Below are 144179 nucleotides of genomic sequence, written 5' to 3'. Positions count from 1 at the left end.
ACCTGCGTGTTGATCGGGTCTGGGTAGACGGTGGGATTCAGAGAGTCCCATCAGCCCTTTCCCAGTACGCTCTGGAGCGCTGCTCTGCGGCTGAAAGACAGAGGGAGGGGGAATGAAAGAGAGAGAACATTAGAGCTGAATTCCCAGCCTCTGCGCTCCCATCGTCTCCAGGGCCTTCTGGGCACAAACAGAGCTCTTCAGACATCAAAGTTAACCGGGGAATAAAAAGAAAAAGATTGAAAGAAACAGAAAATCGTCAGAATGACCAATTTGCTCCAGTGAAGTGCCCCCCCCCCTCCCTCTGCATTGTCGCAGCAGAATCAGAGATGCACTTAAATTATTAGGTTATTGTCCTATTTGTTCAAACACAGCTGCAGCCGAAATGCCTGTGCTCTCAGTGCTTCCACACAGGCAAGACCTAGCTCAGTGCTACTGCAGTATGTCATCCCCATATAAGATTTGAATATGACCTTTGAGTCTTTGATGTCTTCTTCTCTGCCCATGATGGAACCAGAGACACTAAACTAATAACCATTAAGGATCAAGGGGTTGATGCACAATCTGTGTTCAGACTTGTTTTCTCTGCAGTTCTGCAAAACCTGCAGAAGTACAGACTACAGACAAACCCACTACCAGCTCTGGATTGTAATATTCACAATATTCATTTACAAAAACGACAAGCTGGGTCTTCGGGAAGCTGGTTTTCACATTCTAGGTGATGGTTCCAGGGTAGGTTTGCTAGCTCTGTGTCCTGAGTTTCCAGGGGGTAGGGGCCTCTTTATATGGCTCCTCAAGTATTATTGTGAATTGCACTGCACACACTTACTCAATACTTCAATCTAATGTTAAATCAAACCCCACGTTTTCTACGAAGGTACATGAATCCCACATACCCAAGGCACCACACACAGTGTGTAAAATGTATTCTGCAAATAACTGATAAAAGCATTTTTCTTTAAACTAATGTGGTTGTCTCAAGTAGATGGATACAGAGGCAGATCCGGATCAGATCAGCAATTCCAAACAAGGAGAGTGGGATTGCTTCCCTTCCTTTGCAACGGATGCATTATTAATTTGCTGACGACTAATTTTTTTGGCTGATGCATTAATCCAAAGTGAAGCAAAGCTCAACCTGTTTATATAGTTGAATAAAGAAACTGGTGGCACACTTTGCTCAGGAATACAACAACAGTGTCTCACCTGGGATTTGAACTCACAGTCTTCTAGTTACAAGTCGAAGAATATAACCACTGCTCCACACAGCAGCCTAGGAGGGGGATATAGTCCAAGGACGTAATCCTACCTTTTGCCCTATGCTTCCAGGATGTGCTACTAATTCTCCAGTGTCAGACTTGAGGAGCTTCTCTTCTTTCTGAAGAGATGAAATTTCCACATGAGCCACCAGGTCCAGAGGTGTGTAGGTTATTGGGAAATACTGCCTAACGAGGAAAAGGCCCTCCCTGTGGCAGATGGGCTTTGCGGTAACTTGATAAGTCCTCGTCTTGAGCTTTTTCACTAAGAGGATTAAAATTAATTAGCAGATAAAGGGTGTTTTGTGAAGGACAGGACAGGATGCTGCTAGCGGGGAGATTTCTAGGTGCACAGCAACAGTGCCCAACATACCCTCTTTCCCCACAACTGGGCACCATGCGTCAGACTCTGCTGCAGTGCTCATTTCCAAACAATCCTGGCGCACCATAGAAGCCAAGATTCACAACTGAAGTACGGCGACAGAAATGCAAACCGGGTCACATCCATTCCAATATCCCCCTCTCTTAGCCAGAGGAAGAGACTTCTTTCATGACAACCATGGACAAGAGTCTGCTTAATTTCCATTACTTGGACAAAGCAAGTCCAAAGAGCGTGTATTAGCATTCATCACCATAACCTCTTAATGGCTTAACCTTAATTTAATATATAACTGGCGGAACTTCTATTTGTTGTTGTAAAAATTATTACCACCTGCATCACTAGCTCTGTTGGCTACATAGAGGTTGTATTATCTGTAACGCCATCATTTATTAAAAAGCTGTGAAAGTGGGGTTTGTTTTTCAAATATTTGCCAGTGAAATATCCTACTGTCTTACAACATCACACTACTGTTTTATACATGGATTACTGTTCTGTCTATACAGTGATTTCTGTACATGTACGTCTGAATAAAAAATCAATGTCCAGAGCCAGTCTAAAATCCATTTTTAACAAGTTACAGTTAAGGAAAGAAAACCCATGCTGCACGTTACCACGAGAAGCCACCTGACCACGGGGAGGAATGCTCAGAGAATGTTTTTAAAAATGATCCTGCTAAGAAACTTTGAAAGTAACCCCCCCCAGCTCATTAAGAACCTCAATCTCTTTTTGTGGACATTTTAAAGGCAGACATGGCCACTAACACGATTTCTGCTTCTTCCTTTTTAATCTTCCCATGGATTTACCTGGATAATCCCCTGGCGTTCCTGGGATTTCAGCTAGCTGCTCCAGCACATTAAGATCGTTACGGCCGTAGCTCTAACTAGCGGGAAACGCTTTCTGACCAGCTTCTCCATTACAAGTGAAAAATGGTCCAAATCTTCGTGAGAAACCTTGTCCAATGCCACAGGGTGTGACCAACCCCCACAACATAAGTAACGACAGCTTTCCCTGAATTTCCCTGTATCCAATGTCATGCTGCCCCCATTGTTAATCCATAACACAACGGAATTTGGTGACTCTCTTTAGACAGCGGAGCATACCAAATGGGAAGTCACTTCAGTAACCTCATACGTGGAGAAGGGAAAACGAGCCTTCCTTGAGATCCAGCGTGACGATGTGCACTTTGCTGAAGTACACTGGGTACGACCAAACATTCAGAATCTACTGTTATAGAGTTTCATTCTCCCCCCCCGTGAACGATAATTGGTCACTCTGGTGTGAGTGGCTTGGCTCTATTGTACTGCGGTAAATGACATCTGCCTGCCCGAACCCAGGTCCGCAAGCATGCTCGCCAGTTTTGCTCACGGGCATCGATTGAGTGTCCCCAGCTGCGGCGACAGGAAGCCCTGTTCAATCAAGATCCATTTAGCCGTGAATCACACTAACGAGATGACCTAGCTGGGGCTTATTCTGGCTGCGCTGATGTGAAGTATCCAGGGTGAATAAGCTCTGCGTGCTGGCGGGGGGGGGGGTTCATGGCCAGGTTAGTGAGAAGCCCGTGCAGCAAGAAGTTGGTAGGGGAAAAAAAAATAATAATAATATGCATGCCCAGTACGAACAGTACCCCCCCTCCCCACCTCCAGTGCACAATCTCCACCTCCCCCGCCTCTCTGCTCAGACCCATGGAAACAGGATGGGCTTTTTGTCACTGCGGTGATGGGTGATCGCGGAAATGTGCAAAGGAGCTTTATAATCAAAGATTCTGAATTGGGTGTCAGCAGCAGCTTAAGTGACTATTTGTCATGACTGCGCAGCACACAGAAGATCTTTAAGTGCCTGTATTAAAACACAGGGCCCCCTGCCCCCCTCCTGACAAACACAGCATGCTAGTCGGCACTCGTTTCATCTCCATGTTTCATTGTATTAGTGGTATAAATTTAAATGAATGAAATGACGACGGTTTCAAAGTAGATTTGAATATTTAATTGCCGCCATATTTACAAACACACCAGCTCGCAACGTGGCAACGCTTCTCTCTGCATTTTTTTGCTGTTATGTGAGAATGCATCTATCTCAAGAATGCTGAGGAAGGCCTAAACAGAAATGGAAGCCAGAGCAGGACAGAGACTCAACCACCCAATAGAAACGAGCTGTGATCTGTATATAATTCATATTCTACAGTGCTGGCGTGTTCGTCCTTGATTGCTTGCTTCCAGGTTTCCTTCTCCGTCTTTGTAGCTGACAGTTTTGCTGACTGATTAGTTAGCATGTGGCACTACCAGCTCCTGCTGTCTTTACAGGCTGAGGCACTGGACAACAGGTCTGGGAAACACGACCCAGACCGAGCCCTGTGGCCCTGCACGGTGAGTCACCGGACACCAGCTGGATTCAGCTGGATTGGAAAACGACTGGATTGGAAAACGACGGCTGCTTTTTGTTGAATATCCTCGTTTATTTTTTCTGCATGTGGGAAGAGTGGGGTTACCCGCAGCTCAAATCGGGGGTTCCCCTGCAAAAGAAACAAGTGACCCCCAACCCAGCCAGAGCACAGGGAGGGATCCTGCTGTTCAGCGGATGATGAACTAGGGATTGGTGAACAGATAGTAAAGGAGGACAGCAGGGCCACTCCTGTCTTCTCATTGGGTTTGTGAATGCTGGTATGCATTGAGTAATTAACTGATAACTAAAAATAAGACAGAAGATTGGGGGGGTTGCTTGTTCAAAACCGGTTGGTGGCAGAATGGTCAGGGATCACTACAGGCCGATGATGGGGTTGTCGGAGCCTGAGAACAGGCTTGAGTAAGGGGGTCAAGCAGAAAATCTGAAGACATTCCATTGCACTAGCAATGTATTAGGAGCAATTAAAAGAAGCAAACAAATTGCTAACCCAAACAAAAAAAACGAATTCTTGAAACTTCAGTACCAAAACAATATGTCCCTGTGCCTTTCTGAGCTTATTCAACCATGTGTTTTTTTAAAGCCAAGCATGCAGCTCGGTCACACAGGCTGACGAATCTGCAACATCCACTTTAAGTCTTTAATTCTGCAACTTGGTGATGAAAGCAGGGCCCTTAGGAGCTGTGATCCAGGTGACTCAGGAACCTCCTGCGTAAATTTCAACAATCTTAATGACTCTGATGGCCGGCAGGGAGGTCAGATGACAGGTCAGATGTTTTGAAATGCAACATATTAGGATTATTTAAAATATCTGATTCGTTCTGAATAGTTCAATCTCCCAAAAGCAGCGGAGATAATGATGTCGGAGACTGAAAGAAGGTTCTCTGGCAGCGGTAATGGGGTCCAGGGGATTTTTTTTTACATCTTCCCAGTTCAGCTCCACAGCACTGTCCTCTCCAGCACGCTCAAAGTCCGCTGTGCAAACACACAAACTGTAAAAAATAAAAAACGTTTTGCCTTACAGCTTGCGGTGTATATGCCCGATCTCCCGACTTCAATGTGGGCTGTGCCAAATCTGAATCGTTTGATAAAACAGAGTGGCAAAATGTACAGATTGGGGACTGGGGGTGAAGGCATTGTTGAGGAAGGATGGGAGCAGACATGGGCAGAGACGAGATCAAACGCTGCTCTCCCCCCGTGAGGAAACTGTGGTGCACTTGAGCATTTCCTGTGTTCATTAACAGCCGCTCGGACGGGGGGTGAGGCACTCTGCATTAGCTGTTGCTTCACCTCTTACCCAACGGAAAGTTATTTACATAATAAGCTGACCCAGGTCACTGTTCATTCACACATCAGGCAGTTCCAGGCAGACGGTGGCTCATCACCTCCGGGGGGGACGGGGGGGGATGATAGATCACCCCAAAGGGGGGTGCAATAACGGGAGCCTTCAGGGGAACCTGCGAACCTTCGCATCGCAGAGTCACGTCCTCGTGAATAATCTGCCGTGCGTGTTTGCAAGGGGGCAGAACATCCTCCCGTTTTCATTAGGCTGGGTCTCAGGGATGAGCTCTGGCAAATCCTGCACGCTCACGTGCTTGTGTCTACAGCTGCGTGCAAATACACAGGCACAAGACCCGAGAACTGATTGAGCCGGGAACTACACAGAAGTCCGTTTGGAAATGAGAAAAGGAGGCAGTTTGTGACACAAAGGGTAGTGGGGCTCTGGAACAGGCTAACCAGTCAGATTGATGAATACCCTGGCTATTTATAAGAAAAAGCTAGATGACATCCTTGGATTAACTAGCAATCATAAAAAGGCCAGATGGGCAGAATATTATTCTCTAGTTTGCAATCATTCTCATTTTCTTAGGAGTTTGCAATCCACTAAGACAATAGACACTGTGCCTGAATATCAGAATGACCTGCTGCCAGTTAACGAATGACGTCTGGGTTGTTACAGGAAGTTGTGATTCTGAATGTCTCTCCTGGGATTGCCAGTCATTTCCACTGCCACACACAGATCTCTGTGTTCAGTGGTTCTTCATGTCTGGCCTGCAGTAAAGACTCCCCAAGGGGCTCAGTGGGTCAGGATTAGGGCACAAGATGGGCCGTAACAGGGCGGAAAATTTCCTTTTACACAGAAATGGGGCTTTAAAATTTTCCCAATCCAATCAGGCTGATGGTCTTCATGCACTTTCGTTCACATAAAAAGAACCGTCACGGACACTTCAAATTGAGCAGAAGACGAGCATTGCATTAATGGGTTGGGAGGGATTTCAGACATCCACAACATCAAAAAGAAAAAAACAAAACCCTGTCTAGAGCAATCCCTCCCCCAGCCCTAGCTCCAGCTCCAGTGGAAGTGCAGGAAATAATATTTTCTTAAGGCATCGCTCCAGTCAATTAGTCTTTCAGCCTGCTGTTGTGTGTTTCCACAGATAAGCCTCATAAGTGAATTTAACGAGTCTGAGGCCATTAATGAGCAGGTGCTGGGGCTGGCTTGTCTTTTTTCATCAGTGCACCATCGTCTGACACCTAAAGGTGTACCTGTGGTCAACACAAAACCTTTGCTAAAGCAATAAGTGCAGCCTACTGGGATTTTGTAGAATCATAGAATCTCCCCCCCCACACGCATGCACACAAAGCTTAAAAAAGCTTTGTGAGACCTTTGGACGGTGGATTAGATGTTATTTCAAGCAGCTGATCAATAACAATTATAATTTTAATTTAAAGCTTATTCCTTGGGGTTTTGTCATGGCTTGGATGTGTAGTGGCCTAAAGCTCATTTTGTAGCCCTGTCGATAAGAGTAATCTCATCTCATCGAGGTCCCCAGGGGGGTGGCTGCTTTAACCTGTACTCTGCCAGCCCTCTGACACACAGGGCTCTGCCCTCAGTGACACTGGGGCCACTGCTGGCTAACGGGCAGGGAATGGAGCGGCTCAGAGACAGACCACACGTCACACACAAGTTCCCAGGACCAGCACTCCTTCCTGAGATAATAAGGAACACAGTGAGAAATGGCACAGCAGAGCACACAGGTTAAACCAGCCATTCCCGAGCTCTCCTTGAAAACCCAGGTCTGATGTCTTTTAATCCCACAGTTTCCAGTCTTCTGGTGTAACTCGATGCTACTTATGCTTCTAATTTTAATCAACCTTTCCCAGACAGAAAAGGTAGCAGGTATTGTTCTTTTGCTGCACTCTTTATTGCTTCTGTAGACACGGACAACTTAAATAATTGTGACAAATCTGGCAGAAGTGATTTCTGGATATATCCAGATATACGCACCTGGATATATACTGTATGGACGTATATCTGGATATATGCAATGTTGGGATATGCACGGACAAAGATGTATACTGTATGAGCATGCAGCACTCTCACAGCCTCCCATTAGGAGGTTCAAAGCAACGCCTTAAAGCGATGGGTTTAAGCTGCCCTGCAAGAGCAGCAGCTCAGACAGAGGAGAGGGGTGAAATAAAGGAACAATTAGACATTGATACACAGTGTTCCGGAGAACAGCGACGATACATATTCATGGAGTCAGAACAGGGGCTCAGCACCCATCCTCAAGGCTGCTGTGCAGCAGGCTGCACCGTTCTCTCTAAATCTCCAGCTTCTCAAAGACAAATAAAGGCTTCAGCTTAACCCATTAAGAAATCGCTGAGTTTGTTAAGGTAATTAAGGGCGCAAGAGGGAGGGAGGGAAACCAGAGACCTTTTGTCCTCCAGGACTGGGGTTGTGTGTCTCCGAGTCTCTCTGCAGCAATCCAAGCCCACCACTTCAGACAGAAGGGCGGTACTGTACAACTACAGTCCGAGAGGGGCAGACGGCTTGCCTTTTCGTCCGTGCCCACAGTTACCTGACTGAACTTAACCGGACCAGCTGTAGACTTGTTCTTCAACAGCTGGAGATATAAAGAAACCAGCTGACTGGACAGCGGCTCCCGAGGAACACCGGACCTACGGGTTCCTGACCCCGACCTCTCCCGCTTCCGGTCGCTGCTGCTCGGAAGAGGGGATTTTCCATGAGCGGGTCTGAACACCCGGGCTCCTTTAAGACATGCGGGGGGTCTTAAGTCCGCGTCTGCCACAGTTTCCTTCAAGTGATTGAGATAAATGAAGAAAAAAACAGACCTCCTGCCAACACCTTATTGAACTAGTCGGTGCTCTCCCTCAGACAAGGAAACCGCAGATCGCTGCCGAAAAAACATTTCACCCTTTCAGCTTATAACAGCACAAAACATAACCCCAGGCCTATACAGTACTCACACACACATACACAGTATAAAGAATAAATTCACGCGTGTGAAACTCCACCTGCGCTGTGCAGCGATCGGACAGAAGCCCCTTCAAGACCCGGGGTAGTGCACTCTCCTGCGGATACCTTTCACACTCGTTTATTTTGATAGATTGGAGGGGAAGCCGCATAATAAATCGCCCCAATGATGAATAAGTGCTTTAAACAGGGTATTAAGATTTCTATCAGAAGTCTGGTATTTCGTGACAAGTACACAATCCCCATCTCTCGCTAATTTCCAGTTGCAGACGGGTTTAGGGTTATGACGGGGCTTTTTTTTTCTAACGAGAGAGAATATAATTACTCTTCCATCCATCGAGAACGACACCGCAGTCATCTGGAGTCCAGACCTAGATATTTATTGCAGTTGAAATGCAAGACATAAGAGGTGACGTTATTCGAGAATCACACGTCATGAACTACTTTCTTTCCAGCTGTTCAATTAGTCCTGAGGAATCTCAGATGTGTTTGACGTTAATCACCATCGAGACTGCCTGGTTTACCGACGTGCGCGCTACTTAACACATCCCGTGTCCCATCCTCCCTCCAACACCCGATTTTAAACTAGTCTTAACTCTTATGCTATCAGGTACGCTTTTGTGCTTCCTATTTCATTACCATTCTTTGCTAGTTTTGTCCATCTGTGACTCGCCACAGTTGACTGAACAGACTGCTGTGCTCGTCGGCAGAATGTACTATAAAGGCTTGGATATGCGCTGCAGCTAACCGCAGATCCAGGCTCTGTTTGTTTGACTTAGGCTTTTTTTTTTAAGTGTGGCTTCCTTTATTTTGGAGCAACCCGGGACCGTGTGCCGAGGTATCTGCAAGCTCTGTTTATGCGGTGGCGACGGAATTTCCTCCGCATGCCGCTGACAGACGCGCCCCAAAACCTAAAACATCAGCAACCACAGCCGGGGAACAGAAAGATCGCTCGGGCTAATGAACTATAGAAATCCGCCCACACTCCAGACAGGACCATCTCTAATTGCCACTGCTTCCTCGGCCTGTTTACCACTGGGGCTTCCGATATCCCAGTTATTTCTGAGTGATGCTTTTAATTCCAGTGCGTAATTAAGTCTTGTTACAATCAAGCAATCAAAGCCGGTGCATTTACACGGGTAGCAATTTAAATTAAGTGCCAGAAACAAAGGAGGGGTTCGCATTGAAGTATAAAACACGATTGAGCAGCGAATTAATTGAATACTCGCTAATTGCACTTTGCATTTTCCGATGGAATGCTGTTACATCAGTATGAACGTCATCGCGTAGTTCTTACTTTCTCCTTCTTAGGGATTAAAACAGCTCGAGTATCATGAGACACAAGAACTCTATTGTGTAACTGTTTTCTTTTAGATGCAAATAAAGAGCGTGTCCCGTAGGCCGAAAAAACATGCAAACGTTACTACACTCCTTTTCATAATATTGCGATCTTTTGTTTATCGCAGTCCAGGACTGTTTAATAAAAAGGTTTTTATTTTTAATTAACAGAGATACGTTACTACTGTAACTCGTAACAGAATGTTATGCCAAGCCACTGAAATCTGCATGATCTTTTTTTTTTCTTGTGTGTAATTACGTTTTTCTTTATCGGTGCTTATGACATTCTCCGGATTGTGTTTTGCATATTAAAATTCAGAGTAAAACAATTGACTATTCTAAATCAGCCGAAATAGAGAATTCCAACGCGTCTACATTTTGCAGAGCAATCACACATCCCGAATAAAAACTGCCATCGACATAATGAATAAAGGCAGATCAGGGAGATGTGGTGGTAGGGGGAATCGCTCCCAGGGATAACCTTTCAGAGCAAGAAATTGCAAAACAAACCGCAGCTCACATCCCGGCGGAGGCGGCCGCGAGACGCTCGCCTCGCGCCTGCCGTCACCAGACCTCGCAGGTTCGCGCGCGACTTCCGTTTTCAAGCGGGGTGGCTTCCTCGTGTTGCTAGGGCAACGGGGCGCAACCCAGCCGGAAGCGGCGAGACTTGGCCGAACCCGCCATGTCAGTCAGCCTGCCGTGCTGGTGCCTCCGTATTCCATTCTGCAATCCCCCCTTACTAATGAAAGGAGCGCTGCTCTATCCCCAGCCCCCGGATATTGAGAGCTTATAAAACGTATCTGTTAGCGTAACATCTGCAGTGTGCACATGGAGCCTGTCGTCTTGACTACAGGGGCTAAAGATTGAGTTTCTCGCTGTATAGGGTCATTGTTTGAAGGTCGACACAGAGATCGCTCACACAATGAAAGGGTAAAGGTATATGCATCACACAGGAGCAGACACCCTTATATATCCAAACCTGTTGCACACACACACACAGTGGCGGATCTACAATACAAACTGGTGTAAAGGCGACACTAGTAGTAGCTGCAAAGGAACAAGTAATAGGTTTATTCCCTGCTGCAAAGAGAAGAAAGAAAACACGACGTTTCGGCTGTGGAGCATTCTTCGGGTGTAAGTGTTGCCCGAGAATTAGACCGTTGTCTCCTGAAACGTGCTTTCTTTCTGTCGGATAGTGGGTAAGATAGTTCATTGATCAATACCAACAGGGAGTTGGAAAGGGGTAGTTCTGTAACTGCGTACTGTAGCTTATTAACTTTACAACTCCACACCAAAATGCAAATTGATTCGCATTTTTGATAGATTGTGCTGAACTCTGCTGAAATACTGAACTGTATTTTTTGTGAATAGAGCACAATTTAAAAAACAATACTGAAGCTTAAATTATTTCTCCGAAAAGGACTTAAAAAGTGTTGCGTATTCCACGTATAGTATTTTAGATGGAATTATTTTCATCATTAATTTGGCTTTTATTTAAAGTGACAGAGGTTAGAGTTACCTATTTATATACAGCACCAGTTTATACAAACGAGTTTGCTGCAGTAGACTTTAAACCCACAGACTTCCGGTCCATACACCAGATCATTAGCTTCTCCACCTCACCGACGACGTGTTTTCTTCTTCAATTCCGAAACGTCTGTTCTGACCGTATCGGTTTCCAAAGAGAAATCAAGTTCTTTTATTATTTGTGGAAATTCATTTTTTTTTAAAAAAAATACCAGTGCGTCAAGTTATTCACCAATCAATGTGTTATCACAGTTTTGCCACGGCAACATTTTTCGTCTTTTTTTGTTTCTAAGAGATTTACAAAATTGCTGGAGCAAAAACTCAGCTGTTACCGTTTTCGGGAGCAGCAAGTAAATTAAAAGTGTTTCAGGACCTGTGGTGCAGAATTGCGTTTCCACGTCAATGTGCATCGCTTCATCAGCCAGACTGCCTGTGACTGAACCTCTTACTGCAGTCTGTCCCCCGACGAAATCGTACACTGCCACAGGCTGTGATGACACAACTGTTTGTTTCGCCGCAGTTTGAAGCCATTTAAGAAAAAAATTCCCACTTGTTTCCCCTCTAAGATGTCTATTTCTGTGTGGCTCTGAACTCCAAGCTGGCTGGAAGCTGTGTTTAAGCCTCATGAATGTGTACCTGTTAGAAGAAAATGAGCAGAAAGTTTCAGCAACAGAGCTCTAAATCAAGCTACTGCCACGAATACACAGCAAGAACAAAATCCCACATAATCAATTCTTCTGAACCGGTCTAGGTGGAGAGCACACAGCAGGTCTGTACTCATTCGTCCTCGCTGTGGTGATTCCGAATCGCACACCCAGACTGGGAGGATAGGGACCACCTGTTTCAGAGCCCCGATCTGGCCTAGTCAGAGTTCCTGTCCTTCCTGAGCTCAAGGTCACAGACGTAATTCCCGTCTTGGTGAATGCATCGGGGAGAAGGAAGTTTGCTCAAAAACTGCCAGCTAGATTTCTGTGCTAGAGCTCCACCTGTAGACACTTAAGGCCACACCAGACTTCACGCTCAGTCTCGGTCTTCTTGCGATTGGAGCTGGCAAACCTGAGTGCCAGGGGTTTTTGAGGAGGATCTGCGGTGTATTTGGCACACGGTAGACACGGTTGATGTACACACGGCCTTATCATAAAGGAAACGGGGCACTCTTCGTTTTGAACCAAATCAAGTATATTATAAACAGGCAGTGAAGAATGTCACAGGGAGGGATATCTCTTGAATCTCCATGACAGTTCATGTGAGCACACAGCTGCTCTGTCTACCATCTGGAGGAGCGAAGCAATATTTCAGACAATGACTACAATCTGACCAGGGCGGTCCAACCTACCTGTGTTCAATGGGGTTTATATCTTTGATGTTATATGGGCTTCAGCTTCGTGAGCGCTGAATGCACCACTACTGAAATTGTCACAACCGCCCCCAATCAAAATCCAACCATCAGCAACTCTCGCAAACGACCCCGCATTGCTCCCAATCAGGCCCCAGCCCCGTCCAATTCCAACAAACGCCGTTGCGTTAACGAATCCACCAACCAGACCTTTCTTTCATCACCGCACCCTCCTCATCCCGGATTCCTTAAGCCCTCACCACCTTTACCTCAACGCCCAGTATGGGTTTTCACCTGGCGGAGCTCCCCTTCTCACTCTTGAGACTTCCTTGCAATTTACCTGACTCCTGAACCTTTGGCTTCCTGACCTACGAACCTGTCTTTGACCATGGCCTTTGAACTAAGATTCGGATAAGTACTCTCAGATTTTCCTTCTAGCTCTTTTAATATCTTTTAGTCACTGCATTCATCTGGCTTGCGTTGTAACAGAAATGGCACTTCAGCATTCACTGCCCTGTGCCGAGGGCTGTTATGGCAGACTAAAGTGGTCTGCAAAGGTTATTGAACCTGTCCCTTGAGTTGCTCATAGCTCCTTTAGACAAGCTCTGTCCAGACTGATGCATTGCTGAAATACCAGGGTGCTTATTCTAAATCACATCATCCTTAAACTGCTTCAGCTTCAAGAAAATATGTTCTTCTGCCTTGAGACCATGTGAAATGATCACAAATGATGTATAATTGTTTATGCAGTCCTTAGCTCAAGCATTTTAAACAAACCGTCATCATACAGCTGACACAAAGCTAGAAAGACAGGCTTTTCATGATCAAACCCATTACTACAGAGATTTTTTTTTTTTTAGTAGAAATGTGTGTTAAAAATATTAATGAGGATATATTTTTGTAAAGGACAAATTTTAAATCTATATTGCCATCTTCTTTTCACAGTCTTTATAACACTTTTTTTCTTCCTTTAACATCAAACACAGATATAATTAAAATAAATCACAGACCCCGAAGGTCATCTGTTTCAAAGCGCTGTGCAAATGGCACAAACCACCAGAGCAGCTCCATGTTCAAGTTGCTGCCACAAGCAGTACCTTCTTCTGAATTAGCGGCAATTAAATAAGACCTCAGATCAAATGCACATGGTTTAAGGAGAACAGTTGAAGGCAGACAGTCGAGGTGATATTAATCCATCCTGTTACATCAGAGCTGCTTATCAGTCTGGCTGTGTTTGCATTCAAAATACCATACCCCTCCTCCTTATTTATGTCCTCGGCCTTTCTGTCCCCCGAGAGAGCCTCACTCCTAACAGGAGAGACGAATGAAGCCGTCATACTCTCACAGTAACACGATCCAACCCTATTTTCACTAGTTAAGGTGAGAATCTGTCTGCTGCGTTTATTCCAAAGCAATACAGTACATTATAACCTTTTTGTCTCCTCATGGGGAAGCATCAGTTGTAGAAGAATGTGTTTTAAGACACACCTGCAGTGGCTGACATACAGTCCAGTCGACCACCAGAAAGATACAGAAAATCCCGACAGAATAATGTCTTCTCCAATAGAGAAGTCACGGTCTTCTAGAAAGTTCAGAGGTGACCCAGAGACAAAGACAGCTGTGAGGCAGGTTTGCTGTGAACTTTAAATAAAATCAAACCATGCTGTTCTCCTGGTAACTCTTTTACTAAACTGTGGAATGGATTTAGTTCTAAATGGAACACTATAAGTGAGATTCTCTTGAAGGAAAAAAAAATAATAAAATGATGCCTCTCTACCATGTGGGTGCAGGGCTGCTAATTCCCTAGGCTGCTAAGAAAAAAAGAGGATTACATATGTTTAACAACATAAACCAGCTATCAATTGAAAAGAGGTGCTGAAACTCTTTCTGTGCCTTTCCCCAGCAAGAGGCAGTCTGTTTCAGGCCTGGCTTTGACAGCTGAGATTAAGAATCGTTTGTTTTATGGACGCTCGCTAATTGAGTTTGTTTGATTGCTAACATTTCACTGCCTTGAAGATCGCATATTTCCTATTCTCATCGCGTATCTGCAGCCAGGCAGAGCAATCCATCTCCATTTGCTAATTCTTCCCTCCACCAGCACCCCTAACTCTGCCTTAATGAATCTAATTAGCTCGTCCCCTCAGTCAGCCCTGTGCCACAGTGAGCCCGTCTCTCTCTGATCCTGAATGAGTTAATTAGGCGCATCGCTGGCACACCTCACGGTTTACAGAGCCAGAAGGGCACATGGTGCCGAGCTGCTTCTGGATCTGGGGTTATTTTTAGAACGGGGAAGGCAGTGGAACTCAGCTGAATGTCACATCCACTGTCGAGTGTATTTTCTACAGCTGCCTGGCTGGGTGCCTCTTGTACCAGCGTGCTGTGCCGCAGGGGGAGGTGGCATTTTGCACGGTGGTCAGGCTCACGTGATAAATGTTACCCAATGATCCAGTGAGTGTGAGTGCAAGAGCCTTTTTTTTCTTGCAAACTCGAAACACCAGTCGCCACAGGCTGCACTCCTCCGTAGGTACCTGCAAGCTTCAAATCTGCTCAAGACCTGTAAAACATTTTAAATTGAATCCAACCATGCAATTCATTATTTTAATTAAGCTGCTGAGAGCTCAGGCTGAGTGAAAGCTCTGGGGGTCTTGAGTGTATGAGGTCAATCACACCCAGGGATGTAATTTGGGAAAAGCTGTAAGGATTACCTAGAAAAGACCCTGATAAAGTTTTAAGTGCTGGCTGGCAAGATAGCTATTTGAGCACTTTGACTCTCGGCAGCACCCACACATTCTCTGCCTTAATTAAAATCCTAGCACTTCATATTCATTGCTAATTAACCAAAACTATTAAGCAGCTCTCCAGTAGACCGCCCATAATTAAAAGACTCCAGGAATGCTTCACCTTCAGAAGGGGGAGGGCCGCTTTCTCATCACCTGCTGAGGTCTGCTCAGCACTGCGATGACATTTACAGAAGGTCAGCTAGTGCATCATCATAGAAACGTCTTCCAGTGTAACAGGACAGGAGGCATTTCCCTGTTTTGTGTACTCCTTCTCCCTCAGCATCCTTTGAAATTTAAAATCCAAATGACTGATTCCAATGCCTCTGAAGGTTCAATGAGCCGCTGGCGACTGGGAGCACTCTGCACTGGCCTTACCCACAACGCGACACCTGTCGACTGCACACCCACAGCTCTCCTGCCTGCTTCAGGTGAGACGCCGATGAAAGCAACCTCTTTCACCCAAAAAGGAAAAGTTCACCCAGCACTCCTCAGCTTCGGTTGCTGAGATAGGGTAAGCCAACAAGACAGGAAAGATAGATCGCACAAGAGCTGGGTTGGGGGTGGTGGTGGGGAGGGATACCACAGCAGCATGGCGGACAGAATCTGAACAGGACTGCAAGGCTGCAGAGGAGAAAACAATAGAGAAGGAGGATATTTTCATCCACTCGATACAATTGACACAAGAGACGTCTCTTTCCCAAACAAACTCATCAGAAGCAGCGCTCATTGCAGGGAATTAATGATTCATTTTTTTACAGTAAATAATCAGAAATAGAGGTACAATTATATAGTAATTATGGAGTATAATGTCCTCACCCACCTCCTCCCCTCCTCCCTCTACCTCTCGTTAATTGCCAACCTGCATCCCTCTTCTTCACTTTCCTAAGAGGGCGCTTTGTAGCTCTAATTAAAGAATTTTGTTAGACACGCTGAAAATCACAAAGCACAGGTCTCTTGCAGACTGTGTAAGAGAGATCCTGTAATTACTGTATAACTAGATTAATAACCGTAGCCTATTTGGACAGGCATACGAAATGAATTTGAAGGTGTAGCAATTTGGATTCAAAGAGCTACTGTTTTTTTATTGTTTGTCAGGTTCTCGACTCGACAGTAGTTTTGTGATGCTTGAGGCAAGACAGTGGGGGGAAAAGGCAGCATCTCAGTGTGTTAATAGGGTGTCATGCCTGATGGGTATGGCTTGCCTAGGCAAGAGCTACCTGCCGTAAAAGGACAGTAAAGTGTAGCAGAGGGCAGAGACATCACTCTAAAAGCCTGGCGAAATGCAGAAAGGCGCAGTAAGCCCCAACAGAAACTGCATAGCAAAGTAAGATACAGTCAGGGTGGCACTGCAGAAGCAGCCTATGAATTTGCCTCGGTACACGGTCAGAAGAACAGTCAGAAGAAAATAAGTCAAACTGGGCAGTGCCACCATTACGAAGATTTCTGAGAACCTTACAACAAAACTCCACAGTTGACATAGCTATTCCTACAGACCGGAGAGGAGATTTCATCTTATGTGGTTGCTTTTTGCTGCAGGGGTGACACACACACACCTACCTTTCCAGGGTGGTACACACGGCCTACTGGGGTGACAAACATGTACGTCGAGCATGTTGGGTATCTTGGATATATATATACCCTACCTACTGGGGTGACAAACACACGTACATAGAGCATATTGAATACATTGGGTATATTGGGTACTTAGAGTACATTGGGTAATACTGGGGTGACACACACATATACGGCATCAGAAGAGACACACACACACACACACACACACACACACACACACACACACACACACACACACACACACACACACACACACACACACACACACACACACTTACCTTATTGGAGTGACACACATACACTTGTACCCTACTGGAGTGACACACTCATGTACTGTACCCCACTGGGGTGACATAAACACACATTCCTTATTGGAGTGACACATCTACATGTACCCTACTGGGGGACCAGGGTGAGACTTCATTCATGCCAGACCCAGCCCCTGTCACAGACACCAGCTGCAATCAATGTTCCCCAATACAGGAACATGAACCCCTCTGTTCTTAGGAGCAAATAATGAGGCTTGCAAGCAAAACCCTTATGGAACAAACATGCAAAGCAACTCTTTGGCTCCATCGCAGAAAATCAGGTTGATTAAAACCTACTATTTCCTATGGGTATTCCACTGTATTGTCATTTAAATCTAATAATCTCAAACAAGGACAAGACGTCATGAGTTTTAAAACTCCCAGAGGCAGAAATTTACAAGAACATTAAATATTAAAGTACATACAGCATAGGTCAATTACTCAATAGACTAAACGGTCTGAGCTGTAATTCGATTAAATTCTCTCCTGTTTGGTTTTTGGATTGCTGAGAAGTGTCAGTATGACTCCCTTGTGTAGCTCAGGTTACTTTATGAAGCCGCATCTTCAGTTTCCCCCATTTCACATGTTAAAAGCCCTGGTGAAGTGATGCAGTACTTACTGTACATTTACAGAGTTCTCCACTACACAGTACACCATGCGCTATGTGTGGTAAATGAAAGGAAACTGGTGGTGAATCGCAGGAGCAGTGTTCGCAAAACTGAATTGATTTAATTTATGCCATAAGCAAGACATGCGAGTCCACATTTCACAATCTTGGAGAACACGCCTTTTCCCAAAGGCTTTTCTTACAGGCAGACTTGACGCAAAAACTGGATGGCAGCTGAAAGACCATTGTTTTCATGTAGGGAAATGAAATGATTGCATTGCAATTTAAACATACAGCTTATTCTTTAATATTGTTAAATTACTAATAGCTCCAACTGATCTGAACAGAATGATAGACAGTGGTAAAATAAAAGTTTAAGTGCTGATATTCTTGAAGACACATTCTTGTAAAGTATTTTTCTGTACTTATTAGTACTGTCTGAACCACTGAGTGCTGCCATGGGAAATCGGGGTGAACTCTTTAATATAGCTGTCTTGTAATGGCTTCCTGTGTGCTGTGAGGAACCTCAGTGCTGAAATATGGATGAATGTGGTTAATACACTGATACAAGCCAACCTGTGAAACTGCAGCCCAACAAGGAGACATGCCCGTATTGATTAAGTTCAACTATCACTCAATCTGTTCTCAGTCTTGAATGATGTTTGTGATGTCTATGAAATAGGTAGTGCTGCTGTTGTCCATCTCAATAGTACATTTTCGTCTTGAGTCAATGGTTTGCATGAAACATCTGCTGTACGTGGCAATGCCTAAATTGCTTTGTTATGGCCAGGTACCCTCTGCAGGAACACACCATCGCAGATTCATTATTCATTTTTCATTACAATACCCAGATCCTGGGTTACCATGCTTTAATGTTATGTACCAAATATGTTCTATGCCTACCTTGGCAATACAGTACATTTATGAGATGACTGACATAACTGCTGGTTGGGTCAAGATTGGATTTTTATACAAACTGATAGCTGGCCAGCATATACAGAGATATACATTATACTGTATACATACATTTACATACATTTCTTGGTGGCAGACAGAAACAGGGCAGTTTTACACACATCTGTTCTAGTTCATACCATTTTAATACCAATACCTTATTGCTTTACTAACATATTGAGCAGAAAAAAACATTTTTTTAATCGAGTAAATGTAAAAATAAATACCTCAAAAACGCTCACTTACGCCAGTCAGTTTCTTGGAAGAGGATGAATAGCAACTGCTGACTTAAAAGCCAATGGTTTAGCTCAAGTTCTGTAAATTGTCTTGCATTATTCCATGTAAAGTATAATGATCTCCAAAATTATTACATCTCTTGAGACTCTTCAGATGCCCGGAGGGATTCGAACTCTGTTGTCCAGGCTTAAGTATCACAAGGCTGATACATAAACAGTGGCCTGCCTACGTACAGTATATACCAACAGGGATCATTGACTCTCCTGGTATGAGCCCTCACCATTGGCCTGGCTTAAAATGCACGCTCATTTCAATACCATTTTTATAGCATTTTTCAGCTGATTGAAAATTTGCCTAAAGAAGAGAGATTATTGAAGAAGATATATTTCCAAGAGTCTTTTTTTAATAGTTTTGATTGTTTTAGACTCATGTTTTGGGGGTTTGGGGAACATTTTCAAATCCGACGACTGGAGGGCTTCAGAGACCCATTGCAGAATTGATCTATTGACATGCCAGCTAGGGTTAGGGTTAGCATTGCCACACTACTTAGAGATTTTGTACGCTCAGTGCTGGATTTTGGGTCCTAAGGGAATGTTAGGAAGAGTGGTTATTTTCTCCTATCTTCAACTTTTTTTCATAGACTTTTTGCTTCTTACATGTATATTGTCTATTGCACAATTCATTGGTTGGAGTCCAAAAGTCTCATGAAAAGTTACACCTGTCCTATTGGGTAAAATCTCTTAATTTTTTCATTTCATCTGCACCTAGATTTGTAACTGGAGTGAACATTTAATGGTTCTTGTAACCCAAACCATATCCTGGCCTGAAATGCACGCGCATTTCAATACCATTTTAATGGTATTTTGCAGCTAATTGAAAATCCACCTAAAGAAGAGACATTCTTGAAGAAGATATACTTCCAAGAGCCTTTTTCAATGGTTTTGATTGTTTTAGACTGATGTTTTTGGAGATTGGGGAACATTTTCAAATCCGATGACTGGATGGCTTCAGAGACCAATTGCAGAATTGCTCTGTTGACACGCCAGCTAGGGTTAGGGTTTCCAATCACAAACTACTTAGAGATTTTTATGCATTCGGGGTCCCAAGGGAACATTAGGAAGAGAGGTCATTTGCTCCTATCTTTATCTTTTTTGGGGGGATTTTTTGCTGCTTATATTGTCTGTTTCACAATTCAGTAGACTCCAAAATTGAGTCTGATGAAAAGTTACAAAAAAACCTGTTCTACTGGGTGAAACCTCTTAATTTTCCCATTTAACCTGTATCTAGATGTGGAGTCAACTTTTAATGGTGCTTTGTAACCAAAACCCTACACTGTTGCATCCAGCCTCAGAGGTGGCTTGTATGTGTTATGTCCGTTATTGATTTGGATGGAACAAGCCTGTTAAGATTTTGATATCCTGAAGTCGTGCTGAGCACATCCTGTCCTCCTGAAGTCGTGCTGAGCACATCCTGTCCTCCTGAAGTCGTGCTGAGCACATCCTGTCCTCCTGAAGTTGTGCTGAGCACATCCTGGGCTTTGAAGTCGTGCTGAACAGTGGCATGTGGAATGGCAGCTTGTTCATGCACTTCATCATCTATCTCAGCATCACTTGCCAAGCAGTCAGCAGAGTGACGTTTTTTAAGTTAGACCCGATCTTATCGACCAATTTAGATTTAGACATCAACCAATGTAGATTGTGAACTGGAAAGCAATGGGGACCGTGTTGTTCACAAAAGTGCAGCGGAGCACAATTTTGCTATTCTGCAGGGATGAGGGGGGCCGGGTAGCTTGTGGCTCATCAGTGTAGAGCACAATCCAAGATGTTTGCAGACAATTCCCCTTTGGACTCAGTATTTGATATGTTAATTGTCAGTGTCTGTGTCAGTTTTTGTTTTGGCTAACCCCCCCACGTGCATCGACCAAGATTTCACTGTTTCTCTTTAATGCATCAAGGGAGAGTTAAATCATTATACATATGCAAATTTACCCTGCTTAAACAAAACACATCAAACATGGGGTGGGGGGGGGTGTGCAACCATGCCTTTTAATCAGCTATTACTGGAATTAAGCTTTGTAATTAAGTCAATCAGAAGAATCCAGTAATGTTGGCTGTATAAACGACGATTTGAGAATCGTCTTTACACAGGCATATTGCCAGCTGTGTGGGGAGAAGGGATTTGCGTTATTTACAAATGCTGGAGGTGCCACTTTATTGCACTTGAAATACTGTATAACTTGCAAGAGATTATTATGAAGCTACTGTACCAGCGATGCGAAATACCTGTAACTAACAGGAATAGTGAGCAGGACTTGTAAAATGTATATACTATAAAAATAAGTGCTGCTTATTTTACTTGCTTTAAATTGGCGTCACCGCTAAATGCTGCGTTAGATGCTGTGTTAATCTGTATTTACCAAATTCTGGCAAAGAGGAAATCAGAGCCCTGGTACTTTGGATTAAAAAGTGTGTGTGAGAGAGAGATAAAGAAATACCAGATACACGTTTTAATTCAAAGACCTCTTTTAGATGAAAAATAGATTTGGCAAATTGCTGCAATACGTGTTCATTGAACTGGAGCACCAGTTCTTCCCAAGAAGGGCTCAACTCGGCAGAGGCGCAGAACTATTCCTGCGAGTGCAGACTCGTATCAAAGCCCTGTTTAGTTTGGACCAAAGCTGTATGTTTGAAATTCTTTTCTAAAAAAAAAAGAAGAAGAAAAGAAAAAGCAGAAAATGAGACCAAACCGCAGCAGAGAACACATCTCGTCTGAAAGCCCAAGAGCCAGGTACTGCTGCCAGAAGTCCCTGCTTTTCGGGGATATCTAATATAATCAGGATCCCAGTAATACTGCCTTCCTGCCTGAGTGCTCCATCAAGGCTAGAGGTCCTGTTTTCATGATGGATAGTTAATACCAGCCTTATCCCAGTAATATTGCCTTATCGGCAGGAAGGGGGCTGCAGCCAGTGTAGGCCTGATATCTCTGATTACAAGTGGCCACTACACTGCTCCATTAGTGCCAGAGGTCTGGGTTTTGTGGGTGATTGCAAACACAAGAATAATGCCAGAGATATTGCCTCGACATTACATCACTGTATCTCTGTCCCCAGGCATGACTTCTATATGGGCTGGCTGATTCTAGCTGAAAAAAAAAACCCATTTCGTACTCTTATTTTTCCTATATTGCCCACCCCTCCCTTGATAATTCCATGCCTTCCCTCTTACGGGAAGACAGAGGCGCCTTTCTTGGCAATAACTCCCCATCAACTAGTAAAAATGCCGCTTTTACGAAAACCACTGCAGTGTGCGAGAGAGCTCACATTAATCACAAACACGGGAGTCGTCGTAGATCCTGTACGAATGTGTGGAAGTAATGAACACGTTTTAAAAGGGCTGGCATTTTCCTTCCCCTTAACCATCTGTGTGAGGGCTGTGTGATCTGTCCCTCTCTCAGGACTCGGACTGAATGAGGATCTGGGCAATGCACGTGCACAGAAACAACAGCTGAATACGGATTCAGGGGGGGAGCATGCGAGGTGGTAAGAAATCACATGCTCATGCCAGGCACTTATGGTCAAGTGACACGGGAGCTGGGTCAGCCATGTCATCTTCAGGCCAAACGCAGCCATGCATTTGAGGAACACCTGAGCTGGGTCCTGACGAAGCACGGAGGCCCTTTGTGTGCCAGTGCTGCTGCTCTCTTCTTGACTCTCGCGTTGGAGGAAAACAGCCCTCTTCCCCGCCTCACCCCACACTCCCACCTCCCTCAGTCTCGGGATCTGCGCACGGATGATTGATGTGGTCCGGGTGTGTGCGTGCATGCGTGTGTGTGTGTGTTTGCGTGCGCATTGCTACGGCGCTACCTGACTACTGGGAATGTGGCTGGGCAGCAAGCCATCCGTTCTGATGCCACAGGCCGCCTGCCAATAAAAGCTTGGTGAGGCTCTTATTTCATAACGTAGCCATGCGGCACACTCCATTCTGCAGAATTAAATCAGCTGCTCGCAGAGACAGTCTAGTGAATTATGTATGGGCTCCCGTCGCCTAGCTGTAACATAATAAAGTTAGGTCTGCGACTAATTTGCAGTTTGATGAGGTGGGCTTCTAGCAAAGAATCGTGGATGAACATTAAGTATATATTGATTTTACAAATTCTATTATGTATTTGAATGCATATACACATATGTGTTAGGGTATGTGTTGCATACACATTTATTCTCCATGCACACACAATGCAATGAATTGAAATTTACATTTTTTGGGGGGGCGGAACCTGGAATGTACTGTATAGTGCCTTGCAAAAAAAAAACCTGCTCTCTGAAGGTTTGCAAGTTTCCAGAAAGTTTCTCTGAAACTCATTAAAAATTACTGGGCAATGTAAGCAAGACAGGGCCTGGTCCAGTACAGGGATGGGAGACTTCTAGGGAAAATCAAAATGAATTTTCTAGGGGAAATCGCTGCTGGAAGGGGCTCTTGTAGACCAGTAGGTGGCACTCTTCTGTCTGTACCAGAATTTCCAAACCCATGCCTGTGTATGTTGATTGGGGACACTGTTCTGAAGGAGGTACTATTCTTTAGGTCAGATGTTAAACCAAACTCCTGGCTACTCATTAAAGATCCCGTGATGCTGTTCCTAAGAGTAGGGCTGTTAACCCTGGTGTCCTGGATCAGTTCCACTCTGGGCAGGTACAATCTTTCCTCCCCAAAGTTCCTCCTTAATTCAGCTGGTGAGGCAGTTTCTCTCTCCTGCCTCTGATCTGCGTTGCAGTGGGGCTGCTGGTGCCGAATGGCTGAGCGCCTCACTCAGGTGGGAGCTGAACTTCAGTGGAGGATAAAGTGGATCTGTTCCTGGAAAGCAAGATGCTTTGGGATTGAGGAAGAATTTTAGCATTTGCCCTTTTTATTAAGTAATAATTTATTGGCTCATATGCCTTTTGCTTAGCAACAGTATAAAAGGATAATTCAAGCATATTATTTGACCTTTTGACATTGTTATTACAAACCGCAGAATGTCTAGCTCATTTCACACCTTTTATTTTTATACTTCCTTTTGTCTGTATGCAAGGTAGAACTGCTTCTTAAGAAGAACGTGGTCAGTTACAAAGAAATGTTTGTAGAGAGAAAAACAACCCCTAATATGGAAACTTAGAGTGGGCTTTCCTGTGTGAGTCTGCTGTATAAAACTCATTGCATTTATCATCTCGGAGAGTTGGATTTTGTAGATCTGTATGAGAGATTGCTCTCAGATCTGCATGATCTACCCTCCTCATGCACATGAATAAAGGACTCGGCTTGACCACACCTAACCTGAGTGAAGACTTTTCTTCGACAGGATCCACTGGGATGAGACCGGTTATAAAAACGCGTGGAATAATTAAATGAATAAAGTCCTCTTGGCTGAAACGGGTAATGATGATGGCATTCCAGTGCTTTTCAGTGAAGTCCCAGTGCTGTGCGAGAGCATGCAGGCAACACAAGAAAGTGGGAAGAAATAAATGTAAGCTTGCAGCCTGGCGTAGGGGCGGCGACTCAGGCCTGGGGCTGTGGACGATAATACAGACCTTCACAAGTCAAGCCTATCAGTTCTGATTGATTTGTTAATGGGAGGTTTTCCAAAAACAGCTACCCACTCCTGCAATCCAGACCTTGTGCCCAGAACCATGTATGTATGGAGGTGTGGTGGCTACCTCATTAGACAAACGGCATGTACTGTAGCACACGCCTCCTCTTAATCCTCATTCGCTTCACACTCGCTCCAGACTCGCGTGATTCCCTGATTAGCTCGCAACCTTGCGCCTCTGCAGAAATATTGACTTGCAATTCCCTTTTGTTTTCCAGCTCAAGGACTTTTCCGAGGCTCAGTGGAAACGAAATCCTGTTCTACGGCAACCGTCTCCGTCTGAATTCATTTGTTACCTCTGCAGCCAGTCACATCTTTTATAATTACTGTCGCCAAGGCTGTTGGTGTCTTTTTCTATTCAGTGGAAGTGGATTTGAAGCAGCCAGATCTGCTGTGATCCTCAGAGGGCGAGTCTGGAGCGTTCATCCTGCCTTGAAATGAATGAAAAGTAATACATAATTAAATATCATATTTATATAAATACACAGATTTGGTCATTACTATTTAATGCTGGGAAATGCTACAGAAATCCCAGCATTTCCAACCTCCCAGAGATTCAAAAGAAGCCTTTTTTGAATCAATAAACATGAGACTTTAGACTCCGTCTGAGTTAAATGATCTAACTATAGCCTCCATTTAATTAATCAAATTAGGGCATGCGAGTAAGAAGACGCCATAAAGGATAACGTCTCTTTCAGCGTCTATCTCGGTGCATTCATTTTAGCTTAACTTCCCAGTTAAACAAATAGAGCGTTTTTTTTTTATTTTAGCATTTTTGTGTACATTCCGCCTACCTTAAATTGTAGGCTGTTTTCATCATACCTTAACACATGTTCTAAAATATACAATCGCAGTAAATCAGCTTTCCAGGTTTACACTGTAAAGGACACAACAGTGTACTGTGTACAGCATGGAAAACCTCCCCGATAATAAGCACCCGGCTTACACAGTCGTGTTAGAAATAAAATGTCATAAACAGCAGCACTGCAAAATCCAGGTATTGGCATTTTGACCAAATACAAACAAGCGTTTCCCTTTGTATATCTGTTTTCCCCTCCTCCCTTTTTTAACTACAATGAAAGAACCATTTTCTTGCTAGTGTGAAGGGTGCCATCCATCAAGAGCTATTGCCTGTTCCCGTGATAACTCCTAATTCAGTTGTTTCTGCAGTTATCTTCATGATTGAGGCTCTCCTCAAGACTAATAGGAGCTATATTAAGCAGTGGCTGCTCTAACACACACAGGTGTCAGGTACAATCTCAGAGGCCACCTCTGAAATATCCTCTGAATTTCCTCCAATATAAAGCTACTCAGACACCAGCCTCAAGCATAACTACAGCAAGCCCCATTTATTTATTATTGTATTTTCTCTTTTGTTTGTACCCCCAATTTCCTTCTAAATTCAGAATGCCAGTGTGTCCTGATATTGTAGCACGAAGAATTGACATGTTGTTGATCTGGCGAAGTCGTGGCGCACGGTTATTTTTTCCCGATGAACCTGAGCTGCTGTGGAATGACTGCGCTTTTGAAAGTGTTGATTCCTCAGTCTTCTTTAACGACTTAAAACCTTGCAGCTCAAACCACACCAGGGATGCACCCTGTCACATTACTGCACGATGCTGGGATGATACTGTCAGTAATAAAAGTCCACGTGTTTTAAACGCGCAGGTGAACCCGATTCATTGTACTCTGATTGTACATTGTACCTGAACGCGTTTGAGCCGAGAGGCTCGGGCTGGAGTCTGTCCTGTTTCTGAACGTTACGTGGACTGACATGACGCTGGTCAGTTCTAAGGGCTTCCCTCAGTGTTCTGCTCCACTCCATGTTTCAGCAAACTGCAGCGATCCCAAGCAGATGGACAAGACGTTTCTTTTTAAATTAAATCAGTAAAGATCTCCGTCTCACACAATATACTGAACGATATTTTGTCACATCAACACTGAAGTCCAGTAGCTGTAGATTAGGGCTTTACTCTTTTAAAAGTCATTAATTTAAGGTGGGTACAGTTACAAGCCTTGCTGCCTCACAGTCCCTGGGCCCTGGGTTCAAGTCTAGCCCGGGGTGCCTTCTGTGTGGAGTCTGCATGTTCTGCTCACGGCTGCAGGGGCGTTCCGGTTTCCTCTTGGAGGACATGGGGGCTAGGTTAATTGGCATCATTCATTTTTTCAGCGCATGTTGGAGTGTGTGTACTGTATGCCCATGTCTTGCAGTAGACTTACTACCCACTGTCTGCCAGGTGAGGCTCCAGCTGAACCAAGATAGCGGATTAAATCATTACTGAAAATGGGTATACGAAGGAGTGTAGTATATAATCTACGACAGCGTACAGTACAGGAAGTCTAACATTTACAGTGTGCTCCGTGCTTACTCTGTGCATTTATTTGATCACGGTTGAACTCCACATCCTACCCTCTTGTGCTATCCCTGCATTTTAACAGGCCTTTAGCACGATGTATCCCACTTACAAGACCACAGCCCGACTCCCTTGGCGTTAGGCAGGGTGATTTTTTCCGAAGGCAGCCTTGCGCACAAGATCCTGCAGGCGTGAGATGAGGAGGCCTGCGTGTGTGTATGTGTGCACGTGTGACAGAGCAAGCGTCCTCCAGCACAAGCGAGCCTGCAGCCCTTCCCTCCCGCAGGAGCTGTGTGGCTAGTGCTCGCTCTCCATTAGTCTGGCAGAGTCACCTGGGGAGGCAGCCTCTCAACAGCACTGTAAAACAAACAAGTCTGCTGCTGCCCCGTACATCTCTCTAGGCACCGGAAACCAGCGCTTTATAAGCCGGTCGATTCTCTTACACTTAATGTTAATGGAGTAAAAGCATATAGCATATGGGCTTGTGCGAACTTCAATACAGCCGAGCCTGGGTAACAGTGACAGCAGAGGTCACTTGCATACAGGAGCAAAATGACTTTCCCTGCCGAAACGCGCGCCGGACTATGAAAACGTCCAGTGCAAAGGCTCATAACTGCACCCTGCGGGGTTAATCAGCTCCTATTTAAATGCATAAACATCTATGTATTTATTTACATTGCCGCCAGCTGGCAAATCTTTTCATATGTTCTTTTTGCTTCGCCATTCCTTAATCTCCGCGGTCTTTAAAGTGCTGGATGAATTTCCACATTGTTCGTGCCGGGGGTGGATATAGAGACAGGAATGCTAGAGACTGTCCAAGATTTTACCACACAGCTAGCTCTCCCTTTTTTTTTCTCTCTTTTCTTTGGAAAGCTTTAAGCTTCTCAGCCTTCGCCGTTCTGCCTGGTTTCTCTTCTTTGTGCCAAAGCTCAGAGAATCGGAGACAGAGGAGGCTCTGGAGTTGCACTCTCGTCTTTCTGTGCAGTTGCTCAAAGAGCTATTTCTGGACAGCAAACAGTAAAGGCTGCTATCATCTCAGAGTTGGTGGCAAAATCCTGTCTCCCCTCCCCTGTCCTTGGCACTGCAAAGCGATCCGAAATTCTGCCACTGTTTATTAGCCTTTATGATGGGTCTAGTATGCCAGACCACTGAGCCTACAAAATAATGATCTCTTTCATAAAAGGCACCAGCACGGAGGACACCCAGCTCATTGTGAAAAAGTAGCGGGCAGCTCGTGCAAGGCTCTAGGTGCGCGTGCTGCTGCTGATCCACCGTGATGGAGGAGGAAAGGATTTAAAGAAAACAGAAAAGCTGAGAGGCAAAAGAGTGGGGAGACAAGTGGCAAACATGAGGTTATCGCCCTAACCAGTGGGTTCCTGGCATGGATTCCTCTGAATAATAATCTTTAAAAAACAGCTTGCATTATAGCTGTCAACTGTGTGCGTGGCCCTCAGCTGAAGCATGGCAGAAGGAAACGCTGGATCGTCCGATTTGATCGGAGTGATGAAACCCAGAGTACTGTACATACCTGGTTTGAGCACATGTGTGCCCTGAAGCATTTCCTTTGACAGTTTTAGGCAGTAGTAGATATCCTTTTCCAATCTTCCCACAGGAATCCGCACAAGTACAGTACAAATCTGGAACAAAAACCACACGTACTGGGAGGTGGACGCTGATCAAAACCAACCACATCTTTTGTGTTTCCGTAAGCAAAGCAGAGCAGAGAGAATACCCAACACACAGACACAGAGGAGAGAACGGGAGCACAGTGCATTATAGGAAAGAAAAAACACCAACTCCAGCCCTTCAAGATAAAACACAAAGGGCAACACATCTTCGGTCTCTTGCTCTCCAAACCGGTCCAAAGCGGCGTTTTGGAGAGCAAGGGGAAAAAAACACATTTCAGCGTCAGATAGAAGCAAGCCTCGCTTCACCCTTGACCCGGTGTATCTTATCCTAACCACTTGGCAGTCAGTGGCATTGCGCGCACACACGTACACTCCGACGAAGTCGTCTCCCCCGCCGAAACGCTGTGTCTCTTTTCTTTTCAGCCTGGAATAAACCTCACCTGTTCGTTCAGTGTGATGAGCTGCCCGGCCGGCCGGCCTCTAGCTCATTGCCGTCGGCTTCCCCTGTCCCACACTTCCCACGTTCACTCTCCTCCGGGCTCTGAGCTCGGGGTGCCGAGGGGCCGTGGCGCTCCTATCTGGCGGAGAAGAAAGGGCGACCTTCCTCTCAGAGGGTGAACTCGCCCGGATAGGGAGCTCCACCGGCTCCCCAAGGACACCTTGAAGAATGCCAAGGCCGACAGACCTGTGGCTTAGACACACGGGTGCCTTCTGCTGTCTTTAGACCAGTTCGACCTCGACCTGTCCCGGAAACAGACCCACAGCAGCCAGGACCTCGGCTCTCGTCACCCACGGGCGTGCACGGACACGCGCGAATCTAGCCGGCTATTCCTTATGCACGGAGAGGGGGGGTCGTGTGCGGTACCGAATGGACAACTGCGGATTAATCTGTTCATCTCACTGTCTTGGTGAGTTTAAAAGTTCGGTGCGATTATTGAATTGAATGGAACAATATTATCTCTCTGCGGAAAATCACCAATTAATCTGTCATGTTCCGAGGGAGGTATACACCGTTGTTTATGTATAATTTGTTATTGTTTGCTGATGTACTGTATTAAATGTTTAAAAGCTTTTATTTCCTGCCGCTGTGTTTATGAGGCTGTATTGCATGGCGGTATTTTTAAGTGTAAAAGAAAACTTTATGTAGGATACACTGATTTTACGTTTTAACCTCAAATCAATTTAGACGAGGTTCAATATTAAAAAGCTAGCATTTTATTGAGTTCTTGCACCGCCAATGATTTCTTATACATACTGATTTTATCTGCTGCTAAAAACGTCTGTGCAATCTACTACAATTACCAAAGAGGTAATATAAACTATTTTTAATTTCCAGTGTCCATTTAGTCCTTGTTAATGTAAATAAGAATTATTACATTCTGTCGGATTGGTAGCGCCGGTGCCGATCAAGGAGGTAAAAACGCTGATGTAGAAGACGTGGACAAAATGACAAAACCGATCCCGTTCGCAAACCGGGGATCGGCGACACAGCAAACAAGACACGGGACTGTACAGTAGTTCGGGATTCTGGGCGCCCTGTAGGAAATTCCTAAAAAAAACAAAAACAGCGAGATTAACGCTGCGGCACCAACGAGTGTACTGACGGTTGTAGGGAGCTGTTTCTGTCGCTCCTGGGGGGGGATAAAAATCACCTTGTGCAATACACAAGATCATTTGCATGACTCATAAAGTAGAAAGAGACTTTCAAATCGCTGTCAGGAGTCAATTTATACATGATTGCCACACAGCAGAGTGTCCTAAATCATTTTCAATTAGGTGACACTTCCAATACCGAGCTGCTGATTTAGAGATATTAAAACTTCTCCCTCATCGCAGTGGCGTTTAAACTGAACTCTCTGAGCAGCACAGACTCCCACCCCCTGCCTGGTGTCTGGTTTGTATCGCATTTCTTCAAGGACTGTTTCAGGGTGCCCCTTCAGTGGAACAAAAAGTACAGGTCATTTTAAAATTCTTGTCTTGATGAAGAAAATCTGGTCTAAATTCGGGAATAAAAAAACATCGAAACGTCACCTTAGGACAGATCCTACTTGATCTTTTAAATATCCTTCGTGGTAAAGCAGCACAAGGTTTAGGATGATTATTTTAATCCGTTTTAGGGGTCTGATCTCTCTACCCCAGTGTAAGTAACCAGTAGTGGTATTCAGGTGAACTGAGCAGTGGATAGAGCTCTGGACTCATACCTGGAAGGCTATGGTTTCCCTCCAGAACAGACCTGAAATGGATATGCTCCTTCACTTAGGCCACTTCAGCAAACTATGCAGCTGTTTAAACAGGTACAAATATATACGTCGCTTGGGATAAAAGGGCCAGCCAAATAACTTGCAAATAGAAATTACAGTAGCAGTGTGTATACTGTATATCAAAGCAGCGTTTTATTCAATTAAAGCCAAGCTCTCCCCAGAACTGAAAAACAATTCCTCCGGCATCTCCAGTGCTGTCCTGACGTATGATGGTGCCGATGGGAAGAGTCAGAGCGGATTCATTGCAGCCCGTTCCAGGCCTGAGGTGACCGAACGTTGGGATGAAAAGCTCGCCATCGGAAAGTCTCAGCACATCACCTGCATGCCAACAGAAACACCCTCTATAAACATGCAGTGAGCAAGGACATATCTGAGGAGCACACTCCAGCAATTACTCCTAGTTAGTAGTCATTATGTGTAGCTGCTTGTCTATTCCTCAGTGCAAAGGCTGCTGTAACAATGATAGGCCTTTTAATGAACCTTCAAAGCACATCCAATCCCTCCAGCATGTCAAATTGCAAACAGGGAGAAGCAATATTACCTGTGCAAAATCATTTCTATCGCTTTTTACATTTGTGCATAGAAGACTAGATTTTGAAAAGCATGCCCTATTGAAATCGGTGGTTTTATATTTTAAACTTGCATGTTTAAAATCAGCAGTGTGATTGACTGAATCCTCCTTCCTAAATTAGCCCCCCCCCCATCTAGATAATTCTGAAGCTGTAATGTGATTTTAACAAGCCAGAGATGAAATTGTTTTTCTTCCTCTTGCTGTCTGGTTCTCCTGCCCGGTCAATGGGCGCAGCGTTGGCCAGACTGGGTGACCTAGAGTCCCCAGCACAAGACAACTCTGTTGACATGATATAGCGAAGGGAAAATCAATTGAAGGTAATTCACTCCTCCTGTCTATTACTCCTCTCAGCCCCCTTCTCTTTCCTCTTGACAGTCAGGGATGATTGCAATAACATGGTGCCGCTGAACAATGGTAATATTGTAAACGTAATGGAACTGCGCTACAAATAAGTATCAGACACATAAATCAGCCCGCTGACATTGATGTGGTTTTTTCAATGGCAATAAGAAATGCAATACATCTCCCACCGAATCAAAGTTCTCATTAGCTAGCTACCAATGTTCCAACCTAAACACGACTGGGAATTATCCTATGTTTACACAAGGACATGTTCTTTTTTATGCTAAAAATAAAAGCTGGCACAAAAATGCTATTTTTTATGAGCTCTCAATCAGGCTTCAGAGAAGGTGTAAATTCTTCCACTAAGTGCCTTATATACAATAAAACACAGAAGTGACCTCAGAAAGATAAAGAGCTTATTAGTTATTCATAAAGCTTTGAAAATACTTTTTTTTAAAATATAGTGAACTACTCTGCAACTTCATAAAAATAATGTAAAACAATATGGCACCATTCATAATCCTTTAGAAAATCGTAAAAGGGCGAAAAAGACTCACGATGGTTGTTATAGTGCTTGTTGTGACATGTGAGGCAAACATGTCACATGGCCCAGCGTGACTTGTCCAAAGTGGTCTAATGTTCTTGAAATCTTTCTGCCAGGTCTTTTTTGCAAAGCGACACAACACATTTTTATCCACGCAAGATGTGTCATAACAGTTTCATGACAGATCTGACGAGGCAATCTCGCTGGGACGTTGTTGCTGACCTATGACAATCAAAAATGCGAAACCTGACCAGAATCGTAGTGGATCTGTAGAGTCGTGATGCCATGCCTGACTGGGAACACAGCAGGTCAAAGCCAGAACACAGTTGCTCTGGCTTGCTTTAACATTTATTTGTTCTTTGCATTAGTTTAATCTAATATACAGTAGATGCGAGACATAGAAAACCTGTTGAACTGTGGACCCTCGGGTCCAAAGTTGAGACCCTTGTGCTAAACGTGGAATCTGATGATGTAGCATGAGCATCACAAAGATTGATGGAAGCAAACATACCACAGCGTTGTCACTGCAGCCTTCCAATTCCTATACCATACAAGTCCTCTTCTTTGCCACATTTTCCAAGATGATCAGATGTTTTTATGTTGAATGTGGTTAACTAATTTCTCCTCTGCTTTTACCGAGGTATTCCTCAGCAAACATCTCTACAGGTCCAAATGCTGTTGCTTTGATCATTCTGGAGAATATGAAGCTTAATCATGAAATAGCAAAGAGCACACCTGGGTATTCTGCAGTGTGGAGCAGTGCAACATGAATGCTTCTTTGGCTGCAGGAAATAGTCTCATTTTGTTTGAAGCCTTTCACATGTTCTGAAAATAAAACCCAAGCATGTCATGCATCCTACAACACAATTTTCTTCTTTTCCTAAAAAGATGTATCTCTTTGCCATGCTCATTAACATTGTTAGGCTAATATTCAGCATGGGTCAGAAAACAGAACTTATTCTTTTAAAAACAGTGGTTTTCAGGTGGGAAAATGAATGAAACTGCATGGCAAGCTCTGATAACCCCCACTGCTGATCTGAATTCAAGTGGAACGGCAATAGGATTTCAGATGCACCATCTAGCTTTTAACATATATGAAAATCAATTTCTATTCAATTCTGCATCGATCATTGCAGGCAGGACTGAGCGTGCAGGTAATTCACAGATACCAAAGACAAGATGTGATCCTGTGGCAAGAAAAGGAAAAGATATCTTGCATTATGCACACAGAGAAAAGGCAGGTGAAGATTGGATTCTCCAGTCTTGTTCAGAAAGACTTAAGATGCACAATTCACCAGCGCAATTTCATAAGAGCTGCCATTGTAGCTCTGCCATGTGCAAACCGTCAGCTTTGTTTAAGGAGAAAGGAACTGATCAGACATGCTCTGCTGGCTTTAAATCTCCATTAATCATTGTTCTTTCATTCACACTTTTGAGTATGACACTGATGAGTCCTATCAAAAAAGGGAAAGATCACATCCTTGTTAAAAATAATAAGCCGCTACAGAATCATGTTGCATGCTGGCAGGACAGGAATAACTGATTAAATTAGGAATATTAAAGTCCCATTAATCAGCCCTTGGCTCCCCACTTCCCTTGTTCGTCTTGCACGGGCAATTATTTTTTTTGACACTGAAAAATATCCAGGCGCGCTGCAGTGGCGAGGTCATTCCGGAGGAGTGTGTCAGGCTGGGTGCACAAATTGGTGTGCCTCTCTGAGCCCTCCTGCCTTGCACGGAGTGCCACACATCCTACCGCACAGCGTTGTCTGGAATTGAGGACATGATGCGCCCGACTTCCATTCCTTCCTGCTCCTTTTCCTTGCATTGAGGAAATGACAGGATGCGTAAGTAGCCAGAGGAGTCCTCAAAAAGGCAAGTCAGGCAATATTGGCAGCGATCCTCAATATGTACCGGCGAACTAATATCCAGAGAGCTCCACATCTCTTTAGACCAGTTTCAGACGGATTTCCTTAAAGCAGCCCTCCTGTGTGATCATCAGCCCTTTAAAATAAGCTTATTTTTAGCTGAAATCCCACTATGCAGTCTTAGAGTAATGCTTAAATCATTCATTTTTTAAATAGGTTTGGAAGCACTAAAATGCAGGGAAATCATATTTAAGTGATAAGTAAAAAAAAAAGGGAACAAGAGAACAGTGCATTCTCTCACCAGGTCTTAAAGACAACCTTGAGAAATATACTATACAACACTCCTCTCTGATATAGCCTATACATCATACAGATGGCTCGAAAATGTGGTTCTAAATAATAAGCATGGCAAAATACGTAAAGTAAAAAAGAAATAAATGGTTTTAAATGTCACGCTTGTGCGTTTCTGCAACTGATTTTTTTTTTAGGAAAATCAGTGGAGTAACCTTTGAAGAATCACGCCGTGCTGTGTGCGGTTCAGCCCGGGCCCTGGAATTCAGCAGTTTCCTCTTTAAAGGTCATGTTTAACTGTATGACTTGCCATTGTATCGAATCGGTTATTTAAATCCTAAAGCGTGCCACACACACACACAAACACAAACACACACACACACCTTGGTGCGATGGACTTCTTTTACACCAGGGGCACGACCCCACTGCCCCTCTGTCCCCACTACGCACCCCCCACGGGAGGGCACCAGGGAAACGACCCCCACATATTTAACAGCACAGCAGACGGATTGAGAGAGAAAGAGAAAGAGATGGAGGGGTGGCCAGGGATGTAGTTAAAAAGAAAATAGAGTGAAGAGGAGATTAAAAAAAAAAGAAAAAGACAAGGACCCAGCCAGGTGTGAAAGACATAATTGAAAATGTCACAATGTGTAAGAAATGATGGCAATCACCAGCACCGGCCTGGCCTCGCAGAAACAGGTTTCTCGCTCGGCTTTCCCTGCGGCTCGTTATCTCCCTGGGCCTTCTCGCCCGGCCCCCCGTCTCTGCTCTGCTGCCCCGAGCCGAATCCCTCCTGCCACGCTGGGGCAGCTGCTGGAGAGAACGTACCAGGGCAGTGCCTAGCGAGGGGTGGGGGGGAGTGTGTGCACGCTGGGGGCCTGTCCAGCACGGCGGGGTGGGCACTCACGAAGGACAACCAGAGACCACCGCCGACCGCCGGAGGCCCCATGGCTCCAGCCATCATTTTTGCAGCCGAGTCGCCAAACCTGGGTCCCGTCCGCAGGACAGTAGTCATGGGCCTGTGCTGCCAGCTGCTGTTAAACTGGGAACGCCGAGCGGAAAAGTTCAAATACACACAAGTCCCCTTCAATGTCCTCCGTGCTGTTTCGTACTCGCAGTGGCACTGGAGTGGACAACCCTGTCCCATTGGACTGGCCCTTGCAAGAGCTCACCCAAGAAAACCCACACTTTGGCTTGGCCGTTTCCTGTAGTTGATGGCACTAACACAGCACAGTGACTTGGCTCTGCTGTGGATTCGCCTGTTGTGTATTATGCTTTGTTACAATCAGCCCCAGCAGTTTCACAAGGAATAATAACAATGATAATGTATCTTTACTTCCTATAGCACAGTTCATGTACAACATCTCAAACTGCATCACAATGTAACGCAATCAAGGCCACTTAATTAAGGTACGCATGTTGACAAAGCCAGAGAACCCCCGTTAACCCATCCGTGGCCCGTCGTTGTATCAGAAGCACAAACTCTTCTCCGTCTCTCTCTCACTTCATGCGTCGGGAAACTAGCAGGAAAAAGTGGGACTGCAGTGCCGTGCATCTTGTCAGCCCACAGCTAATTACTGATGCAGCTCTTCACACACAGAGACGACACTCCGAACTCATACAGGCAACGTGCACCAAACTCTAATCCATCCCCTGCATTAAACATTTTACGTCTTCCACGTACCAGACAGCGACAAAAGTGGGAACATCCGCAGCTTCGACTGTAGCTGTGTAATCGGGAACAGCCACAGTGAAAACTAATTCATTACAGGACGGCAGCACGCAGGTGGCTAAGATAAGCATGATTAACGTCGTACCTGTGCGCTCCTGCAAGATACAGGACCCTTTTATTTTTAATCAATGCTGTCTGGGGAAAGAGTAGGAGCAGGTTATTTTTGGAAAGCAGAGCCTGCTGGAAAATGAACCATCGGGGACTCCAGTATTGGGAGGCAAAAAGGAAAAACAACAACAACAAAAAAAGAAATGAGATACACTTTTTAACTCCCTTGCTAAAATGCCAACATTAACAAAGAAAACCACAACGCAATTCACTACTCCTTCCTTGCAAACCTTGATTCATCAGGAAAATGCTGGAAATTGGGAATTAAATAGCTTGCACATAGAGTTTGCACAATTTTAATATTCTTATTGAAGTATAACAGGTAGCATTCTATAAACCAAGCCTAACTAATCTTCAACCTTATTCATCTAATCCAGTAAAAAGAGTAACATAATTATGGATAACAGTTCCTTGCATTTATATGGCACTTTTCAACTCATCTCTGATCCCAAAGTACTTTGCAGACAGGGAGAGACCCACTTCATCTCACACTGAGAGGCAGCCACCACCTGGGTGACCTGCTGTAGCCCCACTGCTCAGCAGACCTGGGGGGAGAAGAAACTGCTTCATCAATGTCCACCCGCTTCCGCGCTCTGCGAATACCGAAATGAACTGCATTACTGCAAAGGGCGCAAGAAAGTCAACTTTCCGATTCCGTGAATGACATCCTAACAGGAGATCCAACCCCAAGTGCACCGGGTGAAGACGACTCTTTCAGAATCGGTCAAAAATAAATCTACTCCACGACTCTTTTTTTCTTCCCAAAAGCATCAGGGAGGTGCTACAAATGATTATCCGGAACGTCCAAAAAGTGCCGGCTTGGCACGCTATCTGGGACGCCTTTATCGGAGACTATTGCTCTGCATGAAGAGGATTAGGAAAACCCGCTGATGAGAACACCAGAGGAAACGTGAGCAAGACGAGAACGGATTGCTCAAACAGAAGGAGTACCAGCTCTGGGAGAGTTGCGAGCTTTTTTTTTTTAATAAACATTAAAGCTCTCCGCAGGCAATGACTTTCCCTTTTTATTGCTTAATATCTGCTAGTTATCTGCTTTGTGCTTCTTTACCGCAATATTAGCTTCCCTGGAGGAGTTTGCGCCTGGAACACGCAGTGAAACAGGCAGGCTCCTGGAGAAGGCAAGCCGCGGAGTTTATTTAAGGATTAAATTAAATGGCCTGGGCAAAAGCACTTCCCTAAATTAACATTTTAATGATAAATTATGGCAGTTTTAATATTCCCCAAAAACACTGACAGGGGAGGGCGGGGAATGGCTGTGGAACAACCTGTTGATGCATTAAACATATAAACATCACAGGATACAGAAAGAGACTGATTTCTGGACTGTCGCCCCTTGATATTCTCAGATTTTAGATCCAATATTCTTAATAGTAGCTGCCTTCATACTGTTCCAGTGCAACATTTATTTAAAAAAAAACAGTGTAAACTAACTAACAATTAACCCTAATTAAGCGGAGGCTGCCAGCTATACCAAACTCCTGGACAGGCGCGCTGGACCGGCCCGCTGAGGTGTGCGCACACCGTGAGCTCCTCCAGCTCAGCACAGCCTAGAACACCGCGCGTCAGCCGGTGATCCGTCTCTCCCGTAAATGACAGTCCCCCCACCAGTAACGCTGCCCTCTGCGGTTGTCTTTCTCCGGTCAGACAGCATTGCTCCACCCTATTCCGGCCAGAACTGTCGAGACCGTGTCCCCAGTTCCCCTGGCGGCCGGCAGGTCTCGGGGCTTGACGGTGCCTGCCTGCCTGCCTGCCTGCCTGCCGTGCTGCCGTGCTGCCGTGCTGCCGTGCTGCACCGCCGGGCTGGTCCAGGCCGGGGCTGGTCCGACCGCAGTCCCCTGGGTCTCCGCCGTCTTCTGGGCTTGGTTCCACCCTAGCTGGCAGTGGCTTTATTTAAAGCAATTATCCGCCTAATTGGACAAATTGAACATCGTTTCCAGGTCTTGAACAGCTGATTTAAAGGTACCAGTAAAAGCAGGAGTCTCGGGTGTTGATTGCAGCACCCTGTCCCCCACCCCTACTCGTGAAGATGATACCCCCCCCCCCCACCGGGCGGTATCATAGCAACAGTCCTGCTATATTGTTCCTAGAGGTGTGCTTTTTCCGGGTGTGCAATAAAATGCAGATCTATTCCGTGTGTAGCTTGTGTTTAAAGGGTTCTATCAGGACAGCTAGTGCGAAAACCAGAAAACCAACCGGAAAAAGTATTCTTTATTTTTTTTTATGATCTTTTCCCAAAACACCCCATTCCATACAAATATTGCTATTAATATTACTATTAAATTACTATTAATAACGATGACAGCACTGGGGGAGATGGCTTCTGACCATTTTTCTTCTTTTTTTTTAACTGAGGACAGCCGAGCCCAGCGCCTGAAATTGATTTCCGCTGGAAATCGCCACCACGGTTACCAGGGCAACCCGAATTTACCTTTCTCGTTGTTGTTGTTGTTGTTGTTTTTTCCTTTTTGCATATTTCTGCAAGATTTCCATCAGCTCAGCTCTTGGGCACCAGCGGCGCGCGACAAGGGCTGGCAGCGCTCGCGGGGGTCGGGAGACAAACGAGATCGCGAGGGCGAGGCAGCCACGCGCGGCAGGGCAGTGCCATCAGCCCAGGTGACATTAATTTCCGGCTCTTAATTAACAGGTACAGCGGTAACCGGTAACAGCAGCGGCTGCTTGCAATGTGCATCACGACAGTATACAAAAGGGAAGCGGTGGGATTTTGTTTTAAATAAAAAAAAACGTTTATTTAAAACATTTTTCCAAAAATAAAGTATCTGCGTGTTGTAAAACAGCTCAAATACTAGTCTGGCCAAAGACAAAAAGAAACATTTTGCCTCCTCTTGTTTCCCCACCTGGAGCTGCATCTTGCCACTACCTGTCCAGCGATTTAAAATTAATATAGATGAGAAATTTGTTTTTTTTGTGACAGTAGCCCTGAAACTATTCAACTTTTATTTTGGTTATGTCCCATGGTCAAAAGCGTTCTGGACCGAGGTGCAAACTTATATTAAAAAAGAGATATTGATATTTGCTTTGAAGAAAGAGATGTTATGTTAGGCACTTATCATAATGACAAAATGAGATGGTCTGAGAAGAATCCTATTGTAACGCTCTCGGGTTCGCCTGGGTATACGCCCGAGCCGCTGCCGCCTCAGGTCGGCACCCCACCACTGGGGACTCGAACCCGGGCCTGAGGTCCCTGCTATTCACGGGGAAGGGCGGTGACGCCACCGCACTGGTAAGCCGGCTCTCACAACCCGCAATGTCGGCCGGCTGCGTTACGGGACGTTTGAACATTTCAAAATGGATGTAAAGGAGTTATCTGCAGACTGTTTCAAATGGTAAAAAGATGAAAGCGGGCGCGGACTTTCGATCTCTTTATTTAATTTGTTTAAACTTTTTCATAATTTGCGTTTATTCTGTCATATGTACCCCTGACGATGCTTTTGTCTTGATATGTTATACTGTACGTGCTCTTGTTTTGTATTGTATTCTTTGTTGTTGTCAACGCTTCAGTAATAAAAAACAAATAATGAAAAAAATAAATAAAAATGACTTCCAGGGAGCGTGTGTGAAGTCTCTCTGGGTGAAGGGGAGACTTCTAGACACAGACATCTGGCTGCTCCGTGTCCGCGCCGTGTTCGGACCGCAGTACGGTCCACGCCTGGGAGAGCCCAGACAAAACCCGGGGATCTTCAGGGAGAGGCGGCGAAGTGTGTCCGGGAAAACCCAGGGCCCCGGATCATTCCCCGCCAGTTCTCCGACACCCCGACCAAAGGGCAGCAGAGCAGGAAATGAATTTCGTACAGTATGACCTGGTTACAGAATTAGGCGGCTCGCCGAGGCGTCTGCGTTAAATATTCCTCTGGTCAGCGTCGGTCACCGAGACACCGCGCCCCGTCCCTAGCAATCACTAGGGACGGGCAATACGTTGACGGAAAGCACTTTTCTCCGGCGGTATTCCCTTTCTAAGGATCAAAGAAGACAGCATTTGCGCTCATTACCGCCGTCCAGGATTAACGCAGCACCCCCAGTTTCCCAAATGGCATGTGAATCCCGCAAGTCAACCTTGAATCGACCTTGATTCTCGCCAGGGCACACAGCGCGCTGTGCTGTAGGGTGCTCACGGCAACCTTTCCCGTTCACCGATATGGTGGTGTGGCGTCGTGTCGTGTCCACACAAGGGGATGTGTTTCAAGGGATTCGAGTCAGTAAGGGTGCCGAGCGCAGAAAACCCCCCAGCCTGAAAACCCATGTTTTTGTCTCTTAACCAAAGAAGGGGGAAATACATATTTCGCTTTGAAACGGTGCAATAATGGCTTCCAGCGTTAAGTCTAGGAAACGGCCAAAAACCTGAAGAAAAAAAATATATAATTGGCTATCATTAAATAAAGCTAAAACCCTAGACTTGGTCTTTTTTTTTTGTCTGTCTGGAGGGCAATTTTCATTCCACGAATTTTCTGAGCTCAGTGACCAAGGCTTGACAAAATGGCGAATTAGCATGATTTCCACAGGAGAGAAAAGCTTCTGACAATATATATGTAAATAAGAAGAGGAGCTTAATTTAAAAAAAAATAAGTCAATTCATAACACGGCTCGCAGCACGACCCTCTCCGAGAACTGTCACAGTTCAACCCAGGCTGCAGCGAGAGCTCCCCCACAAGGTGGCGGTGCGAACTCAACCTTTCTGTTTTACGGAAGAGTTCTGCTATTTTTTCCATCCCTTTAACCGGGTAATTTGCTTCCCTGTGCAGGGGCGTGTGACTAATGACAGCGGAGGATGGGAGATTCGTATCGCTGCCTTACTTTCCTCGTGTTATAGAAAGGTGCGCTTCCTTCCTCTCTCTGTAAAACAGCTCAAACCGCTCTCGGCCCGTAATGGATGCGCTACTCGGTGTGAGATACGGGTCAAAAGTCCAGTATAAGGCGTCTGCATGCGTAGGCGTCTTGAGAACTTTACAGGCATATTGTATTTTTTTAGAAAAACGGTATTGTTTTGTAATCGCGGGTGATTACAATTAGGGAGCTAATGTTTAATTTACTGTAATTTCTATTCTTATAAATGAGATCCTGTAAATTATTTTACAATTGAAAGATGTAAATTAATCGGCGCATTTTTCGCGCCTGTTCGTGCTGTCGGCTCAGATTGGAAAGTTCTGATCTCTTTCCTGGCTTCTCTGCTAGCAGTAATGTGCAGTTTTTGCGGTCGTGGTTCCCCACTCGTGTTTTCGAAACGTCACACGGGCAGTTGCTAATGAGGTAGGTTTCTGGTAAACTTAGGCCAACGTAGAATCAGAACAAGGATCAATTCAGTTTCTTAAAAAAAAAACATTTCCTGAACGATACAATGAGCTACTAAACCTCACTGTCATTTTTAATTCTACAGAACTGTATTTTATTAATCTCTTAATTTATGACTGAGCTTTCCTAGCCAAATGTAAACATTTAAATTTAAATTTAACAATGGCAATTGTTAAGCGAACTGATTATGGAAGAAACTTGATCATTAGCTGAAAATAGAAGTGGAAAACATTTTCTCTAAAACACTTCAGGAAGCATATGTGGAGTTTTATGTAGTTTGCAAATACTGATTCCATAACTGGCTGTTCTTCAGTTATTGCAGATTGATATATTCGTATCTAAAACGTGACATTTAGTTGCCACATTTAGCCGATGTTCTTATCCAAAGTAACTTACACTGGTGCATACTGTATTCATAAAGGAGAGAAGTAAGTTTTCCAATTCAGTACAGCAACAGCATCACATGTCTGTGATGGTTACAGAAAACTCTTGTTCCATGTTCCATGTATTCGTGGTGCATGTGTTCATGGTTCATATATTAATGGCTCTGGGCATAGTTCTTGTATTCATGGTTTGAGCGTGTGGTGAATGTGTTCATGGCTCATGAAATCATGGTCTGGGGACATGGTTAATTAATTCTAGGCTCGGGGTATAGTTCATCTATTCACGTATCAGCGCATGGTTCATGTATTCGTGGTTGATTTCCTCTGGCATCCCTGTGCCTCAGCCTCTACTGCCACCTCACACCCCTCCAAACCTTCCCCTTTTCACGGGCTTAACACCCATCTCAACATACAGTACAAAGCTGTACATTGCAGTGAGCCAGGGTGGATGACAATGTGTGGATGGCTGTACAGCTACACACCCCATCACCCTTTCTTAACACATTGACAGGTATTCATGTTCGCCGAGTCTCTCCCTGCCCAGAGCGGAGCACAAGCAGGCCGGAGGCGATTCAGCCGGCAGCCCCCAGTCCCAGATGAATACGAAAGATCACTGTCGGATTCCCCGTCTTGCCCGTATCCTAGTCTTCGCCGGGATTAAAGCGGCCAAGAGCCCCGACGGACGACCTGGTAAGCTGGCGCCGATCCAAAATCGAACCAAACCGGCGGTGTCTGGGTGCTGCGGTTTGGACGGACAGAAAGGCTCGCCAGCCCTCTCCGGTTTCCGCCTCGCCCTTCTCCCCCTCGCAGGAGGACAGAACCGGCCACGTCGGCAACGCAGAACCGCGCGCAGCTGTGCGCCATCGTCTCGCTTACCGCCGCGAGAGCACCCACAGCCTTGATTGGCGTAATTACTCACAGTCATTAGCCTCAGGCACAGAATCACACAGGGGTGATTGGGGAGGCTCCTGTCTCTGTGTCTTCCCCCCTCTCCCACGTGTGTGCAGCGCTGAGCTGTTTCTGTGCCCTGTACCTACAGTAACTGGCATGCTGGGGACCTGGCAGAATATGAAAAGGCACCACAATGTCATCGTTTACTCCTGCTCGCCACATGTAGGAGAAAGATGAAATTGGGTCCCTGGAGGTGAGGGCGGGGGGGTGGGGGTTCTTGGGGTTCCTCCTGTTGTCATCCAAGCCAAGCAGAGCTGAGCCATGTGCCGATCGGTTTTTTTGGTTTCTCACACCAGAACCAGCACAACAGTCTGGTAACTGTTGCCCCACCCCTCCCCTCTGTCTGTGTGTCATTCTCCGGCTCTTCCTAATTGAATCTGCAGCTGCCTTTTCATCAAGAAGAAAGCCATTTGCATAGGGGCGATGCTTCCTCCTCGGCTGGACTGGAGCCAGGAGAGGCGCGGTGTGCACGTAGGAAGGGGGCGTGAACCAAAAGAGACTGAAAGGAAGAGCGCATGAACGGAGGACGAGCAGATGGAGGGAGGAAATGACAGGCAGGACAGTAACAACACAGAGCCGTGCTGGTAGCAGCGGCGGCGGTGGTGGTGGGGCGGGGGGTGAGTGAGAATCTGGCTTGACAGAGGGAACACGGGAGAGTGACACCAGAGAGACAGGCTGATGACAAGATCCGTGCTCTTCCGTGTTGAGCACTGACACCAGCCGTGAGCTGCAGACTTTTAAGCGGCTCAGAATAAAAAAAAAAAAATCACGCCCTGAGCGTGAGGCATCCTTCCTCAAGCCTTCATTAATTAGTGGCAAATTACCTTCACGCAGATGAGCCGGGCAGCTACTAGGAGTAGCCGGTTTGATTTTGGTGTTGGACCTTTGCCCTTTTGTCCCCCCGAAGTGATTTTATTTCCAAAGTCCCTCGCGTTTCACCTCATCTCAGAAGGCGGGAAGAGAGAGGAAAGTGTATTTACCAGCGAGATCAGGGGCGAAGCTCCCCGGGAGACAACTGGATTTTTTCAGAAAGAAGGAATGTTTTTTTTTTTCTTGGATGCTAGAAGAGGTTGTGTAAAATACAGCTTCCTCAGCCTAGTGCTGTACACCTCATCCCTCTCCACAGCCTGTCACCAGACTGAATCTGCCGACACACTGCCGTCTCCAGCACTGACCTCCGATCTCCAGCTATTTCAGCTCCAGCTGTCTGTTTTCTCTTTGCTAGACAGTCATCTGGCTTGCATGAGATTTTTGATTTTGAATTCAGCCCCTTAATTCCTTTTCAACCACATTTTGTCTTTGTTTCGCAGGGAAAAATTGTTGAGCAAAGTCTGGAGTTTGTGCGTGGTAGATAAATTACAGCGAAACCTTGCCAACAAACCTGAAATATCATTTTTGACGTGTTCCGTCTCCCCCAAATACAGTTTCTGGCGTGACCATAAATATTTGATACAATTAGATTTTTTTTCAATGGGCTTAGACAGATACATATTCGCACAAAAGCCTTTTACAGGAAAGGGTAAATTTTCATTATTATAACTGGAAACATATCAATGTGTAAGTAACACCATCTGAGAAAATCACATATAATACTCAATATTCATTCCGAGTGCTGTATAGATAAAGTGGTTCTTTGGTTTTTAACTATTGTCTCAGCACACAGTGACACTGTCTGATAAGAATTATAATTGCTATAGTTCTTAGGAAAATGGATGAAAGCAAGACCTAAAATATCCCCATGGCTTCTTGTGGCTGCCGTTTCTCAGTCCTGACTCCGAAAACAGCACTGTGCTCAAATCGTTTTCATCAGTCAAAAGCCCATCAATCTTATCGGTCGCCATTGTCAGTCCCAGTCTTGAGGAACGTGCGCTGACGTTGAAGAAGCAGCTTATGAAAAGGATTTAGGTGTTCATGTATTCTGCAGAAAGCCCCAGCTTTCAGCCCAAGCACGGCCAACTTGAAGAGCAGAAGACAGCAGGCAGTCCAGGCCAGCGCACTGCTCAGACAGCAGGGCTCAGATCCGTCAAAGCAATGCAAGAAACACACACAGTGACAGAACTGGGGAAACACCTGAACCTCTGTCCCGCTGGGGAATTTTCAAGAGAATCTGGGATTGTTTTTCAGTGCAGGACCGAGACATGGTGCCGCCATACAATCATAACCTTTCAGTGCTAATTCACGCGTTTGCCATGCCTGCAGCTCCTCGCCACACGAACACACAGAGCAGCAATCATAACACGCCCACTCCTGCGCACCGGGGAATCGGGCACTGCCATCTCAACACTGCATATGCACGGCAGCTCGATCCTCGCGCCAGCTCGCGCCCCAGCAGAAAGACAGCACAGGTGCCAACGAGGCAGAACGAGCCGGCTGCAGTTTTACTTTCCAGGGCTAAATACGCTCAACCCTAGTCAGTCATAACTGCACTCTGTGGGCTCTTTCATCCGCTTGGAATGCACAGCTAAAGAGAATTAAGTTCCAGTGAATGGCAAATTAATTTAATTACGCAAGAATACGGCACCGGTGCCATGCAAATGGTGGTGACTTAGGGATTTGCTGTGTCGTGGTGCTCCAGCTGTCTCTCTCTCTCTCTCTCTGAGGGATAGGGAGTCTGCAAGCTGGAGTGCACAGTCACTGGTTCTTAACCTGAAGGCAACAGACAGTGTCAAATCGAGAGAGAGTGAGAGAGAATAGAGGGAGAGGAATGCCATCTGTCTGGTGCCGCAAAGGTGAAAAATAGGCGGGCGCCATTTTAGGAACGAGCCCACCGCCTGGTATGACGCAGCATCGCCATTTTGAAGGAAACAGCGCGCGCACCTCCGCCGCGCCAGCCTGAGCGACAGTCACGGCCACTCCCACCCCTCCCCATCCCTGCCCACCTGCTGTTTCGTTCGCCTGTGGTATGCACACCGCACGGAGCAGGACTGTGCTGGAATTCAAGCACTTGCCTGGGAAATGTATTGCGTTGTTAGGAAGCTGTCCACCAGGATGGAGAAAACCCGATTGTGCGTGCCGGACAGGTCATGAGAGGCAGAACAGACAACCGATTGACTAAATGTCATCTTTTAGAGCAGGGCCATCTTCCTCCAGACTTCTACGACTTCGCTGAATGCACCAGGCAGGGCAATCGGAGGGGAATCCTGCTGGATACAGTAATTAAGCCAGGGCTCCCCGACTGGCTCCTGCAGCACCCGGGAGTCTGCTGGTGTGAACCAGAACCCACAGCAGTGTCCCGGAGCTCTCGCCCTCATGCTGCAGAGGCTGTAGTGCCACAGGCCTGCCCCGGATTAAGTAAAACATGTAATTTGACCAGGGGGGTACCCAAACATTTGCATGCAACTGAATACGCTGCAGTACAATACTACACTGAGTCATGGGCTTGTCCTTTTGGTCAGTCCAGCCAGTGTCACCAGTAGGCTCTTTCAGTAACAGGATTATTGCAATTCAGCTCCAAGCTCACGACTCGACCTGCTGTAAGTAACCCAAAACCTGAAGGACCTAACGCAGAAGACTCTGTTTCAAAGCCTGCATGTCTCTCAGGAGACGAGGAGAGTGGCAGGGGTACATGTTGTTAGAAGTACTCTCCAGCAGTGAAAATACCTTTAATGTTACACCCTGATCTCATTAAGCAGAAAAATAGTGTTTGAAGTATTTTTCCCCGTAATAAGATTTGAATCAATAACATGTCTGTATTTTAATATTTAACAACAAACAAAAACAGCGCTCAGCAAAAGCAACATGCCTGGTGCATTATCTCATGAAAGGGATGTTTGTGAAGAGCTGCTTACTGTAGGTCAGTTCCCTCCTTAAGAGTTACCTGCTAATTATATTCTGCTAATGCTGTTAATTACAGTGCTCCTGCTGATGAGGACATGAATCCCCAGGGTTTTTCTGGCAGCAGTAAATTGCTTTTATCATTTGATGAAATCCCTAAGAGGAACCACAAGAGAACCAGGGCCCTGTTTGTTAAAGCACATGGAGTTGTTTTTCTGGTGTGCACACATGCATTAGCGTTAGAAAAAAGGTTCAAGATGGGAGTTGTGTCAGAAAGTGTTGGCTGCAGAAGAACTAGTAAAATTTAATTCCCCACTGGACTCTGTAGCTTTTGCTCTTAAAATGAAAAATATCACAATAATCAATTACTGACTGAATCACTCCCTGCCGGAGTGCCTTCTCTGAAGGGACAGTGTTTTTCTTTAAAAACAGCACTGATATCTTTTTTTTGGTTCTTCAAACCCTTCCAAGGAGACTGAATCAGAGTGTACGCTAACGCAAACCAGTAGACAACCTAATAAACAGCTTCATGATCAACAGAAGAGTGAGGAATTCCAGTCCTCACTTAAATCGTTTAGAGGCCCCGATACCGGGCCTCTGCCTGAACCGGGTCCCACTGCTTAATAACACACGAGCGCTTCAAGACATGAAACTGGCCAGGGCAGCCTAAAGGGCTGTTTGAGTGATTGATTGATTTATTAGTTCATTTGTCGGGAACACAGAACATTTTAATTTATTCTTTATGAGGATGGAGTAGGCGGCTTGGAATGTGGTTAATGAATTGCTGAGTACATTGAAAGAAAGCAAAAAAACAACACCACATCCAGTCGGCGAGGCAGGGCAATTATATTCCTTTGTAATTGTGGTGACTAAATGGACACTTGTGTTATTCTGATCAAATCTTATTTTTATACAAAAATATTTTGACCGTGCCTATAAACAGACCGTATCAACGTTTTTTTTTTCCCTCTAACCAAAACGATTTCAGGAGATTTTGACTTTCTGGTTGACTGATAGCGAAAGAAGGGGGACGGAGGGGGTGGGTGTTTTTTCCCCAGCACCGAAAGTGAGAAACAAGATCTGAACAGTTTATAAGCCTCCAGAATGAACAGTGAAACACGAAGCAGAGGGCGCAAGTGGAAACTGCAGGTAAGTGCGGTTTCAAACCGAGATCCGGAGACGCTTCTTTACCCAAACAAGTGGGGTGGGAGTGTGGATCCAGCCGCCCAGCTTCCAAAAATCCAGTTGTAAGAGGTCACTGGAAAGGACCCATTTTGTTTCTGACCTTTATGGGTTTTTTTCAGAATTTCTCATTCTTCAAAAATAAAATGAAATTGGAGGGACTCCCAGCTTTTGATATCGCCAACACCAACAGGGCACAGCAAGAGAGCACAGACACTAAAGCATCTTCACAGATCGCCATTCTCCTCCCAGTTAATTGTGGTTTTTTTAAACAGTTTACCTCCAGAATATAATGAGAGGGTGTCTCCCTCCCCTAGCGAGAATACCTCGACATTAAGAAAGGGTAAGCACTCCGTCTAAAGTCGTTGCGCGGGACGGGAAGACTAGACGCCGAATCGTTTCCCATCTCCACAAGAGCACAGGGAAAAAGTCAGGAGAGCGGGGGCCTTCACACTGGAAAACCTGCCCTTCGCCCCTCCTCCAGTGTAGAAAAAGTGTGTCCTGTCCCCAGGTCCAGACGGCATTCAAAGCGCATCGCCTTTATCTCTAGTTGAAAGAACGACGAGAGAGGTTCAGCTTCCTTTCCGTGTGCTGGCGCCCCCCAGTGGCACATAGGCACACGTCAGACCGCGAGTCTGCAGGCCTGACGGGGCGCCTCTTCGAACATCTCGTCCTTCCTGGCAAATATGTGCTGCCCTGACTCGGGAATGACAACAAAAGGCCCCTGAGTGCCGTTTCTCCACTCCAATAAAAATATTTCATCTCTTCCTTTAAAACTGCATGAGCACCTCCTCCACACGCAGGAATGTGCCCGTGAAACCAGCAATAAAAACGGAGAAGGAGCAGTCCGGAGTCTCGGGGAACTGGGATCTGAGCTGGGAAAGGAAAGTAAGAGTGAAGATGGGACAGGGGGCACAGACCACAGACTCCATTCAAAGACCAAACACTTCACCTTTCTGGTAAGTATAAATACTATTTTATTTTTTTCGTTTTTTTTTTACTCAATTATATATATTTGTTTCTCTTTAGAGCAGAAAGAATGTATTTGGTTTATATAAGGCACAGAGAAGGAAAGAAATTAACATTTGTGTTCCCTGCTTTCTCCCTCCCGCAGATAAACATTACAGAAACAAAAATGTGACAAGTACTGTAAGTCCTAAAGCTACATACTGCACAAAACAACTGCCATATAGTAGCTAGTTTTCTGCAAAAAAGGTCCAAAACGCAAAAGAAACTTAAAATGAAAAAAGCTGCTCCACACTGCTTTGCTTTCTGTCAGTGCAGATGTGTCGTTTCCCACTTCACCCCCAGAGTGCTCACCGAGGCCCCACACGACACAAACCGGGCTTCTGCTTCCAGGTTTTTTTTTTATTTTAAACTTTACACTTCTCTCTCCTGTCAGTTCACCCATTAAACCTCCCCCACTCTCACCCAGGCAACAGGTTTCCGTCCAGGTCAGCGGTATCACCACAGGCCTTGTTCAGAAAGCCCAGAGTGTGCTCCAGCAATCTGCGTTTTTATACATCTCTCTGAGCAAAAAATAAAACTGATGGCAAACTGCTTACAAACTCAATTATCTGTCACCACTCACGTCTCCAGTTTCCTAAATTGTCTAAGGGGCTTTTCAGTTTCATTCTCTTTACAGGATGTAAGCCTCTAAAAAACAACGACAAAAACACCACTTGTCAAAGCACGTCTGTGCTTTCTGAGGGCCTACGCTGGCGCACTCCCACGGACCGGGTCACAGAAAAGTGTCACACCCCCCCTCCATCTCTCACTCTGCCGCTGGGACAGTTTCACCCACACAACCCCGGTCAGGTTCCCCGAGGAAAAACTGAACACTGGAAAAAAACACACGTACTAAATGACAAAAAACACAAAGCAAAGCTGGATGCTGGAAATTGCGGAAGATGCGCAGCGGTCCTCTCCACTTTTATTTCACCTTCCCATTCCTTCAACCTCGACACGTCGTGAAGGCAGTCTGCCCAGAAACACCCCAACAAGGAAAAACTGTCCATAACTGAGCACTGGCTTTGATATTCAGTCAGGTGACCAAGCACAGAAGTTAAGCATCCTCCTTTGTTTGTTTTTTTTACGTCACGTATTGTTTGTGTTTTGGAGTTGGTGGGAGGGGGCAGTTCGGAGTGTGTTGGCATGTGGATGCAAGTAGGCTGCCCTCCAATCAGGACGGACAGGGGTCAAAGGTCGGAGGTCGGGGGGTCAGGGGTCGGGGTCGCTGCTGGGAAGGCGTTCACATCTCGTTGGAGGAGACGTCGTGCTCGCTGACCCCATTGGCCTGCATGTTGCTCTCATTCAGCCGCCTGACTCGGTACACCTCGTAGTGGATACTACTGGTGATGTCCTTGATGTTCTGCATGTGTGTCCTGAAGGACAGAAAAGACAGGAAGGAGGCAGACGGGAGACGCCATTAGGCCCTGCTCTGCTGAAACAAGCACACCAGGTGGAATACAGCTCAAGTAACTAGCCAACTAGTTAATTACTCATTATGATAAATAACTTCGTTTAGAACGGCAGCGCTGGACAAGGGGCTTGTTTGGCATCTTAACAGCTGCCTGAAACCTGTCGTGTCCTAGAGGTCTTTTTTTGCCTTTTAATCGAATTGTTCTCAAGAAATGTAATTCATTGTGTGGTGAGCTAAACCACGAACAATCACATTAGGGACACATAACACGATCGCAGCACCAAAGTAACCCAATTGTCTGTACTTCTGCTACAATAACATAAGCTGCATGCCAGACATGTTGAGATCTCCCCGCCCCTAGTAACAAAACCTTAAACTGTCTTTACAGGTATAAAAGGAGAAAAAACACAAACCTTATGAGCAGGTCCCGCAGATAGGCGAACTCACAGTGAGCAATGTTCTCAACTGCAAAGCATATTAAAGAGAAAACCTTAATGACGAGAAATTTTATTTCCTATGATGTATATACGGCTTATAAGAAAATTCTGTATAAATTGCCATATTAAGAGTTCCTAAAGGAGTGCAGCTGTATAGGATTGCAGACAGACTGGGCTGACTCATTACCTGACATTTTCTTGCTTATTAATGAAAATACAAGTGAGTCTTCAAAGATCATGTATTGACAGCTATTTTGATCAAATACTGTTTCAGGATTGGGCTTATATCTGAAAACTATAATGCAGTTCGTATTACAGGTTCCCCTTCAACCCTCAAGATTCCACAGGTGTGGAAGAGTTTCGACCATTTTAACAAAACATTTTGCTCAACCATCCTGCTCTTGGCTGGGATAAAAAACAGTCACACATCACCCTTCCAGAACCAGGTCAGGCCCCCCTGAGAAAACTACTTTCCTAATTAGTAAAAAAGAAAATGTTCACGTCTTTATTAATACCACATCATGAACTAGATTGTGGCTGTCTAGGACTAGTATTGATTGGCCTTTTCAGAACACTATCTTGAGGTGAGCTCAGTCTGGGATCCTGTACTGCTCCTTGTTACGATGTAACAAACTGAGGTGCTGGTTGCCCTAAAGTACTACACCAGAGAGGACTGGAAGAGCCACGTGTCACATAGCTGATCTTCCAACGAGCGAAGGTTTTCCTGTCCTGCCTTTCACGGACACTAGGGGGCAGTGGCGTAACACGCGACCGAGCGAGGAACACGTGACATCCCCAGCGGAGAGCGATGGCTTCCCTGCAGATAAAACATCACGCAGGCAACTCCCGAGTAATTCAATATATTCAAACCCTTTTCCAAACAGATAAGTTTGACAGCTTGACAAATTCTGTGTGACAAGCGTGCGGGAGCTCCACAGGAAGGAAGGCCTGTATACATTATAGATTATGTCAGCCTGCAGATGAAAACGGTATTTACGCGACTTCAAACCTTCGAGCAGGAAATTAAATTCTATAGTAGAGACAGTCTGCAGCCAGCGGAGGGGATTTCGGGTGAGTTAGCCTCCGTCTGTGTCAAACCTGATCTGATGCAGGGGACTGGTGGTGCCCGTCAACTGCAGATGCACAAGCCTAAGCAACCAGCGGAAGGTCTATGACCCTTTTTCTGTGGGTGGCGATGAGGAAGGAGGAGTGAAATACACGGAGACGCTGTGCATCGTATATACAGGAGATACATGCACGAGACTGTATACTGTACAGGAGGGACTGGGCAGGACTGCCTAGGCTGGTGGTGGCACAATGATGAATGCTCAAGGCTGGCCGGTGGACTGCGAGCTCATCACGAGAACGTGCTGTGCAGCTTGAGGGGTACGACAGCGGCCTTGTGGGAACTGGAGAAAAGAATGCAGCCCAGAGTGGGGGGGGGACAACTCTTTTGTTGACTGTATTCATTGCGGTAGTGCATCCATGGGTCACTGCCTCCTCTCCCCTGTATTCTGGCTGTGTGGGCAAAATGCAGTCATTGTGCTCACCAGGGGAACGTCTGTAGCTCCCCCCCGCCCAGCGTCTCGTCCCTCTCCACTTCACTCATCCCGAGCAGACAAACACGAGGCGCAGGACAGGAAAGAAGAAAAGGACGACCCGTCCCAGCGCAGGGTCTGCTGGGAGGAGCTTGTCCACACGGCGTCTGGGCGGGGCCGGGCGGAGCTGCAGGGGTGCTCTTGCAGTGGGCCGCCCTCACACTCCTAAACCGCCTACTTCTCCTTCCCACTTCCTTTTTCCCCCACCCAACGCTCCGTCCCGGCACATGTGGCCCCACTACGAAGGATCAGGGTCTAACTCTGTGATCTTCCCGCGTCGTGGCTGCAAAGTCAGTTCACTGCAGTGACCCCCCACACCAACAGCCAAATCCCCCAGATTCTGGCTGAAATTACAGCCGAGAAAGTCTCAACGCCATCGCAAACAAGAGCCATCCAAAGCCCAGCTGCTGACACGTGACACAGTCCACAAGTCAATAAAACATTTAGGGCCCTTTCAACACAGACAAAATAAACCCAACAGCAAGCAAACAGAGCATCTTAATGATCTGTGTCCCTTTGATGAACTAATGCGAATGTTAGATCTGTCAGTTACAACTTTGGATACTCCTCGACATAACTGCAGCTAAAATTCCTGATGTTGGCTTGTTATGGCAGAAGTTAAATGGCACACTGCTGGTCAGTCTCCGTGTGATGCGTGTTGGCAGTCATTATTTTAACACTTCCCCGTTTGGAAAAAGAAGCACGGTTTAACAAGGCTACCTTCTATGGTGCCCCACTTTGTCTTCCTTCCCAGAAGTCTCCTCCCGTTGACCTGGTATTCCTGGTCGCTCCCCACCACGGCAAAGGGAATCATCTCCTGCGATCGGAGCAGAGCGAGCGCAGTGAGCCGAGCGAGAGGCTGGAATTCATTACCGACTGAGTCAATTAAAACAGACCCGATTCCAAATAGAAAAACAGATCCGATCCGTGCTCGCACACATTTCCAACTACAAAGCGAAATATTTCATAAAACATTTACAATAATAACTTCCATCAGTCTCCCTCTAAAACAAAGAGGCTTCATTTCACAGAGGCAGATGTCTTTCCTTGGGGGAGGGCAACACTGTGCTTACTGTTAGCATGCAGTGTCCTGGACAGTAAGTCGCTACTTGGGAGTTTCAGATCTGCATAACAAAATGAACGAGCCCCCTTGGTTACCAGGGGTTTCAGGCGCCCTTCGCAGTATTCCTCACCGACTTCAACTAGACAATGCAACAGCACCCATTTTGGTTTCAAATGCAAAACTGCAATTCTGTTTTCGATTGTTTGCACTTTTTCTCATTTAGAAAGGAGGCCGGGGCTGGAATTTTGAACTTCAAGTGCTGCCGCGTCCCACCCAATTGGAATACAAAGTGACTGTTGCTCAAGCCGGTATTCTCCTGTCTAGAATACTGAACTCGGAAGCGTCAGGTGAAGCTCTGCAAGGTTGCCCGAGTCCTGCACAGGGAGCGGTGCCTCAGCCCGCTCCTGGTACTCACTCTGATCTTCTCGTTCACCATCCTGTCTTCTGCATCCTCATCAAACTCTTTCTGAGGGTAAACGTCAATCCCGTTGGCTCGGAGCTCTTCTCTGATCTGCACGAACAAACGAAATCCACAACAGTGCTTAGTCATGTGAACGTTTTCCATGCCCAGACAGGAAAGTGACCAGCATTCTTCGAGGGCACGTCGCCATAGGGCCATAACATGGGCCAAATGAATCATGTGCTGTATATGAACTTATTTAAATGGTAATGGCCCAATATCCTAAGAAGGGATATTCCCAATGAAGCAATGCCTGGACATTTCTTTAAATAATCCTCATACTCGGCACAAAACACATCATCACACAAAGCTCAGCCTGCACTGCCACTACAGGAACAGCTCGCCCACAGTCCAGACCCCAAGCTCCACACGGAGCTGTCCCTGCAGCAGGACTCAAGTCGGAGCTGAGGAAGAAAGAAAGTGAGGAATCTGGCTGTGGCAGAGAGAGGAGGGACAACCCCAGAGTCAAATAAACAGCACGATAAATCCAGTCTCAGGAGAAGGGAGTGGGCAGTATGGGGAGCTCCTGTCCAAGTCTTGCACACACTCACACACTGCCTTCTTTTTACACCAACTCCCCGGGAACATGTTGTTTCTCGACAACATCCTCCTCTTAGAATGTGACAGTGCTGGTTGTTTTTTTTTATAAGAGATTAAGGCACAAAATAATTACAGGGAAGGGGGGGGGGTGTTTACCAGTCTGATCCGTTGAAAGACTGATGAGAATAGCTCCTTCGGTTATCAACGGGAAAGACACCCGAGAAAACAACCAAGATAGCTCCAGTATTTGAAATGGAGTATGAGTGAAAACATGTAGTTCGCAGGCTCCACACAAGCTCTCCTACACTGAAATATATCACTATCATCAAATATGTAATCTCGAAAATGGTCATTTCTTGTGCTTTGTAGTAGAATGCACTAAGAGCAAACGATCTACAATTACACTACTATTATGCAAGCCGACAAATGTGTTAAATTAGTGCTTGGCTCTTGCACTGATTGGTATGATAATGTGGGAGCACAGATCTGCCAAAGAATTTCGCTGGCTTGCAGGGATTGGAGGAGCCATGCAGCACAGGAAGTGATGTCATCAAGCTGCACCGCAGCCACATCAGCAAGGAAAAGATAGTAAGCAGCAGAGAGGCTCCGACACCACAGGGACTTTCAAAACAACTTTTATCCATTCTACGGCTGTGCAGAGTGAAACCACTACAAGCCAGCCAGCCAGCGATATGCCACAGCTTTCTTGTTTCACCCTATTTGGGACTTTTACCTTTTCTAAGCAAACTATCCTTTTTATACATTTGGAAAAATGGAACAGTAGCCAAACTGTCCCAGAATGTTTCCTGGTGAACCTGAACTGTACCAAATAAGTTGTCTTGCACTCCCAAATACAAGAGATGCAAGTCTTATATGCCTGCTTTCAGCTCTGCTCAGAAAAGTCCAGGAAGTGTCTGGATTTCAAGGATTGGGAGTTTTTACAGTCAGCGGGCACAGCAGTGAGAGGAGAAACTGCAGCCTTTTAATGACACTTGCTTGAACTCGTGTATCCACTTTCTATACGATTCAGAACATCATTTGTGCAGAATAACCCTCTGAAACTAGAGCATGCCATGCGACCGAACCCTCACAGGGGACGATGTCACCCACTACTGACCCATCGCTCAGTTTTGGTTGGTACACTGCAGCAGGTTGGTTCAAGTCCCACAGCAACGTGAATTTTTTCACAAGACTCATGGCTCTCAGCAGGCTCACACTGCGATTCTGGGTAGTACAGGGTAAGGAGAAACTGCAGCCAGATGGTTGTCAGTCTGTCTTTCATTGGAAGAACTCCTTCTTTCAGCGAGAACGTCCGAACGTTTGCTAGGGAGAATTTACCATAACTTTCCTGGCCTTTTACTTTATTTTACCCTGTTGTTTCCTAAGGCTCTAACACAGCATTGTGGTGCATTACTACGCTTGAAAATAACAAGTCTTGCTATTCCACAACAAATGTTTCTGAGCGCTGTTTACTTAATCGTGAGTAACTTATGGTCCGCTTACAAAAAACCGCCTTCGGAAAATTTAAAGGAAGTGGTCAACTCCACAAAATAAACTTTCATAAGAGAGTTAATGCTGAATTTTCACCTCAAGATATTTTTTTTTGCAGAGTCATAGCCAAGACATTCTACTTCAAGCATAAAAAAGTCAACAATTAGTAACCATCTGTTACAAATGCTCATTGCATCTCATAGCTGTTTTATAGGAAGTTGGAAACCAGCACGTTTGGTGTTTTTTTTTGCCGGCAGCATCGCGCTTAAAAGTGCTCACCTTCTGTTTGAAGAAATCCCTCTCTTCTAGTGTCAGAGTGTCTGCCTTGGCGATGACAGGGACGATGTTGACCACTTTGCTGAGTCGCCTCATGAACTCCACGTCTAGGGGCCGGAGGCTGGAACAGAGAACGACATCTCCCATCAGGACAGCTGCCCCACAAGGAAGAGTCCCAGATCATAATTCCAGAAAAATGCAATTTCTGCAGCATTCAGTAATCATTGAAATGATGATGAAAAATACCCCCAAAAATAATACAACTAATTTTTAATACGGGCAATGAAATAAACTTGTTCTCAGGCTATTCTATATCACCACCACAAGAGGGCAGTAAGAAACGTGCAAAACTTCACGCAATTTGGATTTAATCCCTTATATTGATTTACAGTTACTGTTATGCGATTGGCTAAATAGTAACTCAAGTTAATCAGACAGTTTCAGTCTGGCTGTTAAGACAGTAGAGTAATCACTAGAGACAAGAGAAGCACTGACGGGTCTGTGCGATTGTTTCAGGCTTCAATATTTGAAACTGCCTTGTAGACCAAATACTTTAGCAGAAAACATAAAGCATGCAGGTGTAATCTAATCTCCTGGTGATGGTAGAGGAAGATCTCAGCCTGCTTCCTGTGTCACAGCTCTCAGTACAAGTGCTTATTGTTTATTATTAGCCACCTATAACCTTGTCTGATGCACTGCAGATGACTACCAGCTCTCTGTTTTTACTAAGTTCATTTTGCAAATTCCAGTCGAGAAGCAAATTCTCAGCCCAAGCCTACACATTCACTTCCTTTTAAATCTTTTTGTTTTTCAGGGGAAATGATTAATCATCTTTAAAACCATTTCTGCCTGCACTGTGGAGTTTAATCCTTCGGACCCTTTCTGATGTCGAATGGCCACTGTCAGGGGTCTCCAACAGCTGCAGAGGAGCTCGCCAGGCCCCGAGACCCACATCTGCACTGCTGGACAGGCATGAACTGCTCTTCTCACAGAAAGGAACACACACCTCCGCACACACGCTCCCTCGCTTCTCAGTGAAAAGGTTAAAAGAGGGTTCGTGAGCGTTTCAGATGTCTCTCAGCCTCCTGCACAGTCCTGGAGACGCTGCAGGCTGGGCGAGCATGTGACAGGACCCAAGCATCTCCCAACACACGCGCAGTACGAAGTACAAACCACAGGACAAAGAGCCTAACTTTTCCAAAAGTTACTAACAGGTTTGTTAAATGGCCAATTTGTGTACAATGATGCCCAGATAAAAATATACATAAAGAAATAAAGAATGCTCAAAAAAGTCTACTATTGTGACTAAGTACACAAACCTAACTATAACTATTCCAAGCTCGGACCTACTGTTCATTTCTGTTATTTTAACTGTGTGTCTGTAGTGCCACTACCCTTTACTGTCCCTTTTATCCCATACAGAAGAAATTGTAAATGAGAGCAGGCCACACACCACATTTTATCTTAAGGCTCATTATTAGTTACAATAAAAAAAATCTATGACAATTGAAGAAACAACAGAGGAAACACCTTCACTTTCCCGACTTAAACATTCTCTTCAAAAGGGCAACTTTTCTAAGTACCACCAAGGAAATGTTAGTGAAAGTCCCTACAGAAAAGCAGCAGGGAGTCTGGGGCCATTTCTTCCAGCATGATGCGTGATCCCTGGATTAAAACCTGCCTGGTTTTGGATGCAGACTCAATGAGCACCAGAGCTGCTCAGAATAGTAATGATTCATTCACTAGGCAGTATAATGCAGTAATATATGCCACAGGTATTCTGTTTATTTACAAATTCCTGCTTTTATGACAAACCCTGGGAAAAACAAACAGTGTTGGCTACACAGTATTGTTGTAGTAAATGGTTTCAGATCTCTCAGTCCAGCAGCGTAAGAGGAAATGGAGACCAAGAAAGTGGTCTTGAGGTCTTCCCATGAGGAAGAAATCTGACAATTCATTCTACCTGGTTCACCCTCAGGGATTCTCTTCACAAAACCTCCAGTAGCATTTTCACAGGGAAACGAAACAGCACCCCAAAGAGCTCAAGGGCCTGGAGCCAAACTGGACAGTGAGCTGACCACGTCATCGCAGAAAGGGGGGGGTCAGTCTGAGAAAGATTTGGGGGTGTTGTATGCATTTGGCAGCTCCTTTCTCTGCTTTACAGAGTCATGAGCTGGGAAGGTGGGCAGTCCTTAAAGAACTGTCTGGAGTTTGCATGTTAAACGCTCTCTGAAGGACTCAAATCTGGGAGGGGGCAGGAGATTCTCACAGGCTGCCCCCAGAATGAGTCACAACCCTTTATCGTGGTACAATAAAACCAGTGAGCCTTGAACTGAACTCTTGCTGAAAACCCCAGCAAGGAGAAACCAGCTTCCTGTGCAGACTACTTCCATTCCCAGCTGAAGAGCCCACAGGGAACAGGTGCTCCCTCCTGCTTCCAGTAGGTGGCGCCGGTCACAGGCCTTGGCCCACGGTCCGAGCACCCACCCGTGTCGCCGTGTGGAGAGGATCTAAAAACCGATGTCACGGCCCAGGCAGACAAAGACAGATTTGTTGGGCAGCTCTTGTCCTCTCCTGTCCTCATATACCAAGCGCACAGCCCAGACACAAGCGCCAGCGGTACCCCCCTCCCTCTCCCGGCTTGAAACAAACCATTTTTGGCATGGAAACAAGTGGGTAACTGACAACACTGTAGATACGAGAAGAAGATGCTCCCTCACTGGCGGCTTACAGTCACGGCACAAGCAGAGCAGTGCGACGGCACACTCCTCTGCACTTCGCTCACGGAGGCTGGGAGAAACCGGCAGTCTAAAAAAAGCACCAGCCTGCCTTCGTGCTGCTCGCACACCTCACGAGGGCAGCTGGGCAAGGAGGAGACCAGACAAGCAGCAGGGGCCGTCATCAGCCAGAAGATTTCTAGACAGAAAAACCTCCCGCTCTGACAAATAGAAGGAAGACGTGTACAGTGCACCATCTTCCAGCACCGATTTTAAATATAAGAGACCCCCCCCAGAGAGAAACCCAGGAGGGGGTAGGCACCCCAAGGACACTCGGCTTGAAATCTGGGTCTAGTGGCCAAGTAAGAGTTAAAGAAAAGGAGCTGAAGATAATGTAGAAAATCAGATCCAGATGTTCACACAGGAGGAGAGAGAGAGAAACTCTTTGCAGTCATAAGGAAGCACAACATTCCGAGGCTAAACGGGGCCGTGTCGTTTTCCAGTCACTTTTTTCCAGGAAAAACTATTGTTGCAAGACGTCTGCAGAAAACAACTAAGGGCTGACTGGCGTGGTCACACAATCGCCTCAACGCCTGTGTTCGCCAGCTCATGCCCACCTCAATCGCCAGGCACAGCTGCTCAGCTTTCTCCCGATTTCTAAGGGCATCGCCTCAAAAAAACAGCCTCGCACTTTTCTGCCACATAAGCAAGTGTTCTCCTCTCCCACTTGCATCAGAAATGCGGCAGTGAACCGCTTTACGGCACATGCGTCACTAGTGTGCACTGAACACGGTCTGCGCTTTTCACTGAAAGCTACGGCTTGCAGCAAGTCTGAAAGGATTCCATGAACTAGATTGACGACAGAAGCTGGAAAAACGGCCAGTTGATCGCTCAAGGTAAATTCACATGCAACATACACAGCAAGATCACGCTCGACAGGAAGCACATTTTAGCCATTAAACGGGGAACCTGTTTTTTGGATGGGTTAGGATTAGGATTTTGTCCAACTGCACACTGGCGGGAGAGAGGGGGGCAATAAAATATTAATCGGTAACGGGAGTCAAAACCCTCTTTGGTACGCTGCGCTGTTTATGATGATCCACAACTGCCTGCAGCTCTCCTACCCCATCACCTGGGAGTCGAGCTCCAGGCTCAACAGACAGCCCAATCCAGCTCACCAGTGCTGCCCCCTCCAGTTCAAGCATCAGGCCCAAACTGGTTTCAGGCTCGAAAAAACCCTGCATAAGCGGCTTTTGAAAGGGAAATTAGGCATTAACTGTCAAGCAATAACATGGAGACAAAACACACTCCGGACGTAATTTAATTTGAATGCAGCCGAACGGAGGACTCAAACTGTCAAACTCTTGATTTTCCACTAGCGCTCATTCCCGGCCACGGTGAATTCCTATAGACCTGTGGGATTAACTTCCTCCCCTGTTCTGAAGCCAGCGCCTGGAAAAACAAAAGCTTATTTAATACGGCGCTCCGCCCCCGCCAGCGAGCAGCGCAGTCTGCCGAGCGGCTCCATGAATCTTCATGAAGGCAGCGCCCCCGTCAAGCGGCTGGAAGGTGACGGGAGTGAGGAGCAGTGTGCACTGGGAAGGCCCAGCCAGATGTCACTGGCTCCTGCGCAGGTGTGTGCGTGGGCCTGCTAGCCGCGACCACAGGCACGCACAGCGTCCAGAGATCTCCCCGCGCGGATCTGCCGGGACCGTCGGAGCAGCTCCTCCGCGGCGTCACGCCGCGGTCAGCTCAGCCACAGCTCCACAGAGGTTCGAGTGGGGAGCTAGAAGGCTGCTCAACACCTGAAAACGTCGTATTACCTCTCTATACTGTTCAGCGTGGAACTAACCTTTCCCTGTTCCAAGCTACTGTATATGCATACAAAGACAAAAACACACACGAACTACACACAAACGCCAGGAACGAAGTTAGAAACAACGCCTCTTTGCTTTTGGCGGTTGCTCGGCTTCCAGCAGTTTTATCGATTCGGCTGGATCTGGCAGAACTGTGGCACAGCAGTACACAGTCTGGACTCACGGCTGGGAGGTTGTGGGTTCAAATCCTGGCTGAGATCTGAACTTAGATCATTCCAGTAAAGGATCCGTCTGGACACAAGGGTAAAGTACTTGCTTTGCATAAAAGCATCAGACAAACAGATTAGTGATAAATCTAGGGTGCAAATCTTAACAGCCTTCTCTGTCTTTAGACAGAAGTCTTTTGTCCTTAGAAGCCATTTAGTTCCAGATCAGACAGGGGATTATTCCATCTTGGCCGTACATTAATAAAACTAACAGTTTACTTACACAGACCCACTCAGCATACAGTATGTTTTCCAGGTGGTGAGCTGTGGGTGGTTTAAAGTTTCCTATAGAAAGGTGGATTGCATGGAGCCCCCTGCTCTGTGTTAGTGTGCGCGGGTACTCACGAGTGTCCCGTTGGCGGAATGAAGTATATACAGCAGTGCACCCTGGAGTCGGGGATCCGCTTCTTCCTGTTGATGTTGATCTCCTCCTGCAGGTACTTCTCGTACTGGTCGTTGATGAACTTCATGATGGGCTGCCAGCTTCAGGACAGACAAGAGAACAAGCCCGTTCACAGGCAGCAGCCACAGCAGATAACTATAAAGCAGCATCCACTGCAGCTCAAGATCTCAGCTGGACATCATATGATGTCATCAGACATCATCTGACCCCAGGCTTCCCTCTCTGCTGGGGTATGCGAAAAGACAAATTCCTAATGCAAGAAATTGTATATGGCCAATAAAGTGATCTTATCTCATACCACATGGATGAGAAGCCCAGATTCAGGCACTGAAACACTTTCACCTTTAGGGTGCGACAGCAACAGGACGGATTCTAGCATCAGTGCAGGAGGCTCATCTTACCAGTTCTCGTTGTTGATCTGGTCCCCGAAGCCTGGAGTGTCGATTACCGTCAGCTTCATCCTCACACCCTTCTCCTCAATGTCTGGAAGGGATAATAATAATTATAATAATATTAATAATTGCTTACACTTATATAGTGCTTTTCTAGACACTCCACTCAAAGCACTTTACAGGTAATGGGGATCCCCTCCACCACCCCCCGTGTGCAGCCCCACCTAGATGATGCGACGGCAGCCATAGTGCGCCAGTACTCTCCCCACACACCAGCTCTCAGTGGGGAGGAGAGCAGAGTGATGAAGCCAGTTCAGAGATGGGGATTATTAGGAGGCCATGATTGGTAAAGACCAGGGGGAAATCTGGCCAGGACGCCGGGGTTACACCTTTTCGAGAAACGGCCTAGGATTTTTAATGACCACAGAGAGTCAGGACCTCGGTTTTACGTCTCATCCGAAGGACGGCGCCTCTTTACAGTGTAGTGTCCCCGTCACTGTACTGGGGCATTAGGACCCACACGGACTGCAGGCTGAGCGCCCCCTGCTGGCCCCACTAACACCTCCCATCCAGGTACTGGCCAGGCTCACACCTGCTGAGCCTCAGTGGGCTGCCAGCTGTGAGTTGCAGGGTGATATGGCTGCTGGGGTGAGGGATGAGGAGAAGAACCCAGGAGGAACAAAGGGAGACCAAGGGCAGGTGCTTTTGAAACACAGTCGAGGAGGGACTGCTCCATGCAAAGGGCTGCTGGAGTCTAGAACAAGCTGCACGGCCACGTTGTCGAGGCCGATACTCTAAATTACTTCTTTAAAGAAAAGGCTGGATGAGATCCTTGCATCCATCAGCTTCCAGCAAACAAATAATAATAATCACTAGATGCACTCTCCTTAGAGCTCCTGGCTTTCCCCAGAAAACTATCTGAACAATATTCTGAGGCACATTTCACACAAAAACACAGGATACAAGACGGCAAGAGAAAATAATTCCAGATAATTAAGCTCCACAAAGATAGAGAATCTAACTGAAGCTGCTTGTCAGGCTGTGCTAATACAGACCTAGCAAGTGGCTGAGAGTTGTACCGTTTCATACATCAAACTATCGACATGTCCACTTCAATACCTACATAAACTGCATATATGCATTTGAAAAAGTCTAATTTAAAAGGAACCTTCTAAATTACAGAAAGAGGTTTATAACGTTTAACAGGAGCAGCTTTAAGCCTGTGCCCTGAGGGGGAGCAGCTGAGCTGGAACAGACCAAGGCGCAGAACGTGCTCGGAGGCGCAGACCCCAGTGCTCACCGTGACTGATGGACTTGATCTCGATGGTCTGGGGGATCCTCTCCTCGGCGGTGGCCAGGACAGACCTGCGGCTCACCTTGGACTTGAAGAGGGTGTTCATCAGGGTGGACTTGCCCAGGCCGCTCTGTCCTGGGCGAGGAAAACGCAAAGCCATGGTGAGCTACAGTGCCAGAAGGACCTACAGGACCCAGATCCCCAGGGAGTTCGTACAGCTGCTCGACTTGTCCGTCAGTCTCACTGAGGGACCTGCAGCATTGCAGCTGATCAGATTGTTGAAATGAAAAAGGTTTTGCTGTGGAACGTTACAGAAAGAGTTGTAAATCCCAGGCAGTACGTACGGACCCCCCTGCACCCTCACTCAGTCCTTCCCCACGCTCCTCATCATGGTACAGCTCTTTCGGACTTTCCCAGGGAAGGCTGTCGAAGGCACGCACGAGGCACGAGAGAAAAGTCCTCGTCTTTTAAGCCGCTTTTCAGGAAGGATTCTTGTTTGCAAGTCCTGGTGCCATCGCTGCATGCCTGAGAGCAGGAGGGTCAGAGTGAAGCTCTTGGGGGGGGGGTCACACTGGTCACACCCCAGAGGGCAGAGTGCCCATGCCCGTCCCCCGAGTCAGACCCGCACAAAGAGACGCCGTTTCCCCGGCCAGGGAGTGCTGGGGTCCTCCTCCCCAACCGCACCCATCAGCTGCTGACAGGGGCAGTGCAGCAGTCGGACAGAGGGCTCCCCCAGCATCCGCGCGCGCAGTTCAATCCCAGACACCACCGAGAGCAGTGCCCCGGCAACAGGCAGTCATCAACATCCAGCTTCCGCACACAGAAATAATAAGGATTTATTGCACTGATATTGCACTGCTCATCCCATAAGGTCCCAAAGCACGTTACACTAGGAAGGGAATCTCTCCATCCCACACGGAAGAGCAGTCCCCACCGGGGTGAGTCACTCGGCCTCTCGGCACCTGCAGTGGACCAGCAGGGCAGGTGGCGAAGTCAGAAACTGCTTGGCTTGTTGAATTAAGGGGGATCTTGGGAAAGCCAGATGGTTCAAGCCCAGAGTGGAATTTAGCCAAGACACTGGGGTTAACAGCCCTACTCTTACAATTGCTGCCAGGAGACCTTCAAAGATCAACTAGTCAGGACCTTAAGGTCCGTAGCGCAGCACCTCCTGCAGTGCAATGCATTACTGGTTATGAGCGCCACCTACTGGTCCACTAACACCAATGCCTGATCTTCCTCAGAGGTGTGCCATCCCAGAACACATCAGGCAAACTCGGCTTAGCTTCAAACTAGTAACATCACTGTTTGGCAATACCAAGATAAAACAATGATTAAACCATTTAGTCCTCCTGTGTAAACTTCATACTCCTCTCTCATCCAGAGAATTATTGAATTATTATACATCAGTACTGCATGTAGTTTTCTGCAGGTATGAGGGTTCTTTATCATTCCTTCAGCAGCTGTGGATCTCCAGGGAGTTTTGTATTGTGTTGCGTCTTGCCTATAAAAGCAGTACTGGCAATGATAAAAAAAAAACACATGCTAGTTAGCTATAAGCGATCTGCAGGCTTCAGCAGGCCCAGTTGGGGGTTCTGAGCTCCATAGTTTGGATCTGTAGAGGGCTTTTAGTACACGGAAGCAACAGGAGAGGCAGAGACAGCTACACTAAGAAAAGCCCTCCTGTCTGTTTACAGTCGAGCTAGAGCAGAACGTGCCCTTTCAAAAGTAATGGTGCTACGGTGCTCATATAATAAATCCCCAATGAAACTCCCTGCCTTATAGGGCAAACAGCTTTTAGTGTAGCCTTATAAAGGCACCAGCTGTTACTTCTCAAGCAATGCTACGAAGCCCAGACTCCATTACAACCCATTAGGGCCACAGAGGTCACAGCTGGATAATACCGGTTTCAAAGATATAGCCCCTGCTACAGCAACCCCAGGAGAACGTTACCTTGCTGCACAATTGAGCAAGCGGACACCAAGAGGCTACAACTCTTTTTTTGCTGTGGAAACCAACCCCACACATCTATACCCTGACACAACCATGGCCAGACGTTTACAGATGTGCAGGGGATACGAATGACAAAGATCTGCCAGAAAAGAGGTCCTGATTTAGTCACATCTCCACAGAGTTACATGGAAAAGCGGATATATTGTACTTACATACGTGTGTATTTCACTCAAAATTACCAATCCAGTTCTTGCTGTGTAAGTAATATGTATACCCCACATGTGCCAATTTTAGAACTTGCCCTATGATTATTAGGTATTCCACTCTATGATTTTGTTGTGCCTTTGACCTGAATTCATAAGGAAGACACATACTGTAGAACACAAAGCACTTTCCTTTGAATTGTTTTCTAAGACACTGCTGACTGTTGACAGTGTTCAGTATCCAAGGTGCTATATTCGTAAACACAATCTAGAAATGTAAATGATACTGACGGTATAAATCTTTGAATGTCCCAGCACTGGCCTAACCCAAACTATTCCTATGCTCATCGAACCTGAAAATTAACACTAATCTAAACCCAAGTTCCAGAGCCCAAGTTTCAGCTTGACCTTCCTTCTAGTTTAATATTAAAAACGATCCCAAATGCTAATCCTACACCAGATCCAAAACCTCCAACATGGCAGACACAGCATACCCAGAGGAAGGAAAGGAGACCAGGAGCCATGAGTAGAGGCCTAAACCACGGATCAGGAAAGCACCCTTTAGGTGACAGACATCTCCTCCTTGGCTTGCTGCAGTTGGAGGAGACTACAGGAGCAGGCAGTGGACAGGCTCCCTGAGGGAGTGTCTGGCGCTGTGAAACTACATCCCAAGATCCTCCGGGCAAGGCGACTGGTCTTCTGACCATTAGACCACACTGCATCCTAAAACCATTAAGACTAACAATATGGTAAACCATATCAGTCACACTTCGCACTCCATAAAAAGAGGTGGCTGGATGAATTGGTAGGCTTATAAGAAGTTTTCATATCCTTCAACTCCTACAGCTGTGAAGTCTGATGTCAGGGATTCACAGATCTTGGGTTACGTCCAGGTTCAGACCAAACTGAGTTTTACCATAATTGTTTTTGCATTATCACAGCTGCTGCGTGCCTCAGTTTATTTTTATGAATTTTTTTTAGCGCCCGTTTTGAGTTCTGCAGAGTATACGAAAGGCTGCCAAAGAATTTAGATCATCATGCAAATCTAAAAGGCGTGTAATTTGACACTGCATGTTTGCACGAATTTTGGTAGAAACGTTTTGTAGAAAACATCCTGTCTTGCAACTCAAAATGGCCACTTCCTGGGTAAGCAGTATCAGCTCAACTTTAAAAAATATTTCACTACTTTAGAGGTAGTGTTTTTAAAAAAAAAACATTTTAAAGAACTAATCAACTATTTTGACATATGTTATTACCAATAGAAATTCTCTAAACTATGGTACTGTGCACACTGTTCTATTTTTTTCAATCTACTGAAACTGTAGCCATTTTGCTTCAAGATAAAAGGAAATCCTGACAGATTTGTGTTTTAAGGTATTTAGCCTTACGTGTGTGTGTGTAGAGAGAAACCAGTGATGTTAATGACAAGGAACAGCTTTTAGAAAATGAGATCTGACCCGTGAACACAACAGATCAGTTGCTCATGTGAAGATTGACCTGAAGTACTACGATCAGGTTTTTGATTGATGCAAATTAAATTATACTGTAGGTGACTGTGTGCAGTGAGAGAGCTGGCGAGCCTGTAAGTATGTGTCGTGCTGAGAAAAAAAAACATCTATGCAAGATTTTAGATGGAGACCCAGTTTCACTCAGAACTTTGACCCATTTGCCAATGAAAAAAATCTGGAATCTGATACCGGGGGGGGGGCTGGTTTCTGTTTGCCTGTGGGCTCTTGAGCCCTTCCAGTTGGAAGCTGTCATCCATCACAAGGCTTGTAACTTTGCAATTGGCAGGAGGTTCTAGAGTCATCAAAGAGAACGCTAAAAAAAAAATATTTTTCTCTTGACAAAAATCTTCAAAGAGCTCCCTTTTCGTCTGCAGCAGAAAGCAGCCTGGCCTGTAATTCCCGGCGACTGTCCTGATTTACGATGGTCTGGGACGGGGCTGGCGCACTGCTGGAACTCACCCACGACCATGATGTTCAGCTCGAAGCCCTGCTTCATGGCCTTCCTCCTCATCTGCTCCAGGATGGCATCGATGCCCACGTAGCTGAAGTCCGCACCTGGCTTCTCGCTGCGCACTGGGGGGGTCGGCCTAGCGCCAGCGTCTCTGGAGGGGTCTGCCATGGTGCCTGTGTAGCTGGGAACGACCTCTGACCCTACTGAGAAAGACATGCCCAAAGGGAGTCAATACTGAGCTGTACATTTTTTGAAGCAGAAAGTCGGATTTAAGTGTACCAAAAAGTAATTTAAAATTAGTACAATTGCATAAAACACCCTTTTTCAAAGACAAGACATGAACTCTATAACTCTGAACACACTTGCTTATACTGATGCATTCAGCACAGGTACAGTAGCAGGATCCAATAAGCGCAGAGGATTGCTTCTACATACCTCTGAGAACTGAAACATAACCAGTACCAAAACCTGCAAAAGGAAGCGTTCGATTTACAAATGGGAAGAAGCAATCAAAGAAAACAAAGCTTTTAAAACCCCGAACTGATTTAATTTTACAAGAAAGCCACGGGCAGGCTGGGATCTGAATGATTGTAATGTCAGTAAGGAGAAAAGAAACTATCTTGCTAAGGTGCTAAGGCACATGACGAGAGCTTCACCATGACTTCCTTTTCAAACGTGTGTGGAGGTACAAACGTGTGCTCTCAGCTAGCAGTTCACAATCCCAATTCCCTCAGAAAAACAGCTGGAGAAACAGGGGTTCTGTAAACCAGGCCTGGCACAGAACCAGCTGAGACACACCACAACTAGTGATAAAGCAGACAAAACACCAGATTAAAAAAAACAGGATTTACATTTGGTGTTTGATATGTTTCAAGCGTTATCTGATTTATTGTCAACGCATACACTCGGCTTCAAAACAGCATGCTATGCCTCTTTACCTTTTTTAAAAAGAAATGCAAAACAAAAAATCAGAAGAACAGAGTGCAGCAGGCGATAAGATTTTTAAAGCCTGGCTTTTTAAAAACTTACCTGCCCGCAATAACCTTGAGTCTTATCAGACTTAAACAAACAGTCTTGTGTTTATGTGGGAAAGCCTCAGCCCTTGAGGAATGAGGGCAGGACTGATAAGCAGGACCCTGTCTGGAAAGCTCCTAGACCAAGCACAGCGATCTCCTGCCGCGGAGCAGCACAACAGCTACAACACTTCACAGACAGCGGCCTGCTTCACTGGATAGGCATGAGCGATTATACTGGTATGCGCTATCTGCTACAGCTGTGTTATCTGCCCTACATTCTACTTTTTTTTTTCCACGAGTTGTTGACAAGAATCTATAAGCGTGTCACCTCATTTTCAGTTCTGGTGCGAAGGAGAACTGCGATTTTGCATTTGAGTTCAACGAGCTATGAAAACACGAGGAGGAAAGTCGAAAAGACACTTCAACAAAGGCCTGAAGGCAATCAAAACGGGCTGCATACACGACGCCTAAAGAGGCGCAGAGCAGATGTACCAGCAACAGACCTACAGGTGGACTGAGATCCTAATCATAACACTGACCAAAAAAAACAGAGAAGCGAAGCTCAGGGGTTATACACCCACGTCTTCCCGATCTGTGTGGTCAGATTTCTGCGACAACCCACTCCGAGAAAACAGGTGGCCTTTAAAATCAGTGGGATGATCAGATCATGGATCTGTCGATGACGCTACGAAAGCAGAGTCCATCCTGGCCAGTCTATTGAGATGACCCGATTTCCGAGTCCACAGCAGGTCACAGGTCACAGCAGGTTTTGCAAGCAGGTCGTGAATCGCTGCTTACAAAAATGTTCTACTCTCTCAGAAGACTGCTATAACACAAGGAAGAACAAAGACACACATCTCTATGCGGAGAAGGCTTGGGCCCTGCTGCACCCTCGTTGGCGAATCGGTAAAGGGGTCCCGAGCTACAAGTTTGCACCTGCGCCGCCGTGGAGGTCTCCAGGGCGCGCGGACAGCGCCGCAGCTCCGCCTGCGCTCGCACGATGCGCGGCTGCCGAGAAAGCAGGAAGCCAGGAGGCGGGCTAGAGATAAGCATCTGAACACGAGCTCAAAACATCATCCACTCTACGCGAACTGAACAAACTGCCACGGTTTTCACTTTGACCCGGTGGTTTTGCCAATTGCCATGTAGTCTCCAGTTCTAACGTTTAGGCAGCTCCTTGTGAACAAGCGGACACATGAGTATTTGTACAGCTCAGGTGTACAAAATAATTCAACATTTCCTAAACAAGACTAGACTAGATTATATGTTTTTTGGAGAAAATGTTAGATTCAATAATTCATTCATTATACATAAACGATGCCGAATGTCTATTCTTTTCAAGTCCTAGAGAAACATTTTATAGGTTTACAGTGACTCTACTCAAATGATATCCCATTTATTTCCATGTTCTATATCCATGGGAAAACATTTCAACAAACCACACTTTATAAAGCCTGTAAAAACAAAATAAGCAGAGTAATTCACAGCTGATCTCCAGAGATTTTTATTTTAAAATGATCAAGGCGCCCACAAGGCTTTGATGGAACACTTACTGAAACTCTACTGTTGAGAACGCAGATAATATTTTGAAAGCATTGTCTCTAGCCTACAGGCATTCATGGCCCATTTAAAACTTCAAACCTCTGTTTATTTTTAATGCAACATTAACGTTAATCTTTTGTGCAAATGTTTCGCTGCACATCATTTCACGTAATCACACTGTGCCAGATTCACTGAAAGCTGAACCTGCACCTATCGCCTCGCTCATTACAGTGCGGTGCAGATTTCAATAGATTTAACTCAGAGGGCCACGGTCCAGATGAATTTTAATCATCAGCATTGTTTATGGTATAGCTGGCCTGGATCGGCCAATAGACAGGGGCGCTTTGACTGATTTAGATCACTGGTTCTTAACCTGGGGGGTGCACACAGCCCCCTGGGGGGGCTAGACTGCCAGATTTTTTTAGAAAATAAATCATAGAAAATGCAACTTACTTCACTGAATTTGGATAAGGGGTGTGAGAACGCAGGCGGCAGTAAAGGTTAAGAACCACTGGCCTGGGTTATTAACATTCACCCACAGTCCCAATAGCCAGAGGCCCTCAGAAAGATAAAGGGAGGCGAGAAGCCAGGTAGCTGATCCATCAAGATAAGCCACGAAAGTTCATAACCCCGAACAAGTAACACACAAAGACCAGAGCTGTGAGCTTACCAACGGCACAAAACTGCCGAGAGGAGCCTGAGCTCTGGGAGAGGAAAGACCCCCCACCTCTGCTGGCTGCTGTCCTGTCATGTGTGTGCTCTCCTTCGCTGCACACACGCCGAGACGTTACCGTTCTGATGACGACACTCCTCTTTCAACCCCTGCACCCGCTGAACAGTTTTCATTTCCGCCAGTGCGGCTCCGCCATTGCTGCTGGTCCTGGGAAAGGGCACTCCCTCATCCCATTCCGGCCCTATCCCGTGCACCCCCCTTTTCCCCAGCGGGGGCTTGAGCACAAGGGCGTCGGCCTACCTGCCGGCCCCACCCTCATTTCCTCCTGGATCGAAACGCCAGCTTGCCTTTGGAAAAGCATCGCCGACGCACGATCCGCACGGCGTCTTTAGAAAGTCCGGCTCACAGAGAGACCTAGCAACGCCCGCTGTGTGCCCAGGCCAGAGCCCAGGCCCAGCAAGCACAGCTCCGCGGAGGAGGCCTCGGGAATCGCTTGACGCTTGTCCAGACCCCCACAGCCTTACCAAGCTGGCAAGGCGGCGGGAATCTAGAACTGCTAGCGGGGGAGAACGCAGTCTCCCGTTTCCAGACTGCGAGTGTGGACAGGACAGGTTAAGGCACGTGGGAGCCCTGTTTTTCCTTGGTCCCAGTTCCCTTTTGGGCAGGTTCCCACAACCGTATTTTATTTTCCCTGTTTGACAACTTTACTAATCGGAGATCGGTTTTAGTCCGGTGTTTCTCCAAGTCAAACCGTTGACAGTGAAAACCCCACTGAAAAGCCAGATACAGTCATAATCACCCCCTGCTTTCCCTGCTGGGCAACAGGAAGGGCCTTGGAGGTAAGTGCGATTCAACCAAATCCTGACAAAGTAGATTTTAAATTAGCGATTTGCTAGAAAAGCTTTGCACGTAAACCAAAAAAGCATTCAAAAATCTAAACGGAAAAAAGATTTAATAGACTGATTTCTAATCAACTGTAATTATACTTAAGAAGTTTTGCAAGGCTCATAAGCATAGTATTGTTTGCTTTGCTGTTAACATCTGTGGCCAGGCTCTCACTGCCTTCGTATGGCAGTGGTATTTGATTAACTTTAATTACAATTTTAAAAAAATCCTTAACCTCGTTTCAAATTCTGAACCAACTGACGAGAGAGAGCTGAACAAAGCACGTGCTGTATCCAAAGACGAGCACTGAATACTACAAACTTCCACCAGTTACAATCCTAAAACGCAGTTGTTAATAAACAAAAGTTGTGATTAAACAGATAAAATGAATTTCGCCGCTTCAAAAACAGACTTTTATCATTCGAAAAAGTAACAGACTAGAAAATGAAAATGAAAAACGTTACATGCTTCTCTTACAAATTAGCATGCACTGCTTGGCATCTGCACAGGACAGTACAGGTGGTTTAGTAGATGGGGAAGAAAACTGCGAACATCTCTTTAGCTTTAACTGTGTTTTTGGTGAGCAATAGAAGCAAGCGCATTTTCCAAAGCCTTTCATCAAGCAGAAACGCAAATATCAAAATACTCTCCCCCCCACCCCCCTCCATTTAGTGCTTTGAAAGTGCCAAATTATTCTGTTATTTTTAATTCGTACTATTATTTAAGACAAAGCGTTGAATCAGAAAAATCCGGAGCTCACCTCACCTCTGTGCTCATGGGCAGCGGTGTCTGCCTCTAGACTCTCGTCAGTTGCTAGAGATGAGTTGGAGAGCAACTCAAATTCCACCACAGGAAGAGAAAGCAGATGAACATGCCAAACAGTAACCACTTCACAGCTTTCAAACTGCGCAGGCCTTCTTCTTGCTTTTTTAAAAGGCTTCTTCTAGCTTCAAGGAGGTCGCTTTACAAAACACCCAACACTTACTGAAAGTCAGCTTCCCATCGTTTTGAAGTTTTAAAGTAAAAACGCAATTACAAAACAAAGACAGAATTTCACTTCAGATCACTTGCAGAGGAAAACAGGATATGAAGATCCAGAGCTATAATGGACTTAGAAATCCATGCATGTGCACAGCAAAGATACCTCAGCTCATTTTCTGTTCATACGGTCTTTCAGCACAGCTTGAATTCACCTCACTCACTACCCATCGTAGTAAAGAGCGCATTACAACTCTGATTTCATCAAGCCCTGGGAGGCTGTCACCTGAAAACCCCCCTCATGGAGGACGCACGGACACTGTGCAGACACAGGTGCTCACACCATTGCAACCCACAAGAGCTTTTTATAACAGAGTGGCGTGATGCTTTTGTAAGTGAACAAATGACTGAGAAGATGAAGCTGTAAAAGGAATTGACAACTTCGACACTTAGCTCATAGACATTGCCATGAGCTGTGAGTTAAAGGTTTAAATATTTTAATACATGTTTAAATGCATACTATGATATATAAATGTGTACTATCAAAACCTTTGTCTCAGGTTTTTTTGTGTAGCGGTTTCTTTAATAGCTTTTAAAAAGCTGAACTAGACAACAGAGGAAATAAGGCCGTCTGTTGGTCCTGTGGTGAGACAGTTTCCTCAATACCTATTGAACAAAACCACTCATTAACATCAGTTTGTCACAACCACCCCAGAGCCCCTCCCCATCAGCCCACACCAGACCCTGAAAGCAAGCCCTTCCATGTTGTTTTAAATACATTAATCATGTAATTATACCCCTTAAAGTACAGAATGTCGTATGATCTCTCGCATCCAGTGTGTAAAAACCCCTGCTGGGCTGCCTCCCCTTCTAACAACGAGTCTTACCTTTCTGCAGTCTGAAAGTGCTGAAGAAGTCAGCGCTAACTGCTCCAAGTTAACAAGTATACTTTACAATTATACATCTGAACCAGCAATTTGAGCTGCGCCTTTGATTTTGGTAAGGGGGAGTGAGGAAAGACAATGAGAACCTTAACTGCAGATCTTAACTGTTAAATTGAACATAGATGGGGTAGGATTTTCTTTTCTTGATTTCTGCCAAACGCAGCCTTTACAACACTTAACCTTTGTGCAAAACCCCTCAGGCACTGCATCCACGTGCCCTGTCCGTCTGTCCTTTCTGACGCCAGCAAGGGGACGGACTGCTGGCACCGCCCTGCTTCCTCCAGCTGCTGTGGAGCGTGCACCCCGAGCTCCCACGACACGACTGCATTCCACAGCTCCAGACCCACACTTCGCCTTGCTCGCATCGGCTCGGAACCCACCACTTTCTGCAACCCAAGTCATAAGACATCACGGTCCGAGATTGGTATCCTGTCTTCTTTAGTACAGACTCACTTTGTCCCGTATTTATTTCGCTAAGTGCTTTCACCACAATCAATTTGCATCTGAGCTAATGGCAGCAGCACATGATCGTTCCTCCTTCTCTCTCTCCTGCAGCACTGGCGACGTTCCCGGCTGTCCTCCTCCACCGCTCACATCAAAAGTGTTAGAGACTCCAGTTCAGCGCTGTTGTTCCACTGCATTCAGCTCAACAAGTCTAATTCACATGAACAGGCAAATTACCCTTCAGGGACGTTTAACGACATGGAGTGTTCCTTTTCCTGTTTTCAATTAAGGTGCATAAAAAGAGTCAGGAAAATAAGGAGAAAGGGAAAAACTACAAAGGTCCAACAGCTCTGTAAAAACTGCCCTAAATCCAAACGCCACAAGGGGGGAAGAGGGCCAACATGGATCCAAGAAATGATGACACTGATTCATTTCCAGCACAGCGTGTAATTTGACTTGATGGTTTTACCAAACTGCAAAACAGAGAAATACAGCCGTCACTAGCGCTTCCCAGCTGCTGATCGTCTCTGTGTAGAGGGCCGTTTGAGACCAGGGCCCCTCTCTCTGGTGGGGGGGCAGGCAGCCAGGGATAGCGCACACGGCACGACCTCTGCAAAATAGTCCCAGACTCTCTTTCTGCATGGAGCTCTGGGTTTTCAAAACCGATCCTTCGGACCTATAGTGCCAACGACAAGGAGATGGATTTGTTTGTTTTTTTCCTGCGATAGACCAGACCTCTCATTCTAAAACCCAGATTCTTCCAGCTGTGAATGCTGGGTCAGAACCAGCCATGAGAGACTTGGGAGGAAAATCTGGTTGCTGCTACATGCATGTGGAGATGGCGGACCAGCAGGCATCACCTTTACGCATACTGTAGATAACCTTTTAGGATCACGCTATAAGGAAGCAGAAAAGCTAGCGTGCGCACAGTTAATTAGGGCATACCATCCAGGATTTAAAAAAAAATGTGACTCTGCTTCATCAATAATTCATAAAGTCTATCTTTGGAAGCACAGTGAGTGACAATCCCTTAACTCAGGGGATCTGCTCTCTCCAGGTCGATTAGATTTGCTCAGCTTCAAGCTGGTATCGTTCTTGATGACTGAAGACTTGGATAAACACACACTTATCCATTCATTATTGAGAAAGCTTATTCTCAGTGAGAGCCGTGGCAGTCTGGAGGCTGGCCCAGAGGCAGGGCTATCCCTGGATGCCAGATGGCAGTCCATAGCAGGGGGACACACAATGACAACTCCGAGACGCCACCTAACCTACAGAACGCACCTCTGGAAACTGGGAGGAAACCAGAGCACTCAGAGAAGATGAACATGCCCACTCCACACAGAAGGCAGACAAGAGGATTTCACTACAATTCCAGGATACGCTGTACTACAGCAACGTCACAGCACATAGACACATTGCTCATCGTGCATCTATACTTCACAGCCAAGTCAGACCACCTATCTATATTACAGACAAATGATCTGGAAACATGACCTTTCATCTGAAAAGGTCAGGGCAGTTTGAGACATCAGATGAAGAAAGCTGAATGAGTCTACCCACCTCGCTGCCCAACTTGCAGGAAGTTAATAAAGCTCAGTGCAAGAAGGAAATGGATTCATATCTCTTTGACAGAATCATGCTATATGCTTCCTGTTAGCCACCTCAACACCGCTGTGCTCACACGTGTATGCAGGGCCTGTTTAGACAAAGTCACAAGAATGCTGCCAGGCTGCGCTCTGCCTGTGGGATTCTCAATTACGGCTCGCTGAGGTCACGACCTTTGAACCCTCGTGCAATGAAGCAGATGGGGCCAGCAGTGTTTACAGCCACCTTTCACACACCAGCCTCTGGAAGAACATCACGGCCCAGACCATCGGCACAAAACTGATAGGACTTGACTGGACCGGCGCACGGACTCCAAAAATCGAAACGTGGTGAATCATTGCTGCCACCACAAAAGAAAAGGAAATATCATTCCTAAAGCTTTTGTGCAACCAACTTTACAGAACTCCTGTCAGCAGTGCTCCACGGTGAACCCATCCAGAACCTACACTTGTGAAGAGCTGGCTCCCCAACTGTGAAAGCGACACTCACTGCACCCTACCAGCCTTGAAGCTTTGTGATCAGCCAGACTCTTGTAAAACAGCCCAGTCCCATCTCAGGCAGAACCAGAAGCTTTTCCCCACGACAGAGGGGAAAACCAGCCGCCATCGGCACGTCTTGACGGTCAGGATAGTTTTGGTTTTAGTTTGGGGCAAAAGCAAAGTGCCTGCCACTGAACTTAGCTGTGATTTGTTTGTTTTTTTAATATGGGGATTCCAGTGTCAAAAAAAAAAGAGCTAGCAACGACCAGGAAGTAATGGAATTATTTCTGTGAATTCCCCGGCCTGCATTCTTTCAGTGCTTTTATCCAAAGAGTCCCGATGTCAAGACCCAGGCGGAGGCTGTTCTAACAACCAGTGCTTGTCACCACAGAGCAGTAATGCTAAGCAGACCCCCGAGGCACAACACTCTCATTGAGACCAAGGCCTGCTTGTGCGCAAGGTCAGCAATCTGTCTCGGTGCCCTCCTCATCCCCCTCCTTGACAGGGCAGAGGGAAGGATAAGCGCTGCAATCTTTAATGCCTGGATAATTTTCAACAGCCCCATGATAGGCATCATAAAACAAGGCTAATAAGGTTAAAAATCTCATGTGGACTGGAATACATATCCGATTAATGCACTCTCCACAACCCCAGGTACTGCAAAAGAAAACACATGGGCCTGTGAAGTTAATTCTGTCAACACAGGGCTGGTTAGATAGGCTGTTCTTTTCCATGACACCAGCTGAACAGTTTAATTGAGAGATAAGACGGTTTTGTGTTAACACTAATGTCAATGACCTCTTACTCTTGGCTAGCTGGTCTGTAAAATAAGAAAGAGAGAAAGGATAAGACGTGCCTCGCCTTGTACTCAAGACTGGCAAAGCAGGAGAGAACGAGGTTTATAGTGACACTTCACTGGCTCTCTCTCAGGTGAGCTCTTTTCTCCAGCTGTGTTAAAGTTCAGGGACAGTTTTCTGTCTATTTCATCTCATCTCCCACCTCTTAGTCAGTCCTGTTCATTCCTTGACTGTGAGGGGATCCTCAAAAGGCTTGGACAACCCAGTGAATGACTGACGACAGATACGACACAGTGAAACACAAGTCAGAGGACAGAAGTGGAAATTACGACAAAGTGCACAGTTAAAACCGAGAGCAGGAGGCACTTTAAGCAAAGGGTGGCGAACGCCTGGAAGAATCCGTCCAGCCACGTAATCAAAGCAACTTCCCAGACGTCTTTCAAGACACAGCTGGACGAGATCCTCCAGTATACAAGCCTGTAACTATCCAGTGAGCTAGATATCCTGGATGTCCAACTCTTACTTACTGTAATTGTCCCAGATGGGAAATGTGTTATGTAGGCAGGTAATAATAATAATAATAATAATAATAATAATAATAATAATAATTGCATACACTTATATAGCGCTTTTCTGGACACTCAACTCAAAGCACTTTACAGGTAATGGGGATCCCCTCCACCACCACCAGTGTGCAGCCCCACCTGGATGATGCGACGGCAGCCATAGTGCACCAGTACTCTCCCCACACACCAGCTCTCAGTGGGGAGGAGAGCAGAGTGAGGAAGCCAATTAATAGAATTTATTCAATTAATAGAATAATGCACTAATTAAGTTTAACTAATTAAAACAATTCTCCCCTAATCAGCACAGAAAAAGAGTCAACCAGTACTATTAAATAACAAAGACATACAACTGTCTTCTGCTTAATTTAGTACAAACGCATCTCTTTTGGATGACTTCGCTCACCTATTCCTGAAAGATCAATGCAGCTTGTTAAGTATCAACTTGCAGGCTCATTAGCATTCCAAGACGGGGATAAACACCTCATCAACAAGTGAGCACAAGCTGTGATTAGCTAGTAAGACAGCAGAATGAAACATCATCAATTTCCTCCCCCTTCTATAAACAGCAGGACTGCTCACTTGTTTTTTTCTTAAAAAGCTTCTCCTCTTCCTCTCCTGCCTTCTCCGTTTTCTCCCCCCCCCCAGTCTTTCTTTCCTACTGAATAACCCTGCAGGAACGAGCACGCAGGCTGGGGAAATGCAAACTGCCTCAGGGGTTTGCCCACTCTGATCACGTGAGGGACTGGTCCAGCCTCAGCACACACATGACACACGCTGTGTAGAGAATACCAGCGTGCCCTCAGGTCACGAAGACACGGACAGAGGCACTGGGCTTAAGCGCTTGCAGGCAGACCGCCGTTCCCAGGCTGGATCCCTTTTGATGGTGGAGAAACAGTTGGCTCTGGTAACGCAGGAGAGGGAGGGAGGAAAACTCGGCATGGGACTAGGAGCCTCGGCAAACTCATGACTTCCCTCTCGTTTTGCATTGGAAAGTAACCGGTGCAACGGGTGAAGGCATTTAAACAGCAGTGAGCTTGGATGTGTGATGACTCACCCATGAAAGCCAGTTAACCAGCGGCCCCCTGCCTGCCCCCCCAAACCCCACCTTTATTTCTGATACAGGACCTCTTCTAAAAACCGGGGAACATGTCAAGATTCAAGATTTCTTTATTTGCCATATACAACAAGTGTATTGGGATGCTTACTCGTTCAGATGTACCCAGTAACATTAGAGGAAAAAAACAGGCATAAATGACAGACATGGACAATACATAATCATACAGCCAAGACAGGACACAGTGCAAATCACACTATGTCAAATCATAGACTTGTTTCTGTTTCGAATGCTCCAGTTTCATAATTAGAAAAAAGCACAACACCTGGTTTAGTTCTTGAACACTACAGTAAAACCTTAAAGGGGGTTTAAGGCCAATGACAAACAGCTGTGAGATAAAGCACAGAGCAGCAAGGACACAGAAGCACTAGCCTTGAAACCAGTGCAGTGACAATACATTGTTTGGAATTGCTTCTCAATTGGAGAAAAAAGGGCAAACAACTCATTTCTAAGCATAACTGCCTAAAATTAATCAACTGCAACTGTAAGAATGTAGCACTGGTGTTTACAGACCTTTACTCTCTGTTAAGTTACTGCATTGCTAATCTCTGAAGTTCAAAACAAAGACACTGACACTGAAACTGCACAGGACCCCAGCCTGATGAGCAACGGAAGGGAATTCATGGTGCAAACACTCCCTCTCTCCCCAAGAGGTATTAAATAGCTCGGCAAACACAAAAACAAGAAGCAAGGCGGACACTCTCTGCCTCTCTCAGCTGATCTGCATCACTGCACGGGGGGACACTGAGAAACCAAGAGATGAAAGTTCACCCTGCCCTGGAGAGACTGCTGAATGAGCGCTGCCAGACCCTCCTTCCTCTTCAAAAGCCAAATAAAATCATTGTGCCTCTCTCTCTCTCTCTCAGCATTCACCCGGTGCTACACACCTGATACAATTCCAACATGCGCCAAGCACTTTCTATCCCACTGCTTAAAAGCGTCCCGGCAGCGTTTCCCTGCGAGCGGCTGAAGAAAAATTAAAAGCTTAAAACCCAAAAAAAAAAAAAGTAGATAATGAACACTTACCCACCCTGCCCTGCTAAGAGACAGTCTTTCTCCTGCGTGTCTGAGGCGCAAGCACACGGAGGCCCCGCCCACCCGCAGGTCATGTGACCGGCTGCTTTTACACACCACACCTCTCATTCACTGCTCGTCAATAGAGTCTTGTGGAGCTCAGTCATAGGAGCGAGGATCTTCACTCCGCGGCGCTGCACAGCATGTGCGTTTCGTCTGTTTTCGCTCTGCTTGACTAGAAGGACGCAGGTTTCGCCCCCCCTGCCCTTTTCTGTTAAAGCGACGGGTCCTAGTTAAACCTGTGTTACCTCTCAGTTTCTTCCTAACTCCCCCCACAACACTGTGGTGCTCAGTGTTATCACTCTGCCTCGGACGGACAGATTTTATTTTGCTATCAAGCAGAGTTATTAATTAAAGGGTTCGTTTGATTAATAATTAACGCAGATTCTTCATGACAAAGTTTAAGGTTCACCTGGCATTAATCATTAGCCACGAGTTCTGCACTTGACGATCTTGCCACGACTCCGCGTACTTGTCATGACTTCAATTTAACATTCCTCTGTAAATGCCCTTTAACAATCCGCTAAATCTTGAATTTACCAGTTTTACAAATATACACGGAAACGAGGGGGTTAAAAGTCCAGGGTATGGTTAGGATGGTTCATACAAACCTATGGTAGTATTTCAAACACTGGCTTATTTTCATCAAGTATTAGAATCCTGGAGATCCTGGCAAATACACCACAAAGTCAAGGTCATTGTGAGTTTTGAAATGACTGATTCTCAGAGAAACTAGTTGCTTCACATACAGTACACAAGACAGAACAACATCATGATGCTTAGAGGTAAAAGCAACTCCAGACTGCCAGAGGTCACTCAGAGAAGCACAGGCAACCAAAAACTGAGGATGGCCCACTGCTGCAAGAAGACCAAGGTGGCACACCTCTTGCCTTTCTGCACCATTGCAGGCCATGTGGATTTGTACAGTTTCGACAGCACTAACGTGCATGATCACTTGAACTTGTTAAGTCTTACCTAGGCAGCTCTGGTCTTCCTGTACTGTACATAACACGATCAACAAAGTTATTCACAAAAAAAGCTGACGATTTGCACAAATGACATTAGCACAAGATATTTTACTTGTGAAGCGAGACTTGGCACCAGGGTCACAAAAGGAAAATACAGGAAGTTAAACAAACTGTTGAGGCTTGTCCAAAATCAAAATGCACATCAGAATGAAACGGTGAAAGAGTGTAATTTCCACTGATCTGCAGATAATTCCAAAATTAGGTTTTTCTGTCTTGCTTAATAATGCTGAAAAAATGCTGAACAGTTTTGAACAATACAGAACACAGAAACTATGCCAGCTGGCAGAAGGCTAGAAGCTTTGACAGTGTACTCCGGGAGGTAAATTGCACTGAATACATTTTTCAAATAAGGGGTGATGTCTTAGTTCATTCTGCCTTCAGCTAACTGCACCTAATAATAAGGCATTTGACAACACAGCCAACTTCCCCGTTATTAATACGCTAACACTTAAATTACACCGATGCACTCTCCAAACTGAATTAGCCTGCTTGCTCTGAGGTAACTAGAGTTTGCATCTCTGTGTTCGAATTGCTGGCTCTGCTTTTTACCCCAAAGTTATTGAAGCGGCCATTTTCGTGTTGCTGGAAGTTAGCTCTGCTCGCCAGCGCTTTACGGTCAGGGAACTGGAGGCTAACCAGCAGCAGTGCTCCCCAGAGACTGGTTTCCATTTTACATTAAGAAGATCCAGGTTTAAAGCATGAGGCTCTTCTTTTAAGAATGAGGAGAAATGCTGAGTGCATGGAACAAATTAGCAAGCCAATGACAAGGAGGGTGAGTCACAAGGATATCTTAAAAATGCTCGATGAGGTTCTGGAATCTATAAACAGCTAAGACCCAGATTGATTTAATAATGCTCTCTCCCCTAGTTACCTTTCCTATGTTGTTACATTCTTGTGCAGTGCAGAAGACTGTAGCTTTCAAATAAAAAAAAACAAAAATAAGATTCTGGGATGTGTTGCACGCAAAAGGGAAGGAGGAAAAATTTTAAAAGACAAAATCATTGATTTAAAGCTCGCCTTTTGCATTAGAGCTTCTGTTCTTTTTCCAAAGAAGTCGCATAGCAGGGAAGAGGCAGGCCGCAGGTCCTTGTTTACCCGAACTGGAAAACCACAGTAGCCTGTTTACTTGATGAGACCATGCAGAGATCAGAGGACTGTTCAGGCTCCAGAATGCAATATAATGCCCCCAAAGGCAACCCCCACTTCTTCCAGAACATTTACAATCTATTGCATTAATAGGAGACCGCATACCAGTTTAATTTAATTGCTCTAAAACAAGAAAAAAGTGTGCATCATTCCCATGAAAGCCAGTTACAGTTTTTGCAAAAAAACAACAAATGTGGACAAACTTTTGCCTCACATGAATTTACTGGAGTTAGTTTCAGGTTTTAAAGTTATGGTATCGAGGGCTTAAAGGCTGAAGCTCTCACAGCTGGATTGGATCTCTCAGCAGCCTCCCAGCTAAATCCCCGAACATGGGAAAAACGCTAAACTGGATTTTTTGTAATCAATAGGCGACCTGCACGATACTGACAGAATGTGTGCAAAACAGACAGACTACGTCTTTGAAACATCTTTCTCTTTTTTGTTTTCTTGAGAGGAACACTTTGGCACAGACTTTTTTCTGGAGTAGCTGAGAGAGCACATCTTCTTCGTAACCTTGCAGAGGCCTAGCTGAGGTAAACAGTGGCAGCCTGCCGAGAAACACAGGGCAGCACTGGGTCTTTCCCGGTTTTTCTGGGTTTTTTTTTTTCCCGTTGTCCTCCTCCGAAAGTGAAAAAGGATGAAAAATCCCTCCTGTTGCCTCTAATGGGAACCACTTGCTGGGCCAAGATCCTCCTTCTTACATGCTGGACAAGATGATTTTATACTTACAGAGAGTGCCGAGCTGCTCGCTCTCCGAAGGGGGATCCATTCGCCCAGGTTAATGAGTCGCACCCGTGTGAGTTCGGCCTTTTGTCCCAGCCAAGTTTCCAGAGAGAGGAGCAGGAGAGGCTGGAGGCTCAGCACAACGGAGCTGTACAGCCGACAGCTGTGGGGTCTTTGTTTTAGTCACTGCACTCGCTCACGGCCTCTAATCTTAATTACAAACATATTTTGTTTTGCAAGAGGAACATAAAAAAACATTGCTCATGGATTGGGACTCCCGGGAAATCGCCGCTTCCAGCTCATCCCAGAAATAAATAGCTGGGCATTTGTAAAGATCAAAATCTGTGAGGAGTTATTTTGTTTACTTCGGTTTTATTTTTGATGGTGACAGTAGCAACGATAGTCTGCACAGCCCCATTGTCCTACATTTGATTATGGACTGGTGCCCCTTAGGTGTGGAGTTTGCATGTTGCATGTGGAGTTTGCATGTTGTCCCACATTCGCAGAGGTTTGCTCCAGGTGCTCCAGTTTCCTCCCACCTTCTAAAAGCATCCTGACTGGGGTAACTGCTTTCTCTTCATTGTCCATGTGTATGTATTTATGTGGGTGTCTATAAAGTTTTGCCCTGCGATGGACAGGCTTCAGGCTGGCACAAACGTACACAGGAATACCCGACTTTCTGCGGTGCATGGGTGTTGATGGTTCACAACAGACTCTTCTAAACTACACTGACAAAGAAGCAAAAGCTTTCCGCACAGATGCCTGAACTGAGAGGCATAAATACAAGGTCTGTATCTGAGCCTATGCATGGCACATTACTTAAGAGCAGGTATAGTGCGCTGTCATCATTATAACACCATGTACATGATAAACACATAGTAAAAGGTACTAAAGCCACATAAAATCCTGGTAAAACATGGGAAAGTGTATCAAATCATACTGGTTAGAATAAACTGAAGAGCAAAACACTATGCAAATTTTCATAAGGGACAGCAGTGTGTAATACTGGTACCGCTTCTGTAGCTCGCCATCACTTAAATATGCATTTCTATATATAAGATTAAGAAGTAAAATAAAGCATGAACAGGAAGGGAAAGCACGGTGGTGCAGTAGTTAGCATTGCTGCCTCACAGCGCTGGGGCACTGGGTTTAATTCCGGACCTGGGTGCTGTCTGTGCGGAGTCTGCACGTTCTTCCCTGTGTTCATGTGGGGTTCCTTTGGCTGCTCCAGTTTCCTCCAACAGTCCAATGACATACTGCTAGGTTAATTGGCTCCAGGGAAAATTGGCCCTGGCGTGAGTGTGTGAGCACTTGTCCGTGTGCCCTGCGATGGACTGGCATCCCATCCAGGGTGTACCCTGCTGTGCGCCCAGTGCTTGCCAGGATAGGCTGAGGCTCCCCCACAAACCCTGTAGTGGATCAAGCAGTTTAAAAAATGGATGGATCGATGAACAGTAAGGTGATTGTATTTAATCTGTTTAGAAATCTGGGACGTCCTCTGCACTCAGCAGGCTAGGAAAGAGTCCAGCATGGCCCTTCACAACAGAAATAGAGACACAGCGTCTCTAAACCAGTGTTCTCATTGTAGTCTGTTTTGCTTTCCTCAGCCACAAACCTCTACGCAGGGTGATGTTATCAACGAGACTGTTTTGTAAGTGGTGCTGTAAAATGTAAATTCCAGCGACAAGGTCTCAGTGAAGGAATAATGAATCCCAGTGTGGCAAGATTTGTTTATGCAGCAAAACTACTGCTGGATAGACAATGGGGGGGTTAGTTCCAGCATATAGGAGCCTCATCTAAGTGCACTAAGTCAAGTGATGTGCTCTGGTCTCAGTGGTGTTTGCTGCAATGCAGGATGAGAGCTTAAACACAGAAAACCAGCCGGTCTTTGTATTTGCACTCATGCCACAGCAGCACAGAGCCCTGCTGGCAGCCGAACCCACAGTTTCGAGGGCAGACCGCAGTTTCTGCAGACGATGTCTGAACAACGCATGTGGCCGCAGTCAGAGCCCCCCCCCCCCCACACACACACACCCGCCATCCCTCCTCTGAGAGCTAAGTAAAACTGGCAGTTTCATTAAGGCATCAATATAGCCTCAGAAGTAACACCCCAAGGCCTGGCTCATCCCAGCCACGCCAACTGCTGGGGAGGATTTGGAGTTACAAGCCACTCATGCTGTGCCGACATCGCAGCCCGGGAGGGATCATCTTCTACCGGTGTCCGACAACTGCTGTGGGCCCTGCAGGTTCTGCAGCTAATGCCCGGATAATGCCCAGTTTATCACGCCAAGGCAGCTGCACACCAGCTAATAAGAGCGTCTGCAAGGCTTTTTCTGTGCTGCCATTTAAGGATAAAACAAAATACCACGGTCGGGCACCACAAATCTTGGGGGGCTGCCAGGTTGGTAGAGTTGTGACTTTGACAAGACTCCTCTCAGCCAGACTTCACTCTGGTAATCAGCTTCTCCACAGGCTGAAGACAATGACATTGGCTTATAAAGGCAGTGCTCATTTCTCTTTTGTTTACACAACCACCCAGAGAATTATGTTTCAGCTGCTCTTTTTTTTCTGGTTTAACTTTCTCTTTATGTGTGTGGTTGTACTTTATTTTAATCCTACCCAAAACTCAAAGGCCCTTAATACAAAGCAAACACTTTTGACAGCAAATTCATTTAGTTACACGTGCTTTCTTTAATCCAGTTTGCATTCTAAAAATGACCTTTATTGGAAAAAGAGAAAAGGCGTAAGGGAACAATACTCAGTCATTAAATGGATGAACATGGATGTTTTGTAAACCTCTGTCTCCCTCAGTACTGTACGCCTGTTTTGGAGCAAGCCAGCAAACAGCAGGCCTGGAGTCATTAGGGAAGAGGTCACCACTGCAGAGCTGAACTGTAGTGGGAAAGTTTAAAAAACACTCAGGCTCTGACCAACAGCTCAGATTTACTGTTTCCGTAGCCCATCTCTGCTGTTTTCAGTATTGACAAGAAATGTTTTAATCTCTCCAAAAACATTTTCTTTCTTGCTCATTAAGATGTAGTTTTTCTCCATGTTCTGGACTCACACATACAGAGAGAATGTGAATCAATATTCCTGATCTTGCAGATTTTAATAAAAGAACTGTGAAGGAAAAATTAGGACTAATATTGATGGATCAAAAATATTTTTAAATCAATCCGGCAGTTGCACTTTCCCTGGTATACCATCAGTGTTTCTGAAGCCTTCTTTATCAATCATACTCAGTAAGAGAAAGCATAGAGGTAAAGGGGTGTGATCAGACAGAATGGGGGTGTGGTGCATACCTCTACAGCCTTATAGCCCCAGTATCCTGAGTTGGATACTATGCTGGCTGTCTGTGTGGAGTTTGCATGTCCCCCCCCCCCCATAGTCACATGAGTTTTCAGCTGATGCTCTTGTTTCTTCCACTCCCATAATCAGGTCAAGCTTGATTGGCCACGTCCCTTTCAGGGGTGGAGGGGAGTTGAAGAGTATTTTGTGTGTGTGTCGTTGGTGAGGGTGGGGTAAAATCAGTATTGGCTATAGGCCAGCAGCCAAACAGAACCACATGGGCCGAACTGCCCGTGGTCAGCTCTGGTCTTCCCCATGTTCATCTCCTTAGGGTTTTATTGAACACACACATTTTATTAATTTGAAAATAAGACAGGTCATAAGTGTGAGGTGCTTTTCTAGCCCTTCCAATTAATTAGTAGTTAATTGGCGCAAAGGATCTCATCCAGATGTTTCTTGAAAGAAGCCAGGGTACCGGCTTGAAGCACATGGCTGGGCAGCTTGTTCCCATATCCCTCAGTGTGAAGAAGCACTTCCTGTTCTTGGCTTTACACAGCATGCACTTCCACATGCTTCCCACCTGTGACCTCTAGTCTGCATTTCTCCGTTCGCTCTGAAGACACCCCATGGGCTGACTATGTCCTTCCAGGACGAGAACAGAGCTTACTGCTAGAGAATAAAGTCAATAACGTGAGCAATTTCTCACTCGTCCCCCGGGGCAGCAGGATTTGAGCCTAGAACATGCTACCCAAGTGCCAGCTCCCTGTCAATAGTAAATTAACAATGTAAGTTTGCCAGCAAATCATCACTAGCAGTCCACTGAAGCTCAACAGGTCTGAGCCTGGCCAGTACCTGCAGGGAAGACCTCCTGGGAAAGCTAAGGTTACTGCTGGAAGAGGTGCCAGTACGGGGAGCTCACCCTGCAGTCTGTGTGGGTCCTGATTTCCCTGTATAGTGACGAGGACACTATACTGTAAAAAGGCTCCGTCGTTTGGATGAGACCTAAAACCAAGGTCCTGACTCTCTGTGTTCATTAAGAATCCCAGGGTGTTTCGCGAAAAGAGTAGGGGTGTAACCCCAGTGTCCTGGCCAAAATTCCCCCTGGTCTTTACTCATCATGGCCTCCTAATAATCCCCATCTATGAACTGGCTTCCTCACTCTGCTCTCCTCCCCACGGAGAGCTGGTGTGTAGTGAGCATACTGGTGCACTATGCCTGCTGTCGCATCATCCAGATGGGTGGAGAGGAGTCTCCATTACCTGTAAAGCGCTTTGGGTGGCATGTCCAGAAAGTGTTTAAGTGTAAGCAATCAATTACATATGAGGCACATATAGAATACAAATACAATTATTATTATTATTATTATTATTATTATTAGAAACATCCTGACATCTATACAGATTTCTATGTTTTTTATTCATCTTACTTCCAGCATTTAAAAAATAACTGTAGAAAATCCCCAGACCTGTTACAGAAGCTGATACTGTGGCTTCTTTCAAGAAACAGGTGGCCGAGATCCCTAGATTGATTAGCAACTGGCTACCTCCTCTCATGTTCCTGAACTGTGCAGCTGGGTAACTTACAGTTCCAGGGCTGGCCAACACACAAGAGCCTGCGCTGCATCTCTCTGGGCTGCGTGGTGCAGTGAGGGGCAGAGGATGCAGGAGAGAGGGAGAAGGGAAGGTACAAGAGACAGATAATGACAGTGAAGCGGACTAAGACTTGGGCTGAGAGAAACTGCGGGGAAAGGGAGACAAATGAGCAAGGAGGACTGACATTCTCCTCGGGCTGTCAGCCCGTCTAGTGTTGTCATGTTCTCTGAGAGTTGTCCTATGTGCTTCTGGTATCACAGAATCAGTTCTTGTTTCTGCTAGGGGGTGGCTAGGAGTCTCACCCCAGCCAGGTCAAAAGCAGCAAAACTTTGGGGAATTAAAAGAAATGAAGTTCTTCTACTTTTGTTTCTTTAAAAAAGTGTACTTTTTCCAACGTCTTGCTTTCATCTTTGCTCTTCTGCCTTGCATTCAGCCAGGAAGCACCGTTTAACTCTGCGGAGGCTGGGCTGCATGTGAAGGCTGAGAGTCACACGAGCACAGGGTCTGGGAAAAGAGGAAGCGCTTCCTGCACACGCGGTTAAAAATAGTGGAAGCCAGAGCACTGAGAGCACAAAACTGTACCGCTGCGCACAGACCAACCGGTCTTCTGACAGAGAGGGCTGAAATGTTGTTGCGGCGAGTGCTGTGAGTCTTTGGACTCATGAGCGGTGGGCTGTGGGTTCGAGTCCCCAGTGCACAGACTGCTGCTGTACTTTGAGTGAGGTGCTGTCCCCCAGTTATTCCAGTCCACCCAGCTGTAGGAACGGGGACCAGTGTGTGCTGGAGATGGGCTCTGTGATGGACTGGTGTCCCATGCATGCTCTGTACTCCATTTCACGCACAGAAACCAGGATAAGCTCTCAGCTGATGAGCCAATGTCTGTGATTTGAATGTATTTTATTATTATAATTGAGCCCTTTTATTCTTTTATTTCACATCCTTTTATTATTATTAAAACCCCTTTGTCTATTGCCCATTTCATAGTGACAGCTACCAGTTTTAATGCCTGCTGGTATAGAGAGGGTAGACTGTGTTGAAGTAGGTCCCCTGCTCTTTGTGAAGCACTTTGGAGTCCTTTAGTATGAAAAGTATTATATAAGTGCGATTACAATTATTAATCATCTTTGAAAAGAGTATTATCAAATATCGTCATGTCATCATCATCTGCCCTCATGTGCTGCACACAACAGGCTTGGTGCAGAGCAGGTGTTTCTGTCTGTTTTCTGCACAATGTTGCTTGCTGGAGCCCCGGCCTGGACCTCCCCGTTGCAACAGCATCACAGCTTTTCTTTCAGGACGCCAACAGAGGGTCAGGACAGTGTGTCAGGACTGAGAGGAAACAGACTCCTCTGCTGCTCCCACCAGGGATTAAGATAAATTCTGCATTTTCACAGTGGCAAGAGTAAACAAAAAATGTCGAACTCGCAGGATGAGGATGTGCCCATTATAACACCTCTCTAATAACACGAGTATTAGGCAAATGCTTTTCCCTCTACTCGTTTTTGTGCACATGTGAGTGATTAGTCAAGAGTTCCTTTCCTGTGATTGTGTTTTACAACCAGGCAAGTGCATACTAATCAACTCCTTTTGTCCTGTAGTGACTCCTCCTGGTGGCTGTAGGACCTGCACGAGCTGATTCCCCCCTCCAGCACCCCTACCAGCTCCAGGCTGCCAGCCCCCACTCTGTCACCTTTGCAAAACTCTTACACAAAATACATTTGGAAAGAATGTGTTTTATAAACAGTTCTGTTGCCTCATATTATGAGTAATCAAACACTGAAATTAACTTATTTCTTGCCGCAATGTACTGAAGATTATTCTTTTTTTTTTCCTCCAGTAGATCCATAATTATATTACCGGTAGTGATGACTAATAGGTTGTGACCAATGGGACATGTAATTAAATGCTATGATTACTGACCTTGAACAAATCAGTTCCAGATGCCCCGAGCAGTTTGTTTCAGGCTAGAATGTCACAGAACACATATTTACACAAAGCATAAGTAAGGGGGTAAACTTAACATTTTATCAAGTTTAGCTTCATGTGGTTTCAGAGATGTCCTGACTTCACCCCTTTTGCTCTGGTGATTTCTCAGAAAAAAAGAAAGAGTTCTTTGAACCACCTCGAATAAAAGCCCTCTTTTAATTCTCCCTAATATCACATATATCAGAAATAATTTATTTGGCATCATTCTGGAAGAACGTAATTATTCATAAAAACATGTCCATGTCTTGTGACATGCAAAAGTCTAATAACTTGTAACTTGTAGTGCCTCAGCACTTTATAATTTTGATCCTCACAGAAGCCTGCCACAAGAAACCAGGCAGCCATTTTTGGACCCTGACAGACTGAGGCACACTGTGAAGCGCTTTGGTGCGCTGAACTAACGTCAGCGAAAGGATCAGATGGGATGTTTTGGCCTGATGCCTTGGAACCAAACCATTTCCTGACATTTTGTTTCCGTGTTTACTGCGTTGAAGACTTTAACGATCTTGGCTAGGGAAAGAAAAAAGAGAGAATCAGAGAAATAGACCCCCAAAAAAGAATCAGGAGTTCTTTCCTTCCTCACACCGAGGGGTGTTCTGCCTCACAAGGGGAAAGGTCACTGGAAATTGTGATTTTCCTGGTCTAGATGACCTCAGGTTCTCGGCCTGAGCTACACAATAACTTCCATGTGCTGCGCTCGTGAACTGGCCTGACAGAAGTAAATAAACCCTGCAAAGCCGCCCCCACACTGGGTTCCAATCATCTGTGTTTCGTCTCCCATCACGGTTCGACATGACAAACACAGCCCTCCTGAAAGGTGCCACCAGCAGTGATACAAGCCCCTGCAGCTTCACCCCTTCAATCCTTTCAACCTTCAGTGCCTTTCTAACTTCTCATTTGCTTTGGAAGACATTCACACAAAGGTTGGTTATTTTGTTTTATGCCCCGAGTTGCTGTGGCTTGTTTTTCTTGCAGACCCTCGGGGGAAGTACGGCCACATCTCTTTCTTTCAGCCAGAGCACAAGACCACTTGTGACACAGCAAAAATCACCGTGTCCTCGGCGCTGCCTGCTGCCCGAGGCGATTCCGCCAACCAGACCGGGGTCCTGCCCATCTGTCTCTCTGGAATGTGTCCCCCTGGGGCTTCCTGCTCTCTTCTCCAGGGTTTGTGTGATTGCAACCCGGTTTTCATGTTCTGACACACTGGGTGCAAGCTGGGGCCAGACCAGGCATCAGAGGAGAGCCGGGGAGACAAATTCCAACATTTTTCCTTCAACATGACGGCGAGCACCCCACGAGACACCGCTGTCCTCACTGTAATTTCCATCGCAGGCGGTAAGCTGGAAGCATAGCCACACGGCTCCTGCACAATCACCAGCCAAGTACGTGTGCAGAAGCAATAAGGCACCTGGCGTAGCGGAGCTGGTTCGGATACGGTGGCGTCGACGCCCTCCCTGCGCGCAGCAGGGACCTCAGCCTCCTGGGCTGGGGGAGGTCTCCTTTAGCTCACTCGGCTGGTGCCCTGTTGCGTTACGCCGGAGACCCGGGTCCGCGCCCCAGGTGCCGCGGGACGGAACGGGCGGCGGGGGGCACAACCCCGCGCGGAACCGCGACGGTCACATTGGCACATGGCAAATGGAACCACATCCTTCTTATTCTGTTGTTACCACTGCTGCATTTCCTCACCGCTGTGGAGAGCTGCTGATTTCTTCCAGCGCTAGGTCACGAGGCTGTCTCACAAACAGGCCAACGGTGCAAGCCCACTCACATGGCTTCTCCACGGCCCCTTGCCTAGTAAATCCACTCTGTGACCGGTGCTCCAGCCTGTGGTGCTGCCCTCTCTCTTCACTTAGTTACCACTTCCTTCTTTTGTCAGCTTCAAACACAGCGTGGAAGGACTAAGTTCCGTGCCACAAGGGCACTCATGCACGTGACTTCAGGGAATACTAGAACTGCTTCCTGAGCTCCCTGGAAGAGGGGAGAGAGGGTGAAGGGGCTGGGTTCACAAGTTGTTCCCGGCTCCCATTGTAGGCACTTGTTTCTCAAGGCAAGGGCAGCAGCACGCTTCCTGTGACATCATCGGGCAGGATTTGGACACTCACGCCATGCAGCCAGCTGACAGCTCGCACCCCAGAGCTGCTCTTCTTCTCTGAAAGAGTCGCAATTTGAGACCCCCCCCCCCACTCGAAAATATAAAAACGCCACACGCCGGAGAAAGAGTGATCGTCCTTCTAACTTTTTAATTGAAGAACTAATTTCCCCATTGCATGTCACTTCATAGCAGGAAAATGGCTGCTAACGTTCACAAAACTAGCAACACTACCTCTCACCTCCATGCAACGCTGTTCTATGCGGTGTCCACTTTCAACTGTTTCTTCAGCACAGCTGACGGAGCCATGTGGCACATGTGAGTGCACTGATTGGATATTGTCCAGATCGTGTTGTTTGGAAGAGAACAGAGGTCTTCTATGATTGATGGCGTTACCAGGCGGTTGCTAGACGTTTAACAGCAGGTTGCTAGGGGCGAAACACAAGCCAATCCGTGGGAGACGGTTGTGAAGTATAAACCTTCCCAGCAGATTGCCTTGTGTAACAAGGGCCCTTATTCTTTCCTCGCGCCTCAGATCTTCTTCTTTCTAATAAAGCAGCCACAAAGAGAGCTGAAAGACAATTCAGGATGACTGTGGTCGACGTCTCTTTCTTAACTGGGCCCAGGAATTCATTTTGCTTTGTCCTCAGCGAGTCTTTTGGATATAATAATTGAGCACATGCATCTCAACAAAGACAATTAAAGAAACTACAGGGTGAGTCTTGCAAACGTGACCTGCTGGCACATTCAATTCCAATAGGACCTCAGGTTCCATTTCAGTAAATGTCCAGAGCACAAGGAACTAATTTGACTAATTCCTTGCTCAGAGTAACTTGCTCAGCGTAACACACATTGAGTTAGTGACGGAGCCAGGAACTGTTTTCCTTAACTAATGGACCACCGAGCCGTCCACTTCCCAGCTTTCCAAGATGTTAACTTTTGTATTTAAAAAAATATTTACAAAAAATACATCACAGAAATACAGATGAGGGCAAAGGATTCAAGAGAAACTCCTGTGAGGTCAGTGCTGGGGGAACAATTGCTCCGGTGCTGGGGGGAAGGAAGCTGGGGAAGTGTGTGTGCGCGCGCACATGAGGTCATTTCCTGTTGGAAACTTTGCACAGGAAAACAGATGATCCACAACACTTTGGCAACACCTCTGTTTCCATCTATAACAAATACACAGTACAGGCACCCAGCAGGTGAGGAAAACAAGAAGGCTTTACAGCAGTTAAAAGAGACTACACAGCAAGCTGTGACTGATCTAGCCTTGGTTATTAGATATAGATGTGGTTTCTAGGAAGCGAAAGAGAATGCCTAAAAGACAGATTGCACCAGTCCTGTGAGAGGTACATCTACTGGCAGTCACAACGTTTCGTTTGTTTTCCCCTTCACGTTTATGGAAAAAACCCTTTGATGGCACATCCACATGCACGCAGAATCACAGCTCACAGTTCCAAAAGGTGATTCCAGCGTCAGGGTGGCCCCGGGCCTGAAGACAGGTTACACCTAGTCCGAGGAGCAGAACAGGCCAAACATGAGTTTTCAAACTTGAGCAACCAGCTGAAACCCATCCTGTGAGCTCAGGAGGCACTGGTGCACTGCAGTAACTGTGAAATACAGTCCCACATCTCCTGGTCGAGTAAAAGTGTGCAGCAGGAAAAAAAAATGCAATTGTGATTTGCTACTGTACTGTTGCTATAATAGTTCCCCAACACTGGGGAATGGCCACAAACAAGGGGAGGCCATGAGGTCCATCTGGCTAGTTTTGTTGTTTGCAGCTTCAACAACATGGTGAGAAAAGATTCATCCTCTTCTCAGTTAGAAATGCACAGCCCCTTGGTTTCCGTGCGTGCCCTGTGGTGCACGTTTCACTTCTGAAACATAACCATTACAGCTGTTCCTTTTCATACTGCCCCTTGATATACAGTATATTAGCAGCTGCATGGATTGCATGATTACATATTAAGAGCCAGTAGTCCCTTTTCACCTCAGCCCCTGGCTGTTACAGCCTAGGAGGAGAAGGGGAAGGAGAGCTATACTATTATTATGTGTTGTTTTCGCTGCTGTTGTAGTTATTATAACTTTGGCACCAGCCTTAACAATATAAGGAAGACGCCACCTCTGTATTCTACGCAATAAAACCTGGATCAAAAGGGCAACACAGTAGGCCAAACCTGAAACAAAGGCACAATCAGACGCTTTCAGCTGACGTGTGCGAAGACAGGAGTCTGTGAAAAGCAGGTCTTCGCTTTGAGAGACTGAAGCTGCAGGTTATTCTGGGCTCTTTACCACTAAGTGAATATGAGAAGTGAAATTGAGGGGAACTTGCCAAAGGAGTCTTTGTGTCTGGATTTACGCTGAACGCTCACTCAATATTTCACTTTTTATTACAGTGCGGCCTCTGTTTTCCACTCCTCCCCTGCTACGTGGAGCTCTGCTGGCCGTGAGTAATGATGTGTACCCTGGGCGGTCCTGGTACAAGTCATCTCGCCAAGATCCCGTTCGCTCACCGACCCAAGCTGATCGTGTTTTGACCCGGGTACAGCCAAGACGTCCGTCCCCTGCCAAGCCAGCGGCTTCTATGCGCGAGGGCAGGAGTCCCAGACTCATCGTGGGCACACGGGCGAAAGGTTATACCCACGCGCCGTCTCCCGACGCTCCAAAACGAGCAGAATCCTTCAAGTTTCGAGAGGGATAACTACACCCGACTTGCTTTCGCCCAGCTGTTCTGAATCATGAATCACTCCCAGTGTCGGCTCTCATTATCTGCAAACGTCCACCTCGTCCGCAAAGCCCTCCTCTCGCATTTCGGTCCATGCTTCCTTCCTCCACGCCATCACCGCCTCTGCACCCCCCCCCCGGGTCACCCCTCACTCGCGACGGGGGGCCCTGCATCCCCCTTGATCCACAGCCAGGGGGCTGGCCCTCAGCCAAACGGGTTCGACTAAATCTCACTCTGCCGCGATAAATACTCGATAAATACCCTCGGCTCTCGGGTTGTCATTACTCCTCACGAAAGCTCTTTAAAAGAGCGATTTGGTGTCTACCCATTAAGACACTAGTTAACTGTAGCCTCATGATTCACAAACACTCTTTCAAATGCCAAACTGCTGAAACGTTGTTGTTTTTTTTCATCTTGGTTGTATGTACAACCCACTGTGAAAAACATTTCTACCACCGTAAGAATCCAGAGCCGATTCCTCTATGTGCAGCCTGAGTGAGCGCACTCTAGTTCTGTAACTCCAGCAACCTTATGTCAATAACAAATTATCATCTGAAAAAAAAAACTTGAAAGCTTGGACTTGAAAGCTAAAAATGAAAAACCTCATTTTCATTTTGATAACGTGTCATTCTGTTTAAAGCTACCATGCCCTTTTTTGGTAAAAACCATAATGCCTGATAGCATGATTATATTATTTTTGGTGTCTTCACTGTAGGCTCTGTTTACAGCCTCAGTGACCTAAGTCATACAGAATCACTTGTCAAATTACTATAAATAGTCTTAAACTATAATCAGTGTTCATCACTTTATAGAGAAGCCCAGACATATCCCCCTTACCAATGTACTTACTGTACAACTTCCAGTTATTTTTCTCTGTTGAGCTCCATTTCAATAATCTGAGACAAAGGAGCCCCTTTTCCAGAAAAAGGTGCAGCCCTCAGCAAAATTTAGATGCTGACACATTAGCTCATAGTTGGCTCTTAATTTTATTTCTCTTTTTTAAAAAGGTTTACAAGAATCCATTTGGCCCAGATTTGTTTTCCCCACTCAAGCTGAGAACTGTAAAAGGTGTTTTCTGTCCTTGCACAGTTTAAGGGAACCAGTAATCAAATTCAAATGTGTCAGACGCTGTTTAAAACATCTTGAAAATGTTTCCCCGAAGACTGAATTTTTCTCCTCTGTCTCATGTTTTTTTTTTTAAAAAAGGAAAAGCTGACCTAATATGCTGAACAGATTTCTCAGTATTGACAGTTTTTCCTGCATAACTGGGAAAGCTGCTTGAAGCTGAAGGTGTTGTTGATTTTCTTTAGTACATTTGTTTTCGCCTAAATAAATGTTTAGTGCTATCTCTCGTCTCCTCTTTCATCCTGTTTTCTTGCATTTTTTTATTTTTCAGAACCTTATTGAATGAAGGGTAACACAGAGATATGTCTTGCACAATTGTTTCTTCATTCTTAACAAAAAAAAAAGTAATTCACAGAACTATACTGCTGTAGGCCAATATTCCCGTATTACTAAACGCACACACTTTTAGAAACTGCACGCTGCATCGCATTACATGACCTGAAAGCTTTCTTAAGGAAAGCAGAAATACTTGTCCTGGTTTATCAGATATTCCTGGCTCAGTAGGGCATCCTGATGAAGTCCTTTGTGACTGAAATGCTGACAGCTTTGGGTAAGTATTCTCTTCTCTTTTTCCTATAATGTAGTCAATTCAGAGGACCTGACAAGGTGAGACATAGGGTGTCCCACGATGATAGAGGACAGGTCTGTTTCCACCTCAAAATGTAGTCTGAAATGTCACACCTGTACTACAATATTTGACCGTGTGTGTGTACTACACTACTTATAATGCCATTTCTCTCCTCAAGCTCATGGAAGACAACCCTACACAGAAAGGTCAATTATTTAACTTTCACTTGGCATTTGCCATAAATGTCTGCTGCCTCACAACTCTGGGGCCCCTGGTTCAATTCTGGACCTGGGGTGCTGTCTGTGTGGAGTCTGCATGTTCTTCCCGGGTTCACATGGGGTTTCCTCCAGGTGCTCCAGTTTCCACCCACAGTGCACAGACATGCTGGCGGGTTCATTGGCTTCTGGGAAAGCTGGCCCTGGAGTGAGTGTGCACGACTGTCTGTGTGTGTGTCCTGTGATGGACTGGCGTCCTGTCCAGGTTGTACCCTTCCTCACCGGGATAGGCTGCTGCTCTCCCGTGACCCACATTGGATAAGGTAGATAGAACAGAGAGATTTGACACATCCCAGATTTCTTGTTTTTAAACATGTGAGCATTACTTTGCTCTATGTGACTTGTGACACCATGCCAATTGTGCACTGAAAAAGGCCTTAGTCAGCTTCAGGTTATGGTGAACGAATGGTGAGCAGTTTGTACAGATTCCCAGGGGAATCTTCTGCTCTGGCCTTGCTGTAGGACTCCTACAGAGACAGCAGAGGGGGAGTGTCTCGGCCAGGGATGTGACATGATATTAATTATTCTTCCATTCATAGGCCAAAGGAGACCTGCCTGAGCCAAGGCAGCTATACTGTTTAATGTGATTTCCAGAATAGTCACCAGGCATTCGCTGTGCTCTGGCTCTGCAGCTTCGCTTGATAAGCTGCCATTTCTTAAAAGCACATCATTGATTATTTTGAGTTTCACCTTTTTTTTTTTGTTTACCCAGCTGTGATTTTGCTTCACACTCTCCTGCCATTTTGTAAAAATAGCATAATTCATATGACAGGTTTTAAAGCCAGAAATGCTGTTCTTCAAGCAAAACACACTGTCAACCCACCGCAGAGGACAATGCAGACAATTCTGCTCATGCAATGCATGCAGCCTTGCATCTTTTGAGCGCTGTGTGCAGTGATACAGGGTCTGCTGTGGTGCACCATGGTAAAAGACAATACAACTATGGTGAGAAAACACAGTCAAAGCACAGAGAGGTATGAAACCGTGATACAAATCGTGGGTAACCGCAGGAAAATACAGCCCAGTAGCCTGTTAGCCATAGGAAAACAGCACAATATTCAAAATCAACACTGAAACCCTCATGTGAGAAAGCAGCACCAGACAGGCAGTTAAACACATGTAGATTGAAAGATGTCTAAATGTACTGGCCACTTGCATATATCCTACAATCTGTGCTGCAATGGTACACAGCTCACTATAAGCTTTGTTTTTATGCATAACATACCACTGGCAGAAATCCTGTTTAGTTTATTATTGTTGTTACCTGCTATTTGCAGATTGTGACTCGCAAAAGATGCAAACTCTAGATATCAGATACACTCCCTCCCACTTTCTTGTTATTTTCCCAATTCCTTTCAGCACCGTTTTTTAAAAATCATCTTAAAGCACCTCACGCTAAATCTACCAAAGACGTTAAATCAGGACCACAGGGCGTATTGTGAAACCCATCACACTGTAACACAAACTCTTCCGACACCCTGTAACACAAACTCCTCCATCACCCTGTAACACAAACTCCTCATTCCAGTGCTCAAGGCATAAGGAAACAAACTTCAATAAAACTTCTTGATAACGTGAACTTGTCTCACCCAGTGCACACCTACGCTGTTTCAGTGGCCCACACAGACTCCACCCATCAACCTGGCACAAGCTCTACTGCTTTGGTTAATTCCAGAAGTTGTCATTCTCACAACTCTACCCCACACTGTCCACCAAAACTACCTATAGACATACCTGCATTAAGTAGCTTGGGATTACAATGATTTCTGTATGAAGGTTATCATGGCATTTGAATAAATGAGGGTATGCTATATGGACAGAGGTACTGTACATAAAAATCAGATTACAGATGGACTGACTGGAGTGGTCAGATTTTTCCAAATGCCAATGAAGAGGAAGGCATTGTGCAAATGCTGAATGAATTAATGCCTGTCCTTCTGAAAGATGAATGTCTTGAGCACCAGATGAAGTCACACAGTGTGCCTTCATTGCTGAGGCTGATACAAAACGTTTCTTGGTGAGTCTCACTGGTCTAAAGCCTGTGCCGCTGTGGGAGGATTAAAAAAAGCAACACTGTTGTGGTCAGTCATTGCAATCTACATTTGTCTTGATCTAAATGGATACACTCAGAGACACCATGAAGCTCTGATGAGTTGCTCAGACTCATAATGCTGTCAGACAAGTATAGCTCACTATCTCAGTAGCTGCTCACACTAAACCAGTAGATCAAGACTTAAATGCATGGAGCTTGGGAAACTTTGAAGTCATTTCTGGATTTTGGAAAATATGCAAAATCCATCCTGTCCCCACTTCAACAAGTTTCAGTCCATTGGCATTAACACATACTGTAAGTCCAGATTGTCAAAAGTTAAAATATTTACTAATGCTTTTTATCGCATTCTGAGGAAACACACCTCATTTCTTGCAGTTTTCTAAATTAAGATAACTTGTATTTAGTTATACTTAGTTTTCCTTTTAGGACCTTATGAATTTTAGCATTTCATACATTTTTTATACCAGTAGATACCTTTTTGATTTTTGAATCCCTAACTTGGATTTTTAACTTTTAAAAGTTCCAACACAGTTAATGCGCCCGCAGTACCTACGTTGGAAAATGAAGTCCTACAACGTCAACACTACTTTTCAGGAATTTTCTTTTTGTCTTCAAAATCTGCATCCACTGGCTAAACAATCGGATTTGGGAAAAAAATCCCATTTTGGGGATAGATCAGGACTCAGCAAGAAAATAGCATTTAGTTGCACAAAACCAGTTGATCTCCAAACACCACACAGCCTTTCCTCATGTGTATGCTTTCCTGCGCTGCAAAGCTGCTTTGGACTGAAGCTGCTGCATCTGTGGTAAGGAGGAGCCAGGCCAAGCCTGCTGCTTTTGCGTACTTACTGTCGGGACTCCTGACGAAGACCTCGGTGATCACGGGCTGTGCCTTCGGCTCCGTGTGGCTCGGAGGGACGCTGGCTGGGGCGGAGAAGTTATTGGCGGTAGGTGGCCCCTCGGGGGACTTGCTGATCTGAACCTCGGGGCGTTTGGGTGGAGCCTCCACCTGCGAGGGCTGTGTGGGCGGCTCTGCCTTCTTCTGCACGGGCTCCGGGATCCTGGAAGAGGAAGGTGGCGGTTCGGCCCTTCGAGGAGGCGGGGGCTCCTGGATCTTTCCGAGGCTGACTTCTGCCCGCCTCTGGGTCAGCTCTGGGGGCTTGTGGCCCGTGACCTCTGGCCTCTTCAGTCCAAACCTGGAGATGCCTGGGCTGGGCGAGCTGTCCACTTGCTTGGAGGAGATGTCGATGGAGATCTCGGTCCTTCTGGACACGGGCTCCGGAATGCGGGGACCAGAGAGCTCCACGCGCCGCAGGCCGATCTTGGGGGACCTCTGGTTGGACAGTTCCGAGGCCTTCGTGGAGAAGTCCGAGTTTCTGGAGCCCAGATCCTGGAAGCGCTGGGTGGAGGAAGACACACTGGACCGGAGGTGAGGGTTGGGAGTCCGTCTAGGAGGGACGGAGGAATGTGTGGAACTGTCAACCTCCTCTACCTCAAAAGACCTCTTTAATGCTGAAAAACCAAAAAACAACAACAGGCTTGAGCAACAATTCAGCAATTAAAATATTACATGCGGTTCACTTATTTCTTCTAAACACCTTGATGATAGACCAGTACAGCAGGTCCCTCCTGTAAAAGACTAATACAATTGCTAAGAATTCTATCTCCTCTATGCAGAGCACAGCGCAAATATATATCAAATATTACCAAAAGAAGCAAATCACCATTTGATTAACGCCCTCGGGTGATTGCAGAATATGTGTATGTAAAATCACAAATCTATATGTACACTGACACCTTACCATTCTCCTGCTTAGCTCCCAGGTCAGAGAAAGTTTACTCAACAAGCACTTAAGCAGACAATGGAACTCGGGGAAAAGATCAATGTGGAAGGGGCAGGCAGGAATAGAACCTTACATCACAATCAGAGAGCCATGGAGACAAGACAGGAGCACTGGCTTCAAGAGCATAGAAAACATAGAAAACAGGAACAACAATTCAATGGGTCTCTAAAACAGAAATCAGGTAACCACACAAACCTGTTGGAATTTTATAAAGCAGAACAACTTTATTCATAGAGCAGAACTATGTATTGTTCCTGCCAGCTACTCCTACATTTTAAGTTTTTAACACATTTTCACTCTTTGAAGGTTTTACTGATCATACACACAACCCACACTGCTGATATTGTTTCAAGACTGCTCGTGTTCATTCTGATCTGTTACGGTTTAGGACTGAAATTTGCACTCAAGGTTTCGAAAACGAGCCAGACAGCTTCCTTTATCCCCCTGCTTTCGAGGAGAGTGCAACTGCTTCTCTCCATTGCACATCACCTGCGGCAGCTCTTCAAAAGCATCGTTGCAGACTAACATGAGTTTATTTTCCTTTGTCTTCTTCAGACTTTGTCCTTTGAATCTAAATCCATTATCACGCAGAACCACTAGGCCAAAGCAAAGCGAAACCTGCACATGTACCTTTCCAGCATATGATAAACCTAAATCTGGTCCAGTTTAAAAACCCCACCATTGCTCTCCTGCAGCAGGCACTGCAAGGCCTGACTCCTTGTGTTTCACAATGTCACCAGAAGCATAAAAAACACAACTGAACACACTGAACACCAGTTCAGACGAAAGGGTACTCGCTACCAGAGGATTACAAGCACAAACACTTACTTGTTGTTCGCTGGTTTCTGAAGGAAATCCTTTTCCGAGCGCAGGGCTATAGAAACTGCACAACTGATTCAAGGTTTTATGTTGATGTGGAGCTAAACTTGGAAAGGTACCAACCTACATCATATCCACAAGTTTTGCTGTGCTGATTTCTGGCATGCTCCGACATCGCAATCGGCTCCATCCTCTCCTGCCAGCGCAGGAGGTTATCCAACAAATTCACAAAGGAGCTCCTGCACAGCCCCGTCTCCCTGCTCTCACCCCCGAGATCTCTTCCTTTAGCAAAGAGGCTGGGAAAGCTGGAGAATGGTTTGCGTTCGACAGGTTTTTTTGCCTTGGCTTGTAATACTACACTGCGTAGACGCCAGAGCCAAATCATCCTCCTTTATCAATGGCTGTGCCAACAGATGGGCCCAGTTCCCTTCTTTCATCTGCTGTGTATCGCTGGGTCAGTCCTTACAGATTGTGTTCTTTAAAGTGAGGCCCTGCCAGATCCTCTCCTGCAGCAAGAGCCGCAATTTCCAAAAGAGAAGGCAAGGCTTTGCTACCAAGAGGGACATTTTTAACTGCAGTGGTCAGCAGAGCTGGTCAGTGTCACAGACAAGCTAATCTATAACTATCTCATTGTTTTACTATCTGTTTGATAACCTCAGCCTCTTAAACCCATTAGGGAAATCATTGCTGAGACACAGTTTGAGAAGGAAGGATCAAAGCCCTTCCCTGTAATATCAGCCCAGCCCTGTCTGTGTTCCAGTTTACAATGCTGCAGTTCCCACACAGCACACCCAGGTCAGCCACAGCACAGGGCTGACTTGTTTCAACCCTCAGGAGGTGACAGAGGCATCGACAGGAGAGCTGGTCTTTTTACATTAAACAACTTGTTATCTGTCACAGTGATTTCAACATCTCTGGCAGCTGTACAGCAAACAACAATTACAGCGAATAAAAAGTCAGTCCACTAAAATAAATCCACCAAAAACTGAATCTAAGAGACGGATAATCGCCTGCAAAGATCCATTATTAATGGTTTCAAAAGATATTTTCCTGAAGTTCTAAAATCTCACGTTTTTTAAGTCTCAAGTCAGTGAAGTTTGACAGGAATTGGCCATTTACAGTCCCTATAATTGTTCCTCTTTTGAGTACACCACAGGTGTTCCTTGACAGAGCTGCTAACGTTCACAGCGGAGGGCTGTACTCCCTCAGACACAAAAGGTGGAAAACCATGGTGACATTTGTACATTCCTCAGGCCACGGGCTGCAGGCCGCAGCGCTCCTCGCAGGACAGCTGGGACAGGAATTCCAGATTCCAAACACTCCCCACCTTTCAGCACATCTTTCAGCCCTCTGCAGAATGCGAACAAAGACAATGGCAGGCTTTATTTCAGCACCGCTGCCATTTGCGCCGCGTACGTGCCGCTGCTGGGCGAGGGATTGGGTTTCCGCAGAGAAACGACAGCTTTCAACGGGGCCTGTCAGACCTCTCCTGCTTCCCAGGGCACCTTCCTTCATGGCAGGTGACGAGGGTCAAAGGCAAGAACATTCCTTCACCTTCCGCCGCGCAGGCATAAAGCAGAGTCGTACCTATACTGACGGAAAAGAACCGAGCTGAATATGACTGATCGGGTAGTGCAGGTCCAGGGTGTCGTCAATGCTGCTCACGCCAGTGCCTCCACACTGACCCGCCAGACTGGGCTCCTGTGGCTGCTGGAGTTCAAACTCCATGCTTCGAAATAAACAGGGCAAAGCTTCAAGAGTTGAGCTGCCTTGTCAATCCAACGTCTAACTGCTTTATCCCATACAGGCTCATGGGATAGCCAGAGCCCATCCCAGCAAACAACGGGCATGGGGCAGGACACAGCCTGGACGGGACGCCAGTCCATCACACGGCACACGCAGACACTCACATTCGCACCAGGGCCAGTTTTCTCAGAAGCCAATCAACCTACCAGCATGTCTTAGCACGATGGGAGGAAACACCTTCACACAAGTACAGTAAATGTGTGTGCTTCTTACATTTGCCCCAAAAAACATTCAGTTTGATACAGGAATGTCTGTACAATTAAACTTAAAAACTAAGGGTGGCTCCTCACACAGGATCAGCCAAGCGTGCTATAAATTGACCAATCCAATGAAGATTAAAATAATAGATAATACACTTATGAACGCCTTTACAGTCTGGCAGGTACTAATAGATTGAAAAGAACTTGCTAACATTTCTCCATTTTTACTCATGCTAGGCTGTCAGAGCTCAGAATGTATTTAAGGCTTCTTTGGATGTCTGCTCCCGAAGAAAGTACAACATTCAGGACTAATGCCCATATTATAAGGCTGAGATGATGGGAGCTGCTCTGTAAATCCTCTGGAAAGTGTTCAACGTTTGAAGAAGGATGTACTGGGCAGGAAAAAAATAAATCTAATCCGTGATACGGCCTGACAGGGAAAACAGCACAGGAGCTGCGAGAACAGCAAAGGAAAATGGATTTCACATTCCGAAACATTCCACCTTCAATTTCTGCCTCTTTAATATAAAACGCTATAGGGGTCAGACATCTGAGGTGTCCTGCCGCCCACAGAGAAAGAGTCTTTATTCTTTTATTTCTGACTAGTTTAGACTGAGTCCCTGGGCACCTCGGCTGCTGTCACAGATTAAGTAGGAGGGCAAGACAGGGGAAAGTAGCTGAGCTGAAGAAAGAAACCTGTTAGCGATGTGGATTTTCTTTTTTATCTGCTAATGGGAAGACCAGCCACTGAGAGCAAACTTAACCCTCTGAGCTCCAACAGGCTCTGTAGCCAACAAAAAGCAAACAACCCCCCCCAAAAGACATCTTGGCCACCCTCACCAAAACGCTCGGGCCCCATTATGAGCTGCCTACACTTCTCATGATTCACATCTACTACTTTATTATGCCTTGTATGTTTATCCTAGAACTGTTTTATTGTTATCCTTTCTTGGGGAATAAGCTCTAACCAAGTTAATCAAGATCCCGTACAGGAGGAGGAGGAGATGAAGCAGCTTCACAGTGTGCCACAGACCGACACCTCTCGGCGTTTCCTGTGTTTCAGCGCAGCCAGGGAGAGGAAATGAGAGCCCCCAGGAATCAACCTCTCCTGAGCGTCTGTGCTTTATCGCCAGTGTGCTGGGATCTGTCAGCACTTCACGTCCACAGCAGCAGGAAAACTCATTCGCAAACGATGGTATAGTATTTATATTACAAGGGCTCTCCTGGCCTGCTCACAGGAACCACACAAGACATGCTAGATCATGTTATGGCACGGAATGAGACGCGTCTTTCCGAGATCTCAAGAGCTCTCTCCGGGGACGACCGCTTTGAAAATGGAGCCAGAGGGCTCAGAGCAGCATTTCTTGCGTTTCTTGTCGTGTTGGGTTTTGTTGAGCTTTTTCGGCCATTCTGTGTCTCGTAAAACAAACAAACAAACAAACAAAAACCAAAAACAGGCGGCCTGACTGAAAGAAGAGAAGAAGAAAAAGAGGAGGAACTGAGGGGAAGGGAAATTTCCCTGCTCCTGGCAGTAGCAGGCGACAGCAGCTCTTGACACGTGGAGCAGAGCTTCTCCTGCCAGTCGCAGACCCAGCGTCGGCCGACTAGGACCTGCTGGGGGGACTGGGGGAGAACGTGGGCGCAGGTCTCGGGCAGGTACTGGAAACGCCCGCGGGCACCATCAGGACTGGCAAGGAGCTGAGGGCCGGGGGACGCAGGGGAAAGGAAAGAGGAGGAGGAGGGCCAGGGAGCAGCCTGCAAGCCGCGGAATGGCTGCCTCTCGTGTTTCTGTGCTCTGCGAGCGAAGGCCGCTGGGCCCCTCCTGGCTCACGGAGCTGGACGGGATCCAGCAGGCAGGGGGGCGGAGAGCGGAGCCGCAGAGGGCCCCGCGGGCGGGCAGGATCCGGAGCAATCCCCGCCGGACAGCTGCGTCACGGCGTCCAGGGCGCAGCTGCCAGGCCCTCTCCACCGGGCCGAGCTGACGCCAGCTGTGGACGTTTCTCTTCGGATGCCGGGCCACAGAACGAACAGCCGCCTTGCCTGGCATTGGCTTGCCCGCGTGTGTGTGTGTGTGCGTGAAGGCTCTTACGGCCATCAACGTGAGAAAACAAAACAAGACAGAACTCCTGTCGAACCGATGATGTGGGGACATCCCCACAACGTGAATGAATTATTTATGAACCGAGTGCTACTGTCTTTTTATTAGAAAAGCGCCCCGACCATTTGCTTCCGCCTCGTGTGGCATTTCATCTGAATGAAGTTTTAAAAAACAACAGTGAATAAAAAAAGATTGACAGACAATTCAAATAAACAAATGTGTATGAGCTTGTTCCTTCTGTATCAGTCACAAATCATTAAAGATGTGGGCCCTATCATTTACCCAGCACATTTTCACTGTGATGTCACGCAGAAAGTGTCTGGGGCCGGACTCCGTAAAGACAAACAGACAATACTGAACTCAGAATGGGCCTGAGGCAGGACTCTATAAGGACAAACAGACGAGACTGAACTCAGAATGGGCCTGAGGCAGGACTCTATAAGGACAAACAGACGAGACTGAACTCAGAATGGGCCTGAGGCAGGACTCTATAAGGACAAACAGACGATCCTGAATTCAGAATGGGCCTGAGGCAGGACTCTATAAGGACAAACAGACGAGACTGAACTCAGAATGGGCCTGAGGCAGGACTCTATAAGGACAAACAGACGAGACTGAACTCAGAATGAGCCTGAGGCAGGACTCTATAAGGACAAACAGACGATCCTGAATTCAGAATGGGCCTGAGGCAGGACTCTATAAGGACAAACAGACGAGACTGAACTCAGAATGGGCCTGAGGCAGGACTCTATAAGGACAAACAGACGAGACTGAACTCAGAATGGGCCTGAGGCAGGACTCTATAAGGACAAACAGACGAGACTGAACTCAGAATGAGCCTGAGGCAGGACTCTATAAGGACAAACAGACGATCCTGAATTCAGAATGGGCCTGAGGCAGGACTCTATAAGGACAAACAGGCGAGACTCAACTCAGAATGGGCCTGAGGCAGGACTCTATAAGGACAAACAGACGAGACTGAACTCAGAATGGGCCCGAGGCAGGACTCTATAAGGACATACAGTACAGATGAGACTGAACTCAGAATGGGCCTGAGGCAGGACTCTATAAGGACAAACAGATTAACAAGAATGTTCAGCTATGGAGTATCAGTATAAAATTATGTGCAAATGTAGCAAAGAAAATTTTATTTTCATTATGTACTTATTTACTGCACTATGTTTTAGTTTCTTTCTATACAAAGTTTGTCTGAAATATTCTAAAATAAATATTTTAAAACTATTTAGGCCTTGTATACAGCACATTCTAAAAATATTTATCTTCGTTTCAGTCTTTTATTGTGTACACTGCCATTCAACTGACTTTCGTAAATGTTCTGTACATAGTGTACTTTTTAACAAAAAATATGCACATACAGCGGTATCAATTCCTGATAGGTTTTCACAAACTGAAAGAGCACTTTTAGGGAAATAGTCTTCTGCTACTGTTTATCTACTCGTTTAGACAGTTATTGACTAGATATTCAGGCAACTTAAAAAAAACCCAACAACAGCTTAACCAACAACCTTGTGGTCAAGAACCAACAATATATGGTGTGAAAAGATCACAACATCTGCCGCAAAGGAATCTGAAGGAGAAAGTCATGAAAGCTAACACAGGTGTTTAAAACAGGTTTGGTCTGGCTGAAGGCCTCTTCTGAGCAGTGTAAAATGTGGGCAGTGTTATCTAGCATTTACAGACAAGGAGGATGGTCTGTTCTTTTAAACATGAAAGAAATTAGGTTAAGGAAACTAACAAAATCTTCAAAGCATCCTTCGCATGAAATGCCAGTTCTGTTTTTTATCCAATATTAAAACATACGGCATGCAGAGTGATCTGTCAATGTAAGTACAAAAATGATGTTTAATTCTCATGGGTGGTAAAAGTGACCATGGAACACAGTTCTATTGTGAGCATTAAAAAATTCAACTCTAAAAATTAACCTTAGCTGGTCTTTGATAGTAGCCAATCACAGTCCACTCTGGCTGACAGGTGACTCTTTTTGCACTGCTGACCAGACAAACTAGATGAATGGAAAGATCATCTTGTTTCTTATAACAGGTCACACTTTTAAATATATCCATTTTTTTCCCCAAACCTACTGTAGATTGCGGACTACCACAGAGAAAGTACACTGAATTGCTCTCTCCACATTAGATGTTTCTTCAAGCTTAATAACCAAGACCAGCTTTGCACTTAAATAGTTTTGAGTTTTAAAGCTCATGCCAGCTTTTCTGAGCTTTCAGACCAAAGCCCCTGCGGGATAAGAAGCCCACGCAGGCCAGCAGAAAGTGGCTTTTCCACAGTATCATTATGTAGGTTCTATTATTGCTAATCCTTGCAGTTCATACTGATCTGGTCTGGGCTTGTGAAGTTTGGCTTCAAGAGGCCACATCCAAAAGACGTTCTTTCTACAGTAAATGCACACACGGGGATGAGTGCATTTTTAACTCCTCAGAACGTCATTCAGCTCTGCGCAACAGGAAGCCTGACCCTTTGCCCTTTCTCACTGAGAATGGGGAGACAGTGCTCCTGTCGTCAGTTCCACCACTCGTCATCTCTGCTATCCCAGCACACTCAGTGGACGCCCGATGCCCAGGTCTACTAAGTCACACAAAGCACACACTTCTCAGCAGCAGTAGTAGAGGCGTAGAGGCTGCCGGGGCGCCAGTCCGAATGCAACAGAAATGAGCTGGGCATGCTGAAACAGGGGCACGCCCCAAGCAGCTGGAAGGCATGGCCAGTAGGTCAAAGGTCATTTGAGTCTTATTAGCACCCCTCTTGTTGTAGCTGCTACACACACACAGCTGCCATTAAACTATAAAGGTATTATTCTGGATTAATGGGGTTGCTGGCAGCATTGTAGAACAATGGATAGTCACCTAAGACCGGCAGCACAGATTGCTCCAGTAAATATCCTGCGGTATTACTGAGTCTCTGAAAAGAACATGTTTTCATATTCAAAGCATATAATACCTGATGCAAAATCGATAAAACTCTTATTGTATTTCTATCTGTCTTTGTCTATGATGCAAATTACTGACTCTTAGGTATGAAATCTAGATACATACTATATATGACATAAAGATATTTTACAGATAACAACATACTTTAAAACTACAGCACACAAACACTGCAAACAAATCTTCTTAATAGTATCTGAGGCACAACTGCAGCTGCCTCTAATCCCCAAACAAACTCCAAACTGTTTCCACATGCAGTTCCCTTCTTTGTTTTGTGAAAACTGTCTTTCCCAGCTGTCGAAGTGATGCAGGGAAGCCTTCGAAAAGACCTATGCTAAACAGAGCTGGTGACCCTGTCACAGAGGGAGTTAACTGACAGGGGCCTGCTTCTTCTACGAGTGCTTTAAAAGAGGCCAGGCAGTGAAACGCGCGATCTGTCTACCCAGACATTTTCTGCACCCGCAGAATTTGTGCTTTCCCTGGAATTTCCTTTTTCCAGCCCAAACGCCCTCGTCTCATTTGAAAGCTGCAGTGTCTCAGCCTCTGCTTCTCTGCATCGGCCCAGAACAGTGCGGCCAACTACCAATATTTTAAAGAAATATGAGTTGACAAAAGAAATTAGCGGAACCTTTTGAAATGCACACGGCTTCTCTCAGCCAGAACAGCACAGCGTCCCTATTAAAATATAAAGTAAGAGTGGATATAAAAAATGAATGCAGCCGCTGGACTGCAGGAGTGAAATGACAGCACTCACTGGCTTACTTCCAGGCTCCAGACATCTAGATACCTTTGCTCCATCACAGTAACGCTCACAGTCCTGCTGGGCTGGGACACGTTTCCATCACTTCTTTAGAACTGTTCCTATCGGTTTCCAACAGACAACATTGGAGGAGTTTGATGCAGCTAGTAAAGTCATCCTCATATTACTTCTAAGTGCAACTGGTGAAAAATTAAATGAATGCCCAAACTACTTTATACATATGTAGGGGTTTGTGTTATACTAGTGTGGGCCTTCAAAGGGCCTCGCGTGCTTTCTGGATGAACAGAAGCAGGTCCCATCCTTTGCTATTGCAAACCGGACTTTTTTCACTGCGCCCTTTTCTTTAAACACCAGAAGAGGTTCACTCAAAGGACGTGCACGGGTTCCTGCAGCCTATCCTACATACACAGCATACATGAATGTGCGCACTGTCTCCTTGTTATTTCACAAGTAAGAGTGATTTGGCCTCTGATACGGCCCATTTTATTTTTTATATGAAGCCTGTGCCTGTTACATAGTGGGGAGAAAGATCAACACCTTCCATGAACCGCAGCAGAACCCACATCTTAAATCGGTTTATAATAAATAAATCCCTCCATTCAATATTCAAGCCGCTGCTTGGTGCCTATTAACAAACAATTAACGATGACATTGAAATCATCATTAAAGACCGTTAACACATAATGGAACACACTTGACAAATTCAACATGGTCGGACGAAACGAGTTATTCAAAATAAGAGGTCTTCAGTAGAAGAACTGCCCTGGAAGTATTATAAGAGAGGTGCCTGCAACTGTCACTAGCCACAGAGAGATAAGTAAGGGTGTGAGAGGAGATGGCCAAAACAAAACTGCTGAAGTTGAAACAAAGCAAAACTAAATCTGAGGAGCGAAGGAAGTGAAATGATAAGCCATTGCCTGCAACTTAGTCAGCAGCTTTACCCTTTAAAAGAGTCTCATGTCTCTGTGCACAGAGATTTCCTGCCTCACTCTACAGTCCCAGTCCGAGTCTGACCTCAGAAGTCTGTAGCCCATTCTACTGTAAAACCACAGGGACAGAAGGCAAACAGAAAGACAGCACACAGGTTATAAAGACAAAAGAAATCAAAAGCACATTTCATTAGAAGGGAATTCACTTGGTTATGCTGCTAAAAGAGTTAAACAGTCAAATGAAATAGGCTCATTCAGAACTACCCAAACGTGATCTGCCTGCAGTGTCTCTCACTGGTTCACTTCCCCATTTTGTGATCTTGTACAGTATACTGCTTGGCTTTGCTTCCAAACTTGCTAAAGTAGGCAGATTCGGTAAAAAAGGTAAAGGAAAAAATACGAGCACAGTAAAAAAAGGGAGAAAAGAGAGACCAACCTTCAAAGTCTGATATAATTCCTTCCAGGTGGGCATTCACAGTGGAATCGGACATCTTTTGTTTTAATGTGTACGTAATGAAATCCCTTCCCAATCAAGGTAAAGTTTCAGCGCAGCCCTCCGGGTTTTAAACAAATCCCAAATTAGGAGCGAACGCAAAAAAAGCACGTAGTGGTTTACAGAATCCAAGCCCACAGAAGTTTCTTAAAGGACCAACTGGTTTTCTCACTTCCTCTCTCACTTTTCACGTTGCAGCCTCTGAGAGTTCAGAATCGGAGAGAGACGCCAGCCTCCCCCTCCTTCTCTCGCCCTCTCTCACTCCCCTTCACAGGACAGACTGTCCCAGAGAGCACTCCAGCTCTTCAAGCCCTCTAACTCTATCACACCCACTCTCCTCTCTCACACACACACACGCGCGCACACACACACGCCCGCAGGAACGGCCACACTCTCTCCCACCCCCCTCCTCCCCGCCCAGTGCACACAGATTCACGCTGGGAATGAATGGGCCAGCTGGTGCCCTGTCCCGGCCAAGCGATCTGCTTTTCAGACCAGTAGGAATAATGCTCATTCCGTGCATTTGCTGTAATTTGCAGTTTTCATCCCAAAGCGCTTTACGTACCTTCTTCAACCACCGCAGGAGTAATTGTTTCCCCCATCATAACTACGAAAACAGACTTAAAGAGATCAGCTGTGTGTATTATTAGAGGTGGTGAAGACAGGAAGTGTGTGTGTGAACGAGTGCACTGAAGGTGTACTGAGTCATTATGAGTTTAGCAAATAGCACTTTGAGCTTAAAGAAGGAGTTTAAAGAAATTGAGACAAAGTTAGACCTGATGTGAACAATTGGATATTATTTGCTTACATCTGCATAGCACTTTTAATCTCCAAGGATCCCAATGAACCTCTGATATACAGTATGAAGGGATCTACGTAATCTATCACTGACAGCTTCTCTTCACTGTAGAGATGAGTGAACTTGCTTCACCAGTTGAATTAAGGGGGAACATCAGGGAGGCCAGGCTGTACAAGACCGGGCAGGAATTTAGCCAGGACATCAGGGTTAACAGCCCCTACACTGCTGGAGAGCTGTCTTTACCTACGAACAAGATCGTTAATCACCAAGTAGACCGGAGCTCAGTTTAACATCCTCATCCAGAGGATCTGACCTGCAGTGGCACAGTGTCCCACGTCACCATACTAGGACACCGATTGTGAAAAGTTCGGCTCCAGAAGGAAGAGCTCCACCTCCTGTAGTAGCTCCACCAATCCCACTTACTGCAGCAGCCTGGTCTCCCTTTCCCTTTGATTGAAGCTAAAAGATCGTCAGTCTAGATATATTTTCATTGTACAAAAAGCAGGGTTTTAGTTTTAGGGATGTGTAGAGGTGAACTAAGGAAGTTAGCGGTGAGAAACACCTGGCAATGAGTCATCTGGATTTGACAGATGGATGTGATGGGTTAGCATTGCAATGTGTCATATTGCCTGCTCACATACAGTTTAACTTGAGTTGCAGTACCCGCGCTGGTAGTGAATTAACGATTCTGTTCAATGTGAAATGTAAATTCATGACTCAACAGCACTAAATGACACACATGGTTTCTTCTCATCCAAACTAAGCTGTATTGATAACAGTCCCCATTGGTATGTCAGCAGAAAAGACCAGTCGAGGCATTGCATAAATTGCAGGCGCTGACAAATATACAGGTAGTGCCACTCTTAAGATGTGTGTACACACTCTGGGTACATGACAGCGCACTGCCTGTTCTGGCAGAGAGAGTTAGAGACGATACAGTAATAGTTCAGCGACTTTCAAGACGTTCTCGCAACTGAACACTGCTACTGGTTTTATTTAACTGACTCTTTTTTGAGACATGGAGCTTCAGACCAGTCCGACACCATTAACAATGGGGTAACAATCAACAATTACAAGACACAATAAACACAGCAGCTTTTCCATTGGCCTGTGGACTGTATCTGGGTGATGCTGAGTGAGCCTCCGGTATTCTGTAATTCGCCATCTAAGGTGCTGAGTTTTCTTTAAAAGAGTACAGGGTAAAAGCGCACGTCCTGGGGACTTCCTGAAAGTTAAGCGCGTATCTTAAGCTCATGGTAGGTGTGAACAAGAGGACGTTGATAATGCTGCCTACATCGCAAGGCCATGCCAAAAAAATGTAATGGAGGCAAGTCACATAGTCATGCTGCTAGTTACTGTCCAGGCATTCCCATCCTGAGCTACCATTTACTGAAGAGGTGACCTTAACTGATGATCACCTTGTAACAGTGTCTCACAGAGGACACCTGCTCAGCCACCGTACTTGAAGGAAGAAATTCTTCACTGCTGCTGATTGCAGCTTTAAAAGTCGTTACGTTTCACCATGTTGCATTTCCAGGAAATGCTGCAGTTTTTCCTGTGGTTTTCACCTTACATGTACCACACACTGAAGTGCGTTTTATCAAGGTCGGACACATCTTTCAATGTTTTTTCTGATGATTTTATTCTGCTCTGCAGCGCTACAGTGCTCTTGCCTTGGTTTATCATGGCAACCTTCCATCAAGAGGCAGCCTGCCTTCATAGCAACTTGTTTTCAGGCTCCCAGACAATTAGGAAGACTGACTGCTATATCCTCAGTTAGACCGAAGCAGACAGAGACACCTGAAAAACCTGCTTCCCCCAGTCCCTGAAAGCAAAGCGCCCCCTGTTGAGCTACTGCCTCTGCCTCTGCACGTTGTCCTTGGAAACCGCTAAGGAACCATCTGCCCTCCACAGTTCAAAATGGGTAAAATTCAGCCGCTGGTGGCAGGAAGACTTGCCCCTGTGGTGCCACACGCGTGTCCGAGCCCCGGGTGGGGTCCACCAGGCGGACAGCACACCCACGGCACAGGACTCCGACCGGCGGGCATGTCCAGTCTTCCCCAGGCGGTGAGCAGGCCGTGGCACAGCTGGCGAGTCCGAAATAAGGAGCACAGAAAAGAGAGGGCATGACGACTGCTGAGGCAGCCGGCTCAGCCACTCGCAGTGGGCAGGTGTGGCACCACGCCGTGCTCCCTTGAAAACACAAGCAGGCGCTATCGCAGACAGGCTGGCACTGAAACCCACCGCGGTCTGCGAGCTTTGATGTCACATGAGAAAAACAGTAAATATATATATTAGCCACAGCACGATGGTTAAGACTAGCTTGCAGTGTTTGGCAGGAGAGAAAACAGTAACCCCTAAATGCCTCCTTAAGTTTCAATCTAAAGGAAACCAACACGCACTGTGGAAATATGTAGCTTGACGTGAATGTGATTTTTAAAGTAGCAAGGAGCCATGCAGAATTATTTTAAGACAGCTGCCTTCCAAGAACTAGGATGCAACTCGATTGAGGATGAAGCATAATACCCCGACTTGAAAAGAATCATCGACTTTCGTGGCGTGACGTAACTGTAACTGTTCGTAGGGAAGAAGTAGGGATTTTATGGAAACGGACTTCTCATCAAAGGGAAAACTGGTTTTCGGAAGCCTCTTCTTCTGTGACTGAGAAGCTAATAAAGTCACCCTTCCCGAGCCCTGCGCTCGTCTTGGAAAGACAGTGGGTTCCAGAGCTGTTCGCTGTGCTGTTTTCTCTTTCTGGAAGGGTGTGTGCGTATCTCATGCTGTAGGTCTGTAGGTCAGAAATGCAGAGCCTCATGCTCTCTCCCCCTGGCCTGCGACCTCCACGGATTATAATGAGCTTCCTGTCAGCACAGGACCCCAGGGGACTCTGTACCACTGAGTCATTCCTGCAGGGAAAACAACCCCCCGCATACACTGTGCAGCTCAGAGATTTCAGTGTTTTTGTAAATGTGCCGTTCCCTATTTAAGAGCTGGGAGGGAACAGTACACAATAAGCAGGGTGAATTGAGTGGGTGTGCAATGCATACACACAAACAAGCACGCATTGCTCATACTTAAAAATCTGGGCTTGGTGGGCCTGTTGATAAAGGACCCGTCTGTTCTTCGTCTGTTGCTGTATAAAGCAATGTTTTACAGTTCTTTGCAACAGAGTATTTTAAACCTGCCGCTAGGAGAGCAATGCGAATGAACATTACTCTGTCAACCACCAGGGGTCGCCAAAGCCCACACATAATTATTGTCAGCTTTTCCCCAGCACATCAACGCTTCAGAAATAGAAAGGAAAGTACAGACTGAATACACAATCCTGGTTAAGACAGATCTTGATAATGCAGCATGATAAGGTTCAAAAAACGTGAAGAAGGCAAAGCGAATTAGGAAAGACTTCCTTTTATAAACTGAACTGCAAGAACATAAGTTTTCACACAGGCTTTCTCACCTAAGATACTCTGTTGTGCAATCCTGCGTGTTTACATTTTTTTCCTATTAAAACATCCTAAAGTGCCCTTACTCTACAAGCAGTAAAATACAGCACAGTGCGCCTGTTGTCCTGGGAATAACAGGAAGCTAAAAACATTGGAAGAGCCTCTTCAGCACAACAATTCCTCTTAGTAACCCTGGACCCTGGCAACACAGCCAGCAAAGGCTCTTAGACACAGCAGCATGTATTCCCCACACATGGGCACCCATAAGGAGTAAATAAATAACCCTGGTATTATCAAGCAACACAGAACCTCAAAACAAACATGTCCCTACATTTGCACAGTCACCACAGTTTAAAAAATGATAATATCAAAGGCAGGAATTAGTGCTGCGTATACACAGTTTAATGTGTTGTTCTTTCTTCCTGTTTTCTGTGGTTGTGTGGTTGCAATACTGACAGAGCTAAAAACGGGTATCCTGTCGAAAAGCAGAAATGAGACACACAGCGTGCTCGTCTTCAAAGCAAGGGGAGCACATCAAGCACCCCTCATAGACTAACCACAGACCCGCCGTAGAGCTGGCCCAGACAGCTTCACAGAAACAGCACACCGTCTCTGGACGAGATCGCATTTTCCAACTTTTTTTTTCCTCTAGGGATTTTAAGAGTGAAAAGAATCAGCTCCTGTACACTGTAATCAGGACTTTTTAACAAAACAAATACACAATTAGGTGCAATTAAGTGCCAACATATACTGTACAGACATATATATATATAGTATATGCAAATTTAAAACAAAAAAAATGTCCAAAACATAATAAACCTTTTAAAGGGTCAACTTGTAGATACTTCAGTTCAGTTCAGCATGTGTTAACCTGCAAAGACACTTAATCTCTTCTATTTACTGAAAAAAATAGGCTCAAGTCCCATTTTCCTATGTTCCTCCTACTGTATGTGCCTTCAGATTCACATCACAGGGTCAGTGGACCCGCCTGGTACTGGTGCCAAATGTTCTTCTCGGAAATTGCCAAGGGCATGAAGCCAACAACTGGGCTTCCTTGACCTGGTGTTTCAGCCACGGGTGTCGGCGCCCAGTGATTCATCTGCTAGGGGTCAGAAACAGCTATTAGTCCCAGACCTCCACGCCAAATCGAACCCGAACAGGCTGAGCTCTGAGGTGTGGAAAAAGTCAGTGTTTTCCCATCACACCCAATAGCAAGCCGGTCAGCAAAATAGACCTTAGCTCTGACACAGAGAGAGAGGGGAAGGAGATAAAAGTTGAGTAAATAAACTTGGTGAGGTGCAGTAATCCTGCCTCGTGCAGAGACATCCATTGATGTGTACACCAAGAGTGCATCACAGAACTGTGCAAACCCTCATTTTGGAATAAGAAAAGAAAATGTTGGGAGTCCAGCAAATGCTCCATATTCCGTAAGATAATGTGTTGGGATCTCGCAAGTTGTTTCTGCAATACGTTGGCTAATATTTTGTGCTCCATATGCTCTGCACTTGTTTCTTCAGCCCACAACTGCGCAGAGATTTCATTATGGCTTGGCAGTTAGTTCACAGGAATGAAATCCAAGAATTCCTTTAGGTGTAGCACAAATGTAGAAAAAAAAACAAAGCACTGCAAACTAAACTGCAGGGCATCTACTTGTCCCATACTTCAAGGCAAAGACAGTTTTATGAAGGTATAATTACTAACTCATGCTTGTTTGTAAGTCAAAACAATTCCCCCTTTCTTATATTATGCTGTACGTGTAATACAGATGAGACAGTCTTGCTGTTGTTACAGAGTGTTCGACCCAAGAGGGGGTGGCATGATGGCCTGGCAGGACTGCTTCTGGCTCACAGCTCTCGGGTCCTGGGTTTGGTTCTGTGTGCCGTCTGCTCCCCCTCACCCTGTGTGGGGGTGTCCTCCCACCTTCCAAAGACATACTGGAAACATGAATTGCTGTCTCTAGATTGTCCCTGCGTGCATATTTGTGGGCTCTGAACCCTAACTGGTGCCCCAGCAAGGCTGCCGTTCTGATTGGCCCAGCTGCTTCTAAGATGGGCTTCAGACTGTCACAAATCTCACCCGGAACAAGTGACCTTCCGCTAAATTGTACACTATTTTCACTATCATGACACATGCATTCGCAGCCAGTATTTAATCTGTCTCTCGTTCCAGACATGATTATCAGATCCGATTTCAAATCATCATATCAAGGAATACATTTGCTCCTTCACTGAAGCCCGTTCAGCTTCTCTTCTTTAAATTCTTAACACACAAACGGCTGCTCACCAGGCTTAGACATCTCGGGCACAAACAGAACTGGTTTAGAAAATTCCACTGCTAGTTTTACTATTATAACAGCTGTGACTATTATTAGCACAGCTTAGCTTGGGTGCAAAGTAACAAAGCCCATCATTAAGGGATCTTTAACTCATTATATATATATATGAATTAACATTTAACACTAAATTAAAGAACATCATACATCTAAAAGAATGAATGAATATTAGTCATAATAAATAAATGCAGTCTTTAATACAGCTACAGATGCATAGTTCTAATTAGGTCTCTGAACTCAGTCCCTGCTTCCATTTGCAGACAAATGGGAAAATCCAAGTCCTTCAGAAATATGTGAAAGAGAACTGCTGCAGGTGAAGGAGAGTTGCTATAGTATATCTCCAGGACTTAAGAATGAGAGAGAGGACACTGTGAACGTCTGAGACATAGGAAAGGAGTGCAGGCCATGTGGCCCATCTTGCTTGCGAGCTTTTAAACACCCCGCACTTAACGAGGCCAGCGAGCAGCGAAAGAGTTCGTTCATGACCTTGAAAAAAAGCATGTTAACCGAGCTTGATCTCAGGGGGCTCAATCTGAACCTCAAACAGGACGAACATTCAGAGCGCCCCCCCTCCGCTCTTTCACAAAAGCTCGTCATGCTGCCTTTTGGAACTTCAGAAGTGCCCCTCCATTTCTGTTTCTCTTTTAGCTGAATCAGTTCCTCCAAACCTCGGTCCTACAATAACAACACAGAGGAAGCCAAAAGTGGAAGTTCACTCCAGCGCTTGTTACCCGTTTTCCCTTAGTTTTCTATGGGCTGAATCCATATGCAAAGAACCCAAAAAAAACTTTCAATAGCACATTCATTCTGTTTTACTGAGCAGCAGTAACGAAAACATGTAAAGTTGTCATTCTGCAGACCAGCTCCTCCATCACACATCACAAGCCTGTGTTGTAACCATGTTTAAATGTTCTTGTTTATGGGTCTGCTCTGCGTACGGAAGACTCATGCACCACCGAGAGTTTATTTTTTAGTCCTGCCATGCTTTTACAGTGTATAGAACTGCACACTATTAAACACCTTGCATTGTGCATTATCAAAGGTCAGATAAGACTCGTCTTTCAAAGTCACTGCCCCCACTGCCATCCTGAAATCATTTCACCCGCGATCTCCGGACATCAGCAAGGCCGATCCAATAAAACTGCACGTCTGATCGCAAAATATAACACTGGGGTCTGGCAGGTGATATCGGGGGACCTTGGTAACGTCGAGGCAAACTCATGGCAGCTGTAACCGAGAGGACAAGTGGAGTGAGGGCTTCTGTGAAGCAGGTGAGAGTCCAGAGTGGCAGTCCACGAGTGGCAGTGGGCATCAACACTCGCTGCGCCAGTCAGCGCCAGCCCGCGCTGGCCCTGAGGCCGGAGAGCCTCGTCCAGCAGGAGGGACGGGTCACGAAACAGCTTTTCAAGCGCTTTCACAGCCCTTTATTAGAAAATAAAAAAGTTTAGAAACCCTCCTAACTTGTCTTCTGATCAAACAAGCAAACGCCTGTGTCTCGCATTTCTGCTCTGTCTGCAAGCAAGGCGTTCGCCTGCAGAAACCCACTGAAAGGGCTTCGCTGAACAAGTGACCTGCTTAGGTGCTAAATCGCTGTGTGTGTTTAGAAAGATTCTGTTCCAAAGGAACACCTGACAGCGAGTCCATTCGACCTGCTGGGTCAGTGGGTCAAAGGAACTACGGCCACCCATTTTGCATCGATGGATCATGTGCAGCTCACCCGGAGCTGCTGTGATCGGGTCTGTGAAGATCCTGATCGATGGGAAAGAAAGATCACTAAATGACAGGCTTTGTTTCTTCGCACCCAAGCTAAGCTGTGCTAATAACAGTCACAGCTGTTATAATGGTAGGACTAGCAGTGCCGTCTCCTGAAACGGTGCTGATCGTGCCTGAGACGTCCAAGACTGTTGAGCAGCTGTGTGTCAGTTCAGCACCTGTCAAAGAAGTCAAGAAGGGAAGCTGAACAGTCTTCGGTGAGTCAGAAGGTGTTGATCACCTGAGCAACGTCTTCAAGAGTTCAGTGTCCCAGCATGAAGGGTCTTTTCTTTGCAACATTTTCTTAACATTATAAGCCATGCGGAAAACTGGCCCATTGAAAATCACCACATTAATTCCTTCAAACCCACAATTCCTTATTTATAGGACTCATGCTGCACCAGTTTGGATTAGCGCAGTCTCTCAGGGTTGAGTTTGTAATCCCTTTCCAAAACAACATCTGGAGAGATCTTCCAGAAATAGACCAGGCACAATAATAATCATGCCCTGAAATGACCACATTATTGAATCTCAGAGAGGGACAAAACAAGATACACCTAAAATAATAACTGCAGAGCACTAGGAAAACATTACGGCACATTTATCACATCGTGGCAACGAAGCCCTGGCCAAGGAGCCGGCACCTGGGGGAAGGTTAACTGCAATAAATACGATTCTTGGCACTGAGCTACTGCATGCTGCTGGTGACTCACCCTCCCTCCCTCCCTGCAGCACAACCTCACACGCAGCTCTCCAGGCGCGGTGGAGTTGACTTCTCCCGCCCGCTCGGCGCAGGACACGGACAGCACCGGCGCCTGTCCCTGGAGGGTCCAGGGCCCAGGTGGAGGAGCTCTTCAGCCTGGCGATAACCTCACGGGCGGAGCTTCTGGCACACCACCTGCCCCACTCCTGGGCCTCACACAGTTACAGGATCGGCCTCCCTGTACTCCTCACTGACACCCGTTTAGGACAAGCCGTCCTGAGGCACCGAGGTAACAGATGCTGGAGCGAAGCTGCATGAACACAGGGAAAACTCCGCAGGCTCCTTACAGACAGGCATCCGAGCCCAGCATCAGACCCAGGACCTTCCAGCTGCGGGGCAGCAGTGCTACCCAACACACCACAGTGCCATCCGATTCATTTCTGCAAAGGCTCAGGAGCACGATGGGCTGTGACACACCCACCAGAAGGGTTAACCCCAGGAAATCTGTACAGCGCTTTCTCATTTCCCCCTAGTTTTTACCAATCTTTTGTCAAGCACCTGCTTCGTCATTGGCCCAAATAATAATACTAATAATAATAATAATAATAATGAATCTATCAAGATAAATAATGAAACCCTGCCATGGCCTGACCTCTCTCCTTCGCCACACCTTGCTGCTCACGCTCCCTGGCGTGTCACAGGCCTGCGGAAGAAGTGGCCACGAGATGGACACACAAAAAAAATCTTTTTAAAAAGCCACTTACGTTAAAACAGGCTGTCTATAAAAACCGTAAACATCCGGCCTCTTATTTTTTAATAAACCCAGCATGTGCCGCTTTTCTGAAGCGTGTGCTTCAAAAGACTGGAAAGCCATCAAACACCGAAACATGATTTCAAGCCCAACAGCCCTGATGCGTGTCCAGCGCTTAACGAGCCGTATCTAGGCAGGCGTATCCACAACAGTCTGCGCTGGCCAGGTGATGCACAATTTACCTGTGCCTCCCTCTGAAACCCACATTCTGCGCCAGAGCCCCAGAGCTTTTTCAAGAACTGGGTTTCCTGCGAAACGTCAGCCATTTCTGAAGTCTTTTTCATCTGCCTGGAAACCTTATTTTAAAAAAAATAGCCGCCGGGATAAAAAAAACGTAAAGTATGACTCACAGAGGAAATCCCATACAGGGCATCTTTATGGAAAATGGATGGCAGTCCAATTTCCTGCAAATCCAAGAGCTGCAGGAGTTTAGTGTATCCCTGTGGTGACGGAATGTATTATATGGGATCATCCTTTCATTCACTTACTTTAGACATCGAACTGTATTTGCAGCTGATGAAAATGACCTACAGTATAATGTCTCTCGAAAGGAAAAATAAAATAAAAGTGCAAGGGGGTGGGGGGGTAATAAACGATAAGACAACAGATTTTAGGATCCACGTGAAATTTTTATAGATCCTGTGAGTCACCGAAACATCGCCTACCACAGTCTTGTGCCAGCTTCCTCTTTTTCAAAAAAAGCAGATGTTGTATCTCTTCGATCCTCTCTGGGAGAAAATATTTCATCTGTATAACAGAAAGACGTGCCAGAGCGTAGACAGACTGGCTACAAACGTGCAGCTACACAGATTTCTGCGCCTCTGACACAGAGATGGGGACCTGGCGTTTTCCTTATGAAGCACAGTTAAGAGGCAGATTCCTGCAGCTGCCAAGCTTTGCCGTCGTGCACGCAGGGAATATTCATTTTTGTCCACGAGAAGGGCAAACCGGCCTTTGTGACAGCTCAAGAGACGGCGCCCAGCCCCTGCCAATGTTATCCCAGTTTCTACCATACTGCGATACACTCTGGGTCAACAGGCAGAAATCCGGCGTAGATGATCAAACATCGCGACTGCATCGCTGGCTATGCCGTGATGATACGCAATATGTATGAGATGAGGAGGGGACACAGTGGCGCAGCGGTTTGCTTTGCTGCCTCGCAGCGCGGGGACCAGCGGTTCAGGTCTGACCCCGGGGTGCTGTCTGTGCGGAGTCTGCATGTTCTCCCCTGTGCTCACATGGGTTTTCGTCCGAGTGATCCAGTTTCCCCCCACAGCCCAAAGACATACAAGTAGGTTGATTGAGTTCTGGGACAAACTGCCCCCCCCCTGAATTGGAAGAAGAGGTTAGAGAAAGAGGTGGATGGATGAAAGTAGGATATAGGATAATGAATCACCCTTCCTGGTCATGTAGTTACGCTGAGAAATCGCTTCCTGGCCCTTCCTGATTTAATTCTGTCTTAAGACAGCAGAATCATATTTCTACAGGACAGCAGGCGAAAACGTTTATAGATATAGCAGAGGAGCAGCCCCAGCGCCGAGTAGAAAAAAAAAACAAAACATTTAGTTCTCCGCTTCAGGACCTGTGGCCCGCGTTTCTTTCCGTGCTTTCCTGAATTGTGATCACGTAACCTTGGTAACCCACGCAAAGCAAAAGCAGGACCGGGACGTGCTGCTGCTGCTGCCTACAGTTTCCCTGTGTCGGCCCTGCGCTCCGGAGGCAGACAATCCCTACAGCAGCTTTGGAACGGTCCTAGAAAAAATCACGGAGGCTCTCTTGCTGGAGGGGATTTGTCAAAACACAAACAATGCCGGCTCAGTGACGGTCAAACACACGCTCTACTTCCAATGCCAGCAGGAGAGCAGCAAGGCCCGCGTCAAACGGAAGAAACGGCTGGTTAATGCTGCCACCCAGCGGTGGCCTGTTGTAACGCGCACTTGCATATGGAGTTCGAAGCGCTATGGGGAGAAGGATCCGAGGACACACATGGAAATTAAGAGGATGCACGCTGAGGACCGAAAACAGGAGCCACGTCTTTACACCAAGGGTTGCAGGGGTCTGCGACGAGCTGCCCCAATCACGATGATGAAACAGATTCCCTGGGTGCTGGTCAAGAAACGGCTAAATGATGTTCATGATCCACAGAGCTCCTAGAAACCAATCAGGCAAGAGGAGTCAATTGAGCCTCTCTTGCCTGTAACGTTTTTTTTCTCAGGTTTATAGCTCCTGCAGTGGTAAGCGCCTGGTTAACGCTTGTTAATTCAGCTGCATCATAGGTTGGCAATCGCCATATTTTGTCCATTTGGTAGTTACTGTAGTAGCTAATTGATCCAAGCACGGGTCAGTCACGGGAGGATCTCATCCAGCTGTTTCCTGAAAACAAGCCAGAGTGAAGGCTTCTACTACATGGATGGGCAGCTTGTTCCACACTCCCACACTGCTTGGCGTAAAGAAGTGCCTCCTGTTCTCAGTTTTAAACACCCTTCCACGTAGATTCCATTTGCGTCCTCTGGAAATTCATAAATCTGGACATAACCCAAAATCTTTTTGCTTGTTTCATTTTGTATCTGGCTCTGAGAAAATCTTGGGGCTGTGGCTCTGGTCTGCAAACCTTGTCACTGTCTGCAAGCATGCACCCTTAAAAACATCTGCTGCGCAACACCGCGGTAAAGAGAGAGTCGTGTGAACTTCAGGGGAATGGTGATGAAGCACGTACTGTAGCTGAACCACGACATCACCTGTGTGCAGCTAAGACAGAGCAAACACATTCTGTGGCGTAAGCTTGGGAGAACGATCGACTGCCACTTGTTGGGGTCTCTTTAAAGCATCAGCACCTGACGAGCTGGAACAAGCCGCTGGAATTGGGAAAACTACGCCAGTATTGAGGTGACTGAGGTTGTTAAGGACTGATGAGAAGTGGGCTGGAAGAGAAACCCGGAGCCCGCTGATCGAAAGGTACCTATCTGTCGCTTCTATTAGCATTGAGAAAGTGCAGAACAGATATGAACATTTCAGAGGAAAGCAACGAGTCAGTTTATGCTTGTTGGGCGGCCTCATGTGGAAAGAACTGCAATAAGCCAGTCATTGTGTGTGTGACAATGAGAGTGATGTGGCAAGACTGACTTACAAAGTAAGGCCATTTTCTTGTCAGTCTCTGCACACAGCAGCACCTTGTGACTAATTCACTGCACTACATACTCAAAGAAAAGGCACTGCTGTTGTCTAACAGGTATACATGCTCTGCACTGAACGAACACCTTAAGAGAACAGCCACAAACCCAACAAATCTACTGACATTCCTCTCCTCATGTTCTTCAGAGATTAGGTTTCATACTGGGACCTGTTTTGAACCTGTGCTGACGGCAACGGTATAAATCGATAATATATAAGTAAACTGTAATGAAGCTCTCATGCTGTGTATTGAAAATGTTGATAATACTGGCATGAGTGAACATTAATTTACTGTATTTGACCAATTACAAAACCAATGCAGAACTAAAAGCAGTTTATAGTTTTGTTCTTTAGATCTTTAAGAACTGAGAGACTAGGATATTAGCATTTATTCATTATAATAACAAGATTAAAAAGCAAAGAAATAAACTTCTAATGGATGGCATGACCATACAGTAATATTGAATGTCTGTGATACTGTATATCCACAAGGCTTTAAGGCAGAGACCAGTCTCTGAAAGCTACAAGCGGCATCCATTATAGTCACAGAGGACAGCTGGGAATGCAGTACAACAACAGGAAGACCCACACAAGAAGTGCAGAGATTTATACCTTTTTCCAGTCACATTCTTTGCATTCTCTCTACACGTCTGCCCCACAATTTCAATTCCTTTTAACAGTGTTAGAAAGGAGAAGGCTGCTTGGCCCTGCTTGCTCTGTTGGTTACAAGTACTTCAATAATCCATGAATCAATCTGCAGAAGCTACTTCTTGAAAGACGCCCAGGTGTCAACATCAACACCATGGCTGGGTGGCTTGGCACAGACTCCCACAACTCTTTGCGTCGAGAAATGCTTCCTGGTCTGGGTTTTTAACGCATTTCTCTGTCACTTCCATTTGTGCCCTCTGGTTCCTGATTGGTTGTTCTTTCTGAAAAGGTCTATTGAGTCGACTTGGTTAATTCCTTAGAGGATTTTGGACATTTAGATCGGTTCCCCTCACAGTCTTCTTTGTTGAGCACCGAGAAGATTCAGTTCTTTTCGTGAAGGACATTCCTGTAAGCCTGGGAAAATATTCAGTGGATCTTCTTTGGAGTGACTGCTTCAACACCCTTTTTTGCAACATGGTGACCAAAAGGATTAAAAATGGTTCTTGCACCAAACCTTAGCCCTTGTTATCCTGCGTTTTTTAAGCATCGTCTGATCATGACTAATATATTTTTCATCTTTCCAGCTTTCCAGCTCCTCCTGAGCGTTATCACCACGTCACTCCTTCATGAGTACCAAACCTCTGCAGGGGAAGTCACGAATAAAGAGGAGCATGAGTCAGAAATCCCACCATGTCCGATGGGATTGAACTACAGTCCTGATGCAGGGGGCCGATCAGCTGTCCGTCCAAGAGAAACAGCAGGGATGTCCAGTTCAGGTCCACTCATATTAGTGTGGATCGGCACTCCACAAGCGTAACCAGCTCATGACTGACCAATTAAGGTCTCTTACGGAGACTTAGAAAACCTGCAGACACACTGGTTCTCCAGAACCAGGGATGGACACCCATGATTACAGGCTGTCTTCTGATTTCCCCTGTTGAAGCACCAGATCACTGGGGACTGAATTGTACCTGGTGCTGCTTGCTCTGCTTGGAACTGCACATCCTTCATTAAACAATGAGTGTAGGTGTGGCATAGACTTGAAAGGACATTACATACTTATTACCACTCATACAATTACAGTAAAGCATGCCTTACAGCTATGCACATATGCGTTCAAACCACTGAGCAGCAGTGGAATGTTCTTCTCATAAACCCAACAATGACCAATTAAGTCCAGTTTATATACACATTTGCAACAGTGCGTAACTACACCAAATGTATACCAAAGTGTGTAACAAAGCATATACAGCTGTAGAGTTAATCTGTCCTTTCAAACACTAGAGGAAACAATCTAATATATATGAATAACAACGATAAACAACTGTGCAAGTTCAGAACACCAAATTCATCTGCAACTCCTTTTCTACAAATAATTTTTTTCATGCCAGTAATGAACAGTGCACCAGCATGCACTGGCATACAAAAAAGGAATGTATAGACTGCTGTATGTGACAGCCGCCCTCTTCCTGCCTACTCAGCGTTGCTATTTGAACTCAATGCAGAAGTTAAAGAAAACTCCATTAAGTACAATTCAGACACTGCCCGGAGTCACCAAATACGTGAATTGCTTCAGTGTGAAACTCCGGTAAAAACTCGATCAATGAACAATCCCTGGGAGTCTCTCTGGCTGTTCAGAGGCAGGCAGGCAGGCAGGGTGCGTTAGCTTGGTGTCTGCCTGAACACTGCAGCCAAATAAAATGCAGACTGACTGTGTGCTGGTCTGAGACACAGGCAGCGGCTGAACTCTGCCCACTGCAGATTACTCAAGGACAAAATAAAGCAGAGAAAACGTCAACCCTGAAAAGCAGCCACTCAGGTTCAGAAAAGAAGAATTTCCACAAACCTACCTGCAATTTTGTCTCCCTCCATAACTAGTTCACACCCTCCAGAAGCCACATGTAATGTCTGCCTTTTTTTCCCCTCAAATTTTTTTTTGGAGACTTCCCCTTTCGCTCTCTCTGCCTTCTCTCGCTCACTTGTTCACTCTCTCTCTCTTTCTCAGTCTAATTTCTTCAATCTGTTGCGATAATGAATGCATCCAAAATTACCACATTGCCATGTGCTGATCATATGGAGTTTTTGCGTCTCTTTCTTTTCTGCCTTGACACTGAAGCAGCATTGTGTCTTTGAAATGGAAAACCGAGGCCATGTGACTTGAACTCCCCAGCCCAAAATAACCCACTCCACTCATCGCCAGAGGGCTAAGAAAATTCAAAACGTCTCCTGTTTGATTTCTCCGGAGCTCGGGGCTACTAACAGCCTGCAATAACAGGGCTGAGACAAAGCCACTCGATACACACCGCGCTCATGTGAGGGACGGTTTGCAAGCCTACTCGCTAGGAGAAGTTTTTAACCAAGGCACAGCTAAACAGCTAAGCGCCAGCTCCTCTGAAGTGTTGCATCAGGAACAGACAGAAGTGCAGCAAGGTTATCTGAACTGCACAGATAAGTGCTATTGAAATAGTGTTATTATTCAGGCAAGAGGTTATGCACTCTGACCCCTCTGATGTGGCCATTACATTTCACACAGGTTAAAGATCACATAATGAGACTGTGACTCACTAAGGGGCTTAAGACACAGCCAAACCAGAAATGATCAGTTTAGAAGACTTGATCTTCCCCAGATTTCAGTGGATCCTGCTCTCTTGGGATTATTTTTAAGGAGCTCTCTACCGCTCTCTGCAGGGAGGACGACTGCAGCGAGGCTGGCCTGGATCGGATGGCCAAGTTCTTTCTGGACACTACGTCTATCATCTGACTTCATTTTCAGGGTCCTGGGGTACAGACCTCGTAGATCGGTACCGACAGATTTGGGGGGAGACAAGGTGTGGCACAGTTCTGCATTTTTCTGTTTTTCTTATTCTAAAATAAAAACAAAATTGCTCCAAAATGGTTTTCAGAAAAGATCAGCTGTCTGTTAATCGCACCACGTCCCCAATGCTGTATGTGTCACTCTTGAGTAACAGGTATGAATGGGATGATATCCTCCTGAGCATCTTCCTAACTCCTAAATCTCTTGAAGAACTCTTCCCATAATAAGACTGATACATTTTAATAATAAACGCCCTCTCTGTATAATAGAACACAGGATAAATATCAGAGGCAAAAAGATTTTAAATCACACATGCACACTTTAGTTTTCAAATATAGATCCTAGTAACAGTCGTAGAGGTCCAGTTATGGCACTGCAGTTAAAAACACACTCCCCCGCGGTGTGGAGTCTGATCCCTGGTAGAGTCGAAGACTTGAAACAGAAGATTGAAGGTGAACTGCGGGACTATAGTAATGCAATAGCAGAAGAACCTTAAAATAAATCTCTAAATGCTCTGAATTGCACTAGGAGCCAGTGCAATCTATAGGGGATTGGAGTTATGTGTTTTAAATAAGTACACACGCTAGTGCACTCTGGACATACTGAAGCCTGTTTAGTGTAACTGTGGTGTGTTATCCATTTGATCAGGGTCATCTTCTCAAATATGTGTTTCACTGATGAGGATTTCTATCAAGAGAGGTAGAGTTTACTACCTTCTTATCGTGTCTGAATCATGGCCAATCCACAAACCAAATCAAATGAGGCAGCCTATACTGTTTACATACAGGCTTCTCTCCATCACTCTAATTGTTTAAGACAAAAATTGCGCTGTGCTCAGACTTACTCTCTCTCTCTCCCTCTCTCTCTGGAAAACATTCTGGAAAAACTGCTGTTCAAACGATCAAAACAACCAGAAAATGGTACCAGAGTGTGATGTGTTCAAGCTGACAGAGCAAATGGTTTATTTTAAAATGCACGAAACAGATAACCCCGCTCTCCCACAGAAGACAGCATGTTTATTTTATGTGTGTGAGGGGTTACTGAATGGTTCTCAGCTGGGCCAGACACAGTGTCCATGACTATCCAGCAGGCCTGCCACTGGGCTGCAATTATTGATTAACAAGGTGGGTGATGCTCTGTGGCACATGGAACTCCTTGCAGGTGACTCACACCCTCCCCAGAAATAAATAAATCTTGGATTTCCTTCTGACCTTATTCTAAAATGTACCCAGGGGGTCCATAAACCTCACCTGCTATTAAACTCCTCCCAAATTATGAACACGGTACTTCTCAACTGCACGACTATTTTTAATGACACAATCAGACTCTTTTCTTTTTTTAATTTTTTTTTCAGGTTTTCATTCAAGGTTTCCAAAATACGAACGTATTTATTTCAGAATCCAGAGAAAGGCTGCACTTAAACCACCAACAGGAGGAGAAAAGGCTGCTCTTGCGCGGCACAAAACCCGAGAACAGGAGGAAGCTCTTCTAATGATTTTGGTCTCATACTGTTAACACGTGAGAACAAGGGCAGCTACCTACTGTAAATGTGGCCACCGGCCAAAGCAACAACAAAAAAAACCTTTAAAATGTTTTGATGTGGGTCAGTGACAATGACCCCACAGAGTCACCGGAGCTTAGAAGGGAAAGCAAAATCTGTCTGATCCAAGTCCACACATCTGAAATAGTAACAGCACTTCTTACTCTTTAACCGGTAAGCATGTGGTTTTCCGGTGCTTTGCCAGAGGGGGCTTCTGCGCTATCCTGTCATGAGGAATCTTGGCCCCACCCTCCTCTTGAACGGGGCTGACATTCCAGGGATGGTGTGGTTGGAGATACTGGAGGATCGGCCTCGGTCTTTATCGACACGATGTAGCCCTCGCACATACTGTACCTGTCAACACCTCCCTCCAGTGGAAGCTGCTGGCTGTAGAGACCGCCGCACACTCTGCCCAACTTAATGACACCCCAGCTGGGAACATGCTAGTTACACAACCACATTACACTGGCAAGAACACGCAAGCCCTCATAATAACAGACAGGTACATTACAAAGGGCAAAAGGAGCCGAAACGCCTAAAGGCTGGGGAACAATTAGCCTCCGCACCGAAGCAAATTCTCCTCTTGAGGGATGACTTTATGTTGGCAGGAGGTCTAGCGTTCTGCACAAGACGGAATGCTTTATTTAAAGACGTGGTGGGATTGGGACAGGATGCGTGTTCCCAACCACTGCCCGAGACACACGGTGCTGGAGACGTCCGTCTTTCAGATGTGAGTGCACGGAAAAGGGGAAAGGAGGGCAGGCTTCACATCTGGACAGCCCCAGCTCGTGACTCCCCGCCCCGCCTCGCTGACAGAACTGCTGATGGTGCAGGAAGACGTTTGCTCTTCCCACCCCAGAAGGCATGCCTCCGCAGTGCGCTGTGACCGCGGACGGCAGCCTCGTGCCAGCATTCCACCCCATCCGTGCACGAGTCCAGCCTGGGCTGGCTTTGCTATTCTTAAAGCACTGCCACCAGCTGCCTCCCAAGGAATGATGGATGAATTCCGTCCTGGATAAATCACACACCGGCAGCGCGCTGGATTTTTATCTGCCCTGTTACTTTCCCCGCTACCTCTTCCCATGCTTATTACTGCACATTTACCACGCTTTGCCCCAGTCTTCTGTGATGCGTATCGTGAAGCACCACAGCTCTATGTGCTGCTTTTTTTCTGCCATTTCCCCAAAAGACAAAAACCTCAGCCGACGTCGAATCAGGACTTACTTGGGCTTGTGGGATCCGACACTTTCCTGAGCCTTCCGCTTGGTGTCCTGGCAATTCCTGAAATTTCAAAGGAAGAAAGATCAAATATTATCTTGGCACCCAGTGCGTAGCACATTGTGGCTTTCAAAGCAGACAGCTGCAGCATGGAGCCAACAGACTCTTCAGTTGCCAGTACCTGCACTACATTGGCCTATCTGGCTTGCCTGCTTATGCGTACATTAATCAATTCAATGCACAGCATCCAGACGACCCCTGAAAGCAGTGTGGGTAGCTTGTCCCAGACTCCCACAACCCTTCCTTCACAAGGAAGCAGTCTCCTGGAGTAAAGGCACTTCCCTGCAGTTTCCACCCCTGGCCTGTGGGTCGTGTTGGACAGACTCGTGCTGGCAGCGTCTGGACTGCGGAGTTCTATCTGCACTCCGAATGGCATCTCCCCAGCTAAGCCTGCCGAGAGTCTTGTTTTGTTTATTTCAAGGAAAGGCTGATTAAAAGAAAACCCCAGTAAAACTTAAAAGTAATGTGATCAGGCTTTTTTTGCTTTGTTCCACAGTGTAGCTCACTGCACAGCTCTGCTTCGGCTCCAGGTTCCTAATTAGCAGCTAGACCACAGAGGTGTAGTTAGATCTTTCCTCACCATAAGGTCCCCATTACAGCTGAGGAAGCTTACAGCGGAGTCAGTCAAGTGGGATACCCTCTGCATCACATCGTGCCTTTCTTCTCACTCTCTAGCTAAGGTGCAGTTCCCATTTCTAGCTCCAGTCTACTTCATCCAGCCCTAAGAGCACACTGACCACATTTCGCAAGACCTCCACGCTTTCTCCACCCCCCTGCCTCTTGTTCCTCTCCTCTCGAAGACAGGAGGACAAGACATCCGAAACAGAACGACACGCCTCGCTTTGGAAACCCCCTGCTCTTCGGGCTCCAGCGCTGACGGATGACTTGCCGATGTGGAAGTACACCCCTGTTCTGGAGTGGAGCACAGTCTGGGCCAGAGGTCCAGCTCGGGCAGGCGAGCTCATTGCCACCTCCCAGAGGGACACGGGACGCTTGGTGAATGTTTCTTTATTAGCCCTGTACAATTTCTTGCATTAGGAATTCGTCTTTTCGCATACCCCAGCTTTTCTCCATGAGGCACAGACACACAGAAAGGGAGAGAAGCTGGGGGTCAGAGCACAGGGTCAGCCTTTAATACGGCGCCCCTGGAGCAGCTGGGGTTAAGGGCCTTGCTCAGGGGCCCAACGGAGTAGGATTCCTCTGCCGGCCACGGGATTTGAACCGGCAACCTTCCAGTCACAGGCGCAGATCCTGAACCACAGAGCCACCCGCGGATCCTGGGCCCCGCAATTCCAAAGACGTGTGTGTTCTGCCATCCGGAGGACATGTGGACCGAGGGTGATAAGCCCCCCAGTTCGGGGTGAACACATCTGAGCAGGACATGACTGTGGTTAAAAGGCAGCACGCGACTTCTTTTTTCAGCTACAAAACTACAATTTGCAACTTTTTTTTTCTTGTATCTTGCAATGTCGCATCAAAGCCAATGCCTCGTTATCTACGACACAGATAATGTTTTATAACAGAAAAAAGAGAAGCAGCCTTTGTTCTGTGTTAACACCAAGACTAATTTGCATCACAAATCATCTGTGTAAGTTACATTCTCACACTTAGCTAAATCTCTTCTGCTTTCAGTCCATCTTTAGGGCTGTCAGTTTAGTTTTCGAAATAATTTCTATGATGGCAGGAGCTTTAGACTTCCTTTTTTTCCCTCTTAAGTGCTAACCATTTTTCACTGAAGGGTATGTGAATTTAAGAGGATATAGATGTTTCTTGATGTGTCAACATTTCTGTTCCTCAATTGCCACATGATTGGCACTGATGGCACTGTAATAAGTAGCTCTCAGATATCACACACATCAGGCAGAGGCTAATAGAGAACCAGAGGAGTGCAAGTTAAATCTTTAATAGGCTACGTGTCTAAATTGTAGGCTGAGTCATATTTCATTTCCAACCACAGAGAAAGAATAAAACCTTGTGACTTCAGGAAAGAGGACACTAAGCCAGAAAAAACTAGGAAGTTCTCCTTTTTTAAAGTACATAATTGAAAGAAAGATGAAAAGAAAGATACCAGTGTAAGTATGCTAACGCAACCTATAATTTATCTGGTGATGGTGACTAATGTTTCCAGACATTCCACACATGTACTGCTCCAGCAGAGAGAATGGACAAACGTTCATTAGCCAAATTCATTTCTGGGGGAGTAAAACACAGGAGATTTAGACTTTCTGATTGAATGATTACTACAAAACTGTATGGGGGGAGGGGCTTCCCACTACTGAATGTATTCCAGCTGATTCCTCCAAAACCCCACAAAACGTAAAACTGATTTTTGCAGAAAGCAACCAATATGAACCAAACACTAAGGTTCTTGGGCAGAACTCCCCGCCAAGCCAGAATCTTTGATTGCTTTCTATTGAACACCCACCAGGGGGAAATCAAAGATCTATGCATACTGCGGCTAGGCTTTAGAATACGGACTCATGAGTTTTATACAGTGCGGGTGCAGTCCGTCCCACACAAACCCTGCTGATCCTATGAGACTAAACAGAAAGCAAAACGCAACACAAAATGGATGCAATGTCTACCCTACACTGACAGGTGAATTGAGCTAAATCTTTCTCAGCTTTGAACAGTGGACAAAGCAGGACCTCAGAGTAACTTCAAAGGCTGGCACCACTGAGCACAAAGGGTTGAGGGAGTATGGAACACTACTTACAGGATATAGCCATATTTTTTATGATAAATCGGGCTTCTTCCAAGGAGTGGCTAGACAAAATCCACAGCTCAAATGCCTGCAGGCAACCAACAGAGCTAGATGGGACCAATGGCTTCTTCTCATCGGTAACCTTTGCAATATTCATAAGATGTTTTTAGCACAAAAGGCTGGAACAGACGTTTCCATTGGTGAAAAGGCATGATCCAACAGGATTCATTGATCCTGTTTAAATCCTCTGTTTCTAGAAGAAAGGCCGTTATTTTGGCTCTTTTAACTTGGGAACATTCAGTGGAGTGAGAAACGGTTGGCACTGGTCCTCAAGGACTGAAGCACGTTTAGGCACTCATTCCAACCGCCATAGAATGTACTAAATAAAAAATAATTTAATACACTTGTTAATTCAAAGCAGATTGCCAGGGTGACCTAAAAAAACAACCTCCTGCCTTGCATCAGCAGAGGAAAGGGGCTAGGCCACTCCTGGCCTACAGCGAAGGCCACACCTGACCTACATCACACAGAAGGATGCTCCCAAACACTGCCTTCACAGCACACGCACCGCGGGCTGCTCCTTCATCCACTGACGGCCCACACACAGACAATGAGAAAAAGATAAATATTTCACCCCCCCCAAAAAAAAAAGTACTCCAACTAAACCTAAAATGTACAACAAAAAATATAAATAAACAAAAGCGGGCTCACTACAGACGACATCACACAGCACAATGTTTGAACTCTTGAAAAAACTGTGCACATTGCTAATGTAGAAGTCCTGGAAGCCTCAGGATGAATTCATCTCCGTCTCTTTCTTCCACATTTTAGGGGTCACGAGGTGGGTGCCCATTCTGATTAGGTGCTTTTGTCGTTTCTCCCCTCGTCTGCCCCGAGACGCTGAAGCGAGACCAAGATCATGAAAGAAATGTTTGTGCGGTGTCGTACGTGTCATGTGTCTTCTGGGCCTGACGAGCAGATGAAAGGAAGTGAGTCCACAGTGAGCTGCCGGCCTGCAGAGGCATGAATCACACCCCAGGTATCTGAGCTCTGGAGCCCCATGTGTTGTACCGCTGCCCAGAGGGAACTGCAAGAAAGCGATTGGCTCCCGACAACAGCCGCTGTGCTGGAATTCACTCTGTGGTGAGGAGCGCATAGCTGCAGAGCCACACGGAGGCTTCTTAAAGGCCCAAACGCACATTTTCCAGCCCGGCTGCCAGGCCAGACAGAGGCCAAACACCCCCAGCCTGCACGGCAGACTTGACACGACAGCCTGAGTGAGTCACTCCCCGCTCCTGTCAATCTCGGCTAGGCCCGCCCCCGGGGCCTGCCGCTCACCATGGGCTGACCCCTGTTGCCATGGTGACGCGAGGCCGCGTGCGCTAGCCTACAAGGCTTCGCCGTCTTCCTGCTGGTCTAAGACTTGACAGCACTGCTGTTCCATTCATTTTCGGAGGGCTTAGCTGATTAATATTATTTTATTTAGAAAACGGTGCCACCAGTCCTGATTTCTTTCCCCTTCATGGGAATGTGTGGTGACAAGGCCGGAGTCAGGCCTGTCTCTTTGATCCGAGAGAGTGGCTGAGAGAAAGGTTTGGCGCTCCTGGAAGCCTAGAAGCTCTAAGGCCCTTTTCAGTACCCATCAGAGAGAACCAGTTTTACGAAAAACCACATTTCACTGAAATGAATATCTTCACCTTTGTAAGGCTCATCAAACATCGCTCTACAGGCAAAGAAGAGTTTACGTGCTTCGGTACGAAACAGCAATGTGGTGACAGCAGAATTACTGAGATCCACATCAACCAGGTTTTAAACAAACGATAAATCAGAAGCCTCTGACCAAGGAAGAACCTTGAGCTATTTGTGATCACTGGGAAGGCCAAAATTTTGATTTAATACTTTAGGCTTTAGCTGGATTGAAGAAAACACAATATGAATATTTATTCTGTTACATGATTAACAAAAGAGGCTTACCGTAGGCTGCTTGGAGTTCCAAACAGACGTGGCTAGTTCACACATTACAAAGCGTGTCATCCTGAGCAGCCCTCTGTGTTTATAACAGTTGGCAAAACAAACACAAGCCTGGAAAAGTGCCACGCCGCTGTCTTGACTGTTTAGAGGTAAACATCAGGGGTAACAGGTTTTAATCAACTGTTTCCTCTCCTTTATGAACGGAAGCCACACCTACAGTATCATATTCTTGTGTCCCATTTACACAGCTGATCCGCTGCAGATATGCACTGGTCAGCTGGAAGCTCAGGCGCTGCTTCTGAGGCCATGAGCGACACTTCTCTTCCATCCAGGAGAGAATGAATGTTTACAAAACACGGGATAGATTATACGGAGCAAAGCTAAACCGTAAAGCTCAGTCCATTTTTTTTTATATAGGAGGGCACGTTCCCTGACAAAAGTCAAAAGTAGTATAAACAGACTATCTTACGAATTTTAAACACTATAAAAACTAAGAAAACGTACAATTAGTGCAATCTATTTTGAAACCAGGAGAGCTGGAGATGCAGGCTGAGTTTGTTCAAGTAGGTAGGTCTGTGTGCGGTAACCGAAAAGAAATGAGCCACAGCAGGAGTGTTTTTCTTGAGAAGCAGAGGGGGCGGGAGAGTGTGATCTCATAAATGGTTCCTGTCACTGCTTTTTTGAAAGGTTTTGTTCTGTATATTTGTTTAAGAAGATCCCCCCTTCAATTAGCAATGTGCTTGTCCTTCTCTCAGGAGATTACAGCGTGAGTCATCCCTACAGAGAGGCTCAGCCACAGACCAGGGAGCTGAGCTCACACACAAAGACTGCAGAGCACAGGACACACAGGAAGGAGCTCAGCGACACCGGGAGGCTGGGCAAAGCATTCCTGAGCCTGCACCTACGCAGGTCAGAGGGGAGAAAGGTGTAGTTGCCCAGCCCCTCAAGACTTCCAGACGCCTGGGCTACAGTAACCCACCTTAGTGTTCTTCTTAAAAAGGTGTGTACTCAGAAGAGGCAGTTCAGAGAAGTGGTCTTTTGCACTTGCCTTGGCATGTAAACTAGCCCTGCATTTGCAAAGAGCTTAAAGTGTTCCATTTAACTTTGCTCTACTGCTGTTCTGCAGTTGGTACAGTGTACCACTTTTAAAACAATGCCTGTCTGCCATCAACAATGCTCTTACTATGATTTTACTGTGATTTACCCACACAGGAGCCAGACCAATGAAGCAAAAAACCAGTGACACCAAAACAATTTTCCAACACATGTATAGGCATAACAATATCACAAGTTGTACTATAGACCAGATAGAAATGAATATTAAGTCACATAGAGACAAAAGTACTAAGGGTGGTAAGGATGGTTTCAACACCATCCTTGTCCAGACCGCGATTATAACGGCTCAGATAAAGATGAAACTGCAACTGAGCTGCAACCATCCATTCCAGAATTTTAGCAATAAAAGAACATATTTTATGAAAAAGGATTGTCATTACTAAGAACGGGCTTTTTTCAACACAGGTGTTAATAGCAGTCTGCAGATTTCAAGGACTCAAGGCTGTTGTTACTGATACACTGGACAGAGAGGAGAGGGGCTAGATGCGATCAGGTGAAGAGAGTCCCACCCTGTCACAGTAGCAGAGCCCAGGGCTGTAAAAAGAAAGAAGCAGGACCATGTGGGAGTGGGCGTGGCAGGGGCGTGGTGTGACTGGCATGACTGCAGCAGATGAGCTGAATGGTGTATTGTTTACTCTCATGCTGCCCTAAATTGTATCCCACTATTTTTTTAGGCCTGCCCTGCACTTTGCTTCAAGGGATCAGTGAGTTCAACACACTAACACTAAAAATCTGAGAGTTACCTTTCTTGACTGGTCACATCTGACAAAAATACAAAGATCAGAAGCAAAGATAAGATAACTTAAACTTTTATTATCCCCTAGGGGAAAATTTTTGGAGACACAGTGCTTCTGTACATCTAAATACATTGCACATACATAACTTGTTACAACATAGTCATGACACATTACACATACATAGTTTGTTACAGCATAATTGGTTTATACTGACACAACTGCATTTACCCTTGCCATTTATTTGTTTTAACTGTTTTAACAAATAAGGAAAATAAGAATATTTATATCGATTTGATCTACGTTTGGGAAACCTAAAACATTAGAGAGAAGATATTCAGAATTAAGAATATGAAAAGGATCTGATTTTTCCTGTCTAATCATGGATTGTTCAAAACTTGTCTGCAAAGAGGAGTGCTGCTTCCTTCTCATTCCCTTCACTGCTGTTCGGACAAGAGGGACACAGGGAGATGGCACTGAACGTCTTGATTACTCGGGTATTTCAGTGCAAGATGTATCCCAGCAGTTATCACTGTGTGGGAGTACACAGCTTCAGCAAAGACATAAGAAGTTCTATTTACTTTCAGCACATCAGAGGCTGCAAATACGGGAGAGGTCCACAATATTCTGAAGTACTCTGAAGAACTACCGCGCGTATCAAGAAATACTCAAACGGAAGTCCAAAAGAAGTTCAGAAGATCCCATGAAGAGAGCAAAAAAATACGTCACACTCTAAGAATGGTCCACGAAGCAGCTGTGAAAATAACACAGTTTTACGGGTAATTTCTGATTCACATGTTTGCTTTGGGCAATGGTACTCTTTTTTCCTTTCCCGCTTCTTTAGCGAGTGACACCTTTGAGCACAGTGCAAACCAGGCAAGGCAGCGTCAAGGCTGTGTGAGCAATGACCTCAATCTGTTCCTCTGCTGCTGCGGTCACTCAGGGCCCGGCAGAGGCCTTACGGTCCAGTCAGCCGCTCGCCCCGATTGGATCCGATACGCTTATCTGGCCCCAGATCTCTCAAAACAGGGTAAAATAGTATGATTACTGCTGCAGAAAAACAGGGCGGCTTACAATGAAACAAAACGTTTATTATAATTATATTCCTTACTCTTATATAGCATATAGTATTTCTGGACACTCCACTCAAAGCGCTTTACAGGTCATGGGGATCCCCTCCACCACCACCAGTGTGCAGCCCCACCTGGATGATGCGACGGCAGCCATAGTGCACCAGTCTGCACGCCACACACCAGCTCTCAGTGGGGAGGAGAGCAGAGTGATGAAGCCAGTTCAGAGACTGGGATTATTAGGAGGCCATTATTGGTAAAGGCCAGGGGGAAATTCGGCCAGGACACACCATCACCCCTGTTTTGAAGAAATTGCACTACAGTGTCCCCATTACTATACTGGGGCCTTAGGACTCAAACACACCACAGGGTGAACATTCTCGACTGGTCCCACTAACACCTCTTCCAGCAGCAACCTTAAGTTTTTCCCAGGAGGTCTCCCATATAGGCTCACACCTGCTGAGCTTCAGTGGGCTGCCAGTTCCGTGTTGCAGGGTGATATAGCTGCTGGCATTTGCTCTCAGAGACAGTTGACAAAACTAGAGGCCTGAAGAACCTCATTGCTGTTAAGAGTCTGAAGCTCCATCTCAGCTGCTGAAATGTGACCATGTCTACATTGAATCAGTTGAATGATTTGGTTCCAGCTCTTACAGCATTGCATAGGCTAACAGGAAGAACATGATGTAGGTTTAACAGGGACAAGGGAGCCTCACTGACATCCACACCTTATCAAAACAACCATGTTCCAAGTGCATTGTCTACACTCTGTTGCAGAAATAGCAATCTTCGTGAATGAATGCTTAAAAAAAAAAAGCCATCTTGCCTGGTTTCTCACTGAGGCTTCCTCATTACAAACCTGTTGAACACTAAGCTCTTCTGAATTGGAGAACAAACCTACTCCTTTCACAGCATGTGTGATTTATTCTGTATGACTGAGCAGAACAAATAAAGTCAGAGGAAGCTTAGCAGTGCCCTTCTCTTCACCCACTTAACCCAGTCTTGTTTGCCTGACAGGCTGATCTCTGTTTAAGTAGCAGGGCAGGGCTGTGAGTGAAGAGATCACCCTTCCCCTACATTCATCAAGACAATCGTGTTTTATTAGACTCATTACAGTTGAGAATTTAACAGCATTGCCGTGAATTATTGTGAAAGGGCAGTCAAAAACTGAATGGCAGGAGGTCACTCCTAGATTTATAGATGTGCATTCCCTACTGACAAGAAGCTAAGCAGGTGTGAGCCTGGTCAGTACCTGGATGGGAGACCTCCTGGGAAAAACTAAGGCTGCTGCTGGAAGAGGTGTTAGTGGGGCCAGCAGGGGGCGCTCAACCTGCGGTCCGTGTGGGTCCTAATGCCCCAGTAGAGTGACAGGGACACTGTACTGTAAACAGGCGCCGTCCTTCGGATGAGACGTAAAACCGAGGTCCTGACTCTCTGTGGTCATTAAAAATCCCAGGGCGCTTCTCGAAAAGAGTAGGGGTGTAACCCCGGTGTCCTGGCCAAATTTCCAATTGGCCCTTACTAATCATGGCCTCCTAACAATCCCCCTCTATGAACTGGCTTCCTCACTCTGCTCTCCTCCCCACTGATAGCTGATGTGTGGGGAGCGTTCTGGCGCACTATGGCTGCTGTCGCATCATCCAGGTGGATGCTACACATTGGTGGTGGTGGAGGGGAGTCCCCATTACCTGTAAAGCGCTTTGAGTGGAGTGTCCAGAAAAGCGCTATATAAGTGTAAGCAATTATTATTAATTATTATTATTAAGACCATACCTGACAGTCTCCTTCCTGACTCATAGCTATACAGAAAGTCAACAATTAGTGCAACCGCAAAAGTAAATAACTGTCAAGGACGTTTTAATAATAAGTATGAAACAGTGCTCTTTAGTCCTTCATCATTTATGTTTTTAAAGTGATGTTTTTCACTGCATCAGATGCCAGATAGTGCAAACCTTGTATGGAGTTAATTAATACCATAACATCTGAAAAGTGAACAGGCACTGTATTTGGCCATTGTAGCCAAAGTTAGTTTTTTGTGGTGAAGAGTTGTTAAAACTTGATGAGGATAACCATTCAGCTGCAATCGATTATGAGCAGGATAATGGTAATTAGCCAATCAGTTACTAATTACTCCAGTTTTATGTGGTTTTTGATCAAGCATGTGCAGCAATGCGCAATTATCCAAGAGCAGATCACAGATCCCAGGTCACTCCTCAAGACCCTGATTGCTCCCTTCAAGAGAAGAGGCTTTACTCAAGACACGCGTTAGAAAATTCATTTGTTTTTTCTGTTACTGGTGCCAAGACGGGAATGGGATAGGTTTTTCCCTTCTTCAGAGCTGGGTGGGGTGGTTTTCAATTTTAAAAGTAGGTTTGGTAAAGGAACAACTAAAAATAACTATTGGGCAAACTTGACCTTTCATTCCACCGTCTGTAAAATTATACCCCCTGCCTGTGTGGACCCTGCTAGGATAATGTCAACATTTTTCTTTCCTCAAGTAGAAGAGTTCTGTATTACTTCACACCTCTCAGAAATGGTTATTATCAGTGCATTCCAGAGGGGTCTTCTGATAACACGCTCTACACAGAATGGTCTGACAAGTACTGCTTTCCCATGAACCACAGAGCTCAGGTATGCGTCTGACCTCCGCCTCCAAAACCGCAGTTCTTCTAACAGAGCTGGGGTTGGCCGAAAGTGTTGCAACCTCCTGGGGTCACAAACCTCAGTCACTTCCAGGTCTGCTGGACAGATATCAGCAGACAGGTCTTTATCAAAACATAAAGAAAGGAACAGGCCATTTTAACACCACATGAGGAACATGATGAATAAGAAAAGGCCAGGATTATACTACTCTCAACTCTCTTTCCCACAACGGCAAACGCCTCAGAACCAGCTGCCGCAATCATTCCAACATTAAAAACTGCTGGATCATACTAAGAAGAAGTGGGAATGCAGCTCAATCTCCTGTGACTCCTGACGGGAGTTTTCTGCTTCCAACACAGACTATGCAGAAATTTAGGTCAATTCAAGCTGGCTGCCTGCAGAAACACAGCAAAGCAAACCAAAAGGGATCAGGACGATAAGGGAATCCAAGCCATTTCTTCTGATAAAGAACACCCAAAGGCTGGAGCTGAGAATTCTCCTTTGAGCATAAGAGCGTCCTTAATGCATGAAGGAAGGAAAAGAACACCTGCGCTGGAGAAAATGACAATTTCACTGTGCTGTACATTGGGGACATTTTATTATTGGCTGTTTATACCATGCAGTGCAGGGGAATCAGATGTCTGTGCCCTTAGTTATTAAATACTTTATTTACCAAGCAGCTGGGCAGTTAGCTTTTAGAGGTTTGAGCAAGGCAAAAAGAATCTATAAATACCTTTTGATCTCTCCTACCTGTGAGGTCAGGCTCTTTCCTCCTGTTTACTTATCTCTTTGGTGAGTTAACCATTGACTTACAAAAAGTAATGGTTTACAGGGAAGAAAGCAAGAAGGCTGAGTCTGCAGTACCAGATGAGGCACAATATCAAAGGTTTTGCAGCAAGAACCTCTAGGAAAGTTACCACTTTCTACAGCTAGAAAGCAAAGGATGGGAAATATACTGTACACTAATTCATTGATGGTTGACAGTGTAAATAGTTAGGTTGAAACCACAAACCATAGACATATTTTCTGGAAGATGCTTGCATAAGATTAAAAAGCTGTAAACAAATCACATGACAATAGGAACAGTGTAAAATTCTGAAGAAAATGCACACATTGAGAAATAGAATGCAAATATGCAAACATCTGCCTTATTTTAATAAATGACGTTAAGAGAATTAACTTCTCCTGAGCTCATCCAGTGTTGCAACACACTCAGAAGCTCAGCACAGGTCACGCAGTACTGGGATAGGACACCTCTAAGCAGAACCAGCTTGTTAGTAGGTGGCATTGGAACTCCAAGCTCCTGCCTCAGTGTGGAGACCAGGGATACTGATAAACCTTGTTTAATGGTCCCAGGGATGTTGAACTGAGGTCCTGACTACGTGATCAATAAAGATGATTATCACAGCAGGTGTGTGACCTCAAAGGACTGACTGCCTCTGGGCTGGTACAATCTGGCCTCCCTAAAGTCCAGGAAGAGCAGTGTCTTCCTCCAGCTGGTCCGCAGTGCCCGGATGGGTGGTGGCCTTCAGTGGTGGCAACGCTCTAGATTCCTTTGGGATAAACTATCCTTCCATTTTCTAACCTCTAATCTGGGGTCACCGGGGAGCCAGCGCCTGTCCCGGCAAGCAACGGCCGCAAGGTGGGGTACACCCTGGGTAGGACGCCAGCCCAAACATGGGGCAGCTTCCAAAACATTGGATGGGTCTGAAAGCGGCACGTGGCGACGGTATGTGGAGAGAACCGAAGGCGATCTTCCTCCCTTGCTGTGAAGCTCGGAGTTAAGCCTGTATCGACTGGGGAGTAGAAAGAGTGTGGCTTCAGGCGCTGCGTCTTTGAGTTGCAACTTGTTTTGAGGAAAAACAGACAGGCGACAAACGCGGATCACGACCAGTGGGGACTCGGGCAAGGCCAGGGCTGTACAGTGAAGCAGGGCACAGGCGGCCGCAGCCTGGTTGCTCAATCGTGCGGCAAGCAGGACACTGTTAAGCGCACCGTTAACCTAGTACAATGGCCACAGATTAGAAGTCATAGTCCCTGGAGTGAGGCTCTTTGGTGCTTCTCTGCTGCTCAGAAGAGCAGGAAATAGCTGCGGTGTGACTTTCTTTAACTTGTCAGATGGCACCCTGTGCATGCAGTCGCAGAGCAGGCAATGCAAAAGAAACCAGTAGAATCATGGATTGGGCAGAGAGACAGACCACATAGATCCTACCGCAGAAAAAACAACCAGGAGGAAATTAAAACATGTATACACTAATAATATATTACAAGTAAACATATATGAGGTAGGTGAACGGCCTACATAATCTGTTTAACCCCTGCGTGTGGACGATCTGCAGTGCCAATCTAGTCCTTGTTTTAAGGAGAATAGATGGGTATCCTGTAATGTGGAAATCAGGACCGTGTGTCTGCAGAGCAGAGATACTGCTCAGCTCTGTGTGTAACACTTTTCCAATGGAACAATCCAGGCCAGAGCATTGAAAAAAAACTAATAAACAATCATGCAATAAAAATACAGTATAATAATAAATCAGTGTCTTAGGGGGCAATATTTCTGCATATTAAAACTTATTGGTAACCCCAAACACAGTTCACATTTGCTCATTTCTATAAAGTGTTTATCATTGTAATAATTTAAGGTGATATTTTACCCACTAACCCAACATTATTTAGCACTGCGAGTGTGTATTTTTATACTGTATCAGTCTGGGTGTTAGTCTGTTAGCCCAGGCGTGACCACTTGTGAGCTGTGATGTGTTGACCTCAGATTTTCTAAAGATAAACAGTGAAGTTCTTTACTACAGGTCTGTACAAAGAGGAAAAAAATAGGAATATAATTGCACTTTTTTTTTTAAACTGCACACTATTAAGGGAACTTTCCAACCCGGACAACTTGTTTGTCAACTTATTTCACAAATTCTGGCAAACTGCTGCTACAACAAATTGTCAACAGTGCTATAAATCACTTACAGCAGGTTTTGCTGTTACTAGAGGCTTTGAAACATTTCACACCTTGTCGTTTTGATCAGAAGACTGTTTAACACAGTGGCCTTTATTCTTTAAAAAACTGTCTCCACAATTTCAATGTTACCTGATCACCTTTTATTGGGCTTTTAATTTACAGCTACGTGGAAGCGCTTTAAAAATGAAAACAGGAGGCCTTTCTTTACACAAAGGGTTGTGGGAGTCTGGAACAATATGCCCAAACATGTCCTTGGAGCCCTCGATTCTTTCATGAAATGGGTGGATATGATTCTTGCATCAATTCGCTACTAACTACCAAACGGGATAAACGGGCCTCCTCTACTTTGTAAATCTTTCGTTTGTTCCTTAAGCTACCGCATAAACCGTAAAATTAACGAACAATGACTTAGGCACAGCAACAGCAAAATAAGTCGAACATGCTTAGACCTGTTACATTTTTCAGCTGTACAGTACTTCATTCTTTGCAGAAAAGAAGGTGGCGCTGATGGCGTGCTTGTGTTAAACCATTTGTGAATACTAACACCACATGAAGAAAAGCCCAGTTTCCGACTCAGTTCGTGGCTTTCGCGTTAAAATACACACGCTACCTTTCTGTTCCAGTGTATGTGCTACTTAACCGTCTAAAAATAGTAAACATTTATTATATATTTCTTCAGGAGGTGCGAAACCAGACCGCACACGGTCAGATAACTTTAACTCGCCTGATTTTACTCCAAGGCTGAAGTCCGCGCCTCTCTGTAAATATTAACCCCCTTTTCCACCGGACTGGGCAGGAGACCTCCAAACTCCACGCACAAAGTAAAGAGTGCTGTGACTATCACAGTCAAAAAACACTTAATGAAAACTGTAGTTGAGAAATGGTTTTAACAAAACTGTTCAATATTTTTATACTGTGTCCACACAGTAGGGCTTCCCTCCGTTTATACTCACCTGAAGAAGCGAGGGGGGGAGAGTTTTTGCATTTGCTTGGTACGGTAGATTAGGTAAGCAAATCTAATTATTGGTGTTCGTACAGCACTCGTCTTTAAAAAAAACATGTAGCTTGTCTCTCCTACCTCTCTCAGAAGTCAACCAAGAGTTAAACGATTTTATGGGAAAGTTGCAATAAAAAAATCCGACATACCTGAATATCCCGTTCGCCTCATTTTTCCTCTGTTTTTTACGGGAAGACTGGAAAACGGAGGTAGCCCACTAAGTCGACTTTCCCCCCTCTCCTCTGCCGTTAAAAAGCTCCAGTTAAAATCCTTCGAGACTACCAGCTCGACTTCGGCGTCATTCCCATACAGGTAGATCGTGGATGTTAATAATTTCACACAGACCGCTCCCTGAAGTCGATCGCTGTTCCTGCAGGAGCTGCTGCTATTCCTTATCCTCGTCACTGTTTCCTTTCACTCTCATTAGGAGCACCTGCAGGTCCCACAGTTTTTTCCAGCGTGGGCTGTTCCTATACAATCACGCTCCTTATGGAATCAAGGCGCTATGCCACGCTAGCTGCCCTGCAGGTACACTCCTTCACTTCTGTAAAGAGGAAAAAGCTTGATTAATCATTGACTTATTTTCCTCTTCACGAAGCTGCCATTCAAACAAACGGACCACACCTCAGCAGATACACGCTTGGGCTTTGGGGCTGTACACACACTCGTCTGGAAGAATGTTGCTGCTTGGAAAACATTCCAGACTTCACGTACTGTACGTTTGAATGCGCGACCTCTTCTGTAACGATCCGACTGTCTGTTCTGCCTTCTGCGGAGACTGGACTCTTTAAAATGTGTGTTCACACGCAACTACGCTGCGTGGTTGACAGGGCCCGTTGTTGCTGCACCTCGAAACCCTGGAACACCATCCCC

At 45.8% G+C, this 144179-nt stretch overlaps 1 protein-coding gene and 1 long non-coding RNA gene across 6 annotated transcripts; both read right to left on the bottom strand.

The window, feature by feature from the left end:
- Positions 1-23892: 23892 nt before the first annotated feature.
- On the bottom strand, positions 23893-29365 carry LOC107078479 (uncharacterized). Its single transcript, XR_001479402.2, has 3 exons — positions 29012-29365; positions 28472-28580; positions 23893-25020 (listed from the first exon to the last, which is right to left on the bottom strand). It is a non-coding gene; the product is annotated as an uncharacterized lncRNA (long non-coding RNA).
- A 19490-nt stretch (positions 29366-48855) lies between these two features.
- Positions 48856-143827, bottom strand: LOC102697629 (septin-9-like). 5 transcript variants are annotated; one of them, XM_015356270.2, is made up of 12 exons: positions 143456-143827; positions 129059-129115; positions 98758-99420; positions 67199-67393; positions 63085-63213; positions 61794-61875; positions 61335-61472; positions 56193-56310; positions 53838-53933; positions 53080-53218; positions 50738-50789; positions 48856-50286 (listed from the first exon to the last, which is right to left on the bottom strand). In XM_015356270.2, exons 1-12 carry the CDS (start codon positions 143475-143477, stop codon positions 50154-50156), a joined length of 1824 nt encoding a protein of 607 aa, XP_015211756.2. In that variant the 5' UTR covers positions 143478-143827; the 3' UTR covers positions 48856-50153. The 5 variants fall into 5 exon arrangements, with proteins under 5 accessions (XP_015211756.2, XP_015211758.2, XP_015211759.2 ...); XM_015356272.2 differs by having other exon boundaries at positions 53080-53176; positions 143456-143820; XM_015356273.2 differs by lacking the exons at positions 129059-129115; positions 143456-143827 and adding an exon at positions 125330-125626.
- Between the last annotated feature and the right edge of the window lie 352 nt (positions 143828-144179).

The sequence above is a fragment of the Lepisosteus oculatus genome, chromosome 9 (genome assembly GCF_040954835.1).
Source record: "Lepisosteus oculatus isolate fLepOcu1 chromosome 9, fLepOcu1.hap2, whole genome shotgun sequence".
Classification (NCBI taxonomy): Eukaryota; Metazoa; Chordata; class Actinopteri; order Semionotiformes; family Lepisosteidae; genus Lepisosteus; species Lepisosteus oculatus.
This window is presented reverse-complemented; position numbering and strand designations above follow the sequence as displayed.

Bases quoted from the DNA above. Each gene is read 5' to 3' on its own strand.
- LOC102697629 (XM_015356270.2), bottom strand. From the start codon at position 143,477: ATGAGGCGAACGGGATATTCAG. The intron at 67,394-98,757 runs GTAAGTACGCAA...TGTCTTTCTCAG, and splicing joins CTTCGTCAGGAGTCCCGACA to TAGGGTCAGAGGTCGTTCCC. The intron at 50,790-53,079 runs GTAGCCTTGTTA...TATGCTTTGCAG, and splicing joins AAAGTGGGGCACCATAGAAG to TTGAGAACATTGCTCACTGT.